At 36.0% G+C, this 141798-nt stretch overlaps 10 protein-coding genes, 2 long non-coding RNA genes and 2 pseudogenes across 13 annotated transcripts; 8 read left to right on the forward strand and 6 right to left on the reverse strand.

Moving 5' to 3' along the window:
- Window positions 1-285: 285 nt before the first annotated feature.
- LOC144425408 (large subunit ribosomal RNA) lies at window positions 286-1986 on the reverse strand (annotated as a pseudogene).
- Window positions 1987-2474: 488 nt separating this feature from the next.
- On the reverse strand, window positions 2475-3740 carry LOC144425348 (small subunit ribosomal RNA; annotated as a pseudogene).
- Window positions 3741-13740: 10000 nt separating this feature from the next.
- LOC120327668 (ras-related protein Rab-7a-like) lies at window positions 13741-18360 on the forward strand. Its single transcript, XM_039394003.2, has 4 exons — window positions 13741-13901; window positions 14356-14482; window positions 15732-15950; window positions 16513-18360. The coding sequence occupies exons 1-4, from the start codon at window positions 13849-13851 to the stop codon at window positions 16738-16740; spliced, it is 627 nt and encodes a 208-aa protein (XP_039249937.1). The 5' UTR covers window positions 13741-13848; the 3' UTR covers window positions 16741-18360.
- A 5943-nt stretch (window positions 18361-24303) lies between these two features.
- On the forward strand, window positions 24304-26112 carry LOC144425147 (uncharacterized). The gene is made up of 2 exons (XR_013477309.1): window positions 24304-24736; window positions 25022-26112. It is a non-coding gene; the product is annotated as an uncharacterized LOC144425147 (long non-coding RNA).
- Window positions 26113-30116: 4004 nt separating this feature from the next.
- Window positions 30117-41939, forward strand: LOC120327665 (ubiquitin carboxyl-terminal hydrolase 15-like). 2 transcript variants are annotated; one of them, XM_039394000.2, is made up of 19 exons: window positions 30117-30535; window positions 30797-30903; window positions 31578-31705; window positions 31960-32086; window positions 32345-32481; window positions 32841-32995; window positions 33469-33623; window positions 33861-33994; window positions 34361-34479; window positions 35058-35322; window positions 35664-35776; window positions 36166-36333; window positions 36782-36883; window positions 37355-37478; window positions 37558-37669; window positions 37855-38041; window positions 38421-38570; window positions 38708-38915; window positions 40422-41939. In XM_039394000.2, exons 1-19 carry the CDS (start codon window positions 30459-30461, stop codon window positions 40644-40646), a joined length of 2793 nt encoding a protein of 930 aa, XP_039249934.2. In that variant the 5' UTR covers window positions 30117-30458; the 3' UTR covers window positions 40647-41939. The 2 variants fall into 2 exon arrangements, with proteins under 2 accessions (XP_039249934.2, XP_039249935.2); XM_039394001.2 differs by having other exon boundaries at window positions 37561-37669.
- A 373-nt stretch (window positions 41940-42312) lies between these two features.
- On the forward strand, window positions 42313-72600 carry LOC120327663 (DNA polymerase alpha catalytic subunit-like). Its single transcript, XM_039393997.2, has 37 exons — window positions 42313-42441; window positions 43983-44106; window positions 44323-44432; window positions 47053-47149; window positions 47478-47551; window positions 47790-47915; window positions 48216-48348; window positions 51840-51943; window positions 52590-52761; window positions 52904-52968; window positions 55517-55657; window positions 55756-55920; window positions 56534-56632; window positions 56751-56964; window positions 57668-57822; window positions 58256-58340; window positions 59474-59604; window positions 60334-60471; window positions 60893-61068; window positions 61315-61433; window positions 61735-61836; window positions 61942-62004; window positions 62867-63057; window positions 63735-63884; window positions 64490-64612; window positions 65282-65407; window positions 65729-65841; window positions 66306-66398; window positions 66866-66998; window positions 67408-67539; window positions 67868-67939; window positions 68250-68352; window positions 68708-68892; window positions 69215-69346; window positions 71055-71171; window positions 71718-71811; window positions 72305-72600. Exons 2-37 carry the CDS (start codon window positions 44058-44060, stop codon window positions 72445-72447), a joined length of 4425 nt encoding a protein of 1474 aa, XP_039249931.2. The 5' UTR covers window positions 42313-42441; window positions 43983-44057; the 3' UTR covers window positions 72448-72600.
- A 7129-nt stretch (window positions 72601-79729) lies between these two features.
- LOC120327666 (uncharacterized) lies at window positions 79730-83233 on the forward strand. Its single transcript, XM_039394002.2, has 4 exons — window positions 79730-80030; window positions 80417-81176; window positions 81286-81331; window positions 81685-83233. Exons 1-4 carry the CDS (start codon window positions 79865-79867, stop codon window positions 82408-82410), a joined length of 1698 nt encoding a protein of 565 aa, XP_039249936.2. The 5' UTR covers window positions 79730-79864; the 3' UTR covers window positions 82411-83233.
- A 6425-nt stretch (window positions 83234-89658) lies between these two features.
- LOC120327664 (DNA-directed RNA polymerase III subunit RPC1-like) lies at window positions 89659-95863 on the reverse strand. Its single transcript, XM_078114461.1, has one exon. It carries the CDS (start codon window positions 94684-94686, stop codon window positions 90508-90510), a length of 4179 nt encoding a protein of 1392 aa, XP_077970587.1. The 5' UTR covers window positions 94687-95863; the 3' UTR covers window positions 89659-90507.
- An 11637-nt stretch (window positions 95864-107500) lies between these two features.
- LOC144425258 (uncharacterized) lies at window positions 107501-108642 on the forward strand. Its single transcript, XR_013477409.1, has 3 exons — window positions 107501-107705; window positions 108241-108312; window positions 108401-108642. It is a non-coding gene; the product is annotated as an uncharacterized LOC144425258 (long non-coding RNA).
- A 6352-nt stretch (window positions 108643-114994) lies between these two features.
- Window positions 114995-117135, forward strand: LOC120327994 (uncharacterized). Its single transcript, XM_039394367.2, has 7 exons — window positions 114995-115321; window positions 115749-115862; window positions 115932-116041; window positions 116117-116325; window positions 116448-116602; window positions 116762-116899; window positions 116995-117135. The coding sequence occupies exons 1-7, from the start codon at window positions 115075-115077 to the stop codon at window positions 117108-117110; spliced, it is 1089 nt and encodes a 362-aa protein (XP_039250301.2). The 5' UTR covers window positions 114995-115074; the 3' UTR covers window positions 117111-117135.
- On the reverse strand, window positions 116588-117480 carry LOC120327998 (ragulator complex protein LAMTOR5-like). The gene is made up of 2 exons (XM_039394370.2): window positions 117301-117480; window positions 116588-117229 (listed from the first exon to the last, which is right to left on the reverse strand). The coding sequence occupies exons 1-2, from the start codon at window positions 117478-117480 to the stop codon at window positions 117113-117115; spliced, it is 297 nt and encodes a 98-aa protein (XP_039250304.1). The 3' UTR covers window positions 116588-117112.
- A 113-nt stretch (window positions 117481-117593) lies between these two features.
- Window positions 117594-118665, reverse strand: LOC120327997 (protein UXT-like). Its single transcript, XM_039394369.2, has 3 exons — window positions 118527-118665; window positions 118180-118341; window positions 117594-118001 (listed from the first exon to the last, which is right to left on the reverse strand). Exons 1-3 carry the CDS (start codon window positions 118601-118603, stop codon window positions 117800-117802), a joined length of 441 nt encoding a protein of 146 aa, XP_039250303.2. The 5' UTR covers window positions 118604-118665; the 3' UTR covers window positions 117594-117799.
- LOC120327996 (N-acetyl-D-glucosamine kinase-like) lies at window positions 118632-122406 on the reverse strand. The gene has a single exon (XM_039394368.2). The coding sequence runs from the start codon at window positions 119907-119909 to the stop codon at window positions 118905-118907; it is 1005 nt and encodes a 334-aa protein (XP_039250302.2). The 5' UTR covers window positions 119910-122406; the 3' UTR covers window positions 118632-118904.
- A 15658-nt stretch (window positions 122407-138064) lies between these two features.
- On the forward strand, window positions 138065-139523 carry LOC120343303 (general transcription factor II-I repeat domain-containing protein 2-like). Its single transcript, XM_078114698.1, has 2 exons — window positions 138065-138197; window positions 138298-139523. The coding sequence occupies exon 2, from the start codon at window positions 138336-138338 to the stop codon at window positions 139521-139523; it is 1188 nt and encodes a 395-aa protein (XP_077970824.1). The 5' UTR covers window positions 138065-138197; window positions 138298-138335.
- The last annotated feature ends 2275 nt before the right edge of the window (window positions 139524-141798 follow it).

The following is a 141798-nucleotide window of genomic DNA, read 5'->3' on the forward strand; positions in this document are numbered from 1 at the left end:
TTATAATTAAACAGTCGGATTTCCCTGGTCCGTACCAGTTCTAAGTTGGCTGTTTGACGCCGACCGAAGCAAGCAGCGAGGCCCGCACAGCTGCGGCAGTTCACGGATAGGAACCGGACGCAGGTCCGAGCTTACGCCGGCTGCCGTGAAGCGACAAGCGTTCGTCCGGTCAAGTCCCGGCATCCGCTTTGTACATCAGCCCGACCGACCCAGTCTTTAGAGTCAATCCTTTCCCCAAAGTTACGGATCTGATTTGCCGACTTCCCTTGCCTACATTGTTCCGTCAGCCAGAGGCTGTTCACCTTGGAGACCTGCTGCGGATATGGGTACGGCCTCGCACGACAATTACACCATCTCCCTCGGATTTTCAAGGGCCGACGCGAGTTTACCGGACACCGCAAGAGACGCGGTGCCTTACGGAGCTGCCAGCCCTATGTCCGGGCGAACCGATTCCAGGGCCTTCGCTCTTTACCAAAAAAAGAGAACTCTTCCTGGGACCCATGCCAGCGTCTCCGAGTTCGGTTGCGTTTCCGCACCGGGCGTCGAAGCGCCAATCTCCGTGTCGAGGCTCAGGAATATTAACCAGATTCCCTTTTGGACACCGGGGGCAAAGACGAGCAACGCCCCCCGTCGAACTGCGTTCGCTTGTTCCTTAGGGCCGACTGACCCATGTTCACATGGAACCCTTCTCTTCTTCGACCTTCAAAGCTCTCATTTGAATATTTGCTACTACCACCAAGATCTGCACCGACAGCTGCTTCACGCGAGCTCTCGGTCAATGCTTCGACGCCCGCCGCCGCGGCCTTCCTACTAGTCGCGACATAGCGCCGTGGAACGGCCCGTGTCGTCGCGACGGCCGGGTAAAGGCCCGACGCTTCAGCGTCATCCATTTTCAGGGCTGGTTGCTTCGGCAGGTGAGTTGTTACACACTCTTTAGCGGATTCCGACTTCCATGGCCACCGTCCTGCTGTCTAGATCAACCAACACCTTTTGTGGGATCTGATGAAAGTCTCGTCGGGCGCCTTAACCCGGCGTTCGGTTCATCTCGCATCGCCAGTCCTGCTTACCAACAATGGCCCACTGGGCGCTCGGATTCGAGGCGTCCGACTCCAATTAAGCGAGCCGGTCTTCTTACCAATTTAAAGTTCGAGAATAGATTCAGGATGTCTTGTCCCCAAGGCCTCTAATCATTCGCTTTACCAGATAAAACTGCGACAAAGCGCCAGCTATCCTGAGGGAAACTTTGGAAGGAACCAGCTACCAGATGGTTCGATTAGTCTTTCGCCCCTGTCCCAAATAGGATGATATATTTGCACGTCAGAATCGCTACGGTCCTCCACCAGAGTTTCCTCTGGCTTCGACCTTCCCAGGCATAGTTCACCATCTTCGGCCAACAGCCGCCTTCACCTTTATTTCGCCTGCGGGTCTCGAACCACTCGACGACTCGCGCTCATGTTAGACTCCTTGGTCGTGCGCGTCTTTAGTCGTCCTTGATCCCGGACGCCTTAAGCGTCCGCGAACCGAGACGGCGCGCCCCCGCGCCCAACTGAAAGTTAGCCCGCGACTTGACGGGCCCTCCCGTTTGCCTCTCAACGGTTTCACGTACTCTTGAACTCTCTCTTCAAAGTGCTTTTCAACTTTCTCTCACGGTACTTGTCCGCTATCGGTCTCGCGACCGTATTTAGTCTTAGGTGGAGTTTACCATCCGCTTTGGGCTGCATTCCCAAACAACCAGACTCAGAGAAGACCCGAAACGGCCAAGGAAAGCGCCCCTATGGGCCTAACTCCCGCCGTAGGACGAGGCCTCGATCGGAAGAACACCGGCGCTCTCCGTCAGCCGCCCTGGGACTTCCGTACGTCACAACTCGGCGCGCTCGAGAAGCGCGCAGATTCGACGTTGGACTTTTCCCGGTTCACTCGTCGTTACTCAGGGAATCCCTGTTGGTTTCTTTTCCTCCGCTTAATAATATGGTTAAATTCAGCGCGTGCTCTCGCCTGAACTCAGGTTGTATGTGTCAAGCGGGCCGCTTCCACGGCCCGCTGGCATTGCAAGTCGCCGACCGAGCGCGTACCGTCGCCGCCTTGGCCCACGGTCGGCCTTGATCTCGTGACCGGACCCGCCTCTCGAACGCTGTTTTACGTCGAGAGGCCGGCGGTGTACGGGACACGCGGTCGCGCCGAGAAAGCTCGGCGACCGCTTCAACTTGGGGCGCCGAAGCACGCGGTCGTCACACTGTGGGATCGACCACAAAACCACCACCGACAACAACTGCACAAAAACACCAACAAACGGCGCTTGGCGACTGACCGCGGCACATTGAGCGCGGTGCCCAGAAGCCACCATCGGACTCGGCTGCCTTGCTATGCCAACGTGTTACGCGTGTCGCACGGGGCGTGAACCCCAATTGACGGCCGCCCTCGCGGCGGCACCCAAAGACAAGTGCGGTCGATCGGCCGAGGCCTACCACCTTCGGAAATGATCCTTCCGCAGGTTCACCTACGGAAACCTTGTTACGACTTTCACTTCCTCTAAATGATCAAGTTTGATCGTCGCCGACGCGGCCGTTGTCAGCCGCGACGGGGCCGATCCAAGGATCTCACTAAACCATTCAATCGGTAGTAGCGACGGGCGGTGTGTACAAAGGGCAGGGACGTAATCAACGCAAGTTGATGACTTGCGCTTACTGAGAATTCCTCGTGCAAGGGAAACAATTGCAAGTCCCTATCCCAATCACGAATGAGGTTTAACGAGTTACCCGGACCTTTCGGCCTAGGTTAGACACTCGCTGCTTCACTCAGTGTAGCGCGCTTGCGGCCCCGGACATCTAAGGGCATCACAGACCTGTTATTGCTCAATCTCGTGTGACTAAACGCCAATAGTCCCTCTAAGAAGTTAGACGCCGACCGAAAAGGTCGCGTAACTATTTAGCATGCCAGAATCTCGTTCGTTATCGGAATTAACCAGACAAATCGCTCCACCAACTAAGAACGGCCATGCACCACCAACTACAGAATCAAGAAAGAGCTCTCAATCTGTCAGTCCTACCTGTGTCCGGGCCGGGTGAGTTTCCCCGTGTTGAGTCAAATTACTTTCGCTCTTGATTGAAGAAAACATTCTTGGCGAATGCTTTCGAAGTATTTTGTCTTCCGCCGATCCATTCACCTCTATCGGCAGAGTACGGACGACTCCGTCTATCCTTCTTAATCATTACCTCGTGCTCCGAAAACCAACAAAAGAAAACCGAGGTCCTATTCCATTATTCCATGCAACACTATGCAGGCGAACAGCCTGCTTTGAACACTCTAATTTTTTCAAAGTAAACTTATCGGCCACCGCCGACACTCAGTAAAGAGCACCGACGGAGAACCTCATTCCAATTACAGGGCCTCGATAGAGTCCTGTATTGTTATTTTTCGTCATTACCTCCCCGTGTCGGTAAAGGTAATTTGTGCGCCTGCTGCCTTCCTTGGATGTGGTAGCCGTTTCTTAGACTCCCTCTCCGAAATCGAACCTTGATTCCGCGTTATCCGTTATCACAAAGGTAGGCCCGTAGCGTACCTTCGACAGTTGATAGGGCCATAGGATAGGATCATACTTATTCACTTTTCTTACGAGACTAAATAAACCAAGACTGATTTAATGAGCCATTCGCAGTTTCGCTTAACGAGAACTCGTACTTTCACCTGCATGGCTTAATCTTCGAGACAAGCATATCACCACTGGCAGGATCATCCAGATAGCTGCGACAGCTGTGTCCCGCCCGCCGCCGCTCCCGGCTCACTCGAGTTTTTTCTCCTCTCCTTTTTTTAAAGTATAAAAACATTTTCCTGTATCATACATAGCCATGTTTCGTAGTTCGAAATGCTTTTAAACCCTCAAAACTTTGAAAACCCACCGTAGCTGTCTTATTGTATTTTGGTTTTCTAAAGTAAAAGCATCACTCTGAAATATTTACTTTATTTTGGATAATATACTCCGGTATAGAAATCAAGAGTATTAAATATTATTAGAGCCATAATGATTTCTCTTATTTTAATCAAAAGCTGTTTTCGTGGTTTTGTATGCGTAAATAAACACAACCCTTATTTTAAATCGCCAACGAGCATAGCTTGCTCCGTCAAAAATAATTGGACGATGTATTTTAAATTAAACTGCAACGTGCGTAATGACAGTTTCCATCATACTCATAATTTTATTAGTTTATCGACAGTGTACTCCCAATGGGCATAAAATAGTTCACTGAAGAGAGATTTTTAATATCGTTAACACTAGCAAATTTTTTCCGTGTTATCAACGATGAGCTGATGTGGTGCAATATGACATCATAAATTGCAACGTATCCATAAACATTTCCATGGCATTTTACTACGTCTACTTTGCAATTATTTCATGTAATTTAGATCAATTGCCGTTTCGAAACTTTTGTTAGCGTATTCAACGCACTAATTACAGGTATGATAGGCTGTTGCGTACTATTACGATTTATTAGATTGCGCCTTAAATAAATTAGCTGCGGATTTTCCCCATATGTGTGCATATAACTTGTGGGGGCAACCGCATATAAAGCATATACTGTACAAACAAGCCCATTAAATAAATCAGCAGTATTTAAACATAACTATTATGGATGTTTTTGTATATTGAGTTGGCTGCATATGTATATGACTTTGGCAGTATAGATATACTTGGATGACTGTATATGATTTAGCGGTGTCTCAAAAATGTCGTGTCCCACTTGTCCCACGTGTCCCACTTGTCCCACGTGTCCCACTTGTCCCACGTGTCCCACTTGCCCCACGTGTCCCACTTGTCCCACGTGTCTCACTTGCCCCAAGTGTCCCACTTGTCCCACGTATCCCACTTGCCCCACGTGTCCCACTTGTTTCACTTGTCCCACGTGTACCACTTGTGCAATGTGTACCACTTGTATCCCTTGTGCCACGTGTACCACTTGTACCACATGTACCACTGGTACCACTTGTACCACTTGTCCCACTTCTACACAGAACTGTCTACCGGAAATATAAAGACTGAATTTTTATAACCATAGACCGATATGGTTCGGCAGATGTGTACGGTCTATCCAAAAACTGGAAATCAACGTTAGATGGATGATATATAGGGCGTGCGACATCAAATGACAAATTTACAGGATGAGCGACATGGAGCCAACTCAATAATGCATGATCGCCACCAGGTAAACTCATGTTGATAATTAATGAAGCACAACCGGCGAAACGAAATATATATAGACAAAATATCTGGTGAATGAGATGTATGATAAACGGGATTCATGTGGACAAAATATCCGGCGAATGAGATAAATGTGGACAAAACCCCTGGACGAAATGTATGAAGAGAAAACACTTCGACTTCGCGAATGAGCTGTTGTTTCATCAGGGAAACGAGATATATATGGACCAGATAACTGGTTATCCAGATGTATGTGTACAAAACACCTGAACGACAGGTAAGAAAAGAAAAGATTTCACGAATGAGTTATTGATGGACAAAACATCTGTTAAATGGTATGTATGATAAATGGGATACATGTGGACAAAATACATATTGTACATGTGGACAAAACATTTGATGAATAAGTTGTAGGTGTAAAAGTCATGTGATTCCAAACCTTTTTCGTTAAACTTCTCTCTTATCAAATCTTTTGTTCTTTTTATTCTTCCCTAACTATGAATAAAAACTACTGTATTAATTTAATTCTTAGATCTTTGTCTAGTGTCCCGGTTGAAAAAACGATTTTGTACAGTTCCAGTATTTTTAATTGAATGTGTGCATTGCATTATATTAGGCATAACAAACTCTGGAAAATCAATAATGCTACAGCAAATACAAAGCCGATTCCTCCTCAAAAGGACAAAGTTACTTGCCAGGGATGATTTTTTTTTCATTTTGGAAAACGTGCTCCAATGAATAAGATATTTGTAGACAAATTACGTAATAAATAGTACTATCTTTACATATAGTATATGCTCAATCAGTCAATGCTCGATTGAAACAATTCGTTTATTTTTGTTAGAAAGACGCATTTGTAATACAGACGAATTCCTTCAAAAACATGACCTTATGTTTTTTGCAGTAAATGCGCCAAAAATATATGATTACAATGATTTAAGAAACTGTGATTGTAGTATTTTTTAGGCTAGTTTCATTAAGTATGGATGAAAAAAACTAAGGAAAGTTAACATAGAAATAAAAAGAAATTTGTATAAAAAAATACCAAACATCTTGGCAGAAAAAATATTAGGTATTGCAGTTACATATAAAATCGGAAAGGAAAATGCAATAAAACGACAAAAATATTGTAGTATTCATATTAGATGGGGCAATAATTTCTTGGTTCGATAGATAATTTGAACATCTGCTCGGGACATTATTAACTTTACATATCATATTAGTCTACAAACTACCTGAATTATTCTCTTATTTTTCTAAATTTACAGAACAAAATGACGAAAATCAAAGAAAACATGATAAATATCAAGCAAAGAACTTGAATACTAAACAAAATTGCAAAAAATGAATTAGCAATTTATATAGCTTAAAATGCCAGTATACAAGCACAAAAAACTGCCCAAGTCAAAAAAATCATCATGCTGAAAAACTTTTTCAATATACCGGACTACCGCAGATAGTAATATACAGATAGTAATATACAGTGATAATATTTTAGTCCTTTTAGATAAGTTGCTACAAAAACGTCATATTCATTTCATAAAATCAAATATCCAATGATAACTTTTTTAATGAATGGCTGCGAAGTTTTTCGGCTTTCATTCGTTTTCTTTGACCTTTCTTTTTACCCACATTTAGTGGTGGTAATTTTATAATAAGTTGTTCATTGGTCGATTTACTGACTTTTTCAGATGTATTTATTTGGGCTTTATGGAAGGACTCAGTATGCTGTTTTCTTTGGTTAGAAGACATTTCTGACCAGTTATGGGGCTCTAGAGAAAACGCGCATTTAGAATTGGATTGCAAATCATATGGACCAGTTCCAACGAATGCTTTTTGGACATCAGTATAAGATGAGCAAACCAATTCACCCAGTAATTTTATTAGATCAGGAAGTTTCTTCTGCTTCCATTCCGTTGTTCTTTTAATTGCATGATTAAGAGATTCACAATTGTTGTTCGTCAAGCCACGACCGATGTTATTTTTGTATTTCCATACCTTGTTCTTTAATAGTGGTAGGAAGCGACTTTTCAAGTATGAAAGCGCACCTAGGCAATGGGTTCCAACATAATTCAACAATTCAGTTTATGAAAGAATGTATTCGCATTGGTCCTCACCATTTAAAAGATCAAATACGGCAGTTACAACCGTAATTAGTGGCGGGCAAATAGTTTTTTTAGTTGAATTATTCGGATATTTTCAACGAACACGACATCGAAAAATGAGTATTGTCATTTCTAACAACCGTTATTGGGATGTCGGCCGCCAAAACCATCGCCGTGTCAATTTTATTTTTCGAAATTTACTTGAAGACTGAAAACTTCGCAACAATGCGGCGTTTTTTATTCCATAATTTTGTCATAATCCAAGGCCGCAGTAATATTTTTGTCACCGCGATCCTTTCGGCGGCTTGACATCCCAATAAATGATGATAAACTATATTAAAGCACTTTTTAATCACTAGTAAATATTGAGGTAACTACCCGAAAATGATTTTAAAATGTTCCTTAAAAATTTGTTAACAAATATTGCCTTGTTCCCACTTCCAAAAGTTGCATGTTTTACGAAAAAGACGCGTTTACTACAAGAAATATGTGCTACGATCTGTCCTATATTCTCTACATTTTCGACAATGAACAATGACTTCTGCATGACGTAACAATTGAATCGAATCAGCTGTTAGCGAGCGGATGAATATTAGTTATTACTGCTCGACCTTGCGAGTGTTTAGTTATTATTAGTTACGTTATGCTAAGACGTTGTTGAAAAATGTATAAGTAAGTTATTAAACACTCGTAGATCTTTACCACGGATATGGGCCGTGAGACGAAGCCTTGAAAACGGCCAGAAAATGAGTTTCGTAGCGCACATCTGGTAACTAAATAAATTCTTCAGTTTTGTGTGAAAATGAACATACTGAACGCATTACAGCTTGTTCCACAATCCTGATGCGAAATTGAATATAAGAGGTTCCCGGAAATTCAATAACCACAAGTTTACAACACATACATAAGAACTATGCAATTCGACAGCCATACAGCACACTAACACAAATGTATTCCTGTAATGTTTTGCCTGACCAAAATCGGACTTCCTCAGTCAATCATAATTTATCAGGTAGATTACGAAAAATATGGCATACATGTAACCAACAACAAAAAATACTTTAATTGTGTGACAGGAGTCGCGAGTGACCTCGAAAGCAGCGACACCAACAACGCTGATTCACATTAGCGAATAAATTTTATGTAATAACCACAAGCAGTTTACAACAAGAACAGCATAAAAAACTACATCCATTTTATAGAAGCTATCAAACGTATTTATTTTTAAGCAATGAAGTCACAAATAACATCATGAGCACGAAAACACAAATAAATCAGTTATTTCTCACTTAGAAATTTACCGGAAAAGTCCAGAAAATTAAATGAATGTACAATATGTACATAACATAGTGAACAGAAATATTACAATTACGGTAGTCTTTTTTTAGTTTATGTGGTTATGTATTTGAACAAAGGCAATATTATTTCTAGAAACAGGACTACGACACTAACAAATGTCCGAAAAAAAAACAAATAAATGATACTTATTAAATCAACTGCAATATCTAATTCACTTTCTTCTGAATTGTTTACAAAATCCACTATCTCGAAAATCGATCTTTTCTCGATAAGTGTACTGATTTTTGCAGTCGATACAAAAATCTGTGCAATTTAAGTTGATTTTGGCACACTTGCATTAATTATTTCGACTATTTTTCTTACACTTGCAGTTTGCCAACTGAAGAACTGATTTGAGGGCCACATGCTTCTTCAGTGAATCATTGTTGGGTGGAGAGTATAATCCTTATGTTTGCCAGTGTTAAATAGACGTTCCCTGGTATCATTTACATTATTCATATCCTCTTCATACAGTGAACAAACAAATTCCTCAGCTTTATTTATTAATGCCTCAAAAGATCTTCATAGTTGAGAAATAATGAATTAAAAACCTCAATGAAGTCTCCAACATGAGTTTGATGGGCAGTTCCAATTGCAGAAAAGTACTAAAGTATTTCAATATGAATAGTCCATCCAAGCTGTTTGCAACTATTATGATTCTCATATACCTTTACGCTTCAAGACTTCTTGTTTAATCCATTTTATAGCACTGATAGCAGCAGGGATTAGAGCCTGCGTTAGGTCGGATTGGTGGAACAATGCCGTTTTCTTTTGTAGTACAGTATCTAAAATGAGGAAGAAAATCATATTTGGAACAGCATGAGTGTAAAATTACCACTAAATACTAACTAATACCTTGAATACATAATGCATTTTATCTGATGTACTCAATGAGCGTATATATGCTCATTGCATGTACTACAGTCCAGCAGTGTTTGCATACCATTACTAGACTATATCTACACTAAATTTTGATATATCACAGTCTGAAATGCCCTATGACGGTATGACAGTATGGACTATAGACTATATTTTAAAACATCAACTGTCTGTCTACAACTCCCAGTGCGGCGATTTCTCACCTCTCAATCGTTTCCAATGCTACTTTCTTTCCACTCCGGCATAACTTATCATTTCTTCCCAGGTTGCTATGAATTTAGATTTAGACCAACCGACATTGGTAAAATTGATTATTTTCTTCTCTTTCACACAACCGTGCATTACAGAAACAGCCATTAATTTATATTTCCAAATAGACTATGCTGTGGCCTATATAGTAGTATAAGTCTGCTGAATAGTCAAGAAGAGTCATTAAATTAATCATAAACATTTCATGCAAGCCAGAAAATATCGTTGTTTGTGACATAATATTCTAGGTCTAGCCTTCCTTGGAGTTACCGCACCGTACCTATTTAACAACGTCTTATGAGCTAGTGCTCAACTGAAATTGCTATTTATGGTAAGAATATAAAAGCGTTTAATATCTTACATATACTTTTCAACACCTCCTTAGAATAACTGAACTAATAATAACTGAAAAAAACTATGGAAAGGCTACTCAACGCAAAAGCGAGCAGTAGTAGTACATCTGATATTCATCCGACCACTGGGGATCCACCTACAGCTGACTAAATTGATTGTTACGTCATGCAGAAGTCTGCGTTCATTGGCCCGTGATACCGGAAAAGCAGAGAAAATAGGACAGATGGTAACACATATTTATTGTAGTAAAAGCGTCTTTTCTGTAAAACGTGCAACTTTTGGAAGTGGGAACAAGGCAATATTTGTTACTAAATTTCTAAGGAACATTTTAAAATCATTTTCAGGTAGTTACCTTATGTGCGCTACGAAACTGAAAGATAAATGCCCTCGGCTCGCGGCCTATATGCATCTGAAGCAAATACCTGGCTAACTAAACTGTAAATGACTTAACCCGTAAATATATACTACTACCTTAACCCATACTCGACAGATAACCGGACGAGAGGCCGTGGTTCGCCCTATGATTTTGCATTTTATCGACTTACTCTCTTCTGGGTTAAATATGTAAATCCTATCCTATTTAATATTGAAAACTTTATGGGTAAGGATGATTTCTTAAAATAATGACGTCATAAATACATTTTATTGAGGTCACAACTCACGAGACTCACAGGCTTTTACCTGAAACAGTTGTTTTTGTCATTGGTCATTGGTCGTCCGTTCCGCCATCAGCTTGGATTATTCGATTTCCTTTGTTGTGCCAGTATGGCGGTATGTGGGAGGCTCTTGTTGCAATGATTTAGTTTATTTCCGTTATATGTGAGTATGAAAAACGGATAGAAAACATTCCACAAATTCAAGAATTCCTCCATAAAATAGGCTATAGCTTAGCCCTAAGCTGTGACGGATCCCGGACGTGGGGCGAGGCGTTGTCTGTTTGTGGGACTCATTTAATTAAGTTGAGCTGAACGGTTGGATCAACGAGGGCAGAAGCCGACACTAATATCGGTTTGATCTCTGGTTTGTGAAAAGTGGTTTATCTGAATAATTCAATGCCACTACTGCACTGGTGGGTACGGTACCGGTACCGTATGGGACATTTTATTTATACTGTTATAACTTATAGTATATAAACATAGTGGAAAGTTCGGATGCCCAAAATGAGTTTTTCGTTTTTAACCTTTGTTTGAGTATAACAGTAGTTCAGATTAGAGCTAACATCTGAAGCCCGAACCGACCCAAAATTCGGACCGGGTCGGGCCTGAAATGTCAATCATTCCTGAAAATCCTGTTAATTAGTTGGGTTCGGGCTGAGTCGGGTTTAATACCCACAGGCTTGAGTCAGGCCAGGCTGAAATTTTGGGGCCCGATCTTACCTGTAGTTCAGATGTAACCGGCGAATGTTCAGGTCACTGATCTGCTAATTCTTTTTTAGATGTGTGAAATTATATAATATTTTTTGTATATATGTATATTATTTGTACTACTGTTTTGTGCTAGAAGCTACTCATGTACATGCTATATATACGTACAGTTTTCATAAGCCTGTGAGCCTTAAATTTTCAATTGTATTTGTGTTTTTGGAAATACATGGATCTTTTTCTATGTAAATATAACAAATTTTTATATAATTTTATGTTTCTCCATTGAAAATATTGCACCAATGACAACCACAGCCACAAAATTTTTGTACTTTGTAAAAAAAGTTGCCCTACTCTTTTCTTGATCAGTGTTTTCACATCTTAAATTGATTTCAAGGTTATTGCCCGATTTTGTATCGTGTGGGTTTATTTTTTTGTGTGCTTCAACTGTTTTGGTGAACGAGCGCGTACTCCTAGGCTTCGTTTTTCTCGTCTTCATTTTGTTTGTCCATTTACAGTTTTCACTCTGTTCTCTGGATTTTGCGCTGTATTCAGTAACAAGTAAGACTGAGCACATCCTAAAATGGTACCTTTACTGGTTTGGGATGTGTAACTATTTATCACTTTTTTTCTTGTGAGTATAATTAATAGAGTCAAATTTGAAGGATTCATTTACTGAATCTACAGAATATTTGTACAAACACAAGTAAATTCACCTGCGAGGAAGGAACTGATAGAATTTAGGCTTTCTTTAGTCCTTTGTTCGACATTCAAGACTTGATATTCAGAAATATTTGTGCAGAAGTTCAGTTTGAAGTTTGTACGCCTAGGTTATCAGATTTTTATACAGTAATAATATGATTGAATCTATTTTAAAATTGGCTCTTGCAGCCGCTAGGATCCATGAGTTTGTCACATAACATACAATAATAATAAAGTAGCGTTCGTTGAGTTTAAGGCATTGTTGGAACATTGTTTGCCACTATCTAGATTCTACAACCACGGCACGGTCTTATTATGCATCTGCTGTCATGCCAGATGCCCCTGTTTCTGCACAGAATAGAGTGTTAGTTTTATTGAACGAGACATCGGGACATCTTGGAATAAGAGAACTGTGCCCTTCTAATGAATACATTGGCTTGTTTGGTTCCATAATGTTTGTTATTTCAATGTTGTTAGGCTAAACAATGTTGGTCATTACAGCAATATTAGTAACACAGGTTACTGGGTTAACCATATAAGTCTATCATACAGTACATAGAGAGAAGGCGGCAGTAGCTTTCGACAATGCATGACAGTTATTTATGCCTGCTTGAAAGCCTGCTGTTCTTATAATTTGTAGTGTCTAGAGTAGAATCTCTCTAGAGAGTGGATAAACTATTATATTTAATAAGGGGTTGCAGTTAATGTTGATATTAATAATATTTATTGTATTGTTCAGTGAAGATGAATTGTTCAGATCGATGGGATAATATATTAATGTCCGTTTCTCACAATACTTCTTCTCATTGGAATGTGTTTAGAACCTCATGCCCTATTTCTCGTATAGCTAACTTTGAATCAAAGCAGTGATATATGCAGGGATTAGTTTGTAGAGTGAATTTCATACTTGCTAAAATATATTGTATTTTAGAAATATTTTGGAATACCCATATTTCACAATAGCTTTCTTGATGTGCATGGACTCACAAATTCATTCATCTTAAAAAACGATGTTTAAATTATATCATGTGGCACAATCGGTCAGCGCGTTCAGCTCTTACTTCTTGAACTGATGGTTACCGAAAAGTTGAAATTTCCTTCTTGTATAGCTTTTTGTGTGCCACTTCTACTGGCACATCTGTCACAACAATAAATCTCTACCAATTACCACTATCACACTAAATGGGCTCAAGCTTGTATAAATATGTAAAATAATTATATTCATAATGACAGACTGGTGTTCATATAGTCCAGTCGTATTTCAAATTTATTTTATAGTCAGTTCCCGATAGATTTTGCCAGGTTTGTTTTATTTTAATCAGTTTTTATTTAAGTTTTTCTTATTTAATTTATTACGCCGGCGAGGCAAGCAAACTACCATAGATATAGTATCAATTCCCGTTGCAATCTGAAAAATGTAATACTTGATGATTATGAACACCCTGTATATTCAAGATTCTAACATATTTTTATAGAGGTTTTGAACAACTTAATCAGTTTGCTGTTACCTAATATCTGATCATACACACTTTGTTAATCAGATTTCAATATATTTCCAGTGTATTGTGATTCAGGTTCTTCAAGAATATTATAAGTATATAATAAGTATCTTTAATCTGAATCAGCTGCAACCAAATCTATTAATTTGTGTTACATAATAACAATAATGGCATCAAGAAAGAAAGTTCTTCTAAAAGTCATTATTCTAGGTGATAGTGGGTAAGTTAATTATTAATAATATGTTTCACATTTACAAATATTGCATACCAGATTATTGACTGCGATGGTATCTGCGCTGTCGAAAACTTTTACTCAGCATTTGTCATTATTGATGGACAATAATCTGTGGTGACATAATGCCGCTGAAATCAATGCTCATGCTGTAGTTGGATGTTTTAAAATAGCGCTTATTCAAGTTCACATACATTAAACATTTAATAAATTTTTTTAATCAGACAATTGTAGGTTCGAGACATCTTGAATTATTCTCAATGATGTATGGGGGACTGGATTAATAATATATAAAATCACAGCATCATATCTGTTTATGTCTTTCATACACTAAGTAACATTCCTTTAGACACTTTCATTCTTCCATGTACACCCTTACGTCATGAATAAAAATTTGAACATACCAGATTAACACCAACAACGCTTTTTTATTTCTGACCAGAGTTGGAAAAACTTCTCTTATGAATCAATATGTGAACAAGAAATTCAGTAACCAATACAAAGCAACAATTGGAGCAGATTTTTTAACCAAGGAAGTCATGGTTGATGACAGACTTGTCACTATGCAGGTTAGTAATATACGTTTATTTTTTCACTTTCTTAGATGGCTATTTTTGTATGCCTTACATTGCTGAATTGTTATATTTGCCATGGATATGCTGCTATCCAATGTCTATACATCCATGCTATTTATTTATTACTGCTTTAGTTACTCATGGTAAATATGGAGACCTTACTTCTCCTATTTGTCATTTCCTCTGCCGCTCCATTTATTATTATTTGTGTCATATTGGGCTTGGTTTTAAAAAAAATAGTGACCTTCAAAAAGCTACCACCCACCAACAGTTACAGGTTATTGAGGACTATGGGTGGGAGATGTTGAAACTATTTTCAATAAGGGCATTCAATAAAGTTGAGATCCGAAGGTTGATTGAAATAATTTAGCAGAATTAAATTTTTTAATCTTAGTCGAAACCTCTGTTAACTCTGGAAGATTTAATTACTGATTATAGCTAAGCCTCATGTGACTAATCTCACTCATAGTTTACTCATTACAGAAGATTAATAAGAGAATTTGATAAAATGAATACTCATGTATTACCATAGAAACATTTTTCCAGATCACTGTAAGGCAGAGGCGTACCAAACTTTTCTGCTGCCCAAGGCAAGTTTCTGATAATGATACCCCTTCAAAAATAATTCGGGGGATGGAAAAAATTATAGATGTTGATGTTGTTATACATGACAATGGATAAAATTCAGCTTTTACTTTTGCATAGAAAATAACATGTGTAATAACACAAAAGTCTACAGCCTGGGTCTGCTGCCCCTATGGCTCTCCACTAGGCCTCTACTGCAAGGTCATATGTTAGAATGGTTCTAGAAACTTCAGCTACAAAAAGTAACAACGACTTATCGATCGAAACTGCGGTTTCGATTCATGACTCTATAGTGACACTGCATGTCCCATCACTAATTATTTGATAACTCGCTAATTATACAACATAATTCATCCAAAATCAATAGGCTTCTGGTCCGAGATATGATGAATGCACATGCAAAATTTGGAGCAGATTCAACCAAGCCTTTGTGAGATATCGCGTGCATCTAACAGACAACAGACAAATACCTATCAACATACTTATCGATCTAAAGATCGATAAGTACTAATGTCACGCAGTTCTATAATCCTGATGGCAAGTTTTTACCTTGTGATATGAACCAGTATCACCCATTTGTCCAATTCCTTAATGAAAAACTTAACAATGAATGAACAACCAAATAATGTGCATCCGAATTCATATTCTTCTGTTTCAGATTTGGGATACTGCTGGTCAAGAAAGATTTCAATCTCTAGGAGTTGCATTTTACAGAGGAGCAGATTGTTGTGTGCTTGTATATGATGTGACTGTTCCAAACAGTTTCAAGACACTTGACAGTTGGAGAGATGAATTTTTAATTCAAGCATCACCAAGAGACCCCGAAAATTTCCCATTTGTTGCCATTGGCAACAAAATCGACTGTGAGAACAGAGCGGTATGTATATGACAGATCTTACCACAGCATAAATATTAGACTATTTTGTATTCTGACTGTTCTGGGATGGTTATTTAGTAAGTCTGATGAGTCGCCCATAAACACAATTTTCATTCAATGCCAAATTTAAGTTAGGTCTGTGTAAAGACTTAAGTGTTTCTTATGCTAAGTTCTACAGAGCTGCTCTCGGGGTCCAAAAAGGTCCTCTGAAAGAGGTTATATTATCATGAAACCTTCCTGTTACCCAGCCTAATAACTAGTACAGCACAGATATACAAACTTACACGTCTAAACAACACATTATGCTGTGTGTACGCTCGTGCAGAAGTAAGTTTCAGTAGACATGTAAATGACTGTTACACCTTATTAAGATTCCAGTACCTTTCATCGAAAACTCATATCGACACAGATGTTGTATGCAAATAGTGCATGCACTTGCTTTGAGGTTGAATTATAAACAGTCCAACCTTGCAGTGTGTGATGAAACCTTTTGTTTAATATTTAAACAATATTGACTTCTTATTAATGATCTATCTACTTATAACATACTATTTTTTTCTAGGTGTCACACAAGCGAGCTCAAGGTTGGTGTCATAGCAAGAATGACATTCCGTACTTTGAATGTTCCGCTAAAGAGAACATTCATGTGGAACAAGCATTTCAGACCGTTGCTAAGCAAGCTTTGCTGCAGGAATCCGATGCAGACTTGTACCAATCAGACTTTCCGGATCGGATAAACTTGGGGGGTAATTCAGATGCAAATAAGAAGTCAGGCGATTGCGCTTGCTGAATTCTTCTGATCACTTTATTAGCTGAGACCAAGTTCCTTTGCCCTCAACCAAGTATTTGTTATTTAATAAACTCAATATCATTCATCCTAGGTGTCAGCTGTTGTGTCAAATCGAGCAGGGCAGTGATATTCTGTTATTTTACTTATCTAATATAAATTTGTGTGATTCAAATATTCTGCTTTACTGTCGGGATATAATTCATTTCTTGCGTTTATCTTTTTGTCTATTAAAATAATATGTGCATTATTTGTAATAACCTGTTTAGTATCCAGTCTTGGCACAAAATAATATATTATGTGTTGACAGCTTGCTGTACAATATTTGTTATTTGATTGCATGGTTTTGCCATTAATTGAACGATAATCTTTATTAAAATTGTAGTTCAAGTCAAAAAAGGCTGCAAAACAAGTTCACATTATTATTTTTGAATAATAATTGTATGCGGAGCTTCTATGTTTTGTAATCATATTATTAAGACAAAATTTTCAGTCTGAAATGTTAATAAACATGATAATCAAAAAAATCAATTTTTCTACAATTTGCATTTCTAACTAATGTATTTTGTGTTAATCTATATTGCAATGAAGTGTTGTTCAAATGAGTCTCCTGAAAGTAGACTCTATCATCTGGAGATAAGACAATATCATAATATTTTAATAGGTTTTTCTGTATAACTGATCAATTCAAAGCATTGGGCAATGAACTAGGTTGCAAAATTGTTATTATTAAAATTTTTGTATAAAAACTTTTGTCCTTATGCCATTGGTAAACTAACATGTTTCTAGCATCCTTCCATGCTTTATGAAACGATAAAACAAAACCTAACGATTTATGAAGCTTGCCTGAACTTTGAAAAGTCATTTTGGTTAGAGACCATCCAGTATTATACTTTCAGACAAATTATCCAGCTTGGCATGACTCGTTCCTGAAATCCATTTAAACAAATTTGATGTATGCTGAATGCTGCTTTGATAAACTTTTCTCTTCCAAACGCATGATTTTCATCTGTGTGATAACAGTAGTAAATCATCTATATTTCACAAATATGGTTCATTGATTTAGGTGATAAGAGCTCTCTTATATTGTTAGGAATAAGCATTTTCGAATTGGTCGGTGTTGAATGGATTTGCCCTGTTTTTAAATCTTTTGTTAATTTCTGTGTTTGACAAGTTTGTGGACCACTCACAGCGTCCTCTTATCTGAAGGTTTGATTCTTTAGAATCCAGCTTGTCTGAAAAAATTTTGTATATATATTTTCATCACCAAAATCACTATCGTCATTCATTATCATCTATTGTTTGGAGAAAATTGTTCTGATGGTAGCGATGGGTTAATTTAGTAATCGCCACTACATTTTACTGAAAATATATTATATATGATTCAGATTTGTTTTTTTCAGTGAATTTCAAGTCTAGTTTGTTAATTGATATATGTGTTATGTATATGTTGTGATAAATAACGAAGATTATACTTGTTATCGTACTGAATTATATATGTTCAACATTTTCAGCACGGAGAGAGTCATTCTGCTAATATGATATGGAATGTATACAAAATAAAAGCCTGGTGTTTTTTATGATTCTCAATCAAAAATATATATAAATTTGTATAATCCAATACGTCTATGACACAATAAATATGCAATGGATGCAGTTAGAAGATTACAACATCGGATTGAGGCTTGGCAGGCAGTGGTAGAATATCTAGAAGATTTTTTGCCTACCAATTGCTTGGATAAAAATGATTACTTGATACTGTTTGTTGTTGGCTGGTATTTGAGGTTATGCGATTTCCAGCCTGAAGATGTCGCTGTGCAATCATTGATGAAAGCGAATTATTCAGATTAGGGCTGCTCTCCTCGCCATCGCTTATTTGAATTGACAGTGAGATTCTATAGTCCAGATGAACTCCCGTTTTATGGATGTGACTCTAGTTCCCTACTTTGGATCTACATAAATTAAAAATTTATGCGACCACTTGTTAACTTGAGCTATCGTCATTTCCACGTGTACCGTACTTATTTCCTACAATCAATCAATTTTATTCGGTCACTCTGATACAAACAAAACACAAAGGGACAAACAAAATTCAGAGGACCTGGAGGACGGGCATAACTTAATAAAAAAGTTAAATACGTATAAGTACGTGCCCGTCCCCCAAAAACAGGCAAAACACAATAAAACAAAAACACGATGTGACATCGGGCAATATTTTATAAATTCAAATTAAAATGTGAGACGTGTATGTGCTTTTTCTATACAGATATATGGATTAAAGAACACTCGCTGACAAAAAATGATGATGTTGTGGGCCTACTTCAATTATATTGCAAAAATAACACGGTGACAATTTTTTTTTTACTAAAAAACAAGCTTGGTAAATGGATTGGATGTTCCATAGCAGTCTATGCACGAATCATGAATTGGGGTATTGGGTTCTTTTGTCGTTTTCGGTTAGTTCACTTCAAAATCATTGTATCCGTTCCAATGCTTCCAACATTAATATCGAATTTCCACGAACGACCACCATTCAGCCATTCCAACAGGTGCAGTGATCCCATCTCTTTTTTACTCTTTTTTGAGCAGGTCCAGTTTGTAAGATTTTTCGGGGTTAGGTTTTCGGGGTTACTGGCCAATGGTTTACCTTGGAACGCCGAGTTACGATATTCAATACTTTACAGACACAAACAACACAAAAATCATCACATGCAGTCTTGCGCCAATCCAAATATAGTGTACTATGGTATTTTAACTAAACCAAACACAACAGAACGAACAATATCACATTTCAGCTACCAAGGTGGCAGGCACGCCAGATTAGTTGATGTGAATAGTGGCAACTGAAAAAAAAAAAAAATTTCACCAAAATTATGCAGTGAATACATACAAACAATGTGACAAACATTATTCTGTAATTATTGATTAATGACATAATTGGTTTGGAAGCGTAGACACTGTCGAACTTCCTTTCATTGTGGTGTCCGACTAAAACAAACAATATCAACCTAAGCAATTCTGCCGAAAGAAGTGCTGCGTTTTATCTTCAATCTTCAGTTGATTGATCAACCTCTATTTAGTCCACCGGTTTTCAATCAGTGCGTCATGGCTCACTTCTGGGTCACAGAAACATTTTCAGATAGGCCACAAACCTATTAAAAATTGCCAGAGGTAGTGATAAATTAGTTAAACTTTGATTGTTGTGGCAATGACTGCCGATGCTGCTTTCAGGCTCTGGGTTGTAATTCTCATTTGAATTATTAAAGTGAAAGTGTCTATTTTTGCGTGAACTGGTTATTTTATTTACTGTTAAATGTTTTGCTCGTATATATAGGAAAAGTGTAATAAAAATTAAGGACAAGTTGACAAGTCCTTTCTAACTTCAATGAAAGAAAAGACAGAAGGGCTCAATTAAAGGACTGTCCTTGGTAACTCTAATACCAGGGAAACGGAATGTCAACGAAACCCATGTTGGGTACGAGATTGGTTAGCCAGTTGTTTTGTTTCCATATGCATGGACGTACAGCTCAACCTACTCCGAGTTCTGTTGTACGCTAGTGCTCTCAATGAAAACAGCTTTTGTCAAGAGCAAATATCGATGTTCAGTAAATTGTTTCAAGTAACTACCAAGTTTATGAGCATGCTTCAATTTCATAGTTTATGTATGGAACTAATTTAAACCTTATTTGTGTACCGCGACGCAAAGAAGTTTGACAACCTGGGCAAGAGGCACTTGAAACTATTTAATTAGGAACAAATCTCCATATAAATTAAATGGAGTCGCACAACCACCCTTAATTAATAGTCCCTATTGATCACGCGCCCCTATTACATTGTCTCAACAGTTACCGCGTCACCACAGATTTAATGACTATAATCTATGGTTAGAAAATGTCTGAACTCGTGACTCAAAAAATATTTTAGAATTGGGTTAACGCTGAATAATAGGATATCCTGATCATCCCAATTATTCGCGAGGTATCATGGCCACTTTCGTACAACGAAAACGAAAAGTTCGTCCACATGATCATGACAAATAATTTACAGTTTCCAAAATGCTTGCTGAGTTGTATTTCTTAAAACGATAATCAAAAAGTGAATTGTTCTGTAATTCACAGCACGCGCCCTAAAATACATGAAAATAAATATTATCCGACATTTATGGTCGCCATTATCGGCTGCGTTTTATCAGCTGCTTTCTACTCAAACTCAAAACGTTGCAAGCCTAATTAACGCTTTTGTGAACCAACACAATTTTACTCATTGAATGAATTGTTTTTAATCTTTATACACTCTAAAAATATGCAAGATGATTATACATATATAATGTTGAATATATGATTGAAAGACGACACGGAAAAGTGCTTCGTCTCTGATGTCATCAGACGAAACACCATCATCACCTCTATGATAAAACAGTTGTTGCGTAAATATTTTAAAATGGAAAATCAGAAAGTTGGTTTATAAAAATCATACAATGAAACACTATTGAATACATATATGAGCCATTGCAAAAATGTTGATAACTAGAAATTATGGACAAACGGGAAAATCGTATCTAAATTAGAAAGAGCCAAAATTTAATTTAATTGATATATCCTGAATATAAAAGTCTGAATGAACCATGAGAGGGGAACTAGATCAATGATAAAATAATTAACAGCCGATTTTTCTTCAGTTTTTAAAAAGAGTCGAGAAAGAAGAAAATGGTATCGCTTAGAACTGAATGAGAAGACATGAATGCAGGAACATTTTATCACAATAAATAGTTGGGAGAAATTCTTTAAAATAAAAAAGAAGTCTATTGGTCAAATATCATATTTCATCACACAAGTTCAACTGGAAGACTTTCAAAACTTTATCTTTAAACAAAACAAATCTTTATAAATTGAGATTAGTTCAATATGCAATATAGCCCATTCGCACTATCTTTTGAGATTTATTCTCAGTGTTTGACTCATGTTCAACTCATGCTAAGACTTTGTTTCAAGATTACCGAGGAAGTTGATCTCCCCTTGATCAAACGGAGGCAATGATCGCTGACCAGCGTTAAATAGTTTGATTTCAATCGATTCATCCTGTATTTCTGCAGGTTAAACAACTAAATACAGATCTAAAGCAATCAACAATTGAGGATTTTTTGTCAAAGTGCGTTGAAGGATAGTAGAAATCATAGGCAGTCATGCTGTTGATCACAGGTGCGACGGGATCAGACAACGGAGGTTGCTCACGTAGTGTAGAATTACGCAAAGTCTCATCTGTCTTCCTCTTTCTCTGAATATTTTCACGCTTCCGTGAATTTGTTTCTATAGGATTTGGCCCGTATAGTGGCATAATTTGCGGCTCTTCAGATTTGGAATGCACTTTGTGGATTTTTCGATGTGTTGAAATATCTTTGTCTTTAGTTGGAGATACACTGTACGGCCTAATTCCATTATCATAATGTGCATCGCCGTTTTGGGCTGAGCGCTTCTTTCTTTTTTGATTCCCGAGATTGTGTGGAATGCCATTTCTTACAACAACTCGTTGTCGAGGATTGATAGTGTAGATTCGTGGCACATCCTCCATTGAGTGTTCTGATGAAAATTCCCCCGTATTCTTATTAATATTTTGATTAGGATTGCCAATCATCTCCAAATATTAAACTTATTTTTTATATATCTAAAGCGCAGAATAACAACATTTGAGAAAGCAAAAGTTCTGGATGAAAACAGAGTAATATTATACGAACCAGGGGGATTAACTCGGCGGATTTTTCGTGATAATCCAAGTTTCTTCAAGTTTACGAAAGCATTTTAAACATAAAATTAGTCTATTTCATTGAGTAAGTGACAGGATTTATTTTACCAAGCCGAACATCGATTTCGAATCAGGTCACACAAAGTATAATAACATGATCATAAGAACGACAAGCTTATCTATAAATTCTGATCTAATCAGTATGGTAAAAAGGTATTTTTCAGTGAGAGAGGAGATTTCGAAAATCTGTATGATTCTTAAAGGAAGAGATATGCCCACCTCAAAGGCGTTGTGTGAACTGTCATTATTTCAACCCTTCGGCTAATAAACCCTGACTGACTCATTTAGCCATAACCAGTTAGTGTTATTCAAGAAGTTCAATAAGCTACACTGCAGAGTTGAAACTCTGAGGCTTCGTGGATCTGTCCCTGATTGCGAACTTCACCTAACTAAACATTTCCTAAACAAGGTGCGTATGTACACAGTGAAAAACTTTTTCATTAGCTATATAGAATAACAAACTAAAATGTAATGCGATTCCAACCAAAAAGTCCTACGGCCCGCTCCAACAAAAGATACCAATTTGATAGGTATAATACGTATCGCGTTACTTGAATCTGTTGTCTCATACTCGATGTGTTCGGGGTTTGTTCTATTAGAAGTTGTAAAAAGTCTGTATTGAAAAACAGGTGCGACCGACTTGTAACTTCCTCGAACTCAGCGCACAGGTAATCAACAGCAAACGAATCACGCGTTCTATGAAATTGTTTTGGAGAAAAACAAAACATGTAAAAATAGAACGCTGTCATATTCATACGTCCCGTCATAATCACACCTTTGTTGATTTCTCAAAAAACACAATGGGCTCTTATTGATGTATATAAGTTCTTTTTGGCACAAAAGCAAGTCTACGTTTACACATAAGATGAACTCGGGTGGCCGAACCAATTTCATCACATCCATTCCTAGTTTCCTGGTGTTGTCAATTTCATATCTACTTAAAACGAGAAAATACGCCGAAGCAATCGGAACTTAAATATTAATTCAAACAAAGTTTATTGAAAACGCACGTGTCTCTATATCTGCTGAGTGCTGATACATTGTCAAATCTCTGTGTTCAATTTTGTTAAATAGATAAGGGTGGTCCAAGGTTGTCAGATTGAAGCAGCGCAAATTTTGAGGAGGCCTTGCGGGCCGCAGTCGGGAAAACTCAAAGGTGATCAAAATAATGCGAGTTTACATACTTTAAATATATTAAAGAATGAGAGTCTACCGTTCTAATCAGCCCATTGTTATGTTGCATGGGTGGCGTTCATTTTTTTTTGCCTTAAAAAGATACCCCTTAGTTATTTTAAAATTGATTCCCGAGAAATATCGCGGTATTTTCCGTATCTTTTTTCGTGTTTGGTGTTGTAATATCGCTTCACATTATACTCTTTCGTAACGAATAGGCCGCGAGCCGAGGCCATTTATCTTTCAGTTTCGTAGCGCACATCAGGTAACTACCTGAAAATGATTTTAAAATGTTCCTTAGAAATTTAGTAACAAATATTGCCTTGTTCCCACTTCCAAAAGTTGCACGTTTTACAGAAAAGACGCTTTTACTACAATAAATATGTGTTACCATCTGTCCTATTTTCTCTGCTTTTCCGGTATCATGGGCCAATGAACTCAGACTTCTGCACGACGTAACAGTCAAGTTAGTCAGCTGTAGGTGGATCCCCAGTGGTCGGATGAATATCAGATGTACTCAACTGCTCGCTTTTGCGTTGAGTAGTCTTTCCATAGTTTTTTTCAGTTACCGGTAATATTAGTCCGGTTATTCTAAGGAGGTGTTGAAAAGTATAGGTAAGATATTAAACACTTGTATATCCTTGCCATAAATAGCAATTTTAGTTGAGCACTAGCTCATAAGACGTTGTTAAATAGGTACGGTGCGGTAACTCCAAGGAAGGCTAGACCTAGAATAATATGTCACAAACAACGATATTTTCTGGCTTGCATGAAATGTTTATGATTAATTTAATGACTCTTCTTGACTATTCAGCAGACTTATACTACTATATAGGCCACAGCATATTTGGAAATATAAATGAATGGCTGTTTCTGTAATGCACGGTTGTGTGAAAGAGAAGAAATTAATCAATTTTACTAATGTCGGTTGGTCTAAATCTAAATTCATAGAGTCGACAAGAACCTGGGAAGCAATGATAAGTTATGCCGGAGTGGAAAGAAAGGTAGCATTGGAAATGATTGAGAGGTGAGAAATGAAGTTGTAGACAAACAGTTGATGTTTCAAAATATAGTCTATAGTCCATACTCATACTGTCATAGGACATTTCAGACTGTGATATATCAAAATTTAGTGTAGATATAGTCTAGTAATGGTATGCAAACACTGCTGGACTGTAGAACATGCAATGAGCATATATACGCTCATTTAGTGCATCAGATAAAATGCATTATGTATTCAAGGTATTAGTTAGTACTTAGGGGTATTTTTAAAATCATGCTGCTCCAAATATTATTTTCTTCCTTATTTTAGATACTGTACTACAAAAGAAAACGGCAATGTTCCACCAATCCGACCTAACGCAGGCTCCCGTATATGAGAATCATAATAGTTGCAAACAGCTTAGATGGGCTATTCATATTGAAATACTTTAGCACTTTTCTGCAATTGGAACTGCCCATCAAATTCATGTTGGAGACTTCATTGAGATTTTCAATTCATTTTTTTCCCTCGACTATGAAGATCTTTTGAGGTTAACGAGGTATTAATAAATAAAGCTGAGGAATTTGAAGAGGATATGAAGAATGTAAATGATACCAGGGCACGTCTATTTAACACTGTCAAACATAAGGATTATACTCTCCACCCAACAATGATTCACTGAAGAAGCATGTGGCCCTCAAATCAGTTCTTGAGTTTGCAAACTGCAAAGAAAAATAGTCAAAATAATTTATGAAAGTGTGCCAAAATCAACTTAAATTGCACAGATTTTTGTTTTTGTATTGACTGCAGAAATCACAGTACACCTATAGAGGAAAAGTCGATTTTTGAGATAGTGGATTTCGAAAACAATTCAGAAGAAAGTGAATTAGATATTACAGTTGATTTAATAAGTATCATACATTTGTTTTTTTTTCGGACATTTGTTAGTGTCGTAGTCCTGTTTCTAGAAATATTATTGCCTTTGTTCAAATACATAACCACATAAACTAAAAAAAGATTAATTGTAAATTGTAATATTTCTGTTCACTATGTTATGTACATATTGTACATTCATTTAATTTTCTTGACTTTTGCGGTAAATTTCTAAGTGAGAGAAATAACTGATTTATTTGTGCTTTCGTGCTCACGATGTTAATTTGTGGCTTCATTGCTTAAAAATAAATACGTTTGATACTTGATAGCTTCTATAAAATGGATGTAGCTTTTTATGCTGTTCTTGTTGTAAACTGCTTGTGGTTATTACATAAAATTTATTCTCAAATGTGAATCAGCGTTGTTGGTGTCGCTGCTTTCGAGGTCACTCCCGACTCCTGTCACACAATTAAAGTATTTTTTGTTGTTGGTTACATGTATGCCATATTTTTCGTAATCTACCTAATAAATTATGATTGACTGAGGAAGTCCGATTTTGGTCAGGCAAAACATTACAGGAATACATTTGTGTTAGTGTGCTGTAGGGCTCTCGAATTGTATAGTTCTTATGTATGCGTTGTAAACTTATGGTTATTGAATTTCCGGGAACCTCTTATATTCAATTTCGCTCCAGGATTGTGGAACAAGCTGTAATGCGTTCATTATGTTCGTTTTCACACAAAACTGAAGAATTTATTTAGTTACCAGATGTGCGCTACGAAACTCATTTTCTGGGCGTTTTCATGGTTTCGTCTCACGGCCCATATCCGTGGTAAGGATCTACAAGTGTTTAATAGTTTACTTATACATTTTTCAACAACGTCTTAGCATAACTTAACTAATAATAACTAAACAGGGCTATGGAAAGCCTGCCCAACTCAGCGCAAGGTCGAGCAGAAATAACTAATATTCATCCGCTCGCTAACAGCTGGTTTAATTCAATTGTTACGTCATGCAGAAGTCATTGTTCAGTGCCGAAAATGTAGAGAATATAGGACAGATCGTAGCACATATTTCTTGTGGTAAAAGCGTCTTTTCCGTAAAACGTGCAACTTTTGGAAGTGGGAACAAGGCAATATTTGTTACTAAATTTTTAAGGAACATTTTAAAATCATTTTCAGGTAGTTACCTGATGTGCGCTACGAAACTCACTTTCTAGGCGTTTTTCAGGGCCTCGGCTCGCGGCCTAGAATATTATTTGAAAACACACCAGACACTGTGGCGGACCCTTGTTGTGGGCAAAGAAATACGTTTTCTCTTAGTTAGCTAGCATTAAACCCTCTGTTTTCCTCAGTCACCTTTCTTATGACACTCATTTTATGATCAATTGTTATATGTGAAAAATTTCATTACTTGCAGCGTAAGTAGGCCTAGAGCTATCGTCAAGAAATAACTAAGTTGGGATTTCGGTGGAATCGCGCGGCGCAAAGTCAAATATGTGTTTGGTCTAGTGTACACTAAAATTGTACTGCGGGCTGCACGAAATGTGTCCGCGGGACGCATGGGTTTGGACCACCCTTACTATAATATATCACAAGGATAGAGGGCAGCCGCATGTTATATATATCAGTGCTAAAAGTCGCGTTTACACAATTCACAAGTTGATCTTCATTCTTGGTGTATTACACATTCAGCTGCAAGTAAACACATTACTCTCGATTTTGAAGTCTGAGACTCAATTGTAAAAAATTGCCGACCTGTGGTGAAATTCTTACTTATTCTATGTAAACACTGGTGGCAGCACATACAAGACATGAACCCGATCGTGGTTTATGAGTGAATACCAAAATAATAAAGAACATGAAATCATAATGAACATTGTGCGAGAATTAATGAGAACGTATGAGTCGCAGGCTGCGTGCATGAAAACGTGCCTCCAACAGTACGATAGCTAGATGTGAACAAGTAATATTGGTAATATATTTTTTACAAAGAATGAGATTTTGAGTCATAACTGACTTACAAGCAGAACAATTATAGTTGGATTAAAATCAATTTCTCACTTTTTGACAACATTTATTTTAAAGTGTATCAGCCGAGAGTGACTGCTGACTGCTCGATAAACTTTGTATTCGTTTGAAATGCCCGTCAATACTCTACCCATTGCTGTTAAAAAGTGATAGGCGTTCACCAATGCTTCAAACTATTTTATGGTCTTATCGATATGGCGCCGCGAAGTTTACTCCGATCCTACCTGATGTTGCTTAGCCATGCAGTTCTTTTATATCACTGATGTCATACGTGATTGATTTGTATTTGACCATTTGTTATGCTTCAGTGATCAAATAACTAACAACACTCTGTTTATCACGGTTGCTACTGAACTCGAAATTCTCCGAGATTTCAAGTTATGCAACTCGTTAGCGTTCAACCGCCGTCGTGAGTGACCGTTCGTGGATCCCGAAGGCCTGACCTCGCCATGTCAAGCAAAGCCAAGATGGATAGAGGATAGGATTTACATATTTATCCCGGGGAGAGGAAAGCCGATAAGGCGGCTTATCCATATGGCGAATCACGGCCTCTCGTCCGGTTACCATTCCAAGTCGGGTATGGGATTAGTTATATTGTTTGTTTTCGGAAGCATGGACTTGGTGGTGGAGGAAGCAGTAACCGACCAGCGGTTACGTGAACCACCCAACGACGGCGAGGAGTCCAGCAATCCTCTCGCACATAACCATCCCTGCATGGGATTCGAACCTGCGAACCCACGCAGAGTAATTAGAGGTGCGGTGGCGAGCGTATTCCTAACGCTTAGCCCGTTGAGCCACACCGCCGCGCCATGGAGAAGCATAGCAAGCCAAATACCTCACGTGTACACAGTGGCGTGCCTGAAGGGGGCGAAAGGGGCAGTCGCTCCGGGCAGCACGTTATAGGGGGCAGCAGAACCGAGCTGTCGTTTTCGTTATCACACATGTTTTTCTCGACGTGTTTATATTCAATTAAAAGCTGACATTATATGTTTAGTCCTGTGTTACTAACTGTGGTGATAGCGAGTCAAAAACGGATGTTTCCCCGACAATTGACCCCAGAAAAACTCTTCCTATATTCCACAATTGCAACATTTTTGGTGCTCATATTAAGTGTGGTTTCGCGAGTTAGTGCATTAAACTGGTTTATATGTTTTAAACAATCATTTTAATTCAAAATGTGCAATCCTGATATTTAAAAGTACCGGTAGAAAAGTTTAGCCTACTTTGCTACAGCTATTTCCATCCCAATTTTTGATTAGCAGCAATTGAACTACGAGAAGGCGGAATAATCATTGAATTATTTGATCCGTACTGACAATTCCGAATCATAACTAAAAACTGACAAATAGCATGCAAAACGGTGAAAACGAGGTAATGTTTACAACCATGCCAGAAAAGCTGTTTGTGTGGCTGCTAAAACGCCAACTGTTGCATCGCTTTTTAAGATGGAAACAGAGATTTTTCAAACATGTTGAAGATTTTATTGCTCCGTCGGTGGAGCTCGGCGAGGATGTTTTACATATTTTGTGCGTTGCATATTGTTTATTACTCACTATACAGTACTCAATTCGCTACTAATTGCGAATGATCTTTCTCAAAGTAAACATATAAGAACACATTTAATGTCTTCGATGTTAAATTAACGCCTGCCAAATTTATCTTTGATCATCATCGAAAAGAAATTCCCGGCGAACAAGGGGAAAGAGGCTGTCTTTCAGACATTTGTTGACAGCAAAGTAGATTTGACATATGAATAAGTGACTTGTTTTTTGCTAATAAATGAGTTCGATCTTGTAAATGTAAGTTTATAGGTTAGGTTAATGATATATTTAACAAAACAAACGTTTCCATCTTACTTGGCCTTTAATTTATTTATTCTCGTGCATAATAACATCTATAATTTGCTCATTGCACGAATTATTTTTAAGGTTAGGTATAAGGGGCAGCATTATCAGGAACTCGCCCCGGGCTGCAGAACAGTTCGGCACGCCCCTACGTGTGCATCAACAAATTCAGTAAATTAAGATATAATATATTACGTACTGAAGATACTTACGGTGCCTCTGCAAGATTCGTTTCAAACTGTCTCGTCTCCTTTGTCACGAATCTTTGCAACTACGTCGCAATAGCTATATATACTTAGACTAAAACGATATTTTAAAAGAGAAGTTCGGATCCAGGATTGTCGGCAGCTGGGGCCACAATATTATTTTGGATCAACTGAAGAAAAGGTTGAGAACAACAGTCTTAACACGATGCGCCACACCGCCGAGGATAAAATGAAAGCAGTGGTTTATGCAGCGTCTGGTCGGTAGGCCCCTTCCATCGTTCAACTTCATGTACCCGAAAATAGTACTGTATCTATGTACAAAATGCTGTATAGCCCAATGATACTAAAAATTCTTCTTAGTTCCTATTTGCCCTTCACTGAGGGAACCAAATGCCGAACGCCCAAAATTTAACTTTCATCGTACGTCACAATGCTGATAAAATGCTTTATCAGCGTTAAGTGATTTTGCTTCTCTATACTTTGCGGAAGCTTAGCACGGGCTTTGTTAGTCTTTTTAGCGCCACGGCCTTGACAGCACCATTCTACAGCACCAGGCCAGAGTTATGCTCGCGTACCCAAGTGCTTAGCGTTTTGTTTCTGGAATCTTACTTAGAAACGCCAAATAATATCGAACTAGGCTAACGACAAAGGGACGTATCGTCTCGGGTGAACTGGTAGTTCAGAAACCAGGAAGGCCAGAAGGCTATCTCTGTCTGTCTGTAGTCTATCTATCGTTACGTTATTCCTGTATTCAGTTATTGGTCAGTTGGTTGAACCACCAGTTCACAATCGCGATCTGACAATTACTTAAATAATGGACACCAACGGAAGCATTAATGAAAAGGATATTTTTGAGGAGTTTGGTCAACCTTTGGAGGTTGGAGATTCATGGTGAGTTGATGAAATCTGCTATGTTGGTTTTCCATATCAAGTAAATAGAATTGCAATTATACTGAGCAAAGAAATATTTTCCGTCCAAGCTCTTCAGAAAATTCGAACCTTGTCTGCTTGTAGCCAACATTTCCAGCTATGTAAAAAACAAGTTTCAAAAATCAGTATTGTATTTCTGGAGTTTCACTATATTTTGATACTTCTGTTAAAATTTCATGCCCAGGAATTGACTACTCTTCATTTGTTGTTTTCCAATATCAGGTATCTAATATCAGTGAGCTGGGTTAACAATTGGAAAAACCATGCTGGAATCGATGACTCAAGTGGTGAAAATCCAGGACAAATAGACAACTCCAGATTGTTTGAAGGTATTTTTGTTAGTTGTTACTATTTCTTGAATGATGGCAAGTTTTCAAGAATACTGGAATCGACTCGATCGAATGTATGTTGTTTCGTTTGCATTACTATTTTATTTTTATAAACCATGTAAATTATTACTTATCGATCTTAAGATCGGTAAGTATGTTGATAGGTATTTGTCTGTCTGTTTGTCTGTTATATGAACGCGATATCTCAAGAAGGCGAGATTGAATCTGCTCCACATTTTGCGTGTGCATTAATCATATCCCGGACCAGAAGCCTACTGATTTTGGATGAATTATGTCATATAATTAGCGAGCTATTAGTGATGGGACACACGGTGTCACTATAGAGTCATGAATCGAAACCGCAGTTTCGATCGATCAGTTTCGGTCTCCGACTGATAATCTCGTTTCATTTATTACTGATAATGATGTTTGGATTGAATTTTTCATATTAAATCAATAGGTATTACCAGACATGAGATTCTGTTTTGATATGGTTGAGCTTATCGTATCAGTTTTACCCTTCTTGGCCTTTCTCCATGGTCCACTCATTTGCAATTCAAGAGGAATCTGTTAAATGTTATAGCAATTGTGTTGAAACTCTCGCCACGTTACTACTGGTTCTATTTTTTGTAAATAAATATTGTTTTTGCAATCTTGTGTTTATCTGGCTTCAGAAAATTCTGATACCTTGCGGGAACATTTACTGGAAGAAAGTGAATATATGTTGATTCCTGCTGAATGCTGGAAAAAGCTCGTTCATATTTATGGAATACCAGAAGGACAAAAGCCTATTTGTAGGAAGGTAATTTTGTTCTTATGAAAGAAATGAATTTGTAGTTGGTATTGGTGAATATATGATTACAGTTTTTATACCCATAAATTTGACATTTCATTATGTTTGGAACAATGCCACATAGATTACACATGCATTCCCATCTCATCCTTATTAATACCCTTGTAGTTTAAGTCTGTTTCATGTTATCATATTTATTATAGGCCTATGAATAAATGGGTAGATAAACTCTCTTCTACCATCTTGCTTATTTGTCTTGACAGGTAATTGAGACCGGAACATTTTCCAAACAAACAACTGTTGAAATATATCCACCTTGCATCAGTATGAAACAACATGATGGTGACGGCCAAATTACCAAGGAAAACTTCAGTAGAGTAGCACTAATAGGTAGTAAAATACTGAATGTTTTTGATTGCGATGTTTCAATGTTGATGTTATTAATAATCTTTCGAATTAAATCAGTTTTGATACAATTTTCGTTCAAAAATACATGATACTCTGATAGGGAGTGTGTGTTATTGCCACTTTTGCTTAAATGTGAATCCAATAAAAGTGTTTATGATGGATTCAAGTTTGACTCTTATCTCCTGAAGGCTAATTGGAAGGGATTTGATTTTGATTTAATGAGTTAATATTGCTCTGTAGGTGATATTCACAAGAGAATGAAAGAAATATTTGGAATACCTGTGGAACAAACCACCCGATTGTATATTGAAGACAGTTCTGAAAACTCACTTGATGATAAATTTTCAATGGAGAAGGCTGGAGTTGGTCCCACATCGGTAATATGGTGTTTTTATTCAATAAATAGCAACATAGAGAACTTAAACAGCTGCAATATAAATATAAGCAACTTTCACCATTTAGGCACAGCATTTTTTTCATAAGACTGGATAGTAAGCAAACGCTGAACACCAGACAATTAAAGATATAATTCAGAAATATCTAAGCCTAGATAGGATAAAATTTTGGAAATTTATTCAACAAATTGTGAAACACCATTAATTGTTTGTTGTATGTTTGACTTAGTCTATGACTCTTGCATGTTGGTTTTATGGCTTGGTTTATTGTATGCATGAAACAAACCTTGGGTGTGAAAAAAAATGCATCAGTTCCTAAATTCTACTTTGATTCAATTTAGGTGGTTGTGATAGAAAAACAAAATGATAATAAAACTTGGCCTCGATCCACGATTGCACCTCCTTCATATACAGAAGCTACAACGTCAACTTCATCAACTCTGTCAAAATATAATACTAAGAATTCTAATTCTTCATCTTTTTCTTCCAGTAACGGGTATGTATTCACTCATTTACTTTTGAATTTCCCTTCTTTGGGTTTTACATCTTTAGATTAGCGTAGATATTTCATGAATGTAATGAATGTTGTAACAAGACATTGTAAATTTGTATAAATTAATTTTATAATGCAGAATAGTTGAGAATGTTTTACCTGTTTTTTTTTTTTAATACCGCCCTAATTTTAATTAGATTTTCTTGGTTGGCAAGTCTCTTGGCAAACCATCAGTCCAGTTTAGAATGAATATATCTTGAATTATTCCTAAAATCATGAATAGACATTATCAAATATGAACAATTTCAAATGTGTTTTATGTCATTTGTCAATGTCATTTTGTTTGACTCGGAAAAAATCTCAAATTTGAGATTCAAAACAAATGTATATACAAGACTGGATGAGACTGATAAAATTTTATCAATTATGAGACTTCTTATTTTCAAATCGAGAATAATTTTCTTTTGAACTTCTAGAAGCCACAATACAAGATACAGTTCAAACAATACTTATCGTTCATATCGAGATACACCAGGGATATGTGGTCTCAGCAACTTGGGCAACACTTGTTTCATGAATAGCGCAATCCAGTGTTTGAGTAACGTCTCTCCTCTTACGATGTATTTTTATGGTAAAAATTATTTTTAATAAGAAGGATATTTGATGTAGTTTGTGAAATGTGGTAATAATATGACCATGTTATTAAAGTTGAACCTGTAATTAAGCTTTTTGAGATGTCTATTCATTGTAATGTTCCTTATTCCACATTGCATTATCTATTGTACAAGATATTCAGTGGTTGTTCATCCGTACAAATGTTAATACACATACGCCGTTAAACTTCTTCTAAAACTTGTTTATTTTTCAGAAAATAAATATATCAAGGAGCTGAACAGAACAAATCCTATTGGCATGCGGGGAAAATTAGCTGAAACTTATGCTACCTTGATCCATGATATTTGGTCAGGAAATCATTCTTCTGTATCACCACGTGAATTCAAGGTGAGGACTGGATTCTGGAAGGATTTTTACTTTTATTTCAGGGAGAGAAATGAGGTTTTTGGTAGAAATATACAAGTTTTCTGAATTTTAAATGTCACAATTTTATTCAGTGAGCTGTAATTTTTTTGTCATAGTTGTGCTGTGATGGGTAATGAGTCATTCTAGATAGGAATTACGTCTATTGTGGCCCAATGCATCAGAATAGGAGTGCAACAATATGCTGCAATATCGTTGTTTCATAAGAATAGGTACATTTCATTCTGCCAGAATGGGACAGTTACTCATGGATTCCATACATTTTGAACGACTGCCCTGGTGTATTGATCTCGATTGCTTGCTGACCATACTTTTATTTTTTCTATTTAGTATAAAGTATCCAGTTTTGCTCCACAATTTTCTGGATATCAGCAACATGACAGTCAAGAACTTATGGCATTTTTGATTGATGGTCTTCATGAAGATTTAAACCGAATTGACAACAAACCGTGAGTATTTCATAATAATTTTCACTGTATTTAGTTTCGGTTCACAATTTTTTGAATGAATACTTCTGTGTTATTATTGAGGTGAAAACATAGTATAGAATGATTCTTCGATCTCTTGGCAGCTTCAGTATTTGGCTGAATTTTTTGTTAGGAATTTGTTCAAGGCGCGACATTTGTCAGAATTGCATGAATGGTGTGATTTTGTTATTAAAGTATACAGGCATTAGTATATAAAGCTTTGTATATTCTCAACTTTTCTCAATTAAATTCATATTCTTTCATATTTCTCTTATTTTTTTGCAGTTCAAATTGTGAATACTTTCCAGAATGTATATTAATAGTATTTTTGTAGTTGAATTCATAGCGTGTGCCTCAATACCCAGATGTACAGATAGACAGAATATTTTAATATTTTCAAATCACTAACTCAACTAAAGTAATGGATGAATATCTCAATAGTTTGGCTCAATAGCATACTGTGAATATTTCGATATAGAAATCAGAGCTTTCGAAACTTAGTCATAGTCATATTGACTAATGTTCAGATATTTTTATCTATTTATCTTTTATTAATGTAGGTATGTGGAATTAAAAGATTCAGCAGGACGTCCTGATTATGATGTTGCCATAGAAGCCTGGAAAAATCATTTAAGAAGAAACGATTCAATCATTGTTGACATGTTTCATGGATTGTTCAAAAGTACAATTGTTTGTCCTGACTGTGACAGAGTCTCTGTAACCTTTGATCCATTTGGATATTTACCACTTCCTCTGCCAAAGGCAAAAGATAGGATGATTCCTTGTACTTTCTTTCCTAGAGATGCTAAAAAACCCGTGACAAAGGTAATTTTTTATTGTTCAAATGAATTTGTGATGTAAGATTAACATGCAATCAGGAATCATCATTATGTCAGCGATGTACGCAAAATTGGAAACGTACACATTAGGCCCATTATATTTTTTCGTTTATACGGTTTTGATATTGGCATTATTGAATGATACAAATATGTTGATACCTTGGTTAAAAATTCTCAAACTTTTCATAACTAGCAATGCATTTACGGATCATTGCGCATTGGAAAAATATTTGACTTTGTAACAGTATTTATAGCATTTAATCAGTCCCAGTGTGGGGATTTCAATTTCTTTCGATCTGTTCTAATATTCACTGCAATAAATTTTAGTACAATGTGACAGTATCAAAAGACGGATGCATAAGAGATTTATGTAAAGCATTGGCAAAACAGACTGAAACTGAAGAAAATGAACTCATCGTCACTGATGTTTACAACTATAGGTAAGAAATTGTTCCCATTTTACCTTGCTTCAGTTTCAGTTATCTGATGAATATTTTAGTTGTGCTATAAGATTAATATGTGAGTGATATGTTGGGTGATTGGTCTTGGAAGAAATTCCATTAAAAAATGCCAAAATTAACGACATACTGGTACATTCTCAATCCCAACTAACTTTATGTCTGTAAACCTGATATCCAAGGAGAATATGATGTCATAATCGTCATTGGATAGTTTAGGGAAATTGTCTCTGCAATGAATTCTGATTGAAGACAAAACTTCATTCATTGCACTGTAAACCATTTTAATTGATTGCTAAAAGTTGATACAACTTGAGTGACTAATTGCGATTTTCCAATGCTTTGTTCATTTCTTATTTTAACTCCCACAGATTCTACAAAATCTATAGAGGAAGTGAAAGTATCGGCAATTACACAGATCGAGATAATTTGTTCGTTTTCCAAATTGGATTTGATGAAGAAGTTGAAAATGATGCAAATGAACAAGAAGAAGAAGAAAAGTTAGAATATGCTCGTGTTGTCATGAGACAGTGTAGTAGGTGAGACTGAGATTTTATAAAATCCATTTATTTTAGGGATCTCTCGATCACTGAGATTCTAAAATATATTTGTTTCTATTCTGGACAGCAAAGAATATAAATTTCTGCAATTTTCATATCCCATTTGTATTTATATTGGAATTTTATGACTATGCTGTGACTGTGATGCACCATTGTCCCTATGTTTGTTAGGGATTTTTAGGTAAAGACTACGCTGAACTGGAAAAGATTGCAGTACTTGAAAACTGCCTTTTTATTAATACCTGTACAGACCATCCATTGAAACGATCTCAGGCAATTATAGTTCAATATGTATGGATTTCTTTTATTTGCTCATTCCAGTTTTTAATCAATTCATTGTAATTTTATACAATACATTTTTGAATTGTTGTTTTCTACTCAGAAAACGGTTAACATTTCTCATTGTTGCATGATAACAATTTTTCAGTGCCCACGGGATGAGACTCTTTGCACACCCGTTTTTGATTCCTGTAAAATCAGGAGTAACAACATATCGAAAATTGTATAACTCAATACTTGCTGCAGTATCGTAAGTATCATTTCACAAAGCCTTGATTACTGTATATATTTTATACTACAGATTCTTACCTAGTATTCTGGATACTCCCATAGTATAATTACCAGGTTAAGATTAGGCCATAATTTCATTCTGATTTTTCTTATTTTAGTTCTATTACGAGTTTGGGGAGCCAAGCCCTGCCAATAGTAATCAGTCCCTTTACACAACTTGATGTAAAGTACGCGAACAAAATTAGTTACCTCCATATTGGTACATACACTTCTGGAGCGCCGTATTTTGTAAGATCCTATTCCAAACAATATTTCGTCATATTTTTCACTCTTCCTAAACATATTGATAGTTGTGCGTTAATTAATGACAGAGATTTATAGCAGATTCATCATGAAATGAGTTATGAAGTGAAGTCCAAACTGATTTCAAGTCTTGAGTTTCAGCTTTGTAGTGTTTGAGTTAGATGAAGTTCAACTTATTTTTTTGCAGTCGCTATGTCAAACAAGAGTACAAAGAAAACATAAAAATGTTGTCAGAATTGAAAAGATGTGAATTGAATGAATCCATTGGTTCTGATGTTGATGGAAATGAAGTCGGTGATACAAATAAAGAGGTTTGCTTATCATCATATCGATATAAGTGCTTATTTCAATACTTTCAATCATTTTGTTTTTTTGTTTTTTTTGTATTAGCAGGATGAAATGGAAGATGAAACGCAATGGTTCAAACTTGTTACAATCAATTCATTTGGAACAACCGTTTATAAGGAGCTCAAAGATAATGATGAACCAATCAAGTTCACAGGTCTTGCCATGTCTTCCTGTTATCAATCAATTTATGCAAATTAAGTGCATTACTACAATTTCAATGATTTTGCAAATAAGTTATTTTGAATGGGTCAATAACAACAGAAGCATTTTGGTATATCACTACTCAGCTAATTTACTTAGAACCAATTGAGCTCATTATAAAGGTGTTATAATGTTCAGGTGATGTTTACTTTTCTGCTGAATGGGACAGTGCAACATGTGAAGAGTATGCCGAAGAAAATTGGTCGGATACTTTCAAAAACGATGAATCCATGAATAAAACTGGGAACAAAGACAAAGGAATAAACTTACAGAAATGCATGGAATTTTTTACAACTCCTGAAAAACTGGGAAAGGAGGATTTGTGGTATGATAAAGGCTATGATCCCTTTATACCTTTTTGATTCAATTTTTTTTTTTTGGAATTTGCTTGAAGCAAGATTTTGTGCACCCACTGTGAAGCACATTCAGCTCTTAGCAAAATTACAGCTACTTAAGCTATGAATTGATGTTGATGCCGCTTCGTTTCGCACCAGTAGATGCCAGTTGACATGGCACTTTAGGCAGATTCAGTTGGTAATACCAATGAAACAGCCAGCCAAATGGTGGTGAGATTTTGATAAAAAAAACATCCTATATGCATCCAAGGTGATCTTGAGTTTAGATACTGGTTGTTACATCGTTTCCTTTTCCGAATGTTTACACATGGCTCTAATATTTTAACTGTAGGTTTTACATAAATACAGGTATTGTCCTAAATGTAAAGACCACAAGCAAGCAACAAAGAAGTTTGATTTATGGACATTACCACCCGTTCTCATTATTCATTTGAAAAGGTTTTCATACACACGTTGGTCGAGAGATAAAATAGGAACATATGTTGATTTTCCAACAAGGTTAGACTTATATTGTTCATAATGCACAGTTTTTGTTAACACTTCACAGTGATCTTAATTCAGTTCTGCTATGATCGATTGAAAATAATGGCCTTAGGTGTCTGAATGATGATTTTTATTTTATTCCTTTGATGTAGAGATCTAGATTTGTCTGATTTCATTATCAACCCTGCTAAGAGCAAGTGGCATGAACAAAAGAAGAGATATAATCTGATTGGTGTATCAAATCATTATGGGGGTATGGGAGGCGGACATTATACTGCATATTGTCGTAATTATAAAGATGGAAAATGGTATTATTTTGATGACAGTAGTGTTACTGAAAGCTCCGAAGACAAAGTCAAGGTATGTCATTCAATACTATTACATGGCGTTAATAGGGCCCGACCGATAGTGCCTTTTTGAACAGATACCGATAGTTTTCTGAAAATAGGCCGATACCGATGTTTCCTCACCTACAAATTAACAAGCAACAATCTGAGAATATTGTGTTTTTCTTGCAAAAGAAATGAAATTTTGAACTCATGCAATTGTGTGCGTGGCAAGAAAGAACATTTATTGTAAGGGCAGGAAACTTATGAATCTCAGAAGCTCCAGTTCAACAGTCTCAGATGTAGTTGAGCAGAGTTTTTCTGCATTGGCTCCTATGCTTTTCTGCATTGGCTCCAATCATACTTGCTCTTGTGTTTTGCTTTGAGATGGCTCTACAAGTTATACTTATACTCATCTTTTTTTTTAAATCGGCGGTACCCTTCGACTTAATAATGATAAGCATATTTTACAAATTACGCCATCATTATGGCACACAAAGTATTACCATACTTTGCTTTTGCTCTCACCGCTAGAACCAGCCGTCTACAACATATCAATACAAGAAGTTAAATCGCGCCTTGAACGAACTTGTATTATTATTTGACACAAATAGGATGTGCACACGTTTCTCTCGCTTCAATTTGCAAGCCACCACGTCCGTTTTGGATAAGAGAGACGCAGTCAAAAGCCGCTTTTTGATAAGAAAGAAATAGAATTAACGAAGAAAAAGAGTATTAGGCAGAACCACTCTCAATGAAACAAGCGATAAAACTGCTTTCCCTGCGTAATTTTGACACCTTGGCAGTCACATGATTGGCCGATATATATCGGTAAAATTAGCCAGCCGATACGGATAGTTCGAAATTTATGAAAAAACATGGCTGATATATCGGTCGGGCCCTCATATTAACATCTTTTGTCCTGGAATATTTTTATATTAGTCAGCGATGATCTCTATGGCGGGACAAATATAGAGATACCTGTAGTGTATATAGAGTGTATGATTACACTAATTTCATTTCGCATGTTCATCGTGAGGAAATAAACGAGTTTCGGTCAGTCCATTTTGCCCGAAGAAAGGTTTGCAAAGCTAATTGCACATCCACGTTACATAACTGCAACGTTTGGCAGTTCTTATATTTGCAAGTAATTTTTCAACTATGAAAGTTAGCAAGTCAGCACTCCGCACACGACTAATGGACGAGCATTTGCATGCTGTCCTGAGACTAGCAAAACACCGCAAAATAAGGCCATTAATCGGAACCAAATATCCAGCACAAGTAAATGCATATGTTTTATGTATCGTTTGCTGTACGATTCAAGTGTAATTTTAACACGATACATTCAGATATCCATTTTTGTACCTTATTTCTTGGTTTACGGCCCGCATGGTCAATAAATTTCAAAAAGTGGCCCGCGACATGGTTTGAGTTCTATAGAGATACAAATTTGGTCAAATTCATTTTGTTTCTTATGAGATGACACAGATGAATGAAACTGCATAGAAATTTATAAACGTGATTCATCATTTTTCAACAGACAAAAGCTGCTTATATGTTGATGTATCAGAGACAAGACATTGAGGAATGGGTTAACAAAGAAGGAGATGATGATTTCAATTTCTTGGAATCAATGGTGAGTCCAAGGAGCTGCCACGTTCGAGGATTCGATTTTAACATGAGTGAGAAAAAGAGAGAGCAACTACTCAACGGAAATGATTCAAATTTATCTAACTGTGGTGAGGAAGAAATGGATACCAGTTGATTATGAACTGAATGTCATTTTTTGCACGCAAAGTTTTTGTAAAGCACATAAATAATTTTGACGACTTTATTTTTCAAAAGATTAGAAAATTTGGTATTGTATCGCTTTCCTTAAAATAACATGTAGAGAAATTACAAATGAAAAATTGCTTAAGCAATGTCATTCTTTGTATTTGATCCCCGATGAAATATCTTGTTAATTCATGCCTCATTATGTATCTTTTTATTCAAGATATTTATTTATCTGCAATTTAAAAGTTATGGAAGCTAATGTTATCTTGGCCTACCGCAACTTTTTAGGGACTACCGGTAATCCACGGCCACTGCAACTTAACTAAAACTTTTGGGGTAACAAAATGACCACTGAAATTATTGCATCATCTTTGACATATTTTAAGTAGATGCTCTGGGTAGCATCCTTGTTAGCATGACCTCGTTAGTCACAGCTGAACAGGAATATCTTGTATGCGACGACCTGTTTGTGAACGAATCTACTTATCATATTTAGTTTGATCTGATTGACTGATTATTTTGGAAAGTTCTTTTATCGATATGTATTTCTATATTTCGTCATTATCTCGTGAGTTCAATTTGGTTCCAATTACTTATATCAAAAGATACACTTTTTTTATTTTGAGGTTGAAATAGGTTACTCTGCTCATCTACAATATCATAGAGCTCATTTATTCTTCATTGATTATTTGTACAAATATAGAATAGCAATATAATTGTTAATTCCATGGTATTGAAATCTCAATTGGTTTATAGCCACACAAATATAGAATAGCAATATAATTGGTAATGCCATGGTATTGAAATCTCAATTGGTTTATAGCCACTATGATTTATATTTCATAATTTTTATTGTACCCTTCTGGCCTGCATGTTTTTTTCTTGCTTATGTTCCTGTATTGTCTACTTCTGCTTCATTCATTGTCTTTACCTCCTGTATTATCTTGTGATTAAAATGTTCATGAGAATATGCAGAACTTAATTTATGGGCAATCTTGTTGATATTTGACCAGGTTCTTCCAATTTTTTCAGAAAGAGATAATTTCTGAACCTCGTGATTGAATGTCATAGATTCCACTTGTAACCAGAGGAATAGTTGTGTGACCAGATTATTCATTTTTCTCATACCTCTGGTAGAAAATGTAAATTGGATAAATATAAATTGATTTTGCTGATGCAATGTTTTGGTTTCATGCCTATTTATAAGGATCACATATGTATATCATTTCAATTAATTATTCTTATATATGAGTATGCGAAATAAAGAGAAATTACAGTAGAAGTTGTCGTTTTCATATTTAGCAACAGTTTAAAGGCAATTGCGAGAGTGCCCAAACGATGTTATAGGCAGTGGTGGAATTCAGACGATTCGCATCGGTTTTGGAGAATCGTCTCACGGAATTTTATCAGCTAACCGGTTAGCATTACTGGTTGCTGTCCATGTTCTGTTTGCAACAGAATGACGAAAAATTTGACAGTTCACCACTGGTTATAGGTTGTATACAAGCGTCTTTTCAGATCAAGGTAGTGAAACTGCCTGAATGAGATTGGCCGTGAAGTCAACCGTAGTTGACAACACGCTTAGTGTCGAACGATTTTAAAAATTTGCAAAGGAGAAAAAAACAAGATAAAGTCACAAACTGCTGCACGCGATGTGGAAATCTCTTACAAAACCACTGGACCGCGACAGCGTGGAAAAGGGCAAAATGTGCTTTCCCGCCATTTTACCTCCAACGTAAAACGTGCTGCAGGTGTTTTAGAGGCAGGAATTCTCCGATTCCCAGGTACAGTATAACTTCGATATTTTTTTAATTTGATAACATTATAATTAGGTATAGGCTACTAATTAGCAATAGGGCTGATATACCGCGTACGGGTATAGCGCAACCCTGTCTGCCTGTAACGTTGTCTGGTTATTTGGAATATTATGAAGTTCAGAACATTTGACATTCATAGCTTAGATTTATGGTACCGGTATGGCTTTTTGGAAATCTGGAAATAATAGCGTACTGTTGCTGTATTGCAGCTCAAACCGAATAATCTTAGGATCGATCCAATGTATTTAAGGAGCAGACGATTTTGAATTTGGAAATGCAGCAAAAAGCAAAATCTGACAGATTTGTGGATGAACAATCTGCTGATCTGACAATGATTTGATTCATTTTCAATTTTTTTATATGATGCACTTTAAAATGTATCTCCTAAGTTACATCTATTGGTTAACTAATTAATGTAACTCATAAGTTATGTCTGCTCAAAATAAAGACTGTAAGAAGTTGAACGATGTTGGTTATATTTCTGTATTTCATTGTACTGTACGGCACACTATCTAAATTCTGTGAATTTCCTTCCATCTGGTTCAGTAAAACAAACATTCCATGTGTCTCACAAATGAGGGGCGTCTGACACCACGTCAGATGCTTCATATCATGTCATGTTTGTCTCAATGCCGTACATGATCAAAATTGCTGTTTTTGCTAAAAACTTTTGAATGTCACGATTCATTATACTGTATTTTTACCGATATTGAGGAACAACAATGTCCAGACGCCTCCCAAAGAAGGGGTGTCTGATCATTGGTAAAATGGGTTTCTCTGAAACGAGATAAAGTCGCTCGATCTGTATAGTGTGCCATCCTGTTGTATGTTAATGAATTTTCATCTCGGACTGTTGATAGAGAGATACTGAGATAGAGGAATATTTTATAGTCTACAAAGTGTCTGGCTTGTTGGGGCATCTGGCACAACGGCAGATGCGTAATATCGCGCCATGCTTGCCTCGATAATAGTCTAAAATCTAAATTAATCGCGGCTGTCACATGCTGACCTGACCAAAATTGTCGTTTTTTGCTAAAAGCTCTTGAATGCCACGGTAGAAATTTCTTTCCTTCTGTAAATCGGATTATTTTTTCCTGAGGAATTCAATGATGACGTTTTTAGATTGCGCTCCTTTGTAGTTTTTTGTGCAACTTCATTTTACTGTATTTTTACTGATATCGAGGGACAACAATGTCCAGAAGTCCCTGAATAGAGATCGGCAAAATGGGATTCTCTGGAACGAGACAATGTCTCTCGATCTGTATAGTGTGCAATACTCTTCTTGCATCCAGTATAGCAAATATATTTTATTCAATATCTAGCCCTATTATGAGAACAAAGCCCTTAGTTTTTACTTTCAAGCTTTGTCATCAGATATCTCCATATTAGTTTATGTCAAATATCAGCATAGTGAAGCATCTGATATATCTGCATTCCGCTGTGCAATGTACCTTTGCTTGGGATGTGGCTGTGTTTTTCCACTGTTTGAAATTAAATTTATTTTACAGAAAAATTGAAGCACATGTAACGCATCCACATTAAATCAATGTGAAAAGATTGCCTGAAGAAATAAACTCTATAAAATGTCTTCTGCCAATGATGATGCTGAGGATAATGGGTCATCCACGCAGGGTAAAATTGCTACAAATGTCTATATACAAATTTGGCAATCAAGAAGCTAAATTATGGTCTTATTTGAATCTGTACAACTGGAATAATGTCCCATGTTGTCAAGAATTTGTTTCAATAAATGAGGTTCAAGTCAGCTTGGTTATTCTCAGAAAGAATTAATTTGCTTATCTATTCTTATTAACAAAATTATTATTTCAAAAATTAAATAAATTACAGGGCTTGCATCAACCAGGTCTAGAAGAGAACGCAAAGATAAAACTGGTAGAAAAGCGATGTTAGAAAAACTGAAAGCTGCAAAAAATAAAGGAGAACGACTAAAATATGAAGTAAATGATTCTGTTGAATTTTGTGTGAAATATTATTCATTGATAATTAAATATATATATTTATGGAATGGATCCAAAGTTAACCAATTTTGATAAACTGTTGTCGCTGACAAAATTCATTTTTATGTATCAAACGAACTAATTGCTTTCAAATTTTCGATAGTATGGACCATAACCTCAATGTTCACCTAAAATTTTTAATAATATAGCCACCACTGCCACTTGATTTTTTAGAAATTATCTGTGTTGTAACCAGTGGCGCAACCAGGCTGTTTTCAACGGGGGGGTCCGACCGGAATTTACACAGTGCAACCACGACGTAAGTCGCAACGCCACTAGGTGTCGGCCCGCTGACCACGATAAATTGCTCATGGTTAAAAGGGAAACGCCATCGATTAAATCCCAGCCTTTCGCTTACTTTGCACTCGTTCATTAACGGCGCTTCGTTATGTCTTGCACCTCGTGGGTAGCAAAACGTCGTTCATTACATTCTAGCGAATTGCTAACGAAAAGCTGTTAATTATTTTCAACGTTTCCCTCGCTTTGCGCCTCGTGGATAATGAAACACGGCTTGAATAAATTCCAGTGTTTCATTCGTGCCGCGCCTTGCTCGTTGGGTGAATTCGTCAAGACTAAAAACAAAATGCACTTCTTGCGAATGGACCTTTTCCCGACCCTAACCTCAGAAAAATTCTAAACTAAACTGAAGCTCACCGGAAGACATAATGACAATTAAAATAATTGATTTACAACTAATTTTTGGAAACACAACTAAAAACTGACTAATTTAATGCAGGGATGTCCAAATCGAATTTAAATTCAAATACTGTTTTTTCGTGTTTATAATAATCCCGAATATGGCGCACATATCCTAGCGTCGTCGTCCATGTGTGGTTCGGCAATATATTACACCTGACATGAAAGAATTTCGATAAACGCCGACTTAAGAACTTATAAGACTTCGAGGACGTTTTTGATTGAAAATATTTTCTTATCGGGTTATTTTAACTTAGTCGAGATGGTTTAGGCGTCCTCGGCAAATTGTGTCTTAATTAGTTGTTTTCATCCTCAGTTTCGATAGTGACCGAACATAACAGGAAATTTTTTCATTTCTTTTAATTTAGCGCATATAAAATAGCTCTTAAATAGTATTTAATATCTATCGCGGATTTCGTCTGCATACGGCATTGATGACAACATCAGTTCAGTTAAAGTTAGCGGTATTCATTTATAAACAAAAATACATAACAGCCGACATGAAATATTCAAATCAGCGCAGAGTTCAATTAATATCTTAATATGCACATAGAAAGAAGAAAGGACAGAGAAATAACGACTAAAAACTAAGAACGATATGGTATGTTTGTGTACTTTTGTTTACCATCGTCATCATAATCAAATTAGTTAAACCCGATTCCCGAATTTCCGTCCGCCAACAATGGAGAATAAAGATGGAAAAACGTGTTTTACTTTTTGAGTCAGCGTTGATTTAAATTTTTCATGCTATGTGTTATAATTTTTTGATTATAAACCAATACCTCCAACTTAAAATGAACGATATTGTTATCAACGACGTCGGGACTCGGGATAACGATAAAATCTCCGATAGAAACCAAATAATATTTAGAAACTATTTTATAGATTGCAAGAAATTAAAAAATTTCCCGTTAAGTTCGATAACTATCGAAACTGAGGATGAAAACAATTAATTAGGACAGGATTTGCTTTTAAGTTTATAGCCGAGACGCACAACATATCTTGACTGAATTGAAATATACGATAACAAATGTAAAAAATTTTCAACCAAAAACGTCCTCGACGTCTTATAAGCACTTCAAGTCAGAGTTTATTGAAAACCTTTCACGACGACTGTTAGTTATTGCCGTGCCTCACATGGCTGCTTTCGATTGCGATAAAAAATGAAATAATTGTGGAATGTTTTTAAATCAGAACGTGGACGGGGGCGGTAGGATGTTTACGGCGTTTTCGGTTTTCGGCCTTTCATATGTAGAAAATCTTAGGTTAATCGAAGCAATATTTTTCCGAAAAAAATTTTCGTGTCCAGATTTTCAGAGTTCCTACTGCATTATTATAACATGAAGAGGGGCGGCGTTACATTGCGGCAAGATGATGAAGCACGAGAGTATTCGTCACAAGAGAGAGAGAGATAGCATTATGCTATTGTCGCTTTCAATTCGCATCGACAGCGCGCGATTTCTATTTTTTTGAGATAACATATCTCATTTTCGAATACAAACATTTACGCGGGGATAGCGATTATTACGTAACTATCAGCAAAAAGGTATGATTGAAGTCGGGCGGTGTTAAACTACGTCGAGGTGATAAAGCACTGGAAAAAAGTAGTTTTCACCGGATTGTTATGACCGTGGAACGATGTTGTTTTAACGTAGAACAATGATAAAAAAATGAATTTCAAACAGGGGGGACACGACCCCCGTAACCCCCCCGCTGGTTGCGCCACTGGTTGTAACTGCTTGATGATTTTGATGAGCAGGTATCAATGAACTATGCACCAATAACTGTAATCCTTAGTATTTTTCATGCCTGTATGTTTTGTATATTGAGATTTTGTTTAATATTAATTTCTGTCTTAATTCAGGTGTCTGATATGCAGAATGTATATGACGAAGTTGATGAGAGAGAGTATGAAAAAAATGTTAGAAAGAGGCAAGACGATGACTGGATTGTAGATGATGGTATATTAGCTTCCTATTTTCATATCCAATCTCCATGATGCATGGTTTCAAAGAGGTGGGGTAAAAAATTAATGGGAAATATTATATTTGAAACTGCTGAAATTGAATGGCAGTTGTGTTGGGATGTCCATAGATCTGAAACAAAGTACTGGTTAACGAATCCCATTTATGACTTGGAATGATAACCAAGAAAGAATCTTTACTATAATTATGATTGAGCCATCTTATCTCCACATGATAAATAAGAAATTCCTATCTCCTATTATTGTACTTGACTTGGAATTCTTTATTCACTACAATTTATTATATGATTTTCATATATTTCCAGGTACAGGGGATTATTTCGATGATGGGAGAGAACTTTTTGATGAAGAACAACAAGAATTTGAGGAAAGAAGAAAAGTGAGAATGATAAAACTAGATCTAGATTTTTCTAAAATCGGTTGACAGAAACTTGAGAAGACCACAACTGTAATTGTTGATTTATCCTCGATTGTTTCTCTTTTTTATGAATGGGCCACATTTGTCCGGTTTAATAATTTTCCGTGGACACAGATTACACTGTGATTTTATAAACAAAATAGACTAGAAAAAATATAATTTTGACCATGATATACTAATTCTCATTTAATACTCACAGATGGATGTTGAAGAAAATGTCAAGAAGGGAAAAGGAAGAGATTCTAAAAAAAAGATAAAGTTGGTAAAATCAAGCAATATTAAAAATATGTTTACTTCTATGGGAGCAAAGAAGAAAACTCACGAGGTACGGCTTAAATATGGTATTTCACGCAGAATTTCTGTATTTAGTTTCTAGTCTGGTTGTCAATAATCACCTCATCCAGGGTGTGTTAATACATTTGGATGTTATGGTAAACTAAAAGGATTTGAGTCTTATATTTTCACAAGTACCAGTATATCTATATATTAAAATGTTTATGGGTTTGTTTATAATAAAACTGAGTTTGCATTCCTTAAAATTATAAGAAGTTTTCACAGGTTCACTTCAAGTAAGCGCTCTGCTGGCAGATCATCTATATTTCATTGTTTATATTTTTAATTGAAGAAATCGGCGGATTTGGCTCAAGATGAATTGTTAGGAGATATTTTGAATGAGATATCAACTGCTAAACCTGATCCTCTGTCAACACAATTAAGACCTGTCAAATTGAAGAAGAAGAAAATCATAACACCATCTGGTAAGCATACTGTTTATGGCATTTTTTTATCTGAATATTTAATTGGATAGTTTGTGTGTGTGTGTGAATAGTTTAATATTCCAGACTTCAGTGGTATTATTGATCACTTTTTTCAAAATATTTCTATAACTTGGATAATTTTTTTTGATTTGCAGTTTTTTCTAGTGTATAGGCCTACTTGAAGCATATTTTTGGATATGTGTAGTTTGTGACATGTTTCGTGATTAAAGACGCTAAGTATGACTACTTACAAGTATTCAATTCTTATCCGATTCCTACATTTTCGATTCTCGATTACTCGACATATCTTACCGAGAAAACATACCCTAGGCCAGCGGTTCCCAACCTTTCTACCCTGGCGGACCGGTAAAATTAGATTAAATGTACTCGCGGACCGGCAAAAATTGAAATGGCCGTAACAGAAAAGAATAACATATATTTGCGTCTTATAATGCAATGTCGGGCACTCAATATGCTTCTAGAGAAAAAAGCACACTTTAAAACATTTCACACGAAGAATAACTATCAAATAATGTGCCGACCAAAAATTACAAATGAGTGAAACATAAAATAATACCATATATTTGCGTAATGAAATGCAGTGCTGGGCACCCATTATGCGTGAGAAAGGCACGCATTAAATTCTCACATTAAAATAATGAACAATTAACTTCTGTGAAAATTTTGCTGCTGTTTCGTTTCCAATACAAGATTGCGAACGAGGCAAAGAAGTTTTTGCAACACGTAGCTCTGCAGCCGCGTGCAGCCGATTTCCTTGCCTCGTTTTAATCAAAGTGAGGTTTTAATTGAATCGAGTGATGAGAATGTTTTTTCGCATAACGCACTAACTGGCTGAAAAGACGGACCACAGTTTGATTGCTCGATTACTTGGCGATGGGTATTCGTTATCAAGAGATATCTAAAATTGTGATAAGTAATTCTTTTTCAATCTGGACTGTAAAGAAGAATCACAATTTTAATCAAGCCTTTTCTTTTTCATTGGGTTCATAATATTAATCCCTCTGCAGTTAATCGACGCCTTAAACGGAATGAATTTGCATTACAATGACAAAGTCGTCGATAACTTGGCGACAAGCTCAAAATCCTACTGTGTCTGGAAAAGATCTCTGCGGCTCATGCTTTTTTTTGCGTGTATCGCGTGACCACCTGTGGGGTCGCAACAAGTTCATATCTTACTGGATTATTATACTGTTCTTGACTGTTTTCTAGTTTAAACAAGGAGATATCCATTACGTTTCATATGAATGGTCATATTAATCAGGAAAAGCACGCAGAACAGAAAAGGCACGCGTGCCGATTTTTAGGCTTCTTAATTTTGCAAGATTTGATGGAGCGCATTCGCAATGAATCGGAGCTGGAAAAGCGAAAAGTGTGAGTGATCGGCGCCAAGATGTCGCGTAATACGGCGCCAACATGTCGCGAAAGACGTCGTAATATGACGGCAGAAGAGAACTGCGTAATGAGCCAACGCAACTTTGTCTACGGTAGAGCGATTGAAACGGCATAAAAACAACAAGACAACAAAATTTCTTGCGGACCGGCAAAAAAGCTTCGCGGACCGGCACCGGTCCGCGGACCGGCGGTTGGGAACCACTGCCCTAGGCAATACCATATGAAACTAAACAAGAGAGTAATATTCATATATATGGACGGACAAGGATGCCAAAACTAAGTAGTATGGATATCCAATCTGTCGCAGGAGACAAAATCGCACAAAAAAAGAATCCCTCAGAAGCCACACACATTTTAGAAATAAATAAACGTAAAAGCCTTCTAGCGAAGAAAAAATATATATATTGAAGTTTGTGGCGTCGTATCAACTCAACATAGTAGTAAAGCAGTTTATACATATATGTGAAGAACTTGTCCCAAAACGTTACACATTGTTTGCAATCCAAGTTTTAATCTCGAGAATCGATTCCAATGCATCGGAATCGATCCTAGTTGATTCCGCGAAGAATCGATTCTGTAATCGAATCCGGACTTGTTTCCGCCATCCCAAATTGTGATGCAGGTAAACAGCGGAATGAAGTTTTTTCTAGATACAAGTTATTTTTTTTTAATTTCAAATGCCATTTACATATTAATTTTTGCATTTCACTTTTATTGCAATTTACTGTATTTTTTACAAAAAGTCATAAATTTTTATGTACAAATATCCAAAACATTTTTGAACCAAGTTTTGATAAAGAAAGAATAATACATACATAAAAATGACTTAATCTAAATATATACCCTGAAATTAAAAAAAAATACTACGGAATATGATCAATATTTTTTTATTACATATGTCCTGACATTTGGCATCTTTTTTATGCCACCAGCTTAACAGATATCAGGCTGAAATGATTTTACAGCACCAACACTAATTAACAAGGTCGCATAATCATCGATTAATCTGGATCGTTGAGACTTGATAATGTTTGTTTAATTTCAGTAATGAAAAAATATTACGTTTATCATTTCATGTATAGATCAGTAAACAAACATATAGCTTTTCGGACCATACATTTCCTACCATTGCGTGTCATAGGAACGCTTGAGTTGTGATTGATATTGATGTTTAGTAACTCGGTAGTTGTATAATTATAATAACTAAAGAATATTTAAAAATTTTCTGTATGAAGTTGATATTTAAATGCAGAAATATTGCAAGTTTGCAACTACCAATTTTCTTCCGAAATGCCACCTTTTCCATGTACATGGCGTTTCATTTAATCCTTGAAGTGTTTTTTCAAGGGTTCTTTTGCTAGCTTGAGGTGTATCCATAATTGGGTCAAATTGGAAACAAAAGAAAATTAATTTTTTGAAACCATTTTCAGTAAATTGTCGTTTTCTGTGTGAATATTTAATTTCACTTTAAAAGGTTTGAACAATGTATTACATTTACATAAAAAAACTTACAAAATAATACAATTATTGTTAAGCGTTCGAGGGCCGCATTGGAAGTTCCCTGGGGCCGCATGCGGGCCGCGGGTTTGACACCCCTGGTCTGTAGTACAACAGGTGTTGACAAAGATTTTCAAAATTCGGTTATTCATGAATAGATGCAAAGTATATTTTGAAGTTTTTGAATGTATATTTGGCACTACTTGCGGTGCTCCAGAAGTGTTTGTACCAATATGGAGGTAACTAATTTAGTTTGCTTACTTTACATCAAGTTGTGTGAAGAGACTGAAGTCTATGGGCAGGGGGTATATTCACTTGACTAGCACAGACAGTCCCAAACCCCAACTCGAAATAGAACTAAAATAAGGAAAATCTGAATAAAATTATGGCCTAAGCCTAACCTGGTACACACACTACAGGAGTACCATATTTGCTTGTAATTTGTGAAAAAAATAAAACAAGTAATGTAAATAAACAATTCATAGTGCTCGAGTGAAAATTGAAGTGATGTTTAATATTTATGCCATGTTTGGTTTGATATTGAATGATCATAAATATTTTTTTTATTTAATATTTAACAGCTTCTGGATTTTCAAGTCCCTTGGAAAGACAAACATTGACAATGGAAACTATGTCTCCTCCATCTTCTCTCACAAATAAAAGAATAAAACCAAGAAGAATTATGGTGAGTATTTGAAGATATTCTGTTGTAAGCATCTTTTATTAAGATGAATGAATATATTATTATTGGTGCTCCCGTAGTATGTGTACCAGGTTCGGCCTAGGTCATAATTTTATTCCAATTTTCCTTATTTCAGTTATATCACGAGTTTGGAGTCTAGCCGAATAACTCCCGTAGTATTTGTACCTGAAATTATGTCCTAACACTAACCTGGTACACATGCTACGTTCCGGTGTCCGCCATCTTGGTGCACATACTACAGGGGTACATTATTATGTGTATATCTACTTATTTCAATAATTTTAACGAATCTATTTTATTTGTAAAAATGAACAATCTTGTTTTTCGAGTTCTCGGTAGTTGTAGGCTTCACGCTGTTCTGAAGGAATAATTTTAACTTCATTTTACAAGCACTTCATTTATTTGTTGAATACTAATTGTTTAATTTGCGTCAAATTTACTAATTTGTTAAATTCTCGGTAGTTGTAGGCTTCAAGCTGTTCTGAAGGAATAATTTTAACTTTATTTTACAAGCACTTCATTTATTTGTTGAAAACTAAGATGTTAAATTTGCTTTTGAGTAATAAATAGCTCAACTTCAAGTCTTAGTCTGTCCAGCAGTTCTGATTTAGATTGTTATTTTAAACAGGCACCAACACCAATATCAAACCAACTTTGTGAAGAACCAGAACCGAATAATCCGCAAGATCAAGTAACTCCACCTGCCAAACGATCAAGACTTGATCATATGGATGCTGATACTCAGGAACAACAGAAGATTGTTAAAGAGGAAAGGATAGAAATTAAGGAAGAAGTTATGGGTGAGAAACTTTCAAAGATTCCGAGAGAAGTTGTAATTAGTTGATTCTTTTGTTGGAATGAACCATTTTCAAATTGAATTCTGGAAAAATTAGTCAACTAATATTAAATTACATTTAATTAAGACGAGAAAATATATTTTAGATGTGACTGATATAGATTTTGATGATGAATTCGAACAAAGTCAAGAGAAGAAGCCAGCAATTAGAGTAAGTTTTAGATTAAATTATTTAGTTAGTCGCATGGCCATAAAAAAAGATTTGTCAGTGGAATTACCCAATACTCCAATTCAGGGGCGCAGCCAGGATTTTTCCAACAGGGGGGGTTACGGTGAAATTAAAACATGGCGCTAAAAGTGCAATTCGCGACGACGTAATGCGTTTGATAAACTAAAATGTATGGTCATTCACAGCGAAATTCCACAGTTCCGTTTAGCCCACCTGTCTTTGCCTGACAGTGTTTAGTGAATATTTTGCGAGTTCTATTTCAAACATCGACCATCAATCCATAGTCGGCAGGTACCCACATTTAGGAATAAGAAATCCAAAAATCGCGAAAATTAATTTTATAGAGAACTATTTGTTTGGTGAATGTTTTGCGAGATCTATTTTAAACATCGACCATCAATCCGTAGTCGGCAGGTACCCGCATGCATTTGGGAATAAAACATCAAAAATCGCGAAAATTAATTTTATAGAGAACTACAACTCGCAGATTACAGTAGCGGCATAATGGTTTGTAAGTACAAAAACACGCTCGCATGTAGCGCCGATCAAATGCATGAAATGTGAAACTAATATTTGGAACTTATTGTTAATAATGAAGTTGATTTTTTATTGCTATCCAATGATTATTTAATTGCGCCGTGATTAGTGGTGGGCAAAATCGTATTTTTTAAACGTGTTATTCGAATATTTTCAACAAACACCGAATAATGAGTATTGTCATTTTAAACAAAATTAATTGGGATCTCGGCCGCCAAAATGATCGCCGTAACAATGCGGCGTTTTTTATTTTATAATTTTGTCATAACAATCGTTTCGGCGGCCGAAATTCCAAGTAATGTTGTTAAACTATATTAAAGCATTTTTTATTGACTAGCAAATATTAATTCTCACGCAACGCGGATATCGTAGTTTTATATTTCGGACAGAATTGTGAGTTCACATCGGTGAAAATGTGAAAGACAACTATTAAGGAGTGCATTCACAACACAAATTAATTTTATTCTGATTTTTATCTTCGGTGTAGGATTTATATCACAGTTTATAAATTACGGTTCCGATTTTAAGCGAACACTATTATTATCACTAACCCCGGGATGCGATATTCGTGAAGCGGATAGTTGACATTTCTATGCTTTTAATTTTAGATCTTGTCCATCTTATTTTCGTAATAAATAATAATTAAAAACTCCCGCAAATTGGTAATCTCTTGAATACTTAGTGTTGAGTATTCACGTAACTCAGCTTTGGGTTAAAACGCCGATACTAAATACGTGAATAAGTCGGCAATAATGGCATTTCTACATGGTCAAAATAATATTTCTCCCCAATATCTCGAGAAATTTACATAAAATACATTATTTACTTGTCTTACTTATCTGTTTCGATGTTTCTAAATTTACATAAACGGCGTTGACACGCTTTATGTAAAATCGTTTCACATTTATCGTTTCTACTTGTTAGCGATAACCGTCGGTTAATTCTATCCCGTAACTCGATGTAAATTAATGTCAATAAATTCTATTTTGCATTCAATGCGCTGTGATTTGTATCAATAAAAGTGATCGAGTCGAGAGAGGAAAGTCCTTAAATTAGCTTCTAACCCTTCTCTCCTTTTGATCGCCCATAACGGCGGTAAAATTAGTTTCAAGTCTGTATCGGTGAGAAAGGAAAAAAGGCCTTCCAGAATTGCAATCAACTATTACACATTCTTAATCATCATTATCAGCGCCAAATAAAAAAAATAACATATCGCAGTGACAAAAAAAGTCTTGGTTGTGTAGATTGCGTTACCATGATAACGCACGGTATAACATAGAAGAATAAATAAAGTATAATATGAAAGAATAAAAAAGATAACATATCAAGAAGACGAAAAAATTCTGGTTGTGGTAATTGCGTTACCCTGATAACGCACAGTATAATATCAGTTTGACCGGTAACCATAACCGAGTACTGGACCATTCAGTATATATTCTAAAAAATATTCTTGAATCTGGAAATCCGAATACAAATGCCATGTGTGAGTTATGGTTGAAATTTATTTGTTTTCTATTTCTAACGACAGAGAATTGTTGTAAAAAAAACTTAACTGTATTTATACTTATAAATTGTAGTGCGCCTTGGCAAGCACAGACAAAATAGCAACTAGGCCCTCAGTGACACATATTTTTTTACAAGGCTAATTTTTGTTATACTTTCTAACTGTTTGTCATCAGCGTGAATGCTATTAAGCCCATCGACATCGTTAAGCTGAATCTCGCCACTCTCCCTATCACACAATTATCGCTTTACACATGTAGTAATTAAGTCTCATGCCACCGCAGGCAAGTCAGTTGATTTTTATTTTGCTTGCGAAAGTGTACATCCATATTCGAGGTCATAATATATTCGCTTCAATTTGGACATCCCTGGTTCCAAGTACAACAATTTATCAAACAATCTTTCAGTTCTACATTTGATTGTTCATTTTTCTTTAGAGAAAATTGTTGTTGTTTTCTTTATTTACGATGATGATATATTCTGCTTTTAGATGGAGAAGGATGCTGGTCCACAACTGTCATCTTTAGGATGGGAAACAATTAAGAAAGAAGCTGCAGAAACTCCGCAACAATCTGATGTTGTTCTTGATTCATCTCAACTTCCTCTTGTTAGTGATAATGATGGAAACCAGGTAAGATTAGACCATCTTACCATTTGATTATGAGTTTTACAAGTCAATATACCGTAGTCAAACATCAATTTACCAATATTATTACTTTTGAATTTTAGGTCTTCAGATTTTATTGGCTGGATGCTTATGAAGACATGTATCAAAAACCAGGCACTGTGTATTTATTCGGGAAGGTTTATATTGAATCTGCCAAAACTCACGTCAGCTGTTGTGTCACTGTTAAAAATATTGAGAAACGTGTGTATTTGTTGCCAAGAGAAAAGGTGAGATCTCATCATGCAGCATACAGCATTGATTTAAAATATAATAGGCTAGTCCCCTTTTGTTCGACCAATACTGACATTCTGACAACCAGTGACAGTAAAATACTATCAAATTTTTTTCTATGGTTTTATAACAGATTTTACCCACCTAATATCTGTTTTTGATTACCGGTATATGATGAAGCTCTTATATTTTCTATTTCCCATGTGTTAGACCAAGGGTTCTTGAACTTGTGGTGTTATGGAGTTTGTGAAGAAGTTGACTATTATTTACAAAGACCCACAGTAAATTTATAAAAAAGAAATGAAACAAATGCACCTTCTTACTTACCGATTATTGTTCTTGAGTAAACTAAAATTACCCCATTTAATGATGTTTTTGCTGCTCTTTGTTTAAAAATATGCAATATTTTAATAAATAAACGAATAGCCCGCAGAGCCCCTAGGTTCCCATGGAGCCTGTGGCTTCTTACAGAGCACTTCGAGAACCTATGTGTTGTGTTAGCCAACCGTGAAAATGCTCCATTTAAAAAAAGATGTCCTTATGACTTCACATGGAAATTTATTCAGTGTAGTCAAATCAGGAGATGATTGTTTATCTGTTTCATATAAGGATCAAAGCACTGGTGAGGATGTTGGACTACAAGATGTTTATAAAGAATTTGATTCAACGATAGCATCCAGATATAAGATCATGATCTATAAAACCAAGGTTTGTATCTGATCAAGGCGAATATCCCAGAAAACAATAAATTTAATGATGCGGAATTTAGGCTTAATTTTCAGGCATTTATTCACTTGTCAATGGGCTGTCACTGTCTGTATTCCAGATTGTTGAAAAGAAATTTGTTTTCGGAGAATCTGACATTCCTGAACATAGTCAATATGTTGAGATCACATATTCTCCTGAATACCCTACTTTGCCTCAAGATTTATCAGGAAACACTTTCAGCCATGCATTCGGAACAAATCAATCATCCTTAGAATCATTCCTAATTCGAAGAAATATCAAAGGTCCTTCATGGATGGATGTGAAAATGCCACGTAAGGAATTGGTTGTTTCTAGTGTCTTATAACTTATGAGCTCTTTATCGATGTTCAAGGCTGAAGTTTATCATGTCTACTGGAAATGTATTTAGATAAAGTGATATTTAGAAATTTTAATAATGGAAATTATAGTTTTGAAAGGAAGTTTGTTGTATTGCATTTAGATATATGCTCAGTGGACGATGTTATTATTACTATTTTCCTGAAATTACGAATTCTATGCTCTTCTTGTATGTCCAAATTTAGTTTACTCAACATTTTGAATATATATAGTTCAGGAATATCTTAGAACAGTTCATTTAGAGCAATAAAATTTTTACATTATTACTTCAGGCCTTCAGTCAATCAATTTTCGAAACCTATAAATTTGTTATAGACAACCGATCAAATTACGGTTTATCTTTACTTCTATGTATGTTCAAACTCAATGAATATTCATGGACTTTTATTTGTTATTTGCTGAGCATGACCCAATTTATAGTATAATTGATATTCAAAAATATTACTTCAACTTATAATCAGAAAGAAAGATTATCTGGAATCGGCCATCACTGTTATCTGCAGTCCCTTATATTTTAGTTTTCAACTAGGTGGCAGATTCTTGTTCGGTATATCATCCTGACCTTACTGCAATTCTATTTGAACCTATTCAAACTTAATATATATCTATGAGAAAATCATTCAGGATTCATTGTTTCAGAATTGAATCCTCATCCAGTAAGTTGGTGTAAAGTTGAAGCTTGTATTAGTTCACCATTACACATCACTCCGATCAAAGATATTCCACCACCACCTCTCGTTGTTCTAACATTTGCAACAAAAACACTTCCAAATCTGAAGACACATCAAAATGAGGTGAGAAGTCATTGTATAAATTTTCATTGAATAAACACAAAAGGAGTATCATCGCATGTTGGAGAGTTATATGAAGAATGAAGAATATATCGAGGAATGCATCGTTTTTTACTTTTAAATGAGAATTTAGTCGAAGCCAGATTATATGCAGCCACTGAAACGTCAAGAGATGCTAAAACTATACACAGTTATGGTGTTGCATTACATAGTAATAAAAGTTAGCTGGTGTGAGAAATGAAGCTTTGGAAAAATATCCACAGAAAATTATTTGCCTTCAATATTAACAATAAATTTCTAATTTGTTTTGTAATTTACTTTTGTATAAAGATGAACATAACCTAGGAATCTGGTTTGAAATCACAATGGCTCCTGAAGCTTCATTTATTACCTCGTGGCTGAGCTCCAACATTGAAGCTTTTTCATATTTTCTCAGATTATAGGTATCGCAGGCCTTGTTCACAATCAATTCGGAATTGATAAGGCGGCTCCAAAACCACAGTTTCAAACAACATTTTGTGGTAGGTATACTAGATATTCATTTGAAGGCTTTGAAGCTATGGTAAAGCTTGATATAGTATTTGTTACCACTCTTGTAGATGGTCTATGACAGGGCTACTCAACTGGCAGAACGCGATCTGAATCCAAACCTTTTGACTATTCAATTTGCACTGCACCTGATTCTTTATTTTGCAGCATTTGCCTCATTAACTTTGGATATGTGGAAGTTTATTTTCGATGAATAACTTTTATTTAAGAGACCTAATTTATTATAACAATGGGCATCGAGGATGTCAATTTTTTTGCAGATACTTTGTTTTCCGCAAGACGCTTTGTGTTAACCTAAAAGTTCCAGGCATTAAGATAAATTCAGGCGAAATGTAAAATGTATTTTCTGGAAAGGCCAGACCCCAGTAATTTTGAAGTTTTGTATACAAGTCTTTGGTGAAAATAGTTGAGTAGCCCTGGTCTATGGTATGACTACTAACTACTATCTCTCGTACCATTTATGTGCACCGGTTGATTAACTTTTCTTACTATTGCACATTGTAATGGTACTCGAGATGATAGAGTACATTCACCAAACTGTATGTTTTTCAAGAAAAAAATAGAAATATTACTACTTACTAGAATAGTTTTTGATTATTTCTTTGGGTTCAGTTGAGTGCAAAAGCCTCCATAAGCAATCAGCTATTGCACTTTAACTGTACCCAAAGAGTATTCAGCATACATCAACTTTTAGGCAAAGGTTTCTGGACACATATCAGTAGTATTTAGACGTTTCCTTGGAATTGAAGACTTGCAATTGCAACTAGGGGGGGTGGGGGGTCTTACATTGCGTTCTTAAAGTAAGAATATAAGATTAAAATTTAGCTGATATGGGAAGATATGATCGATATGGTTTAAATTCCTATTCAACTTTTATGGGCTTCTAATAAAAATGCTCACAGTTCATGAAGGGTATGTACCTGTGTAATAGCATTTAAAATATACATGCAATTGCACATATATGTATCCTCTGTTAACTGTTACTTTCATCATTATTTGTGGTAAGTATGGCAGTAACATTATATCTAGGTAGCTTCAGAATACGTCCGTAAATAATGGCTTTCAAAGTAAATGATCACTTTATTTTGTTCATTTATATATTCAGCGTTAACCAAGCCAACGGATTGCGTCTTTCCGTATGATTTTCGAGATGCAATAAAAAGAAAGAAAGCAGAGGTTGAAGTGATGCCAACTGAAAGAATGTTTCTGGCATATTTTCTCGCTAAACTACAAAAGGTAAGTTCTTGAATTTCAGTGAATTTACTTACATTCTTAAAAATTTAAATATTTGTCTTCTATTATTTATCAGAGTAGTTTCTTGAATTGTTTGCAAAAAAGCCTGTATGCTATTTGTTGTTTGATTTATTGTGAAGTTTCTCAACAGCATGAAAATTTTACATATTTGATATAAATAAAACTTCAAATTCATTGAGAATATGTAGCTTCTGAAATCTACAGTCACTACATGTCTACACCGCCTTCATTTCACCGCATGTTAATTAAAATCAAATACACAACATGGATTTAGTTGATGATGATATTTATCACGATGGTCTTCTGAATTGATATGATGACCCAATATTAGCTCTATCTGATAACTAAATCCATGCAAGAACTTTTAGGCTTATGGTAAAATTTATTCATCTTCTGGAAACATACCACTGGTTGAAATAATTGAAAACCGTGTTTGATTGTGAAGGTTCTAGTTTCCTTTTTACATACATAGCGACAAGCGATAGGTAATAACCATAATTGAACAGCATTACCAACCAGTCAACCCACATAATACTTCATCTGTAATATTCCGAATTTCATTTGTTTGTTTCAGCTTTCCAATTCCAGGAAAATCAGTTGACAGCCCATTTCCTTATGGATTGAACTTTTTGAAATACTGCAGTATTTCCTAATCCATGGTTGAATTCAATGTTCAAATGCTACGTTTTGAAGTCATTTTATCATTTTTAGATTGACCCGGACATTATAATTGGTCACAATGTTCATGACTTTGATTTGGATGTTTTGTTGCATAGAATATCTGCTTGTAAAGTAGCAAACTGGTCTAGAATCGGAAGATTGAGAAGGACAAATATGCCTAAGATGTCGGTAAGTTACTTGAATTGAAAAAAGTTGTTCCATTCAGACTTCTTTCTGTATCTTTTGTATGATATATTGAATATTAGAACAGTATTCTTAAATTTGAATACATATCTTATGTACAAACAATGAAACAAGTATATATGATATTCCTATATTTCTCAGTTCTTATATGCCAACTTTCTGATACTCAAGTACAGTGGAAAATGGATTTAGTTGATGATGATACTTATCACGATGGTCTTCTGAAATATATGATGACTCAATATTAGCTCTATCTGATAACTAAATCCATAAACTGAATCATTTCTCAGATTTATATAATGGTATTGAAACAACTTGATATATATATGTTGGACAATTAAACTGGTGAGGGTATTGAACAAGCCATTGTGATTGTCTTAAAGATTTTGACTGGGAAATTTTTCAGGCTGGTGGAAGGTTCCTGGATAGAGCAGTTACTTGTGGCAGAATTCTATGTGATGTTAAAATCATAGCTAAGGAATTGATCCGATGCAAAAATTATGAACTTGTCACTTTGGCCGAACAAGTTTTGCACAGAAAAAGACAAGAACTTGAACTGGAACATGTCAAAAATATGTTTGAGTAAGAACTCTTACTTGCTGTTGTTTGCCTTTTTTTAAAAAAAAATAACAAAACATAATAACATTACACCAATTATCACTGATTCAGTTTGTTAATTTATATATTATTGATTTGTATTAGTTGAAGACTTTTTTGTTCAACGTAATTTTTCAGAATTTCTATTTGTTTTGTTTCCATTTTTGGAGCTGATATATTTTTACGCATCCATAATATTCAATTGTTCAATTTTTTTATTATTAAACTTAGGTCTTCACAACAGCTTATGTGGTTGGTAGAACATACTTGGATAGATGCAACACTTGCACTCGGTATTGCTTGCGAATTGAACGCTCTCCCTCTTGCGTTGCAAATAACAACCATAGCAGGTTCGTTGTTGAGAGATTTTTTGCTAATCTCAACAAAAATAATTATTCATAAAGCAATCTTAAATAAACATTGTTTATCATTATTCCATGTTCGATGGCAATAGATGATAGATAATGGAGTTTCTGGATTCTGACAAATGATGATTATCACGATGGTCTTCTGATTTTATGATGACTTTTGATTAGCTCTATCTGATGACTGATTCGAAATGATAAAACTTCTATTCATTCAACAGCTTATACACATCTGTTAAATGCTTGGCATACATGGCTTTTTAAAATAATTTCTTTGTGCATCTAGGAAATGTTTTATCACGAACGTTAATGGGAGGAAGATCAGAGAGAAATGAATTCTTATTACTTCATGCGTTTCATGACAAAGGATTTCTTCCCCCTGATAAAGGTATTTCATTTTTTCCAGTTATATTTTTTGTGTTCCCCAACTGGTAATAGTATTAACATTTGCAATTGGTTATGATGCAAAGAAAGCCATTTCTTACCTTTACAGTTTATAAGAAAAGGAATCATCCAGCTCAGAAAAATAACTCTTATGATGATACCACAGTCAGCGGTATGTTAATTCTTTTTTTCATATTAGTTATTTGATGTTTGTGCTCATTGAATCAAAAGATTCTCAAACAGGTGTGGCCAGGAATATGGAGCTGTTTTTGGTGCTCCAGAAGTATGTGTACCTGAAACTTATGGGCAGGTGTTATATTCACTCGGCTAACACAGACAGTTCCCGAACTCGAAATAGAACTAATATAAGGAAAATCAGAATAAAATTATGGCCTAACCTGGTACACGTCACACACAACAGGAGTACCGTTTTTTTGGTATGCCTGCTACCACGAAACATCAGCCCAATTCTTGATATAATGGTTTCAGATCTGAAAATTTAACTTCGAACTTCCATATATACAAATTTACTTAAAATCTTTAAAATTATATTAGAAATTGGATTAGTAAAAACTATAAGCTGACAAAAATATATTTTATTATTTGTATGAGAGAAATTTATGATTGTGAAAAAATTATTAAATGGTTTGAAACTGGAACTAATAAAATTAATGGTAATTCCTGCACGAGCTCCTCCAATTATGGTAATCTTGGCTTCAGTTCTATCAAAATGTTACAGATTCAAAATTCAATTCCGAACCCTGGATGTAACTCTTTCATGACGTTTTCTTTTGATTTTCTTCAAGATATAATGTGATTAATTAAATTAATGAATGATTAAAAATGACAGCATATCTCTGTTCAGATAGAAAATTTCCATTGGTGAAAGAGGAATTTAGATTTCATGAATATAAGCAATAAGCATATGCCTCTCCTAATATTTGACATAATAAAACTTCAATGAGGTTTCAGTTTCACTGATGAATTCTTTCTATACAAAGAATTCATTTTTATTTTTACTTATATTTGGCCAGGTGGTGCATCAGGGAGGGCAAAGAATAAGAAAGGAACTTCGTACACAGGAGGTCTCGTTCTCGAACCCAAGAAAGGATTTTATGATAAATATATTTTGCTGCTTGATTTCAACAGTTTGTATCCATCTATCATACAAGAATATAACATCTGCTTCACAACTTTGGATAGACATCCTCCTCCTAACTCGGGGGTAAGAAAATCATCAAATTTGTTTGCATGAGTAGATTATGTTGTGATTTACCAGTTTTTGTGTATATATAAATTGGATGAATTATGTCAGAGAAAGTGTCGCTCTCTATGTCCATTGCTTTGGGGTGTAAAATAAGTTATATATGGATTGACGTACATGTCATGAATATTACAGGTTGCACCATCATAGTCATTTTCATTGAAGCTTCATATTTTTTTATGTGTTTGTATATTTTCACTAGCGCTGATGCCTTTATCTACATTGATAGTTTTATGTTTTATCTATCATGATTGTCTTCTGAATTGATACGATTGTATTTTGTTGGAGTATCTGATAATTGGAACTTGCAATTGGTCATTTTCAATAATTTTTTTTTCGTGTTCAATTTTTTGTAGTCTATCAATCTACTGATCACTGTTTTGCCATATATAGCATTGAACGGGTTTTTTAGAATCATGGTCTTTATTGGAAATACTAAAACAGAAAAAGTACCAACGAGAGCTCTCGAACACAAGTCTTTTTGACTCCTCTGACTGTCTGAAGCATCTACTTACTTGACCTCTACTACTTTTACCTAGGCTATGTCTTTCTTTATTTATCTTCATTTAATCTCATTATAATCACCGTTTTTCATATGAATAGCTTGATTTCATATAAAAACAAATTGATATTTTTAGATTGACGTAGACACATACATTCCTGATGTTCCTGAATCTGGTTTGGAGTTCGGAATTTTACCGACTGAAATCAAGAAACTTGTTGATAGAAGGAGACAAGTCAAGCAATTGATGAAGAATCCATCACTGTCACAAGATGAATATACACAGGTTTGTAGTTTGATTAATAGTGGAGCCGCAATCATAAAAAAAAAATTATTTTTAAACTTGTCAATCTATTTCATATAATACTCATCTGCCCGCTTTTACAGCTTTACATGAAATGACAAAATCCTAAAGAAGAAATAACTATTAACTATGTTAAACATTCAGATTCAGTCATGTTATCAATATATTCGACTGATAGCACAAAAACTTGCATGGCATTGATGATTAGATATGCATATATTATGTAGAATTTGCAATTTAATGTAGTAGTAGTCAAATTTTCTTAATGTGTTTTGACCTGTCATACAGGAGTTTTGAAAGTTTAGGAACCTCTGAAACGGTTCCATTACATTTGAACCCACGTACATTTGAACCCATGACCATTGTACCTGTATGCTATTGCACCTATGGAATTTTTTTTGTTTCACGGATAGTTAAACCCATACTAACCCTAACCCATGGGTTTTAGCACCCGCATATAGATTGAACCGGTGGATATACGCATGGGTTCAAATGTACGTGGGTTCAAATGTACGGTCACCTCTGAGACTTGTCATGTTGTCATCGATATATTTATTGTAAAAATAATGAGATAAAATATTCTTCAGTATAACATTCGTCAGCAAGCTCTCAAATTGACAGCGAACAGTATGTATGGATGCCTTGGATTCGGTAATTCAAGATTTTATGCAAAACCTCTAGCTGCTCTTGTTACAAGACAAGGAAGGGAGGTGAGACAATTTTTCAATTACTTGCAGTTTTATTGTAATTTTTTTTTATCTTCTATCATCCAAGGTATATATAGTTTTTTATCTTTAATCACACTTGTGGTTATATCCCTTGTTATTTTCTTTAAAGCTCGATCCAAATTCCAATTTTTTCAATGGTTTGCCGACCATACTTTGATTGATGACATAATTGTGGAGGCAATGGCTTGATAGATAGTGTTGGACTCTTCTTGTTCAGACCTCACACCCACCATCTTACCCTCGGTGTATTAAATTGGATAGGCAATGCTGACTCGAAAGATTATGGTCCTACAGGTTGTAGATTTCTAGGTTGTAAGTTGTTTCTAGTTCTAAGTTGTACCAGGTTAGGGTTAGGCAATGATTTTATTTTAATTTTCCATATTTTAGCTCTATTACGAGTTCGGGGACTGTCTGTGTTAGCCAAGTAAATATACCCCCTGCGCATAGGTTTCAGTCCCTTTGCACAACTTATTGTAAAGTAGGCAAACACACTTTCACACTTAACAACAATGAGATATGTGTAGTCTACCTGTTTCCATCATTTGTATTTTTCTAAAAAATATGTGTGTCCCTGTTGGAAGGATGGTAGGTAAATAGAAATTTCAGTTATTTTTGAAAAATTTCGATGCAATGTAATGTTTTTCCTATCAGATTCTACTGCACACAAAAGAACTTGCTCAGAAAATGGGTCTGGAAGTAATTTATGGAGACACAGATTCAATCATGATAAATACAAATAGTAAAGATATGGATCAAGTATTCAAACTTGGAAACCAGGTATTTCCTGCTTTTGTTCAACTCGAAAGATTGTTATTACTGGTTTATGTCTGATGCGCAAAGAAGAAATAGAATTACAATATTTTCTGTATACCGGTATTTATTTTTATTTCTAAAAGGAAAAAGACTGATAGAGCCAAATATAAATAAAAACTTGTCAAAATGTCTCTAAAAATGGTTTTCATTGCTACTGGCTTTGTTTTTTTTACAGTTCATAAGTAAAGTTGACAAAATTCTAAAATGCCTGCAGAGAATCAAATTATTTATATATGAATGTTGATGACCTGGACTTGGTATGATCCAATCGTGTTGTAATTTCAGGTGAAAGCTGAAGTCAATAAGTTGTACCGTTTATTGGAGATTGATATCGATGGTGTTTTCAAGTCAATGTTGTTATTGAAAAAGAAGAAATATGCTGCGCTCAGTGTTCATAAGTAGGAAATTTTTATCATTTATTTAACATTTGATAATAAGTTGTGGATGAGGGAATTATACTTTGCTTTGCTTGTTTTATATAATATCTTTCATATTTAACTGGAAAGTCATGTTGACAATGCGCATGTAGCGTCCTGTAGATTTGAATCATGAGATTAATTTTGCGAGAATATAAATTATGACAAAACTGTTTTCTATTGGAGGGGGTTACGAATAAGACTTTGTAAAAGCAGCCTCTGTAGTAATTGTATGACAGTACAGTATATAATGATTTGTGGAATAAATTTCAATTTCTTTGAAGGACGCTGTTCCATTTTTAATCCTGACCTGATTGAATTCCCATCTAAGTAATATTTCATGTAAGGTTCATGATTATCAAAGAAAGCAAAATGCAATCGGTTAAAAAACATTTATGGAAAATTGTAATAAAGCTGGATTTCTTTATTGTATTTTTTGGTACTAGAAATCCGGACGGAACATTTTATACAAAGAAAGAATTGAAAGGTCTTGATATTGTGAGAAGAGATTGGAGTGAACTTGCAAAACTTGCTGGAAAGTATGTTTGTTTATTCACTCATCAATGAATTGGAATCAAATTATAAGTTGAATTATTCAAATATAATTTTGGGAGTTCTGATGTATTGGTGGTTAGCACATTAGACTCAAGTTGACATCCTTAGTCTCTAATTTGGAGGCTTGTTCAGAGCAAAAGTTGCAAAAACAATACAAGAATGATTGAAAAGATAAATAAGTATTGAAAGTCATAAATGCAGATTGCAAGTTTTACTGATAAACAGTGACGACAATACAAATCATTTTTCTCATCAATTTTAAAAGTTTTGTCAACTTTCAAACAAATATTGAGAATTTTATGATATCGAACTTGTTGTCAATATCACATTACTCTTGAATTTTCAGATTCTGTCATCAAAACATGGTTCATCGGCTTATTACGGCTTTCCACTGCATAAAGGAGATTCTAGCTCCATCATTTTCTAATTAATTTCTCCTTTTTCTAATCAGTTACGCAGTCAGTGAAATTCTTTCGGATCAAGCTCGAGAAACTATCGTTGAAAATATTCATGGACAACTTCAGGAAATTAGTGAAAAAGTCCGAGGTGAAAAATATCCAATCGAGACGTACATAATTAACAAGGTAAATGATTTGTTCATCACTTTGACAAGGCTTTGTATAATATATGTCAGAACTCAGAATTTTTCAGAAGACTGCCCGGGGTTGTTGATTAATTGGAGAAAACTCAAATTGGGAAAATTTCAAGTGAACTAAATATCCACCGCGGCTGTTTTATGACAGTTACATATTGCCTTTGATTGGCTCTCGCTGACCAATGGTTCTGAACTTGTGAACTTCGGTACATTTCTTCTGTGTCTTTTGAACTTGTGGAAATCGTTTTGACCACATGAGGCAATATTCTGAAATTATTCTCAATATTAGAAAACTAGTTCAGTAACTTGGCCCTGCCCTGTGTTAAACTATCTCTCTATACTATTTTTAGATGTATTGTGCTAAAAATTGACCAACAGTAATTGTATGTTTTAATCAGGAACTAACGAAAGATCCACAACATTACCCTGGGAAGAATAGTCTACCTCATGTCATTGTTGCTTTGAGATTGAATAATAACATGAGTAAACATTTAAAATCAGGGGATGTTGTATCATACGTCATCTGTAAGGTATGTCATTTGTTTGGTGTTACTGAACAACTGAATATTTTGTATTCTTGGTTTAGAATAGTCATAGTTGGGTTAAAAGTTAAGAAAAGAAATGGGGTGATATATTCGTTCGTTTCCTTGAGGCTTCCAAAATATATGATCAATGATAAAATCGATCTGGTTTAGTTTTTTTTTTTGAATTTCAACATGTAGTTAACTTGACGATGCTTGCAATCATATACTTGTTTGTTTTCTAAAAATAAGATTTTGTTATCATATTTTTGTGGTCTTTCATAGTGAACTCATTTTTCCAATCTCCTGAATTTTTTCCTCACTGCTGAATTTTTAGGATGGAACCAATAATCCTGCAACACAACGAGCATATGCAGTTGAAGAGGTTCAAAAGAGTGATACTTTGAAGGTGGATATTTTCATGTTCAATTGTAGAACATTCTCTATTTGTCAATATTCAATTCAAACTATATAACATTTTAGAGGATAATATTCCTAGTTTTACACAGCATTATGTTGCTGCTCCAAAACTCCAAAATGATATCAAATTGCCTAAATATGGGTTGTTTTTATATGAGATAGTTAGGCATGGGCCCTTGTTTGGGTCAGATTGAATACCTGTTTATTATCTTTGCGTATTGCGTTTTTTTATTTTATGTATTGAAGAGTTTGTTGTTGTGTGCTTCTCAGTTTTCATCTGTTTTGATTTTTGTCGATAGATTGACGATGAATACTACCTTGCACAACAAGTTCATCCCGTAGTGATGAGACTCTGTGAACCAGTGGATGGAACTGATTCTGCTCATATTGCGCAATGTCTTGGTAAGTAGCAACTACTTTTTTCCGCTGTTGTACTTGTATTGTTATTTGGCTTAAAAGAACACACAATAGTACTTGAATAGTAGATATACATGCTCAAAATATCTGAACAATGTAAATATTTCAAAATTCTGTATTTCGTAAATACTCTCATTTCAGTTAAAAGTAAATCTTATGTAAATAGACATTGATTTGTGCTAATTCCTCTGTTTAACGTGGCCTAATTTAGGAAATACCCAAAATAATTATTTTAGATTGTATTGTGTGATTACTCTGTTTTGGTCATCCCTTTCTGTGATAATAACGGGCCATTGAACCACACAATCTATTGATTGAAACTGTAAAACAATGATTGCAGGATTAGATCCAAGCGGTTACAAACAATCAATAGCAGCACAGGCAACAGAAGAAGATGAAGAAGATAGATTGTTATCAGTTCAAGCTACAGAAGAAGAAAGATTTTCTGAATGTTCTCCTGTCTTATTCTCTTGTCCTGAGACCGGAAAGGAAATAACACTGAAGCATGGTGTTTTTGCTGAAACAGTGAGGAATATTTGACTTTTTCCATTGTAGAACTAACCGTAAGAATGTGTCCACTCATTGAAATCAAGTGAAAAATTCTATTGCCAATAGTACACCATTGTACTATTGTGATTTTATAGAAGTTCCGTGCAATTGCGCAATTTGGTACAACCATTTCATATCACTTGTGCCCGAATTTTAAAATATTTTTATGTTTTCGGACAGATTTGGTTGAACAAAATTAATATCTCTCGATACTCATGATCTTAGAATATAGTGTTTCATTATTATTATTCCTATTATGGGATTTTTTTGATCAGTTTTTTTTTTAATCTTAATTTAGGATCCAACATGGAAGCCATCCTTAACATTGGAATGTGGTGAAGGCGATAACAAATCAATTTATAATTTTCTGCCTCAGTTCCAGAATCAAATAGTTCAACAAATACGAGCAGACATTGACAGATATTACAAGGTATTTTCTATCAAGTTTGTTTCCGTAATAATAATTCCTGCTACATTACACTCTACAATTTTATCTATAAATGTAATTATTTAGTCATAAACTTTTCTAATGGACATGTCCATAATTAAGTAGTTTGTTGTTCTCAAATTTGTTTGTACAAGCTTATTTTCAGAAATAAAATGAGAACAGAATAAACAACGATGAATGAATTTTACAAATTTACAAAACACCATTTCTTGATTGGTGTTAATTTCAAATTCTATTTAGAACATATTCCTGCATTTATTGTATTATTCACTCTTTCATGCATATTTTTAGTTATGCAGAAACATCTGTAATTTCACAACTGTCAATCAATTGAATAATATAGATAAAATAAAATTCAACTTCCCAACAATAAAATTTCATACTGATATATTACACAAATATTATATTTTGCTCATTTCTATAAGATTCATTTCTGGCTGGGAAGAATTTTTTCAATGTGAGATTACGTCACCTTAGTTTACTATCATATTAATATCTCAAGATCTTAATTAATTTGCTCTGTATTGCGAAATAATTTTGTGCTAATCACCCCATGTCCTTGTTGGTACTCGTCTCCATAGAGATGAAGTAAACAAACGTTGATTAGAGATTTTCATTACATCCTGTTATGCGTGAGAACAAAACACAAATATAGTCATCGATTTTATATTAGTGATCATGATTTTGTAAAATGTCAATTGGCCAAAGATGATTGAGATGAAAGTTAGCTCTCAAGTATGGAATTTGGTAGTTCATACTCGATTGAGAAATAAATGAGCTAGTAAGTTCATTTTACAATTTCGAGTCAATCATAAATTACATCTCGGTGAGCGATACTCGATGCCGCCTGGGTAAATATGCTATCGAATCCATCGCATTTTTCTCACCTCTGAAAAATGTTCTCGGAACGAACAAGTTTTTCTGTGAATAACGTACATACTTGTTCATGATTAATATTTTGGAAATTCATAATTTGAAAAATTAAGCCACAGTTCTCTGTTCTATTCGCCACTCTGCTCATCCCTAATCGATGCATTTTTTGTCAACAGCCGGGACATGTGTGCAAATAGCCCCATCACCATTGAGCTCAAACGAGTGGGCCCTACACCCCTAAAGTGGCCTATTCTGTCCTTGTCGGAGCGTCATATCATCATAATTAAACATCAAATTGTCATCAATTCATACCAATTGGTGCTCATTTGGACCTCAACCATTTTAGCCCTTTTGGTATTTTCTGCTCTTATTAGTAGGTGCAAATTTTCCTGGGCTGTGATAAAAGGGTTAAACATGAATGAACAAACACTAGACTACATGTCATATTTCGATTTCTAAATAATGAAAAATTTGTCCAGTTACACGTCGTCGAAAACAATGCTTGTCAAGAGACGACACTTTCACTAGGTTTTTGTTGTCCCGCAACTTCAAAAGCCTCTTGTCCGCCACTCCAGAACTATTGTCTTGTTTACATAATAATTCATATCCAACAAAAAATTTATGATGATAATTCAACATAAAGACTATGAATTTTTCCTTAATAAGTATCTATCAAACATGTGCCATTGATATATTCTCAGTCTGCAAATATAATTTTGTATGATTGATGCAATGTTCTTATTACCCCAAATTTCTGCTGATCAAATATAATAAATTCAATTTTTGTGTTTTACCAATCAAATGCAATTTTCACCAGGGTTGGTTAATATGTGATGATCCTGCTTGTTGTCATCGCACTCGAACAGTTCCAATGATCTGCGACAAACAAGGACCAGTTTGTCCCGCTTGTTATAAAGGAATACTTCGACTTGAGGTAATACATGCCAAGTTTACTGTTAAATTGATTTGATTTTCAACTTTTCAAAAGAAACATTCCTTAAATTTTTGTAAAAGTTTGCAGTTCAAATGTTTTCTTCGAACTTTGATTATGACTACTATTAGACTTGTGACAAATACTAATATGTATGTATTATACCTACAATAATAATCACAGGCTTAGTCAAACAAAGGAGTAAAATTTGACAAAAGTTTTGTCTTATCAGAAATATCATCATCCACTTATATCCTAGAGATCTCTGGTATTTCCATAATTTTATCGTTCTGATAAGGATTTTATAGCATCATGGTTACAATAACAAAATTATTGAGATCCATTGTACAGTCTAGCTCAGTAAAAACATTATGTCATATTTTTTTCGGAAAATTTTGATGACTCATATCTAAAGGTGATTCAAAAATATGTCTAAAAACTTACATCCCACTTGGTATTCTATTGTATATCCGAGTATGTTGTGCGGCTCTTCCAGAGCATGCCGATTTGAAGGTGCAGTTGTTAAACCATAATCTTGTTTTATTTTAGTTCACATACAAACGATTGTTCCAGCAATTATGTTTTTACAAACTGCAATTTGATGTTGATTATGCTTTGCACAAGTATAAACAGGATCCGAACAGTAAGTTTACTTTATTTTGGTTGCAATGGATTTGATATTTTCCAGGTGTGAACTGTTTTTTGGACACAATGTGTAGCTATAAATCATTTTGTCAAATTGTTGATGGGTAGTTGTGAAGAAAACTTGTGAGCCAATTTATCCCACTGTGGAATCTCGCAAGCTAGTCCACCATCTTTTTTTTGGCAAATATGGTGCTTAGCTGAGTCCATGTAAATTACGACAAACGTGGACCTGTTTTGTAATTTTGCATAATCATCAGATTCCCGTGTAAGTAGCATAGATCACTACTTTAATCGTAGTACGTTATTGGACTTTTTTGTTCTTATATTTGAGCATTGCTCTTGGTTGGAATAAAACATGATGAACAACTACACCTCTCTTTCAGTTTATCATATTTTCCTCTCCTTGACAATCTAGCTGTACAAGCGTAAGTCGCTATTCCATGTATTTAGTGTGTGAGTTGCTGTAGTGTTAATGCTTATATCGTTTGCAGATTCCAGTGGGGGAATACGAGTTCAAGATCATCGTGCTGCTTATCGTACGTTGTCGGAAACCGTCGACTCGTATTTGAAGCAAAGCGCATACAATCAAGTCAGTTTACCACAATTGTTTAGCTGGATGGTTCATGTCAAATAATATTATCTATTTTTTATAGCAGATCTTGTATGTTATCGGCCTATTTGAACTTGATGCTTATTTTTCTTTGATAAAAAATTTCTATGTGTAGTTTGTGTTCACTGCCATATTTTGTGTATTCATTGATATTTGTAAATAAAATCTATGAGATTATCATCTTTTTCTCTTGGACCTCCATCACGTCAGAAAGGTAGACGATACTCATTTGTCCCTACGAAGTCGAGCGGATCCAAACAAATCGCATGAGTGTTCTCGTGTATTTCGCTACTTTTTGATCCTGTGGCATAGTGAGTTGCATATCGCTCTTCCATCTAAGTGAGAAATAGCCGGGTTACGCTGAGTGGTGTATTTCAAAATTTTAAGAACTGGTTCTCTGTTCAATCGAAATCGAGCAATGGGTTCCCTCATTACAAAAACAATGCCGAACGACATTACAAGAATTTTACATAAGATGATGCGAAAACTTAAGCGTCCTAACTAATGTATATTACATATTCATGGACGTAGGCCGCATCAACACACTTTACCTAAATCTAATACAACTTTCGAAACGCCACATATACTGCTAATCAGCTGCTTTGCGCGTTGCCTAATCGCTGCGATCTTAAAACGTCTAAAGCTAGAACGGGGTTCGGTGATTACCAAGACATTCCATGAATCTCATTACTGGTAACGCCTCCTAAGACCATTTGTTTTGATGACGAGCTCACATTTGGTTAAATGTCCAAGATTGGTTTTGGATTCGCTACATGAAAGTAACGGTGCGAATTCCACTGTGATAACTGGAGATTTTTTGTTTGACAACAAATTTTTAAAATATGATGAAGCCCATTTGTTAAATTGCCTCCGTCAGCATGGCTCTGAAGTTTACATGATGTCTGTGATTATGTGGATTCCATACAATTGGAGAGAAAGGTTATTAAACTGCGTTTTTTCATGACCTTATTCTACCGATATCCACCTAATTTTCCAACTTTCTGGCTAACAACCAAACTCCTTATTTCTAATTATGACAAACCAAACAACTAATTGTTTTGAGATGAAACATTTCTCATGCACGCGAGACTACTTTAATAACTTTTGATCTGAAATTTCAAGTATCGCTTCAAATACATCAATAATATTCGAGAACAACAACTCAAGAAGAGAATGCCGTCTAAGTGGTGTCGCGGGTCTGCGATTACAATGTTGTGTAACTGAAAACTTTTAAAATTTTGGTCAAGTATCGAAAAAAATTATTAAAATTTGTATTGCTAATAACTTCAGAATAAGATAGTATAGAAGAAAGTGATTTTATGATGAATACTGTTCCTGAGCAAATAGAAACATAGCTGCCGTCGAATTTTTCTCAAGTGTCTTCCACAACAATTCATATTTGTTATTACATCATTCTTAACCAACGGGACAACTAAACGAATGTTATTAAATGCTGATTGAAAAAACTATTTCTACCAGTACATCAATCATCCGAACTTCAAAGGAACCGTTTCTTATACAAAGTACTTGAGATATTTATTTATCACTGGGCAACAAAGAAATATAGTCGGATTGTTTATTGCATCCATGCGATGTTAATATCTCACACTTACAGTATTCATTTGTTAGAAGTCATTTATTAATTTATTCTTAAAATGAAGTTGTATACTGTTCTGTTGATAGAGTTAATTTTTTGAAATTGAAAACCCAAAAGCAATTGCATATCCTATTGAAAAGAGAACTGTCATGAGGGAAAGTCGATAAAAACGCGTGTTAAATAGTCTGCCAGTCTAACTTTCCAATGAGGGAAACCTTATCGACCGTCGAACGCTAATCGCATTAAAACGTGGACAATGTCGACTTGGACTTGCTTCACATGTTCATGCCAAACGAAATTCGACCCGTTGTCCTTGCGAAGGCTAATGGACAATGCGATGATGTCTAATATTTAATATGACGATTTAAGAAACTAACCATTCTATTATGATTTTATCACATGTAAATTACTTTGTTTTTATAAAGAAATCAAATTGAATTATGAAGTGTGAGTTGGCGCCAAAACATGACGCAAGTTTCTTCAGTGACTGTGAATAGGTCAAGAAATACTTGAAGAACCGTTTGGGAACTCGGATTACTAATAGTATTCAATTAAAGAATTCCCGATTTCGTCATCCGCCGTAGTTGTTATAAATATAATTATGAAACCTTCCTGATGAACCCATCCTGATGCGAGCTATAATAAACTTGAGAATGTGATTTTACTTGATCGGATGATATTTAGTCAAAATTTCGTATTATTCAGAAGGGTGAATTTATAAAACAAAGTTACACGTAGTCACGATTGTGCCTACTTACACCCCTGCCTAAATGTTTCGAATCGAGAGAAAATTCGAATGATTGAAAACTAAATATTTATCACCAAATGTTAACTTCTTTGGTCAGCTCATAATAATTTAAGACCATTTGTTTTGGACAGAACATGATTAAAGTTCATTACATGCTAATCAACATCTTAACAATACATATTTAACAATAATTCTTAATATATAAAACTTGAACGTTGAAAGTTAATTTTTTTGTTTGAGAAATTGTTATAAAGAGAACTTCAATTAAATTTAGGTTTTCTTCTGTGTGGTCGTTTTACACAATTTATCAATACAAAATTCCGGATTCTTGTTACGTTTTTACAATAAAATTATCGCCCAATTTTCCGTTTCAAGAGAGTAATTAATGGTAATCTCGAAAACCTTTTGGCACCCCATTGGGCGTGTCGGCGGGTTGTCTTTCCTGTCAAATGCGATTACGCAAATCACGATCTCTTGACAAAAGCATTGCCACCAAACTGTGGCGTGTTTTTGCTTCGCTTCGGCGCTTTCAAGGTGATGTCTTTTCCGATTTTTTCATCCGATTGGGGCCGATTATCATGTAATCCCTTTGCTCGGAACAAGCTAATTGACTTCAAGCAGAGCTGTTAAACTGAAACTGTTAATTGCTGGGCCGAGTATGATCTCTTATCAGCAAACCGCGAGCGTGACTTATTCACGGATGAAAGTTAGTCCGATAATATTAAGACATTTATGTGCTATAATAATAATATTAATGAACTAGACAATAACTGTAAATAAAACATTATAACAATAATTTTATCGATCGATTCATGGATAAAATTGGTAGCTATTCCAGTGCAAAATCTTACTTTTTGATCCATTTGTACCATCAAATGTCATAAGAAGTGGAACGAACGAAGTGAATAATTTTTGCCTTACGATTATCGAGGATTACTTGGATGGCGAATACTGATGATTGTAAGACATTTGGTTGCGTGAAATACGATATTATACGGGTGTCGTGTTATAAAAAAAAGATCTTACATATTCTTGAAAATTAAAGTTTGTGCCAATTGGAGACGATACGGTAGAACAAACTATAACAGTATGAGCAACATAGTAGGAGATAATCGTAAATTAGTTACTGATGAAGCACCCCCGACTATGCATGATGAGGACAAAGGTGCGACTGTTAATACTCGGACTTAATTGGAAGGCTTTATTTGATTATATCATATATTTGTATGTATGAATGTTTGCCGTAACCAATTGAGTTCAACCCCATAAGCAATAAATAGATGACTCTACATACATACAGCATAACGATCATAACATCAACAAATTTGTTTTGTGCAAAACTTTAGATGTTTTTTATAAAATTTTCAATGCTCAATTTCGAAACAACCTACGACTTACAAGATGCAACAAGTTGGATAGGCAAGGCCGATACAAAAAACTTCGATTCTCTAATAAAATTAAAGCTCATTTTGTATCAATGGATGCATAGTTGAGACGTTAAAACACTTTATATAAATATTAAAGTGTTACATATATATACTAGAATTGCAGCAACCCGCCCTATAAGACAGATGTTTACTGAAAATAATAAATATATGAAACACTTTAACAGTATTTAACAGCAATGAAATATTTCAGCAAATTGGGTCAAAAATAGCTCTTAATTTTGCATGCAGACACAAATCTAGCATATGTGAATTTGGGGATAAGCCTTCGTTTCTCCGTGTAAAATCAAATCCAAAGGTAATGAAATCAAATTCGCGACATCCTATCAGAATTTGTTGAACCGAACATGATGGAATAGAACGAAATGAATCAATGACTAAATTAAAATTCCTGAGAGATTTACCAAAAATAGTAGTGGTTAAAGGTTTTCAAATATTCATTTTTGTCGCACAAAATGTATTGTAATTTTATTTTATACTGTTCATGAAGTTTCACACGCAATTCCAAGATTATAATTATTTCCGCGAACTCTAGCTTTATTGTGCTGTCAAGCTTTCTCCAACAGCGTTCTGAAGTGTTTGTCGCACGAATAAATCTATACAAAGCTAGTGGTGAGCCCTAGGTAAACTCTCTGAACTACACAGAATTTCTTCCACATCTATGTGAGGAATCATGTCTTTACTCCGAGAGAGTATATTTTTTCAATAACTATTCTTCCGGTTGAGGTTGAATAAAATTCAAACATATATTTTTCTGACAACCTAGTATTTAGATTGAAATGAAAACTCGATTGCTGAATTTTTTTGTTTAGTGGGTCCTTGAATCACAAACAATATAATGGTCAAATTTGCATTTAATAGGGAATAGTAACATCGCCTTTGACTTCATAATCAATTTTACCATGTTGATAAATGTTGCACAAAAGACGTGTCACAAAAAAACGTCATCCCGTCTAAACATTGTAGCAAAAAACTTGCCAAAAGACTCGCCAACTCAAGTCTTATTCTCAACATATTCTAATAACCAATTGTGGATTATTTTATAACATAATGGAAAAATAGAAAAACAATATGGCCGATCCCTATGCCAAAACTCACATACGGTTTGCCATAATACCCTTTTCCCACTTGGCAATTGTTGCTTTATTTTATTACTTACTATTAAAAGTCGGAAAAGGGAGCTATTGGTAAGCATTTCACGAAAACGTTCACAGTACCCAAGTAAACGAGCTTATTCATTGTTCGGACATTCGACAGCATTGAATTTAATTACCCTCTTACATCCTATCGGAAACCTCTCGACCGTGAGGAATATAATAATGCGTGTTATAAGAGAATCACGTTAAAGCATAAAAACACCACATTCATTCCTGAGGGACACATCAAATGGGCTTCATGGAATTTCTTAGGGATAACGACCTTAATGCAAGTTATATTGATCATCATAACCGTCGTATTTTCTAAGAACTGACTTATTATTTTATATCATTAAAACAACTTTAAATAATAAACTTGAATACAATATATATATGACATTTTTACAAAAGTACACGCGTAAAATTAAAGTAGCCAATATAATAAAAGAAATGTGCTAATTGTTGTTTCTTTATATTGGCAATATCCTCAAAATGGTTCGAGTAATCGCTTCTCATCGCATCATTATTTTGAATTCTACCGACGGTATTGCGATGGTTCAACGAATGAGATTGGGGTTTTAAAATATTATATCTTATTTAGATTCGCTGATTTATTTACATTGCAATATTCAAATCCACGAAGAGTGACACTACTTTCAACCGTATATAATAAATAAGATCGTATACTTGTAACTTGTCCGAAGTGAAGAAAATAGCTAATGGAGGTTTATTCCTACTGCGTTAACCTGCCACGATTAATCATACACGCTTGCAGTACCCATCTTTCCCGTAGCTAATATAATTTACCAGCATCCGCATTGTAGGATTTTCTCTGCGGCAATTAGCGGAGTACCTGCTTTCATTCACCTGTGCTGCCTAATATTATGTAAATTACTTCCCTTTGTCATCATTAGCTAATTGTCGCATTAACGTTGATCAATGCGTAATATTTTGTAATATCACTATTATGTTTTCTATCAAATTAGCCAATATTTGTTTGGTCACGCAACAGTTTCGCCAATAAATTTTTATCGATGCATACTGAAATACTCCTTTGGTGATCAACTTTTAGTGTTAGTCAAAACAAAATGCAGTGAAGTTTAGGAAAGTTGAAAGCGCGAGGTTTTATTGAAATAAAATTCATGTAAATTTATTGACTTTACTTCCAGTGTCTTATTGGCCACCAATATTTTCTGATATATAACTTAATTTCCTATTCATATCTCAAATTACTGATTGAAACTCTGAACAGATATGTGCCGAATCGAAAATCTGTACATTAGAGGGGAAAAAGATGTAATAGCTGGTATTTATATTTCTTTATTTTCTAAACTAAGAAATGTTCAAAATATTCAAATGAGTGGCATTGTTTCAACTTACTACATAACACATCATTAAAGAGATATAAAATGATAATATTAAACCTTCTATTCGGTGTGAAACTCAGAGTAAACCATAGAAAACAGATATTGAAACCAATATGCGAAATAATAAAAAGATTATTGACAAAATTTCGAAAAAGTTCATAGACATAGGCAAGAACACATATATATGATGATTCTTTTGAATGAAGCTTTTTCAGATATTGAGAATACCTTCACCGCGCATAGAGCACCATGAAAGTATATCTGTTTCAACTAAATAGGATTTTTACTGGAGTACGTTCGACTTGTTAACAAAAAATTGGGAATTTCACTGAATACAAAGGGGGGTAATCGATCAAAACTCAAATATTAAAGACTAGTTTACCAATTCAAAAACTTGAATTGTTCCATCATTTCCATGTTAAACCCATGATAACAATATGAACATTCCGCTAATACAGAAGGCCCTTAACAAATAAGATCTCTTGCTCCCAAACGAGAGAAGCTCATTCCCGCTGTGAGCGAAACGCTCAAAACTCGAAAAAAGAACTGCCCACTTTCGAAATACAGCACTCCAAATTTTCTGTACATTTTGTTCGACAGATCATTATCGCCTTGCCATTATCGCCTTTAAGGTGTCTTACTAGGACAGAGAGGAAATCCAGAAATGTTTTATTTACGTTATTATTTGGGAAATAAGACTTGTAATATAGTATATTAGAACTTATTAAGGGGCATATTACTCGTATTTATCCTGCTTCGAAAATAAAATTCAAATTCAATAAATTTGCTTTCTATTATTAAGTCATTTATGTTGTTTATCTAGACTTTAGAGCAAGGAATAGTCTTAATTATTCATTTAACTAATGCAGAACAAATCAATTCCATATCCATTTTTCCCCATATCAACTGGATTTTCAGTAATTATTTGTTGATATGCGATATATGAACCAAAATATTTTGTACAGAAGATATTGTTTATTTATAAATTGATTGCATTTATTTGAAACAGATCATACGTTTTTAGATTTTTACGATCCGAAGTAGAATAAAATTTCAATCATATCAATTAACGGTACAACAATAAACGACGCGAGGCTGTTCAACGGCCTTTATTATTTGACATCAACATTATTTTTGCAAAAAAATTAATGATGGCTTCTCCAAGTACGATGAAATCAACGTATTCGATCGAACATCTGTTAGCTCGTAATCATCACCCTCATTGTCGTTCATCTTCTTCATCATCAGGACTCGGAAACTCCAGAAGTTTCTCCACTGAAGAAATGCAAATTGCTGACATAAAAATCTCATCTGGTAAGAAATTGTATCATTTAATAAGTGGGGCAGGCAGGCTATTGAATTTATTCCATGAGCCAAGATGACTAACGTACAGGCCTAAAAAGCGTATTTGAATTGAAATTTTCATCATAATTGAAAAACTTCACATTGTTCAAAAAAAAAAATACAAAAGAATTTAATATAAAAATTTCTTTTGATTCATATTTAGAAATCTCTATTTGGAAAATAAATAGAAAACACTATTATCACAGCGCGATTTAAACAGTGAAATTAAATATGTGTATATAAGTCTTTTTCAGATAATGTTTTCAACCCTAAATATTTTCCATCTTTGATTAAAACTTTAGACTTTACTTTGGAGAATGATAAAAATAATGAATGAACTGAATTTAATATTTCAGCGAAACTGTCATCAAGTAAAATGGACAGCGATACGGGCTCAGAGCGAACTTCAAGTCGCGAAGAATCGGAGTTAAGCGCTGGGGTACAAAACAAAAATGGCGGACCAGCGAACGCAGCACGAATAGAATTCATCGCCGGTGACAACATCACCCAAGATTCAGTTCCCACAGATCTTCAATTTCATCAATATTACAAGAACTTATTGAGAAACGCAAGTGGAAATCAAAAACTGGCATCGTTGTTCTATCCCATTCTAGATCCGAGTTTCAGAGATGAAAACGACACATCGAATGCACGACTTCCCTCAGAAATAAGATCAAGTAATGAAAAGGCTTCAGTAGACAGTGATTGCCTTTCAGATTCAACAGACCCAAGATCTCCACAAGGTGTGTTATCAAGCACTGAAGGTGGACTTCTGAAAACAACCCGTGTCAAACGCGAATGTTTTCCAGATGACGAACGCAGTAATGCTAAAAGAAGTCCAATTTCCTCAGATCGTGGCTCGGAATCCGACATCCAGCCAGGAGACATGGAATCGAATACAGATGAAACTTGGAAAACAAACGACGTGACACCAAGTAAAAATGTCAATGAAAATACAACAATGCCGACAACATCGTCGCATTTGACGTCGCCAAAAAGCGGAAGTTCAGCCGAAAAGCGTAAGCAACGCCGATACAGAACAACTTTCTCAGCGTATCAACTGGAAGAATTAGAACGTGCCTTTCAAAAAACCCATTACCCGGACGTGTTTACCAGGTATTCCTTTAATTTAATTTGTCTCCGAAAATTTGTAAATATCACAAAAAGAACTTCAATTAGATTCTTTAATCAGAGGTTTAAAATGGCTCTTTCATTTTTTTTTCAGAGAGGAATTAGCTATGAGAGTTGACTTGACGGAAGCAAGAGTACAGGTAATAATATTGATTATATAGCGAAATAGTTATATAAAAACTATAATGCTCAAATCTCATTGACATGTAATATTAAATCATTATTGCTATCCTGGTTTAGTTAGATATTTGGGCTGCGTAAACAAACGAATAGAGAGTATTGCCGGATATTCGAATGTCGGGTATTGTTACTGGTACGAACATTTAACGGCAGTACTGTCTTTAGCAATATAATAACGTTATTTCGTCTCATATTGTTTTAATAAGTTACTTTGTTATGGATTAGGCCTATATCTCACATGAAAAATCACTTTTAGGATATTGGTTGCAAATGCTAGATAAAAATATCGCATCATGTACGATATTGTTTGCAGGTTTGGTTTCAAAACCGGAGAGCGAAGTGGAGAAAGAGGGAAAAGCAAGGCGGTTTGTTTGGAACACCATTTGGCGGGAACGGGATCCTGGGACCTTACCATCCATTGCATCTTTACACGGCTAATAGAGTTTTATTAGATCCTACTTCTCTTCATCACCCATTCATACATACGTCGGAACACGAAAGATTTCGTTCATATCATAATTTTCTTCAATCTGATGTCCCCGTGGCAAAAGCACCGATACCGACGTTTCCCGTGCCGTCTTGGAATCCGATAGCTTTTGCTGCCGCTACACTGGCATTACAAAAACCGAGAAGTCGGGCGTTACATGACCTTATTTCCCTATCCAGAGAAAAATATCCTGCCGGAAGAGTGCCAAACATCTCGACAACGCATCCGGATATTTCACGGATGCAACAATTTCAAACCCACGCAACGAACAATCTACTGTCACCCTCGAGACTCTCTCAAGCGGCAGCTATGTCGTACATAAATCCAATGGTTCTTCCTCAAATGTTTGGCATGCTATCAAATAAAAACGCCAACTCAGGAAGTCATACAGAGGGAATTGGGTTCAATAAACCATCGCCTGATTCATCTGACTTCAAATCAACACACCGCCGGTCTTTGGAAACCACGGGTAGCTCCCCAGAACTTATGTCACGTGAAAACGTGTACGAATTTGTTGCCGGATCGTCTTTACTCGAAAAGGCAAGAAAATGAAGTTCAGAATGGAATTGTGCAGAAGCATGCTCTATAACAGCGCGGCTCCAATCATCAAATTACAAAGTAAAGTTTAAAGGTTTTTTTTGCATAATCAATCATATTTTTAACTCACTGCCATTTCCCTGTAGAATTTAATCATTTTGACAAATGAACAGAATGTTCTGTGAAACGCAATACTTTTTTCGCTTTCGCTAATTAATTTTATACTTACATTCAGCTTATGTGATCATCTTTATTTTTGAAATTAAATGTGTCAACACATCAGTCAGTTCAATACATAAATTTATCAGATTTCATATTTGGAAACCACCACGTAAGCCTTGTACACAGGACTATAAAATAGGGCCATATGTACTGAATATAAATTGCAGCAAAATATCATGAACTTTGACATGGTTTAGACTAAACCTTTAGTGTTGAAATGGGCCCTTCGTGGGAGAGAAATAAATCCATTGCAATAGAGAGATTGGGGTTATATCTGAAAACATTACATTTGCATACACTGCTAAAAGTAGACGCTTGCTGGAAATCATATATTATCGCATAATAAATATGAAAGTCGAATATTCACAATATTTCTGTAAAAAAAAAATTGTGTACAAAAGTCACGTAATGAGACGGACGAGTGTGAGTTTGCTGTGAGTTTTGCAAATTACTGTTGTGATATATATATATCCAGTTAGATCAGGCCTGCACAACGTACGGCCCGCGAGCCTCCCTCTAAGTCTAAACCTTTGGATGCGTCCTGCGACACGAGTTGAAAAAATACTCACAAATGTAATGCTCAGTAAGCGAGCTTTCATTTAATCAACTTACCTCCATACTTTATCATAATGGCTCATTTGTTGCTATGCGGAACTTTATATGACAAAAACATTGCAATGGCCGAAAAAAATAAACGAAAGATTGAAAATGAGAGTAGAGTATTTAAACCAGAATGGACAAGCAAATATTTAATTGTGGCCGAATACTCTAAGATACTATGTCTTGTTTGCCGAAGAGTGTTGTCAGTTCCAAAAGTATACAACAGACAGGAGACTCCCCGACTTCGTTAATTTAGACCCGACTGAAAGGAGACTTGAAGCAAAAAGACTGTGCGACACTCTTCGCTCCGAACAGAAGGTTTTTAAGCTTTCAGGCAATTAAAGTGTCAGTGCAACCAGGGTAAGTTTCGAAATATCAAGAGAGATTGCTGCGGTTGGAAAAGGTTTCACTGAAGAAGAATCCATAAAAAATACATGCTGTGTGCAGTTTCGTTAATTAGCCCTAAAGAAACGGTAAAATTTCAAAAGATGCGCCTTTCACGCACAACGGTCCAATGTAGAATTGAGGGTATCGCGGAGCACTTGATCAATCATCTACATCAGAAATCAAAAGTATTTTCTTGTTATTGTCTGGACGTTAATGAAAGTACAGATTGTATTGATGTAGCCCAAGTCTAAGCAGTCTATGAAAGGTAGAATAACTGGAAAATAAATTTGCAGTGAAATAATCGGTGAATGTTCACTAAACGCCGTAAGTACTTCTAGTTGGCGTGGCACAACCAGTTTTGCATATATATATATATATAGTATTCCTAACCCCCACCTGGCTACGTCATCCAAAAATTACGTTACTACGACGTCACAATCACGCCATAGGGCTTGCCAAAGAAAAGGTACGATCGCCCGAAATGGTATTTCCACCGACGATAGCGAACTCGCTAACGCCAGCCATCTCTCTCATATATGAGGGAGGAATGTTACGACGAGAAAACTAGCTTGCTTGATTTCGGGTACTTATTTCGTCACTGTGACGTTGTAGTGACGTAATTTTTGGATGGCGTAGTCAGGTGGGGGTTAGAAATAACATATGCAAATATGGTTATGCCACGCTAACTAGGAGTACTTGACGGCGTTAAGTGAACTAGGCCCCGATCCCGTCTGATGTTGACTGAATTTAATAACATACCCCCAAAAATTGCCTTGAACCAGTATCATGCAGCACCTGTTGTGTATTTTAAAACAGAAAGAACACAGTACTGTACATGCGCAAAATACGATATACACATACAGGATTTGAGTCAGGGTAAGCCCGATGGAGCACATTATTACGTGACAAACGAGTTTCGCCGCTGCCAAGGCGTGGAAATAAACGTGCCGAATATTATTGTCTCACTCCAAGAGAGGTGTGATAAATTTTATTTGCAACGATAGCATCGGCAAAAGAATGCCCAATGTTTTCTAATTTTAAGCGAGCGAAGAATTGGAAAATTGTAAATTAGATACTTGTGTTGAGCAGTCATGTAATATTTATGGTTTGAGAATATTTATTTTTTCGCGTTTAGATAATACATGGATACTTGGCAAGATTTTTTGAGGGAATTTCAACCTTTATGACTAAAAATTAGGCAGGCCTTAGATCTGAATTGATGATTTGAATAAATCTTCAATAAATAATGAAACATTTATCGCGGCCAAAAGCAGGTTCGACACCCCTGGACTATACCAATACAAATGTATACTCCTGAAGTATGCGCACCAAGATGCTGAACCCTAACCTGGTACACAACCAGAGTTCAGGTTGTGCGCCATCTTGGTGCGCATACTTCAGGAGGTCCAATACAAATCTATCAGCGTAGTCCGAATATTTGATTGGAGTATGCATCTGCGGGAAGAAAATGGACCGGTTTCTTTGCTGCAGGAGTGTGACAAAAAACAGAATTACGTACTACTGCATTTTACATCGACATATTTTATTAGCAAGGTTTGTAAATTTATTCATGTTATGTCAGGTGTTTAATTTTAAAAACCTTCTGGTGTTAGCAAGAAAAATGTTCAGCTTATTCGGAAGCACCTACATATATATGCGAGCAAATCTTGTCGGTTTTGTCTTGTCGGAAAAAAACAATCAGCGCTCTTCCATCACTGATCGTAACTTAAAAAATATTTTGAAAATTTTTTAACTTTAACTCAATTATGACGAACTTGTTGCCGGCAGAAAATGCAACATTTCTCAATAAATTTTGGATATCCGCGTCAACTTGTTCACGTGTTACATTGTATATATGTTACAATTCAAACATCACATCATAATATATTTCATTCTGTGGCCATTAACCGTTTAACCGCGGCATGACGTTTCACGTAATAAATTATATGTTTAGCTTGTTACGCCACAATGGTTACAAAGCAATTTCGCGTAATATTATCCTGGTATCGCTCAAAATTATTCATGAATCGAGATAAGTTTCATGATCGCTCTGCTGCAAGAGATATGCAGCGTGGTTAGGACATATGTATGCATACATAAGTACATATACATATTTTAGTAAAACCCGATTCCGTTATTAAATATCATTTATGTGACAAATTATGAGTGTTCGATGTGCAAATTCTACTTTGAGATATATATATAAGAAAAACAGCATCAACTACTCACTTGCTGGTTGACGTTGAATATACGATTTTGAAATAAATTCGTGAACAATATATTTCTACCGAAAACTGATTCATAATTAATTATTGCCAAATTTTCATAATCAGCAATCTTGGTACTTCAATTATTAGTCACATATATTGGATCCCTACTAATACAGTTAGTGATATTCTTTTGAATTAAACGCCAAAGGAGATAAATTTGCGATGACGTAATCATTTGTGAAGAAATTGTACATTATAAAGATGATTTGTACCTGAGATGTCAGTTAAAGGTTAAAATAAATCGTAACCGTTAAAGTGTTTTCCCTGAAATTCCCAGCCCTAGACTAACCAAGTACTTACAAATGCTCATTACTCTTTTATCCTTGAAACGTAACTGAATTGCGCACTCCATGGCAATGTTGATCATTTCAAAGGCACGATGAACGACAATGAAGTTTAGTTATCAACGTTGTGCTTAGAGCGATGTCTGATTGGAAGTCAAACTGTTAGTTACAGGGGCTATTGTGGCGTTTAAAACAAGAGCAATGCTCAAATATATATACGGGTACGAAAGTCAACTAACTTCTGTACATCACTAGCCCAAGCGACCTTCACGCGTATCGGTAAGGCCTTAGATTAAAAATCTAGTTCGCATTTATCTAATCCCACTTTTTCATTTGAATGTACACTTATGCCTTGCATCTGGCGAGAGGAATTGATAGCATAATAGTTGTACTATGGTGAGCGAAATAGGGTTAATCCGTGTAAAATGCATATGCTGATCCTATTACGATATGCACTGATGCTAACACTGTACGACATGGGTTATTGTCAAGACAAGTACAAAAACGTTGAGTTTTCTGATACTATGACACAATATAAGAGCCTTGTCCTTCGCCTCTAGTTTTTAGATTTGATACATTACCAAATGCAGATGCCAGATGCGAGCCACGTTCAACCACATTATTAGTGTATAGGCTACATCACAGAAAACAGTCCTCACTGCCAAGTATTTCACTTGCACTTTTTAGTAACCCAGCTCCTCGCGCCCCTGCTCACCAAGGAAGGTCATTATGAGTTGCACAAAAGACAGTCATTCAAATATTTGTTCCATTCCTACTATCCGGCAATCTCATTGCTATAAATTTGTTGCAAGATACAGCTATACTGCTTGGTAGATGTCAAAAATGAATTATATTATAACTATTCCCTATGGGAGTAATTTCCAACCGTTTTCAGTCACGACCCTTTTCAAAAAAAAATCAGATCTCCCGACAATGCTCTAATGTTTCGAAAAATACGCTTAAATTATTTAACAATAGTGTTTGATTACTACATTGTGAACAAAAAAATAATAATAACATTGCTGAATGATACAAAAGCACATCAAGATCTAATCCAAGTTCGTGCATGATAGCTTTGAAGCACGATAAAAATAGCTTGACTTCCACACATACTGACAGAAAATCTTTGAGACTTGGCGAGTAACGAACTGGAGATTCTTATGTACAAATTGAACCAAATTTTCTTCTAATCAATAATTCTAGGTACAGTTGAGTTCATTTCGACTCATTCATCATTATAAACAATAGTGCATTCTACTTTCCGCCTGAGATTGATGAAACGAAATTCCTCTATGATTTTATGACTATTAAGCTGGTTACAAAACCACAGTGCGAACGGGAATATAATGTTAGGCCAAAACATCTATCAATGGGCATAGCCAACATAGACCCCTCAATCAACTTTTAATTGTCTACCTGCGACGCCTACCTTTAACTACTCTACCAGAGCCATTATCTCTACCACTACTGCGGGATGGATTCGGCTCACCGAAGTGTTTCATTCGGCCCACTTGTGCCTGCTGAAATTACGAATGTAGTTTTTATGAATGTGAATTTCCGTTGAAAACATCGAGGAAAAATAACGAATTGTTGGCCAAAATAAATACTACAACCCCACGTATCATCCGCGCTCGAACATAATGCGCACATCGAGCCACATATACTTCGAACTCACCCATCCGGATTATTTATGTGGGTTTGAAACTCTAGCTTTTCTGCCAAGACTAGCGCCTAATATTTCACCGTTTAGGCTTACAAATTACGTTGTTTTAGAAATCTATCTTCAAGGACTCTGCAACAAATGTTCTTCCCTTCTGTCCGGTTTATCAATTTCAGTACTTAAAAAAAAACAATCATTCTGTTTGTACTCACGTCACTTGCTGATCTTCCAATGCTATTCACTGTATCTCCTACACAGCAAGTAGGCTACCTATTGCTTTACATCAGTGAAATGAGCAGGCAGGCGATTGTTATCGACGCTATTTATTTGTAAATAAACCGTTTTTTATTCATAGTTTTATGTTTAGTTTCGAGTCTCCGGCCCAGTATATAACCAAGTTTGTAACAATATGTCAAAAGAGTTTTCTGGTTATATTTATGACGTAAAAACACATAAATGGGAATTTATGGTTATCCTATACTGTACCAGGGCTGCTCAACTGGTAGCCCGCTGGTCGGCTACGGCTTCCTTCTTCACCCCGAAGTCTATGCATCTGAAATCGAATAACTGGCGAACCAATCCCATGTGCGACATGAACTGGTAACCGGATAAGAGGCCGTGGTGCCATATGATTATGTCGTCTTTCCTCTCAAATTATGATTAAAAACTCAAGTGTAAACAAAGGATTTCCACAGACAGTGAAAACTGTACTTACGATATTAATTCGTTCCGGGAGCGCCTTCTTAGGTAGAGAATTCCGTAAGTAGGGACACATTTTAACTGTAAATGCCCTTATCCGTTCCAAGCCCACGCAAAACTCGGACATAATATTTGTATAAATTATAATAATGGTTAAAACCCGGAACAAGTACATGTTATAATTAGATTACTGCACAATAAATAGAACACATACACATGGAAAGAAGAAAGAAAAAAACGGTATGTTTCTGTACCTTTGTTTGCCATCGGTCATAAGAAAATGAGTGATTCCGATTCCCAAATTTCCACCCGCCAGTGATGGAGAATTAAGACCCTAAAACGTGTTTTATTTTTTGCGCTGGGGCTGATTTAAATATTTCATGTCGGCTGTTATGATTTTTTGCTTATAAATTAATACCGCCAACTTAAACGGAACAATATTGTCATCAACGACGTCGGGATAGGGAAATAAAAAAAATTCTCGTTCGGTCACTATCGAAACTGATGATGAAAACAACTAATTAGGACACAATTGACTTTTACATTCATTGTCGAAGACGCACAAACATTCTCGAGGTCTTATAAGCACTTCAAGTCGGCGCTTATTGAATATTTGTAATGAAGTTTCATATTCGGGATTCTTATAAACACGAAAAAACGATATTCGAATATTATATTCGATTTGGACATCCTTACATGAAATTAACTTAAACAAACAAATGTCACTACTAGCGTTTTATTAGTTTTCGATTTCCGGCTTTTCGTATGTAGAAAATCTTACTTAGTCGAAGCAATATTGAAGCAAGTTGGATTTTTCGAGTTTTTACTGTATGTCATTCATTGTTCACCTTTTCGGTACCTGATCTTGTTGTGTCGTGATCCCACCTAACGTTGGTTTTTGGCAAGTTCATGTTCCGAACGAATCTTTACGTTACGTACTTCGTAAGATTTATTGTAAAAAAACACATCAAAATGCGAATTACACTCTGTTCCTATCCTTCCACATGCACGTGTCATAAACTGACTATGGTACATATCGTCGTATCAGAGTTTTTTTGTATCTATATTTCAAGTCAGTTGTCCTACTATAACACAGCAGTCCTATCAATCAGTCCTAAACTGTAGTTATACTGATTAGGTGTGCATGTCGCACATCCCTGTCTTAGGCCAGTAAGGTCTTGAACATGTATTCCCGTCTCTGTTTTACTGTTTAATTATTATGCAGATACGGTTACATTTTTGAGGCAAGTAAACATACATACTCTCTTCCTCCAAATATGTAATTCCTGTCATAAGTAATATTGGTGTTTGGTGTAGCCCTGCCCTATAACACTAATTGTTCCCTATAACAGCAAATGCGGGTCACAAATAATAATGCCTAGACTAGACCACCCTGCTCTAAATCATGCTATTATATTATTCCTGTGGTGAACAAAAGTCAGTCTTGAATTTTAACCACAGTGCTATCAAGGAAATGCAAAATATAAGACACACTAAACCAGACAGTGGAGCAGCACAACATACATTGAAGGAAAAATTACAATCGAATTTCTTGATCAGGATTTAAATAAATAAATAACAAATGGAACATAACTATTGTTTTGGATATGTTTGGATGATTGAGAAAGAAAAAAGAATAGAATGGACAAGGCCTACCCATCAGTTTTTAGTTTGTTCATGTTAATTCACGTCGGCAAAGAAAGTAGTAGCACCTGAAATCATAGTGGAAAACAAGAATTCAAAATAATTTAGCATATTGTTTATCAGATTTTTATGCTGGACATTACAACCATGCTAGCCATGGCAAATGTGATTAGGATAAGATTTTCAAATTTATTCTGAGGAAGAGGATGAGTCGCTTTATCTATTTTGCTAGATGCATGTCGGCAACAATACAAATCACCCATAAAAGAAATTGAATGAACACAGAAGCAAAAAAAATTCAGTTTACATAATTCAATACCCAAATTGTACCCAACCCAAGGAAAACCTATGCAATAGGAAGTGGAGTGTGAAGCTCAGGATTATCAAATATAAACTTCCTTTTCTGAGGTTTGGAACTCATTTGTGTCTTATGGAGCAGCTTAAATATTCCAGACCCAATACTCATTGGTATTCCCATGATAATACATTCTGAAACCCCTGAAATTGAATCTGATTGGCCATAGTATGAAGCATCAAAAAGATGATCAGCAGTTTTTTCAAACGATGCCAGCATAAGCACACTTTCCTTCATACGAGCAAGGCCATATCGTGTAATCCCAAGAACTTCTCCTTTGTATGTCATAAGATCAGCCAAAAGCATAAGGTGTCTGCGATCAATGCTCATGCCATGATTTACCATGGTATATTGCACTTCATTGATGATAGTTTGACGAGCAGCTTCGATTCCAAGACATTTTTCAACTTCCATTGTATTATTTGATGTTGTTTTTTCTCCATAAATTCCAGGAGTTCCGATAACGCCAGATAGATCATTTCCTTCTACAAGAAGTTTGTATTTTTTATTATCCTGTTTTTCATCAATGTGGATTACTGCCCTTGACACACCTACTAAACCTTGTACAACTACATCTGTTACCATATCTTTTAACAATTGCATGGTGTGATACATGCTGCCCTTGTTCGTGTCAGTGGGATGAATTGTGATCACATCTTTGCTACGAATTATAACTTGATTTGGTTTGATGGGAAGATGTGATGTACATAAATTGTATCGTACAGTGTCTGCATTTACTTCCAGTTTCAACAGCCGTACTCTTGTCATAGATAGCTTTATTATTAGAAAGCAATCATCAGTCTGATAAACTTCTTCAAAATATTCACTAATTTCACCAAGTGTTGTTCGTTCGATACGACCTTTAATCTTTCTCGCAAAGTCCGAATCAGTATCATTTCGTAAATATGCAGTTATGATTGGGGTACTAATATTTTTTGAAGCATTAATGATTTCCTTGATACGAGGAACGCCTAGTGTGATGTTCATAGATGCAACACCAGCAAAATGGAAAGTTTTTAAAGTCATTTGTGTACCGGGTTCACCTATACTTTGTGCACACAACGCACCAACTGCTGTCCCAGGCTCCAGCCTTGCTTTCATATATTTCTTAGAACAGACCTCGATGAAAATATTTAACTGATTTTCAGTAATTCTATCTAACTGATACAAGACAGGTGGTCGAGTTGTTCCGTTGTCATTCACACCATATCTAGTTCTTGTATCTGCAATTCTTTTTGCGATACCTTTGAGATAATTTGTCAAATCGGATTTGAAAATATCACTTAGAGATGAATATTTAGAATCTAAAATTATTTTTTCAGCTTGAGAACATAGCAATGAGCTGCTTAAGGTTGAACTATTTTGATCAGAATGTTTCGTTTTGACATACTCAAGCACACGATTAAAGTCGAGAGGTTGATCTTTCCCTTCCATGTCAGTTGGATCCAAGCCATCTCCTCCATAAATAAACTGAATGATATCTCTGGTAGAAGATCTGACAGTTAAATCATAATGTCCACATAAATCTTCCAGTGATTTCACCAATCTTCTTTGCATGTATCCGGTCTCAGCTGTCTTAACTGCTGTATCAACCAGGCCTTCTCTGCCTCCCATAGTGTGAAAAAAAAATTCAGTTGGAGTAAGTCCGGAATAAAAACTATTCTCAACAAATCCTCTCGCAGCTGGATCTTTAGAATGTTTCTCGAAATGTGGGAGTGAACGATCTTCAAATCCATTTGGAACTCTATTACCACTAATAGCTTGCTGACCAACACAAGCAATCATTTGAGAAATATTAATAAATGAACCTTTTGAGCCACAAACTGCCATAGTGAGTGGAGTATTGCTTCGATGAAGTTCCCGTAGACATGCTTTTCCAGCATGATCTCGAATAACAGATAACTCCTTTAATATGACGGCCTCCAAGGTTTGTTCCGGTGTGCATCCAGGTTGAGATTGAAGCTTGCCTTGTGCTAATGCAGAGATATATTCATCACATTTCTTATATCCATCTTCCAATAAATCTCTCTTTGCTGCAAGTAGCCCTTCCCCGGGTGTGACATCACCTATTCCAATTGAAAAACCTCTGTTGCTTAAGTACACTGGGCAAACTCTCGCTAACCTCCACATTGCATCAGCTGCGGCTTGCTCCCCATAATCTCTTAGAAGGATATAAAAAATGTTATTTTTCGAGCCAGATCCGAGTGTCGACTTGTCCATCGCTCCAGCTAAGAGCTGTGAGTTATAGATTACAACATAAGAGTCATTAACACAAAGATCTTCTCCGCTACCAGAATATTGCTTTCCTTTTGTTCTCAAATTTGCTTTAATTGGACATTCCTTGTTAGGTCGAAGAATCAATCCAAATATTTGCTTGCCTGTCCACAATGAACAAGGCTTCAATATTACTGGTGGAGGAAGATCAATTTTTATTCTTCGATCACGATATGCAAGTATAGAAGAAATAATTCTTGCAGCCTGAGCTCTTGAAAAAAAGACTTCTTTTCGTGTAAGTAGATAAGCTGCAGTGATGAAATCTTGTATAGCAGCAATGAGAAGTTCACCATTACGAGGCGTGACTAAATTGCTCTTCGTTCCCATCAAAATCAAAGCTTCTGCTTTTGCTTCTTCTGTCTGAGGAAGATGCAGATTCATTTCATCTCCATCAAAGTCAGCATTGTAAGGATTGCATACACATTCATTGAAGCGGAAAGTTCTATGCGGCACAACTTTTGCAAAGTGAGACATGATGCTAAGTTTGTGGAGAGACGGCTGACGATTGAATAAAACTACATCTCCATCCATTAAATGCCTCTCAACAATATCGCCATACCTCAGTTCTGCTGCAATCTTTTGTCTGTTACCATACTTCAAAAATCTTTTCATGTTTGTATGTCTTTGCTGAAGAAAATTTGCTCCTGGATGTTTGTCGCTGCCATTTATAACAAGTTTCCGCATCAATTCAATATTACTTTTAGTCACTCTTTCAGGATAAGTTAAAATTTTTGCAACAAGTTCAGGAACACCAACTTGATCAATCCTCAAATTTGGGTCAGGAGAAATTACAGTTCGACCCGAAAAATCTACACGCTTTCCAGACAAATTACCACGAAATCTTCCCTGTTTGCCCTTGAGACGCTGTACAAAACCACGAGTGGGTTTTTGTGGTTTCATGTTAAATGGAATGCCAGATAACTCACTATTCATATACAAAGCACACTGCAGTTGCAGAAAATCCCAATCCTCCATTATCATTTGAGACTTTGCTCCAGAGGCCCGATGTTTTTCGATAACATTATTTAAGAACAAGATCTCAGTAAGTTTCATTGTTAAATCGTCTTCATTTGTACCAGACTTGAGATCATTGATGACAGAAGGTCTGATACACAATGGTGGGACAAGAAGTCTAGTTACTATCATATCTTGTGGTCTACCAACATCTCGATTCATCATTAATAATGGGATATCTTCATCTGGAATTTTTTCAAAAAGGTCTTTAACAATCAGAGGGTTCAAATCTTCTTGAGCTCTATTAACAAGATTGTCAAGATCTTTGTTATGTTTCTTTGCTGCTTCAAATGATTGAAAAAATTCTGTGATGCAAGGGTCAATAGACTTTTTAGTTGGGCTCTTATATTTTTCATGCACAATTTTAAGCATCCCACATTTTTTCACTGTACCATTTAGCGCACCACAATACTGACAAAAATGCACTTTTTTGGTTTTCACAATAACTTTTTTGCGAAGAACACGTCGTTGCAAGTAAGTTAATCCAGGTTTTTTTAAAGAATTTAGAAAGTGCATTCTATCGGAATCTTCAAGCATCACATGACTACAGTCTTTACATATCATTTGTAAAATACAAATAGTAGCTCGAAAATATCCAGCATGAAAGCATGGAAGTTCAAGGTCAACAAAACCATAATGCCCAACACAATCTGCCAAACTCTGACCGCATGTTTCACAATTTTTGTCTTTTCTGCTCGTACCCATGCGACGATCTAATACACCATATTCAACTGCAGTGTGGGACTGATCTTGCTGATACAAGTTTTTGCTCACACAATGAATATGTGAATATTTTCGCATCTCATCAGGTGTTTGAATGCTGAAACTGACATCGCTGATTTTCTTCGCCACATCGGCTTCTCGAAACTGTTCTTTAACCATTTTAAATAGTTTCCAAAAATAGATTTATACCTGAAATAATAACAAAGATTTACAACCAAGGTCAATGATGTGCAAAACTTTTATTGAGAAAATGAGGCTCAATGAGCATTAGAATGAAAGTGCGATTCCTCATTATGATGTGATTACTGATTATTCATGACAGAAGTTGCTTTTCTCTGTTCAGCCAGGGAAAATACACAGAGGAATTGCCAATGAGTGGGATAAACATGTGTACCTATATCTACGGCTCCTAATTAGCCTGAAATTGGAAGTGTGCCGTAGGTATTGGCGCAGCGGTGTGGCTCAACGGGCTAAGCGTTAGGAATACGCTCGCCACCGCACCTCTAATTACTCTGCCTGGGTTCGCAGGTTCGAATCCCATGCAGGGATGGTTATGTGCGAGAGGATTGCTGGACTCTTCGTCGTCGTTGGGTCATGGGTGGTTCACGTAACCGCTGGTTACGGCTTCCTCCACCACCAAGTCCATGCTTCCGAAAACAAACAATACAGTAAAACTAATCCCATACCAGACTTGGAATGGTAGCGGACGAGAGGCCGTGGTTCGCCATATGGATAAGGCGTCTTATCGGCTTTCCTCTCCCCCCGGATAAATATGTAAATCCTATCCTATTTTGCTAATCGGTATCGAAGTGAAAGATACAACAATCATTTAGCTAAATGAAAGCATTGATAATAATACTACACAGGCTCAAAATAATCATACAATAATACAGAAATCGCAAATATATGATAAGTTCTTTTTGAAGAAGACATTGGTTAAAAGGTGTGTCTGCCACTTCGGTACAGGAATCATTAAACAGCTTTTCGTTACAAATATATTGTGGAGGAAGAAGTAATAACCCTTAAATGAAACACCATACCGTATGATGGCAATGATTCCAGCAACCCTCCTTTGCACAGTCAAACAGGCTGGTCGGTTTGGCGCAACTTGCTATAGGCCTACCTGTATGTTAGGAATACACTTCTGCACTTGCAACCGCACCTGTGGTTGGTGTGGGAAGATAAACTCTACCACAATTCGTAATGAAATAAAGATGATTGACACGGAATGCAGCGGCGAGTTGTGAACATGGACCCAATTTACTCGTCTTCAAGAACAATAGCGTTATCGGTAATATTGGCCTACCACGGTATATCCGCATGCCTTCCTGTTATGTGCGAGAAGATTGCTGAACTCCTCGCCGTCGTTGGGTGGTATATTGTTGACAAACAGTATAACTACTCCCATGGACCTTTCCCCGAGCATGGACTTCCTTGTTTACTTCGTGACATTGGCCAATCATCAAGATGCAAAAAGTGACGTAACAATGCCCCTTTTCGCATCCGCTCAGACACTTTTCTCACTCAGACAGATTTTCAAGCGTGATTGTAAACATTACCTCGTTTTCGCGTTTTTGAACTCTATTCGTTAGTTTTCAGTTGTGTTTTGGGAACTTAAATAAAAATCAGATAATTCAATGATCACTCTGTCTTTCTAGGAGTTTCAATTTAATTGCAGTAATAAAAATTAGGCTGTGATAGACTAGCCTGAAATTCTTTACCGGTACTTTTAAAAAACAGATTGTTGTATGCGATGAATCATAATGATGGTTTGAAACACATACCCCATTTTACAGACGCCAACTCGCAAAAGCACTCTTAAAATAGCCTTGACAATTTTGCAATGATAAAGTATAGGGAGAATTTTCCGAGGGTCAAAGGTCGGGGAAAGGTCCATACCACCCGACTTGGAATGGTAACCGGACGAGAGGCCGTGGTTCGCCATATGGATAAGCCGTTTTATCGGCTTTCCTCTCCCTCGGGATAAATATGTAAATCATATCCTATCCCACTTGACATTCTCAACTCCCTACGCCTGCTCGCACATAGCGGTATGTTAGTCGTTGCACATAGCCTATTGTTGGCTCGTTGCGTCACCTTTTTGGTGACAATTAAATTTTAATGCAAGATAGATAATGATTTATTTCCGATACAAGTACATAATACAATAAGCATGAGCAAATAATAATAAGCATAAAAATGTATACGGAAGGGGACGGGCAAGACTTCCAAGGTCAACAAGGTCGACCGACCCCTAAGGTAAGATTCTACCAAGACAGGACACTCTAAAGCAGGCATCATAATTACAATAGAAGAAATATAAATTTTTGAGTTTTAAGCCCGGTTAAGAGGCCCCAGAAATCAATTCCCCGAAAGTATTGGAATAGAAATAAAAATTACAAGGAACAAGAACATCACATGATTACGCAGATCATGTTTTTAATAGTAATTAAAAATGCGAGAAAGAATAAGAAGGGCGTCGGGCTAATGAGAATGAGGCAATTTCTATGAATAGGTGCAAAATTAAAAATACCATACTTCCCAAGCTATATAGTACATATAATTATTATTTCAGACTATATATAATAGTATCTTCAATAATTTTCACAAAGACATATGAAGAATCCATATATAAGATTGTGAATTCCTATCCATTTTATAAATCTGATAGCATACACTGTGATTTGCATGATATTGCATCATATTATGATCCGCTGAAATGCTGTTTTAATTTGCAAATAGGGTGGTATCAATCAAAGATTGAAAATTACAAGAAAAAAGAACATCGCATGATTATGCAGGTTATACTTTTTTTTAATAGTAAATAAAAATGCGAAAAGAAGTGAAAAATTAAGAAGGGCATAAGCCTAATTATAATTTCCTCAAATTTAATTTTACTTTATGTTCGACAAAAATCAAATAGTGAAAATGAGGAAATGAGGCAGTTTCTATGAATGGGTGAAAAATTTAAAATACCATATTTCCAAAGCTATATAGTACATATGAACACTTCAGACTATATATAATAGTATCTTCAATAATTTTCACAGAGACATACATCTATAAAATGGTGATTTCCTATCCATTTTATGAATCTGATAGCATACACTGAGATTTGAACGTCACTGCATCACATTATAATCCGCTAATAAATGTTGTTTTAGTTTGCGATCAAATAATTGTGGGGAACACTGTTTCATACTCTGTGGAATACTTTGCCATACATTAATACCTTCCAGCTTGAGCGATTTCTTCATGCATGAAGAGTGATATCGCGGGGTGAAATACAATTTATTTGATGTACTCCTGGTCTCATATGGATGGATATTTGAAATTTTGACAAAAAAGTTTTGAAAATACTCTGGCAGCAGCACATTTTCATAACGATACATAAATTTTCCCACTTCACTTATGTAGAGTTCTTTCAATTGAAGAAATTCACAATGATGATACAGTTTTGCATTATTTATACGTATTTGTCTAGATGACTCTCGGTACATCATACATCTAATCATCTTATTTTGTAAAACGGCAAGGGGTCTTAAAGCAGTTTTTGTCGCGTTACCCCAACATAATATACCATATCGAAGATGTGAAAAGGCCAGGCTATTATAAACTATTTTAAGGGTTTCAAGATTTACAAATCTCCTTAATTTATAAAGCATTCCAAGTGATTGAGAAAGTTTTTTTGAAAGGTAATCTATGTGATTTTTCCAATTAAGTTTTTCATCCAGAACTATTCCCAAATATTTTATAGTACTTGTTCATTCCAAGCTAATTGTGCCAACTTCTAATTTAAAGTTTTCAAACCTTATATTTTTCCCAGACCCAAAAACCATGAATTTTGTTTTCGGATAGTTAAGCGACAATTTATTTAGTTTCAACCAATGGTCAATTTGCTTTATTTTCAAATTCATTGCATGTTGGAGATCTACAATATTTGTGGCAGAGTCAAGCAGAGCTGTATCATCAGCGAATAGTGTGGTATCGAACGCACTGGTAGTAGGAAGGTCATTGATGTAGACTAAAAATAGTAGGGGACCAAGAGTGCTACCTTGTGGGACTCCACAAGATACATATTGAAGGGAAGATTTGTAACCATTCGATTCAATGAATTGTTGACGCTTCGTTAGATAAGATCGAATTAGATTAAGTGGCAATCCACGTATGCCATAATGGGACAATTTGTATAATAAAATAGTGTGGTCAACCGTATCGAATGCCTTTGCCAAATCTAGGAAAATAGCACAAGTTACTTTATTATCTGATAAATTATTCAATATTGATTCTTTTAGTTTGACTACAGCAAGCTCTGTAGAATGTGCATTTCGGAAACCAAATTGGGAGTTACTGATAATTTCATTAGTATCAAAAAAGTTTATCAGTCTTTTATACAAGGCTTTTTCAATGACTTTTGCAAATTGAGATAGTAATGATATTGGACGATAATTATTCATGTCATCCCTTTTACCCTTTTTATACAATGGAACAACTTTGGCAAGTTTTAGAATATCTGGGAAAATACCTACCCTGAAGCTAGCATTGATCAAATTTGTTAAAACAGGTGCTATGACAAACTTAGCTATTTTTATAAGTTTGATAGGAATATTGTCAGAGCCTGATGATTTTTTTTCATCCAACTCATTCAAAAAATTTACAATTTCACATTCAGTAACATCTGTTAGATAAAAAGATCCATTTTTGCTAGGACCAAGCTTGTGTTGAGAGTCTCTAATAGTAGTGTTAATTTTCGCAGCAAGATTTTTCCCTACATCTGCAAAATGTTTGTTTAGGGCATCACAAATCATATTATGGTTCCTAATTTCAGAGCTATCAAAATTTAGACATGTTGGCATGTCATTTGACTTAGATTTTCTGTCAATTATTTGTCGAATTTGTTTCCAGGTTTTGGATATATTCTTCTGGCATGACCTGAAACAATCCTTATGGTAATCTTCATAGGCTAGTGAAAGCAGCTTCCGAAGCTTGTCTCTATATCTTTTATATTGTATAAATCTTACTTCATTTCTACGCTTACAGAATTTTTGATATAGCCTATTTTTGGTCTTAATAGATTTATATAGTCCCACGGTTATCCATGGTTTTAATTTCAATTTAGTACACTTCCTTGACAAAGTTTTCATAGGGGCATGTTGCTCAATTACAGATTTAATCGAGGATACAAAGACAGAAAATTTTGAATTTATATCTGAAACAGAATCAGTTTTCTGTTTCAGCAACAAGCCCAAATGTTCAATGTAATTTTCTTGATTAAATTCTTTGAAATCTCTGTGCAGGATTTTTATTTTATGTCTCATGCAATCAAGATTGATTTGTATAAGTAAAGGAAAATGGTCTGATATGTCATAAGTAATAATGCTAGTTTTCACATGATATTTCACATTGTTATAATACAAATGATCAAGGATAGTAGAGGTACTCTTACATATTCTTGTGGGCTTATTGATTGCACATAGAAAACCAGCACTATGAATGTCATCAATATATCTATGTATTTTGCTATCTATATCATACTTGAGAATATCAATATTGAAGTCCCCCGCAATGTAAGCTGGTATATCACAAGAGGTAATGTTGGTTAGATTTTCAACAAATTTGGATTGAAACTCAAATATATTATATGACGGGTGTCTATATACCACACCTATTACAAAGCTCTTTTTTGGAAGCTTATAACATTTTAGTTTAATTTCTACCCACAGATTTTCACAGCCATTCAATTGGAATTGTAGGTCAGAGCGTTCTACAGCAGTCAACGTATTTATCACATAAAGTCCCACTCCACCAGCTTTTGTGGAAGAATCAGAATGGAAAAAAGAGTACCCAGTTATTGAGACATCATGATTCATTCCCCCCAATTTGGTTTCCGAGATAGCAATAACTTCTGGTAAATTAGATCCTTCATGGAGGATAAATTCAATTTGAGATTTGTTACGATACAAACTTCTCACATTTAAATGTAGCATAACAAAGGAAGATTTTGATTTATTCCTCAGATGCTAGTTACTACCAGTATTCCAATCTGTTACATCAGATAATACGGCAGTTTTGTCATTAATATCAGAAAGGATGTTGCAGTCATACGGCGTGGACAAATTTTCTTCTATACATACTTTGCAATAAAAGGGACTGAAATCATTATTCATGTTTCTAGTTTGATATGAGGTCAGCTGTGAGCATTCAAAGTGAATCCAGTAGCGACAAATTTGACAGTGAATGCTATCCAAATAACCAGAACAATCTTTGTTACAAAATTTGCACTCTGTCATAATTTTGGTAAAAGGCATCTAATTATAGATTGGTGTACTGCCATATTTCGCTTTACAAATGGAGCCTCACATGAAAATATTACCATAAATAAGGGCACGGAGAGCATTAACGAATTTTGTCAAGGTCTTTCTCATTTGTTATTTTTAAAGCCCTCGCAGTTTCATTCTTTCTCACAAAAATATTACAATGATAGGTCCATGCATACTTGTAGTTTCAAAAACAGAAAAACAGAATTTTCGTACTGAGATTTTAGAACCGAATTATATTTTTCTGATTTTTGTTTCATGTTTTGTTTTTTTTTTCAATTTAAAGGCTTGTCTTTGTATCAGATTGGTTCTTATTAGCCTGAGTATTTTAAAAGTTCAACAGCCCGAAAATTTTTGTGTGCTTATTTCTGGCCCAAGCCATGTTTAACAAGTTTTGTGTTTATTTTTGTAAGTGCGTGTTGATGAGCGGGCACATGATACTCATCATGTTTTAAACTTTTTTAAAAGTTTTGCTCGCTCTCCAGAATTCTTCATTTTCAATTTGTCTGTATTGCGAAGTTTTCAAAAAAAAAAAAAAAACTATCCATCTACTTACCTTAGGTAGATGATGGATAGGTATTTATATTTGGTTATTACGTATTTTCTCATTTCAGATTGCGTTAAAAGTCCGCTTTTATCAGAAGCGTGTGCTCAGAGATAAGCAGTTCCAAATAAAGTGCCTGACCATTCCTTAGAAAACGGGTAGGCCTATGTAAAATTGGAATGGCAGATATCCTGCAGGTATAGCAGTGCAACGAATATTTAATTAGAGCTTTGCTAAATTTACTATTATTTTATTATTACTTTTTTTATTTCTAAATTTCGTATGAAATCTGATATTTCGTCCAAGATTTCGCTGTATTATTTTATCCATGGGAACACTGGATGTCTGGTTTGATTATTGCTACGCTAAACTCGGAATTTTTTAAGGGTATCGGTAGCGTCAAGGGTAAAAACTGCTTCGCTCTGTGTAACGTGTCCATATATTTGAGCATTTCTTTGTTGTAATTGTAAATGCAATTGTAATTTCTTATATTTTGCACGGAGTAATTGTAATGTAATTAAAAAATTTGAGGGAGTAATTGTAATGGTAATTGAACTGAATTAATGTAATTGACTCAACTCTGCATGGTACACAGCATGAGGTTCAGTTGTGAACGAACTTAACATTTTGTCAAGTGTAAACGTTTTGGAACCGTCATACTTTAAAATACAAAATGAGAACCACATCCCGTATCCGTCTTTGATTCGTCCGTGTAAATCAACAAGAGAGCTATGCTCAAATATATGTCCAAGCTGTAACAATGTGGAGAGTATTTCTTGTCGTAAATTATGTTATTATAGGATAACATATTTGATCCTGGCCAGGCGCTGTGCTTTTACGCAAATAGAGCACATTTTTTAATTTGTGCATAGAAAACGGAACATTCAGTAAGTTTATAGTCTAGGACAGGTTCAAAATTATCACTCGATGATCTCAAAGTTTCGTTTTTTATCCAAAAACTGATTATTATAATTTTCAGTACTGCTTACTGTTTGAAATGTAGACCCTAGTAGATTTGCCTTGTCATAATCACTTGTGACAGAAGCACCATATTGATCCGTAAGTCTAGGAATATTGTAATTTCTTGAAGAATTTAAAAATCCTTGTACCATTTTCCAAAGTTTCGAAAACTGGGTTGGCGATCTAATCGAGTCGCAGAATCCTCGCCATTTTCATATACGCGGTTTTCTGAGTCGAATAGCCTTTGTGCAGTCCTTTGTCCACCATGGTACTGACCTTTCATAATTATAACTTTAGGTCTAGGAATTGATTTGTTGACCGTGTGAATGAGTTTAGATGTAAAACTATTGTTAAAGCTATCGATGTCTAATGTATTGGTGATACGAAGAACTAATGATGGTAACAGGTTTGAAAACTTTAACAGTCAGCTTTTTTTTAAATCATTTGTTACATTTGTATGACATTGTGGCGCGATGTCTGGAGAAGCCACAAACAGATCTAGTAATGACCATCGATGATCTGGATGTTAGTTGACGGCTGTATTGAGTCTTGTGGGATGCTCTGTGTTAAGTATCACAAGATAATGTTTATCTATTATACCAGTGGTCGGCAACCACAGGGCCGCGGCCCATCGCCGGTCCGCGGAAAGTTTACTACCGGTCCGAAGAAAGGTGACATAAAAATGGACAAGGGCCTAATAACACCTCTACAATCTAACCACAAACTCTACGACTAAAAAACAGCACCAGACAAACACAACGCATTGGTTATTGCTAAACGAACATCGAGCAATACCCAGATATAGATACAGAAGCTGTACAAGCATTGTTAGCTTTCACAACATCGTATTTGTTTAAGGCCGGGTTTTCAATTGGAAAATTAAAAATTGGGAACTGTCCATTGCCAGCAAATAAATGTAGATCTCGCATCAAATAGCATCATCTTTGTCTTTGAATTTATTGTCAACGTAAATTTTCAAACGCGTGTACTTTATTGCATAAGCTTATATAGTTCATTTGTATGAGGGCGGTCCGCCAAAATTTTGATCATGATATCCCGGTCCGTCACTTAGAAAAGGTTGCCGACCACTGTATTATACTACCTCGGGTAATATATATTGATTTTACTTCCCCACGAATGGGGAAGCTATTCAAATCTCCCAGAATTAAAGTTTTTCGCGCCATTTTAGATTCCGATATAACTAAAATAAACACATTAACGATGTTATATCCACAAACATCTTTTGACTTTGAGTACTTTTATTTCGGTACTTCGCCAGAAACTCTGGCCTCCCCCACGCAGGAGGGCCAAAACAGTATTTATAAATATAAATGAGATTTATTCTAAATAAGAAATAAATTGAACATGTAATGAAAATAACACGCCAATATAAAAGTAAATAATGCGGCTTATCTGAGTGGGCCAGCCGTCCAAAGAAATAGGAAATAAATGTCGGATGCTCGTCGAGAGGCTCGCGATCTGGCGGATATATAATTGGGGTGTAACATTTCAATCAACGTCAGCCGCGTTCAACTTGCGTAGCAAAACCACACAGAAACAACAAATCAAAAATAACGAAAAACAATCTTGCTGCGAAGGGCTGGCCAGCTCGGCAATGGGTTCTAAAGACGAAAACTACTGTATAATAGGTACCACTCCGTCACGCTAATAACCGAATTGCGTAAGTAATTTTTGACGATTTTGAGTTTTTTATATAATAGGTATTTATGTAATGCTGCGCACCTGTCTGTTAACTCTGTTAATTTTATTTTAGGAATTTCGAAACCCATAAAAATGGAGATTCAGTATGACATGAGCATTTGTGCCATTGTTTCGTCATAATGAATTATCATTGTTACCGCAGGACTATTGTGACGTCACAAAGGCAAAATAACCTCGACGACGTATTTTCGAGTTTTTGCATCTCGGATTCTAGCTTAGCGCGTATTAATATGAATTTATACTACAGTATAGGAAGGCGTGCATATTGTGATATTCACTGTCAGAGTCCAATTCACCTTGGTTGGCTTTTATATTTGGGTGCATTGCTGTTTTATTCTTTATATTTAATCTTAGTCTTATCTCGGTGGGTGTGAAGAACGTGTTATATTGATGAAATATATATTTTTGAACATAAAAAATAATGTAATTGAAACTGATTAGCTTTTTTGGGTATTAGACATTGTAGATACTGAGAATTACATCCGTTTTTAGAATGTTTAGTTTTCAGGACTGGTGCATAACATGGTAAACTTGACACATTTCTGCCTAATTCACGGAGCGTCATTATGACGTCACTTAACTGCGTCATACAAATCAATTCAAATCCGGCTACAATCAAAAAATTGAATCATGGCAAATTATTGACTCTCAATGGCATAACAATATCATTAGGAAGTTTTTTACGTTTTTCTCAAAACTGCTAAAAATGACTTAAGCAATTCGGTTATTAGCGTGACGACTCGCCTTTCACTATTAACCAAATTAAGTGAGGAAAAGGTGTGGAGTGGTCGAAAAAAAAAAAAAAATTAAAGACAATTGATCAAAATTATAAAAATATGATAAATCTACAAATTAAAACTTAGATAATGGAGGCGAGCGGTATAAAACTAATATATATATACTATATATATATGGTGGTCCATGCCCATTGCCGAGCGTGAATTAATAGAAGCGAGTGGTGGGGGAAGGGATTAATTTCAACCAGACAACTTTGGAGCCACTGGATCAGTGGAGTTATTTCAGTGAGCAAAGGGCTCAAACTATCTCGGAAAACCGCCAGTGGGAATCAACCGGGTGATTATGACCAATCGAATTATAAAACAATCACTCAAGCTCATAAACACATCTCATAAACACACAGGAAGTGCACACCACCACGCGGTGGGAACCCCGGATGGAGTTCCTGCCACAGTTCCGGGAGACCGCCGTAGCGACCGCTCCGGTCACACCCAAAGCACGAAGAGCTGTCTGGTTTCCAACGGCGTAACTGCCAAGATACACTGCATTTCAATCGCCGATGAATTTGATTGCTTTTTCGCGTATGGAAGCTTGTTGCTAATAAATATACATACTCCTCCGCCATCAAATTGTATCCATTTATCCGCGCAATTGTATTCATTCCGCAATTAGATGTGTCTTCTGAAGTAAAATTAAATCGGGTATTTGCTGGACGTAATAGTATTTTGAGTACTCCTGAAGTATGCGCACCAAGATGTCGCATAGCCTGGTACACAACCTGAGTTCAGTTTGTGCGCCATCTTGGTGCGCATACTTCAGAAGGTCCGTATTTTAAATAACTTCAGCGATGAAAGCCATAAATAGCATAGGTTCAAAGTTGATTTGGGAGATCGTTTGTTGCTGATTTATAGGCATATGAAATGCATGCATATTTCTTGTGGCTGAGATAAAGACTGCAGGCGAGAAATTGACTTGTTTACAGCATTTTAAACAAGATTCGGACTCGGTATTTTTGAATTAGTATTGGTAGAAGGACTGTTTCTATTTTGCCATGACAATGGTGGAAATTCTTCTGAACTAGGGGCTGGCGGTGATGTAACGATATTTCTTGCTTCAGAATATGCCATATTTTGTTGTGCCATAATCGACTGAATTTATGTTTCCATTTTATATTCAGTGCAACCCCATACCCTGCATTGTGATTTTTCGTGATTGGGCATTTGATGCTACTGTTGCATGCTTCATGTTCCGCAAAGTAATTCTGCAGTATTTTGCTAAATGACCGTATCGTTGGCAATTAAAACAAAAAGTTGGCAGGGAAAATATAAATTCTTGTTCGAAAGTTTAGTTATCCTATTTTAACTTACGAGGATAAAATGTGGGTATCAAACTGCAAAAGTACAGATGACTTTTAACTAGAGATGTACCGATACCACTTTTGTCGCCGATACCGATATTATGAAAATTCCGATACCGATACTATGTAATTATTACCTTAATTAAGTGTGCTGTGTGTGGCAGACGGGTTAAACAATGGTCTTTAAGCATTATTCATAGTACACATTATTTCAGATTGAAAAAGAGATCACGAAAGATGCATTAATTGATTCAGATGCATTGTGCACTGAAGCTACTATAATCTCGGTGTCCAATTAGAAAACTCAAAGGCAGAGATATCCAATTCCAATTTAATATTAATATCGCGACCTTCGAATACCGTTTTTTTGTGTTTAAAGGAATATCGAATATAGCCCACACATTCTAGCGCCGCAGTCCTACGTTTTAATTGAAAAAGAACTCCGATTCCACTGTATGATTTAAAACTGGGCGTCTAGTTGCTATTTTTTTCTGTGTCGTGTTGATATATTTCTTCATAATTGATATGTAATATCAAAATGTCAATTTTGCCGTTACTACCCGCGGGGGTGGGGACATGTATGGCTCATATATAGTTCACGATTTCTCCAGGCAAAAAATGAATTAAAAAGTAGTATTTTAACTTATCTTTTAAAACATTTTGGATCATATCAAAAAGGTAGATAACCGATAGATGACCGATACCGAGAAAATGGCCGATATTACCGATACATCTCTACTTTTAACCAGTCTATTATTGGTTTTCATCTGTAAGCGCTTGACATAAACAACGTGTTGTCCAGACAGTGATCATCACAGACGTCACTTATTACCCCACGAACCAGGTTGATTTTCTGAAAAAGCTCTGTTTCGACTGGAATTTTTATTTTGCTGTCTCCTAAATCTTCACATCCTAAAATAAATGAATCTTCACTTGCTTTTCATTTGCGCATTCAATTTTTAGATTTCCGGTATTCAATACTTCAATTTCTACAAAGAAACCAATTTTTCCTAAATATTTCTATGAATAACATTTGAATTAAAAGAACAAAGTGGTTTTTCAATACCTCACAAATTTATTAATTTCAACGGAAACTTTTCCTGATGTCATATAATTTAGTTTTTTTTTACATGAAATCTCTTTAGCCTTTCTCTTTGAAGAAATGTCAACCCCTTGCATTGCTTCCAAACTATTAGCTTCGTCGCAATCAATGTTGGGCGGCTGAGATAATGGCACCTATTCTCTATTGAGACAACTCTGTTGATTGGAATTATTCTGCTCAGCAATTACAAGATTTTTAATAGACAGGTTGACGTCGGTTACACCAATGACATTAAACAACATGATGCGCAACTCCGGCATTTTTGTCCGAAGATCGTATTCGATAGCACGCTCCAATGCACATACTTGACGAGACGAAAACGAGCGGATGTGTGCTGCTTTCAAGGCGTAGCACGAATGGTGTTCGTGCCTGCTTTGACAGTTGTTGTCGATTTTAATGATATTTTTGAAAGTTGGGGTAAAAAGAAATCGGTAAAAGGTAAGGTGAATACTATTGTTGTATATCACACCCGGGCATCGCACTGTTAAGTACATGTGGGAAAGCCAGCCTTTGTCAAATACTACGAAGTTATTAATTCAGTACGGTACGTAGTTGCCCATTTGCCGAAATTACATATTTACTTACCCCTTATGGTTTCAAATAGTTCATGCACCTCTAGTTAGATTTTTTTAATCAGTGAGGATATATACTCATTGTTGATTGCTGCTCATTGTAACATACTATTACGTATTCACTTTTATTTGCGTATTGAATCAAAGTGTTAACAAGTTCACCTAACATTTCACTCATACCGGTCTATATTGTATAGTCTGATTTCTCAAGTATTTGGAGCCACGAATGCTTGTAATTTTCCGACTAAACCCTTTTATTAGTTGGTTTATATACCAAATTCAGTAAAATATTTTTTAAATAAAACATGAGATATTGGATTTATTAGCTTTTCCATTCTGAATCATATAGACTGCTTTATTTATTCTTAACGAAAATTAATAAATCTCCTCTCTTTCTTCAGATGTGAAAGTTGTGGACAAACCTGTCTAAGCATTGTGAGACTCTTGCAGCACAAGAGGCAATAGCAGAAATAGTAAGTATATCAATCAAGAAATTAAGCCGACATAAAGCAAAACTTTCAACTATTCGTCTAATCTCAATTTCCTATTATTTATTCACAGGACAACTATAGCAGACGGGGAGATATCAGAAGTCTGGCGACATATCAGTGACAGTGTGATTCCAAGAAATATAATGCAATTGAAAATAGAAAATTGCAATAGAAAAACAACCTATGGAGGCATGCAAAGACATTTGACCCTCCGGTAGAGTTGTGTATGGCCCCCACATCCTGCAGGGCTTGAGGAAAATAACTAAAAATTCCAAAGCGTAAGATTGCATAAGCGGTCTTATTTGTAAAAAGGCACACTGCACCTGTGTTATATTTGGTTCATCAACTTTTGGTAGTACTATAGAAGAAATTCCGGAAGGGGTATAATCATCATTCATGATAAAATACTATCATATATTTTTTGAACAACTTCAATCTAGACCAGGGATCTCAAACTCGCGGCCCCAGAGAACTTCCAGTGCGGCCCTCGAACGCTTAACAATAATTGTAATAGTATTTTTGAAGTTTTTTTTTTATCTAAATGTAATAGATTTTTCAAACCTTCTAAAGTGAAATTGATTATTCACACAGAAAACAATTTACTGAAAGTAGTTTTGGAATATTAATTTTTTTGTCCACATTTTGACCCAATTAAGAATACACATCAAGCTAGCAAAAGATTACTTGAATAAAACACTTGAGTAATTAAATTAAACGCAAAGTACATGAAGAAGGTGGCATTTTCGAAGAAAATGGCGGTTGTAACATTTCTGCTCTTCACAAAATTCTGAAGCACATTGTTTAATTTGTCATATTTCCGTCAATACAATCAAAAAACACAATAAGCTCAGCAGTCAATATGACAAATTCGAAGACCAACTTCGAACAGAAAATTTCCATGTGTTTGTATATTAATATAATTATACAACGACTTAGTTACTAAAAATCAATATTAATAATAATTCAAGCAATCCTATGCCACGCAATGTAGTGCGAAATGTCTTGTCGAAAAAATCTGTCATTTGTTTTTTTACTGATCTATACATGAAATGATAAGAGTAACTTTTTTGCATTACTGGAATTAATTAAACATTCGTAAAGATCCAGATAAACCCATGATCATGTGGCCTCGTTAGTTAGAGTTGGTACTATAAAATCATTTCAGACTGGCCTTAGTATGCTGGTGACACAAAAAAGATGCCAAACGCCAGGACAAATGTAATTATTAAAACATTGAGTTTATACTGTAGTATTTTTGTTAATTTTAGGTTCATAAATTTAGATTAAGTTATTTTTAGTGTGTGTATTATTCTTTCCTTATTCAAAGCTTGTTCAAAAATGATTTTGATGGTTGTACATAGAATTTTACGATTTTTTATAATAAATACTGTAACTTGCAAATGTTGCAATAATAGTGGAATGCAAATCTTAATATGTAATTGCATTTGAAATTGAAGAAAATAATAAAACTTAATCCAACTGTTTAGCTGCATCACAATATATGTCACAAACTAAAACTATCTTAAAAATATCTTTTAAGTATACATTATCAAAAACTGTTTGCGGCTCTTTTTACAATTTTCAAAATGCAATGCGGCTCTCGAAAACCCATGAGTTTGACACCACTGATCCATTCTAGACGATTCAAGCATTGCTTTGGGAAATTATATCACTTCAATTAAATTGAAATAATCTCGCTATATTAAATACGAAATCGTTGCTATCATAAAGGTGAACCAATTCAGCCACTCGAAATATATTGGCCTTCACAAAGTAATGGAGGCAAAATTGATAGTTCATGAGCTATGAACATTTGTTCTTTTCTTTGTCTTGAACTTTCCATACTCCACAGCCCCTATTATTTTTTTTTAATTTTAATTACCATGTGATGGTCATACATATCTTTAACTTGTATTTTCTGTCATGATGTATTATCTCAATTTGCCAAACTATTAATTAATGTGCATATTTTGCTTCCAGATGACATAAATGTATTGTCATGTTTATTACCTCAGCTTGGAGTGTTGACAAGAAAAAGGTGCCAGTAAATTAGGTAAAAAAATTTTCAACTCATTGTTATAATCAGAATTCACAATCAATAGGAATTATAAACAGCCAACAATCAGTGAGAATTATATGCGAAATCCCTCAGAATAAATTTGTCTAAAATCGGAGGAAGGCAAAAAATATAGGTAGTTTCATCCACACAAGCATTTCAAGAAGACTTGCTCGAGCCAAACTAAATGAGCATCGTCAGGTGATCGGTAAGGCTGCAAGTTGAATTCAGCCCTGCAACCTCCTGCATAGAAGATAATATTAATTAGTGGGCTATGAGCTAAATTTAAACAAACCTATCTACGATGCATTATGTACCAGCAATGTTACCTACGATTAACTGAATATGTAATATGTCTAATAAATTCACCTACAAAAGCAAGTTCGATAGGTGCAAACTTTGTGTTATGGAATTGTATCGCAGCACAGTTTTGTATGACACCCTCTTTAAATGAAATTTCAATGATTAAGCGCAAACATTAAAATTACTAACTTTGAACTTTGTCATTATCTGCAAAATGTTCCACACAAATCTTTCCGCTATCTCGTTTGTAATCTTCTCTGATAAAAAAAACGTCTATGATGTCCAGAATTGCTCTTTACAGCTTGCCTGTTATTCCAGCTTTCCAAGTAAGCAAAACTTCTTAGATATAGAGATTATTTTGTTTCGCTACAGGCGCAAAAAGGCAGGTACTACATGTAAAAAAGACGCCGAGTAGCAAATGCGAGCGGAAAACGGACGCGAAAGGCGACGAGAAATATGTGCATTGGAGCGTATCATGAAATACAATGTTTTGCCTGTAGTCTTATGGAGTGACGTCAGAGTTGCCTATCATGTTGTTTAATGTCATTGGTTACACCAATGGTTCTCAAAGTTTTGGGGCCGTCGATATACCGTCGCGATATCGCCCATTTTGAGAATCACTGTGCTTGACTTCCTGATGGAACTTTGAATAAATACTTGTCGAGGACAACCCGATGATACGATCATGAAAGTGTGAGACAAACAGAACAAATTTAAGAAAATTTGGAAAAGTGTGAGATAAGCAAGATATGTTTGAAACATGCGGTAAAAGTGTGGGACAAATAATACAAAAGTGAAAAAACAGGTGGCACAAGAGTCCTAGGCTTGCACGTAATTGACAAAAATCAATTCCGTAATTACGGCCAAATCGATTACGTAATGACCCCGTTATTGCGATATTTTTTTCACACATTTAAACCTATCATAACAACTAATTTAATCCACTTCTATTCCGAATGGGACATCGAAGTTTGGTTTTCATATTCCCGGCAGTACTACACGCCGGCGACAGATGTTAAAGACAAATATCAAGGAGTGAATTCAAAATAATTTTATTCTGATTTTTATCTTTTATATTAGCTTTGATTTTTTTTTTATTCACTTTATCACCAAATTTTATGCGATCAATTTTATCATTACCAACACTGGTAATATATTTAAGAAACGATAGTTTCACTTTTTTACAATATCCGACTTTACTACTTAGTTAGCATTTTATAAGAATTATTGATGCCGACTTATTGACGATATTCCGAATTCCATGCTTCATTTTACATTAAATCATTTCGCGGCCTAAAAGTTATAACATTATTTGCGATAAATTTAGATCAAATATTAATTATTCGCGCATTATTTAAAATACTGTACTTATATGACATGCCTTCTCCGAAAATACAAAGTTATATCGCAAAACAATGCATTTTGTAACATTTATTTTGCACTCATGAAAAGATTAATAAGTCGACAATCCTATTTGCCAAGATTGACACAAGTTTGGTCAAGTGCCGGTGGTATTCGAGTCGACGATAAATCAAAATAAGTTGCCGCATTTGGTAAAGACAGGTGATCATATTTGGCCGACATATTGCGAGGCATTGTGAAAAACATATTGAGCAATGCCAAGTCCGGACAGATATATAACGATAAAATCGGTAACAGAACATCAAGATTTTGTAATAGAAAATGGATCTCGCGCAGAATAAACACGTGAAATCCCGCCGTATTGTTGTTTCTCTGCCGTCTCAATCGCTTCACCGATACCGAAAAGACTTAAGTTGCGTTGGTTCATTACGCAATTTCTCTTCCGTCTTTATATTGCTGTTTGATGAGCGCGAAATTAATTATCACGGCATTTACAAATAGACCATGTTTTATAAGTTGATCTCTTACATTCTTTAGTCATTTCACCCGAAGAAGTTGAAACCAGGTGTGTTGACGTCCATCGGTCTCAATACAATTCTATTCCTTATCTACGGTTAATTGGCCATCCTAGATAAGTTGATAATAGGTTAGTAAATGACGCGTTATGCCTTCCCCATCTGCCTAACAAGAGAGAGAAAAACGGCTGCGAATACCGGAACTCTAACTTCTTTTACTTAAACTTTAATTTTTTACAATCGACGGAATTGACTGCTCTGAAGAGAGCTCGTTTCAATCGCGAAAGCGCTCGACCAATAATTACGACTTTACGTAATTCGTAACTTCGCTTCCGTAACTCGAAATAATTCCGTAAATTACGTGCAAGCCTACACAAGACTATTAGAACAAACAAGTGTGAAAAGAGCAAGACACGTGTAGGCAAAACAGGACATGTTGCAGCAAATGTCAGGACGGTCAAGTTTGACTAGTGTGAGTCAAGCATGGCAAGAGGAGCAGGAGAAATGTGGAATTAGCAGGACAAGTGTGATACGCGAAATATAAGTTTAATTCAATCATGACAAGTGTGGCAAAAGCAGAACAACTGTGATAAAAGCAGGACAAGTAGAAAACAATAATGATATTGGGGTGTCCCAAGTATTTATCGTTTGGAGTATTCTAGACAAGTGTGAGACACGCAGGACAAGTATGGAACAATCGAAGCAAATTCGATTCATTCAGGGCATGTGTGGAAAAAGCAGGACAAGTTTGAGATAAGCAGGACAAGTGTTGGACAATAAATACAAGTTTGGAAAAAGCACGACAAATCTGGGGAAAGCATGAAAAGTGTGAGACAAGAAAAACGGGTTTGGTGAAAGCTAGACAAATGTGGGAAAAGTAGAGCAAGAGTTCGACAAGCAAGACAACTTCTATCCAATCAGGACGTGTATAGAACAAGCAGGAAAATTGTAGCAAAAGCAGTAGGCTACAAGCGTGGTATAAGCGTAAATAGATACTACTACAAGAATATGTGCGACAGCAGAGTGAGTGTGGGACAAGAAAGACAAGTGTTATTCAATCAGGGTGACTCAGAACATTTGATTGAAACAGTAATCATCAGGCAAATATGTTTTGAAACAATCGCTCTTCAAATATGTAAACGACTAAACGTAGGCTACATAGCGCATGCGCCAGTTAGCAAAAATAGAATTGAATAAGGACTCGGTTAAAATAACATAATATATATATACCCAGGTGACCGTACATTTGAACCCATGTGTATATCCACGGGTTCAATCTATATGCGGGTGCTAAAACACATGGGTTAGGGTTAGTATGAGTTCAACTATCCGAAAAACAAAAAAAATTCCATAGGTGCAATAGCATACAGGTGCAATTGTCATGGGTTCAAATGTAATGGAACCATATACCCAATCGAATCCAAGGAGATCCAAATCTCGGCCCATCCCAAAAACAAATTACCGTTAACTTTTATGGCACATCTCTTTATGGTTTTAGATGAGTTAAGATAGGATTTACATATTTATCCCGGGGCTTATACACGGCTTATCCATATGGCGAACCACGGCCTCTCGTCCGGTTACCATTCCAAGTCTGGTATGGGATTAGTTATATTGTTTGTTTTTCGGAAGCATGGACTTGGTGGTGGAGGAAGCCGTAACCGACCAGCGGTTACGTGAACCCCCCAACGACGGCGGGGAGTCCAGCAATCCTCTCGCACATAACCATCCCTGCATGTGATTCGAACCTGCGAACCCACGCAGAGTAATTAGAGGTGCGGTGGCGAGCGTATTCCTAACGCTTAGCCCGTTGAGCCACACCGCCGCGCCGTGCGGTGGCGCATTGTTTGTAGTTAGCCGCGCCGGTTGCCCGAGCTTTCAGAAATTATTGCGGATGCACAGGAAGGCATGTGGATATACCGTAGAAGGCCAATATCACCGATAACGCTATTGTTCTTGAAGACGAGTAAATTGGGTCCATGTTCACAACTCGCCGCTGCATTCCGTGTCAATCATCGTTAGTTCATTAACTATTAACACTGTAACAGGTAATACGAATTGTGGTAGAGTTTATCTCCCCACACGAACCTCTATGCAGGATAACCACAGGTGCGGTTGCAAGTGCAGAAGTGTATTCCTAACGTCTCAACGTATAGCAGGTTGCGCCAAATCGACCAGCCTGTTTGACTGACAATAAGTTTGGAAAGGAATTTCCGAACAATGAGCATATGTATATATGCTCATTGTTCCGAAATATCATTTCGATTGGCATTCTGAGTGAGTGATATCGAAAAAGTGCGAATCAATTATAATCGGGCACGCATATTGTAGTATTTCATAGCGATAATACTTTTATTAAATTGTAAGTTTAGGCCCAACGACGTGTTACGTTGAAATAATTAAATCAGACTCGCACCATTTATCAGACTCCTGTCATCACGATAGGGAAATCCCCAACAGACGATACAAATGAAATAAATGATTCGTAGGCGAGGGTGCTTATAAACGATGGGAAAATTGACTGCTGGATCTTTCCTGTTTAGAACGGGGGACATATTGTTTCATCCGTCTGCCGTCGCTTCAAAACTTTTCTCAACAAAAATTAACGTTAGGTCATTAGTAGAATGTAAAGTTGTAGCTATCAAACCGTTTTGGAAACTCACAACAAAGCTCTCAAATGTCAACTACAACATTGACACGAATTTGTCAGACAGAATAAAAATTACACATGACGAAAATCCCTCAAATAATCGGAGTAAGTATAATATTGAAATTGGAGAATGTTTTTGAGCTTTCAAATGTAGATACTTGACTTAAGTAGCACTTGATCTTTCTATATCGTTGTTATCCTGTTAAGAATGCCTTGTTAAGAATGGAGAGTTGATGATTCAGGTACACATATTTCGAGAGTGAGGAAGACGATAAGATGGCTTAATCATATGGGGGACTACGGCCTTTTTTGTTTCATAAGCATGGACTTGATGGTGTAGGAAGTCATAATGAACCAGTGGTTACATCTGTACATAAACCACGTATCCTTTTGCACATAATAAAATCTCATGATCCGAGGTATGATGTTCCCCCCGCAATGGCGATGAAAGCGAACTTTGAAAACAGCATTTAAAACATGAGCTCTTTACTTTTTAATATCATTATCGTATTTTTTCAACATTTTTAAACAGGCAGGGTTGAATCACTAGACATAATAGAAGATGATGTGACAGAATCTTTGATTATTAGTGCAACCGGTCATAAAAATGAACAAACTTTGAACATTTCTGTACCGCTTCGAGTAGGTATGCATTATTTTTTAAAAAATCCTCTTGTTTAAAAAATATTATTCTAGATTTTGATGTAATTTTCAGATCTGAAGGTTCTTGCAGAAGGATGTGCAACGGGTAGCTTATCAAATATGGAAAACAGTGCTCTAATTGTCAAAGCAGAACAACATAATATAAAACTCATGAATATTAAGGTTAGTTGAGCATATTTATCTTTATGGTATTAAATTTCTGCAATGTTAATTTGGTGGATATCCTGCAATTTTCAGAGCAATGTAGTTACTGTAGAATCCAATGAGCATATCTCATGTTGCAATTCAATCAGAGGCGATATTAGTCTAAAGAGTGAAAGTGGAAATATAACAGCCAACAAACTCCAAGGAAACACAATCTCATTGTCAACCAGTGAAGGATTAATTTCTGTGGGAGATCTGTATGCAAAAGATTTGTCTCTGGTTGCAGATGATGGCAGTATTAGGTACTCAGTTTAATTGTACAAACATCATTTTTAGGATGAGTTAATCCAATGTCCCAGCCGGGAAGAAAATATTGCTTATTTAATATTTATAATAAACTATTCAAACTTAATTGTGTTTCCAGGATTACAAGTATCCATGGCGATGCTGAACTGCAAGCAAAAGGTGATATATCTGCAGGAACAGCTGAAGGGAAGTTTAATGCATGGTCAGAGGATGGCAATGTTCAGGTCTTTCTAACTGATAAAGTCGAATCAGCAGACATTGTTACAAACACAGGTATATTTATTGCAATATATCCGAACATATTTATAATTGCTCTGTAAAAAATCCTCTTGCAAATGGCTTCTTCTAACATCTGATCTAGTCAACTTGGTACTACAATCAATACGATAATTATTGTCATTATTAGCGAACTGTTTTATTTGTTAATTCTAGGCAACATCTCTCTAGCAATGTCTGAGAAACTAGGGTGCCAAATTGACGTTGAAGCTCAAGAGATCGATGACACTGCAACAGCATCTATGTTCAAAGATGTACACAGACAACATCGAGGTCCATGCTCAAGATACAGGGGTATAATATTTTTTATTTTATGAGAACCTTGAAAAGTCAAGCCAGGTTCTTCATTCACATTTGTATTTGAAAAATTTTCACTATTCTCATTTCAGCTGAAGTCAATGGAGGTGGACCACGAATAAGTGTAAAAGCCCTTGGAGGAATGGTCAAGTTGAGCACATCATCATGGCTAGAAGCAGTTTCTTTATTCAATGCGAAAAATCAATGACATCAAGACTGCAAAGCAGTTGAAGTGAGAATAACACCGGTACAAACATCATCTGATTGTTTAATTGTCATTGATCTATATTTTCCATCGTTTGTCTCCAATACAATCACAGGTACACTCTGCAAAACATAATTTCTTTTAAGTTGAGTCTGCAGAGAAAACTTCAAAACTAAGTGGCATTGATATTCACCTGCGGCTTTTTTGCAAGTCTTTTCGCCTCATTACATAGGGCTGATACCTGCCCTGCTTGGCTAGATCTGCCCTCTCCTCGCACCCCTGTGCATAAACCTTTTGTATCCGCCATTACTACCCCAACGACATTTGGTCGGTCCATGATTAGATCCAATTGATCTTCTGTACTGGTCTCCATTGCAGTTTAAAAGTAGAAATAGCAGACTAAGTTATAAAACTAAAAATCTGAGAATAAGAAGAAAAGGTTGAACCTATTCATGGCCATAACCATGGAGAAATTCTGACTAGTGACTGCTTTTATATTAAATTTCAGAACCATGCAGTATAGTAAAATTGTCAATCACTACTGGGCATAGTCCACAGCATGAATTTGTCAAAATAAAATGCTTAGTTTTAGGGTTTTTCTTTCAGTGGAAAGCTGACTTTTATTCAATTAACTTCCTTCAACATCTTGAGCGGTTTCACCAGCCAATATGCCATCTTGATTTCCAGGAGCTTCATGACAACCCTTGTAGCTCTCTCAAGCCTTCAAGTACAAGTCGAATTTGTGCTCTGACATGAGCCATGTCTTTTGAAAAATTTTCAGCTTGTTTGTTTAGTATTTCCACCCTTTTGTCAATAAATTCCAAAGCCTCCTTGTATGTATACTCCACATAAAACCCATAGCCGACACACACAAATACTTTTGATGGATCATCGCTGAAAAACAATACGCAGCTAAAAGAAGAGATTTTTCTTAAATTGACACATTAGTAGATTTACAAGATCTCTAAACATAATCTGTGAACCACTTATTTCTGTGGTAAATCAATACTGCCATAATTGAGTTGGTGTAGCCCGCATTAGAAATCTAAATGAATAGGCTACATATACTTACACAACAGCTTGAGCGAAAAAATTACATCCGATATCTACTTGCGTCTTCAAAGGTTGGTTGTTTTTGTTAGCCTTACATTCTTCAAGTTTCTGTAAAGTGGTTTGTAGTTGCAAATATTCTGAAATTTCGCCATAAACTTTATCCCTCAAATCATTTAGATTTCTGAATTCAACAAGAGAATGTGTTTCATATTTGAAGTTATATGCAGTGAATGATGCACAGAAATTGTAGGTTGACCATTGCATGTGAAACATAGACAAGTTATTAGCAATGAGGAGCTGACATGTTTGCGACATTTGCGTCGTTTGGGTAATACCAATAATAGCTTTGAAGAATTTAATACTTACTTTAGATCACCCCTTAAAGTTTCGTTTACGAAATGTTCATATTTCAACACTTTGTCATCAATATTAGCTTTGTCCATCTGATTTATACATTAATTTTAAAACAAATTCTGAGAAAAATTAAAAACACAATTATGTAATTAATTGCAAATATATGAAATTCTTAATGTCAACATTACAGAATCTAACTATTAACCACTGATTCAAATGTTTGAATAGAAAAGTATTTTATTTAAAAAATCACTTTTAGCACTCACTAAATCTCGATTTTACATTTATTCAAAAAAAAAAGATTTGGGTGATAAATTGCACATGATGAAAGATTGCTATAAATTGACCATGAAATCAGTTCATGAATAATTTGACAGTTGCTTGCAATGATCATAGTGCTTGTTTATGAAGCAATGTAGAATTGTTCGTTAAATCCATTTCAATGACTTCCGCACAATCCTTAGAGCCAAGTAAAGCTGCTCCAATAGCACTTGACTTTGCTGGACGAAGAAGTGTAATTGCTGAAATCTTCCTCTTCGACTCATGCTTGAGACATGACACAAATGAATCTTTTAAGAGAGGCCAACTTTTCCACACAGAACCCACACATATTATTTGCAAACCATCATGGCTCTCTAACAAATCATTAGAAACCGCTGGCAGTACTGCTAAAATATGTTTTGCTTGATCACGGCCAGCTTCAGCAAACACCAATTTACATAGTGAATCATCACCATTTGTAGCGGCTTCTGCTAGCAATTTAGTAAAGCCCGCAAAGAATGTCTTGCTTGCATTCGTGTAGAAATGATCCAACATTCCATCATTGTCGATCACTTTAAAATACTCATGCATGAGCTTGCGCACGGCATCTGTTTTAGCAGGAGACTGATTTAAATTATCATCATCATCAAACAAATATTTAATTGCACGATGAGATATCCACCATGCACCACCTTCATCCCCCATAAACGGCCCCCATCCTCCACATCTTGTAACCTTTCCATCTTCGCTTCCATAAATACAATTTGACCCAGTACCAGCAATGAGTACAATTCCACCTCCTTTGCAAACAGTTGCCAGTGACCCAAGAGTGTCATTATGTATAACAATGCTATTGGAAAGCTTTGGATATTTTTCATTAAATTTATTTACCATAGACTCTTGTGCCCCACTGAGACATAGTCCAAGAGTTTTCAAGCACTGCTCGGCTGGTATTCCAGCTTTCTTTTTTGCCTCTTCTACAATGGAGTTTATTGTGTCAGTTGCTTCATCCAACCCGACTTGATAAGCATTGGAACATCCACCATAAGCCCAGGCCAACTCTTCTCCCCTTTCATTCAAAATTACTGCACTTGTCTGGGTACCCCCACCCTCTACTCCTCCATAAAAACTCATTTTCTCGGCCTGCTGTAAAGCTTTTTACGAAAGTAAGTAGATGCTTTTTACGAAAGTAAGTAGATGTAGGTATTATAGGATGCACTATTACAGGATCTGTAACTTGAATATCAGAAGTGTTTAAACCCCTGAACTCGTAAGCTGATGCAAATACTGAAAAGAATTGGATATAAGCGAAAGCATCATACGTCACCCATGCGATTGTCCTATACAAATTAAAGTTGGGCAGCTAGGCATTGATAGAAGGAATCACTTATAAGTGGTTCATTGAATGATCATGCGAAGCGCTAGGAATAGCTCGTCACTGTACCCCTGGATTTGTTTGACTTCTGTGGGGGATAATTATGTGCAAGAAGATGGCCAGACTTCGTGCCCCCTCACTTGTGATCACCCTTTGCAGATCCGCATCCTGTGTGGATAATCATCTACAAAAGGATTGCTGGACATCTCGCTCGTGTGGTGGTCGATTATGATTTCCTTTACCATCAATCTCATGCATCTGAAACAAATAACTGGCTAACTAATTGACTGGTAGCAGGTCTAGATAGAGAGCTTTTATTTCCACAAAACAATGTTTCAAATAAAAAAGAACAGACAATATTACAGATTTTTATCTGAATGCAGTGCAGTGGATAATTTAAACATTGAGTTGTGATGGTCAGTATGCAAGACCTTTGCAGGCCCGAAGGCTCCCGACCATTTTCTTCACTGTGATTAAGCTTTAATAATGGATTCATTGGATTGTAACAATATTAAATTTAAAAAAAAATAGACAGAAAATGAGTTTATTTTTTTTTCTATGATTCAACACTATATAATCATGTTTATTGTGGAGTTCAGAGGACATGTGTAAAATTATACTACACTGTGATCTGGTACAATACTATTCACTTCCTCAGATACCGTCTCGATATATAAAAAAAATAGGAATAAACAATCACAGATTCAATCATTAAACAAAACTAGAACTATATTACATCAATAATAATGTAAGACATATTAATGGTATAGAAGCGTATACTGATAAGTTTAAACTCTGATATACAATCAGAAGTTGAAAATGTAACATCACATAAATAATAAAACATGTTTCACTTATCAAATATATTATTATTAATGGATGAGAAGGCAATTATTCTGAGTATTTTGTGAGCAAGAGCTTTTTCATTTTCTTAGAAAACAATGGAGAGGAATTTTTTTCTTCAAAATATTTATTTTGAAATGTTTTGTTGTTTCATTAACTTTATAAGCTATTAACCTGAATCAACAAGCGTTGTAGGTGTCGCTGCCTGAAGACCTCTTGAGGTCCCTCGCGACTCCTGTCACACAATTCAAGTTAGTTTCCACTTGTATTTGTAATAATTTTTCATATATTGTACCATGTTTAAATTGTGTTGACGAATGAATGAGGATTGATTGATTTTATTTCAAATGAGACATAACCCCAAACCTGGACACCATTGTATTTTAAGGATTTTTTCTCAATACCAGTTAAAACCTGAGGTAGAAAATAAGACCTGGTTTTCTTCGATCTAGTACCATATTTATGTACATCTTTTAGATTTGTAAAATATTCCCCAAAAGCAGGGGGAAGAAAACCATTTTCATGGCGATGCATAAATTTTGCTATTTCCAAAGTATGCATACCTGACAGCTGTAGAAATGCATGCTCACAAGAGGCCATGGTTCGCCATATAATTACAGGAAGTCCTCGACTGACGACGTTGTTCCGTTCTCGAGAAGCGGTGTAATTTATGATGTAAATGACGAGGACCAATGAGCCCAAAGCACTGATTTTCTTGATCTCAATGATCCAGTTTAAGGGCTTAGATATTACAGTACAGTATTACCTTTTATATTTTCATGAAGTGCGTTCGTAACCTTGAAACAGCGTTAGTCTAAACCCGAGGACTTCCTGTAAGTCGTTTTATCCTCTTTTCTCTGCCATGAGAGTTGAGGGCCATAAAGCAAGGATGCTGCACGAACCGTCCAAGCCAGACACTAAAACATTGGAAGAATATTTTTACGCAAAATGATCAGACTAGGAATTTAATTGTAAGTGCCAAATCGCGAAAACATTTTTGAAAAAGTTCAAAATTTTTGCAATGACTGCTGTACTGGTACTAGAATATGATGTAGCCTATGTAATGTTATGCGTGTTTAAATGTAAACAGTAAATGAAACAGTACCGGTATCTGCATAATAATTAAACAGTGTAAAGGAGACGGACCGGTACATGTTCAAGATCTTACTGGACTAAGACACAGATGTGCGACATGCCGACCGCGACCGGTGTCTGTCCATAACCAGACACGGTGCCTGAATCGAAACCAGTATCGTAACTTCCAGACTTCTCAGGCGGTCAGTCTTAGTCCTGTTAGGCGTGGACACCTTACTGCCTTGTACTTGCAGCATTAGAAAACCACGGCATCCAGCAGGCAAATCCATACCCAACGACTTGTTCTAGCTAGACAAACATCGCCGGCTGAAAGTCTCGTGACTTTTGGCAATCAAGTTAGCCTGCAACAGGCCTGCACAACATACCCGGCCCGCGAAACCTTTTATTGGGGCCCTTGAAATGGTTTCAGGGGATACCGGTATTATTAGGGCTAAAGAAATTGGCTTTTTAGCAATATATGTTTGTGTATTTGTATTGTAATGTGAGTGTCTGATACAATTGTGTGTATGTGCGTAAAACGAGAATCTACGGCGCGTGCGTGTTTGACCAAGAACTCTCGATTAGTCCAACAACTGGTGGTTAGACAAGCATTTTCGCTTTCAGTTTATTTGACAGCAGTTAGTTTGTTGTGTATAGGCCGCGAGCCGAGGCCCTGAAAAACGCCTAGAAAGTGAGTTTCGTAGCGCACATCAGGTAACTACCTGCGCCAGATTGGTACTGTAATGATTATTATGCTGTTTTCTGTTATTGTTGTGCGCACGTTCTTGATTACGTGATCTGTAGTTGTGTAAATTTGTTTACGACAATACATTCGAGTCTCGGCTTCTGTTGGAGCAATGACATTAAACAACATGATAGGCAACTCTGACGTCACTCCATAAGACTACAGGCGAAAGATTGTATTTCATGATACGCTCCAATGCACATATTTCTCGTCGCCTTTCGCGACCGTTTTCTGCTCGCTTTTGCTACTCGGCGTCTTCTTTACGTGTAGTACCTGCCTTTTTGCGCCTGTAACGAAAGAAAATAATCTCTAAATCTAAGAAGTTTCGCTCACTTGGAAAGCTGGAATGGCAGACAAGCTGTGAAGAGTAATTCTGGACATCATAGACGTTTTTTTATCAGAGAAGATTACAAACGCGATAGCGTAAAGATTTGTGTGGAACATTTTGCAGATAATGACAAAGTTCAAAGTTAGTAATTTTAATGTTTGCGCTTAAACATTGAAATTTCATTTAAAGAGGGTGTCATACAAAACAGCAAAACTGTTTTTACTTCTATTGACGGTGCTGTGGTACATTTCCATAACACAAAGTTCGCACCTATCGAACTTGCTTTAGTAGGTGAATTCATTAGACATATTACATATTCAGTTAATCGTAGGTAACATTGCTGGTACATAATGCCTCGTAGATAGGTTTGTGTCTAAATTTAGGAATTCAGCTCATAGCCCACTAATTAATATTATATTCCATGCAGGAGGTTGCAGGGCTGAATTCAACTTGCAGCCTTACCGATCACCTGACGATGCTCATTTAGTTTGGCTCGAGAAAGTCTTCTTGAAAGACTTGTGTGAATGGGAACTACCTATATGTTTTGCCTTCCTCCGATTTTAGGAGACAAATTTATTCTGAGGGATTTCGCATATAATTCTCATTGATTGTTGGCTGTTTATAAATCCTATTAATTGTGAATTCTGATTATAACAAAGAGTTAAAAATATTTTTACGTAATTTACTGGCACCTTTTTGTGTCAATACTCCAAGCTGAGGTAATAAACAAGACAAAACATTTATGTCATCTGGAAGCAAAATATGCACACTAATTAAATGTTTGACACATTGAGATAATACACCATGACAGAAAATACAAGTTAAAGATATATATGACCATCACATGGTAATTAAAAAAAAACTAATAGGGGCTGTGGAGTATGAAAAGTTCAAGACGAAGAAAAGAACAAAAATTCATAGCTCATGAACTCTCGATTTTGCCTCCATTGCTTTGTGAAGGCCAATATATTTCGAGTGGCTGAATTGGTTTACCTTTATGATAGCAACGATTTTGTATCTAATATAGCGAGATCTTTTTCAATTTAATTGAAGTGATATTATTTCCCAAAGCAATGTCTAGAATAGATCAGTGATGTCAAACTCATGGGTTTTCGAGAGCCGCATTGCATTTTGGAAATTGTAAAAAGGGCCGCAAACAGTTTTTGATCATGTATACTTGAAAGATAGTTTTAGTTTGTGACATATATTGTGATGCAACTAAACAGTGGGATTAAGTTTTATTATTTTCTTTAATTTCAAATGCAAATACATATTAATATTTGCATTCCACTATTATTGCAAGTTACTGTATTTATTACAAAAAATCATAAAATTCTATGTACAACCATCAAAATCATTTTTGAACAAGCTTTGGATAAGGAAAGAATAATACTTAATCTAAATATATGGACCTAAAATTAACAAAAATACTACAGTATAAACTCAATGTTTTTTTAATTACATTTGTCCTGACGTTTGGCATCTTTTATGTGTCACCAGCATACTAAGGCCAAGCTGAAATGATTTTATAGTACCAACTCTAACTAACGAGGTCACATGATCATGGGTTAATCCGAATCTTTGCGAATGTTTAATTAATTCCAGTAATGCAAAAAAGTTACTTTTATCATTTCATGTATAGATCAGTAAAAAAACAAATGACAGATTTTTTCGACAAGACATTTTGCGCCACATTGCGTGGCATAGGATCGCTTGCAATATTACTGATATTGATTTTTAGTAACTAAGTCGTTGTATAATTATATCAATATACAAACACATGGAAATTTTCTGTTCGAAGTTGGTCTTCGAATTTGTCATATTGACCGCCGAGCTTATTGTGTTTTTTCATTGTACTGATGGAAATATGACAAATTAAACAATGTGCTTCAGAATTTTTGTGAAATGCAGAAATATTGCAACTCCCATTTTCTTCGAAAATGCCACCTTCTTCATGTACGTTGCGTTTAATTTAATCACTCAAGTGCAGTGTTCCCTCTAAGGTGTGCGCGCGCACACAGCTTTCAGAGGCCGCGCACACGCATAGATTTACTGCGCACAGACGTAGTTCGATGTAATGTAACAATGTGCTCGGTTGGCAGGTTGAGAAAGTTTGTTGTTGACCCATTACCCGGTTAGAACGCCAAAATTTATTCATTGGTTTTTGCACAAATATTAGTCATTTCCAAAAAAGTGCGCACACACCAAAATTTCTGCACACACATACTACAAAAATTAGAGGGAACAGTGCTCAAGTGTTTCTCATTCAAGTATTCTTTTGCTAGCTTGATGTGTATTCTTAATTGGGTCAAAATGTGAACAAAAAAAAATCAATTTTCCAAAACTACTTTCAGTAAATTGTTTTCTGTGTGAATAATCAATTTCACTTTAAAAGGTTTGAAAAATCTATTACATTTAGATAAAAAAAAAACTTCCAAAATACTATAACAATTATTGTTAGGCGTTCGAGGGCCGCACTGGAAGTTCTCTGGGGCCGCGAGTTTGACATCCCTGATCTAGATTGAAGTTGTCCATATATATAACAGTATTTTATCATAAATCATGATTATACCTTTTCCTGAATTTCTTCCATAGTACCACCAAAAGTTGACGAACCAAATATAACACAGGTGTAGTGAGTGACCCGTAATCCTCATTTTCCAAAGCTGTTTTAAGTATGGCTGGCGTGTTTTGTGCCTTTTTACAAATAAGACCGCTTATGCAATCTTACGCTTGGAATTTAGTTATTTTCCGCAAGCCCTTCAGGATGTGGGGGCCATACACAACTCTACCGGAGGGTCAAATGTCTTTGCATGCCTCCATAGGTTGTTCTTCTATTGCAAACATTTATGGAGTAGGGCCTACTCTAATTATATTTCTTGGAATCACACTGTCACTGATATGTCGCCAGACTTCTGATATCTCCCCTTCTGCTACAGTTGTCCTGTGAATAAATAATAGGAAATTGAGGTTAGACGAATAGTTGAAAGTTTTGCTTAAGGTCGGCTTAATTTATTGATTGAGATACTTAATATTTTTGCTATTACCTCTTGTGCTGCAGGAGTCTCACAATGCTTAGACAGGTTTGTCCTCTGAAGTAAGAGAGGAGATTTATTAATTTTCATTAAGAATAAATAAAGCAGTCTATATGATTTAGAATGGAAAAGCTAATAAATCCAATATCCCATGTCTATGTAAAAAATGTTTTACTGAATTTGGTATATAAACCAACTAATAAAAGGGTTTAGTCAGAAAATTACAAGCATTCGTGGCTCCAAATACTTGAGAGATCAGACTATACAATATAGACCGGTATGAGTGAAATGTTAGGTGAACTTGTTAACCCTTTGATTCAATACGCAAATAAAAGTGAATGAGCAATAGTATGTTACAGCAATGAGTATATATTCTCACTGATTAAAAAAATCTAAATGGAGGTGCATGAACTATTTGAAAACATAAGGGGTAAGTAAATATGCAATTTCGGCAAATGGGCAACTACGTACCGTACTGAATTAATAACTTCGTAATATTTGACAAAAGCTGACTTTCCCACATGTACTTAACAGTGCGATGCCCGGGTGTGATATACAACAATAGTATTTACCTTACCTTTTTCCAATTTCTTTCTACTTCAACTTTACAAAATATCCAGAAAATCGACAACAACTGTCAAAGCAGGCACGAACACCATTCGTGCTATGCCTTGAAAGCAGCACACATCCGCTCGTTTTCGTCTCGTCAAGTATGTGCATTGGAGCGTGCTATCGAATACGATCTTCGGCCAAAAATGCCGGAGTTGCGCATCATGTTGTTTAATGTCATTGGTTGGAGTAACGTGTGTTTTCTGTCCTCACTTGTACAGCACTAGACAGGAGAGTTTAGTTAATTAATGGCGTGGTGGCATGCGTTGAAAACGAATTTCACGTTATCACTTTGAAATAATCTTCAAGAGGACTGAAATGGCTTCTCCTAAAGCTCCCAAACAATGGCAGCTTAGCAAGTTCGAGACTATCAACTCGTTCGAATTGTGGCGCCAGAACCTACTTTATATTCTTGCAATAGACAGCAACTTTAGTCAATTTCTCACTGTCGGATTCACCTGGGGGAAGAAAACCAAATCTTCGCCGTTAAGAGGTTTTACCGACGACAGCGAACAATTCGCAGAGGAGTCAAGAAGAACCGCTGTTCAGAAAAATACGACACTTGACCTTATGTGGGGACAAATAGCTAATTTTTGTCCAGTCATCTCAAGAAATACGATTATTAAGAACTCAACTTCTTTGAATGACATATGGCAATCGATTCGTATGCACTATGGCTTTCACACAACCGGGGCACATCTGTTAGACTTCGCAAATTTCAAGCTCGAAATTGATGAGCGTCCTGAAGATTTGTTCCAGCGGCCGATGGCCTTTGTTGAAGACAATCTTTCCACAAGTGGAAGTGGCATTAAACACCACGACGTTGTTTTAACCGAAGATGAAGAGATGTCACCGACACTTGAAAATTTCATTGTTCTCCAGTGGCTTGTGTTACTCCACGAAGGCTTACCCAAGCTAGTGAAACAAAAATACGGTACGGAGCTTCGTACTCGTACACTTGCGTCAATCAAGCCGGAAATTTCAGCCGCTATTGACTCTCTACTGAACGAACTAACTACCATTGAAGAAGTTAAGTTGCATGGACAACTTACAAGAGGGCCAACAATCGAAGACTTTCTGATCAAGTCGCATCTAAGAACAAACATACTCGTATCAAAGAGTGTCCATATTGCAAGCTGGCTGGTTACACTTCGAACCACTTTCTCAGCAAGTGCCCAAAGTTGCCAGAAAGGGATCGTGAATATCTAACCAGAGCAAGATATAGTCAGGCAGAGAAGCCGCATGCTGACAGCGTCGACGCAGAGGTAAGAATTTGTTCTTTTTCAAATCTTACACACGCAAGACGCGTAGATATCAAACCAGCCCCCCTCCTAAAGATGTATTGTGGCAATCATATTGTCAGTGTCCTACTCGATACTGGGGCTGAGTCAAATTTGATATCGCATTCTTTGTCGAAAATTTTACATGTTAGCGTTACCAAAACTAAACAAAAAGTTCTTCAAGCTGATGGCACGTCGTATTTATCAATCTTAGGTGAAACGACGATTCACCTAAGTAGGGGTAAATTATCAGTTCCTTTCAATGCCTTGGTAATAGATAACTTGGACAATGAAATTATTGCCGGAACCCCCCTTTTATGATCGACAATGATATCACATTGCGTCCTGCTAAATCTACAATCAGTTTCCATAACGGCGAGCCATTTGACATTTCCGGGTTCTCAAATTTGAAAACCAATTGTTCCACAATGCATATTGCCCGCCATACTGGAAAAACCAAAGTATTGTGGCCTGGCGAGTCCCTTAAAGTACCACTACCATTCAGTTTGTATAACGAAAGAGAACTTGCAATCGAACCTAGAGCATACCGTAATAGTATAGGCTTGAACTCCTGGATATCCCCCAGGATTGTCGAACTTGATGGTACCGACTTATCAATTCACAACGACACCGATGAACCTAAAATTATTGGCCGCCATGACCATATAGCACAGATTTTGCCGGTGACCACAGTTTCCGAGAATCCAAACCCTAACTTGGCTATGGCACCGTGTCAACCGAACTCACGTACAGCTCCTTATTCGGAAGAAATACTAGTAGACCCTGAAAATATTCTTTCACCACAAATAAGATCCAAATTTCGCACCTTGCATTTAAAATATGACAATACTTTTAACCCCATACCACCAGGTTATGATGGTGCTGTGGGCCGTTTTGAGGCAGTTGTAAATATGGGACCAGTACAGCCGCCACAACGCAAGGGTCGGATTCCTCAGTACTCTCGTGATAAACTAGTAGAATTACAACATAAATTCGATGAACTTGAAAGTGCGGGAGTATTCAGACGCCCCGAAGATGTAGGCGTAACAGTAGAATATTTGAATCCATCGTTTTTGGTGAAAAAGTCCAATGGGGGTCATAGACTAGTAACGGCTTTCGCTGATGTGGGTAGATATAGTAAGCCCCAACCATCACTTTTACCAGACGTAGATTCGTAAAATTGCCTGTTGGGAATATATAATTGTATCAGATCTGACCAGCGCCTTTTACCAAATTCCATTAAGCAAATCATCCATAAAATATTGCGGTGTTGTAACACCATTCCGAGGAGTAAGAGTATATTCTCGAAGCGCAATGGGAATGCCTGGTTCTGAGACGGCACTAGAAGAGCTCATGTGCCGGATATTGGGAGAATTTTCGAAAGAGGGTATAATTGCCAAAATAGCTGATGACCTTTATTGCGGTGGTAATACTCCGGATGAATTATTTTCCAACTGGTCCAGAGTGCTTAAAGCTTTAACAGAGTCTGACATTTGTCTCTCACCGACAAAGACCATTATTTCTCCCAAAAACGCCACAATTCTCGACTGGGTTTGGAGTGGGGGAGTAATAAAGGCGTCTTCGCATAGAATCTCGGCACTATCTACGACAGAGATGCCTACGAAGGTAAAAGGACTTAGATCATTTCTGGGTGCTTACCGAGTTTTATCACGTGTAATACCAAACTGCGCAACCATATTATCCGATCTACAAAAACTTACTGATGGCCGAAAATCACAAGATGATATCATTTGGACAGACTATTCGCGTGAACGCTTTAATCAAGCGCAATCTTATTTAGCTACTAACAAAGCAATAACTTTACCTAAACCGAGCGATTCGTTGTGGATAGTAACAGATGGTTCGGTTTCATACCCGGGAATAGGTGCATCACCAGAAATAGGAAGACCTACCTTGCCGGATTTTTTAGCGCGAAGTTGAAATCCAGACAACTCACATGGATCCCATGTGAAATTGAAGCTTTGAGCATAGCATCAGCAATACGACATTTTTCTCCCTACATAATCCAGTCGGGTAAACGTGTTAAAATAGTGACTGATAGCAAACCATGCGTGCAGGCATACGAGAAACTTTGTCGAGGCGAATTTTCCGCAAGTCCCAGATTATCCACTATTTTATCGTCGATCAGTCAATTCCAGGCTTCCGTACAACACATAGCTGGGTCCAAAAATCTTATTTCTGACTTTGCCAGTAGAAACGCCCCTGAATGTCTTACAAAAAATTGTCAAGTATGTTTATTCATAGGACAACTGCAGCAATGCCCCGTTATACGTGAAACCTCTGTACATGACATTTTAGCTGGACGAACTAACATGCCTTTTACTAGTAGGTCTTCGTGGAGATCGATACAAATGGAATGCCCTGATTTACGACGGGTCCACGCTCATCTTTCCCAAGGTACAAGACCGTCGAAAAAATTGACAGACATTAATGACGTGAAAAGGTATTTAAACTTTGCCTCAATTTCACACGACGGAATTCTTATTGCCCGTCGAACTCGTCCGTTTTCGCCTCAATATAATAGGATTATAACCCCCCGACAAATATGTAGCGGCTTGTTAACTGCTCTCCACATAAAATTAGGTCACCCAACGTCGCACCAAATGATGTCTGTTTTTAACAGATATTTTTTGCTTTGGATAGCACCAATATCATTAAACAGGTGACAAACTCTTGCCACCATTGTGCCTCGTTGAAAAAATTTGTCCATAAACCTTTGACGCAAAGCACTAGTGACCCACCAGCATCACTTGGCCGCGAATTCGCTGCCGACGTTTTTAAACGACAAGGACAACTAATTTTGGTGATAAGGGAGACCGTGTCTTCGCTAACTAAAGCAAGCCTAATTGACAATGAACAGGAAGCATCCCTGCGAGACGCTATTATAACATCATGCATTGAACTTGTTCCAATGGATGGTCCACATGCAATCATTCGCACTGATGCGGCTCCCGGATTCGTCGCATTATCTAAAAATAACACTCTCTCCTCAAATCGTATGTGTATTGAAATTGGTAGAATAAAAAATATAAATAAAAACCCAGTAGGCGAAAAAGCCGTTCAAGAAGTTGAAGAGGAATTGGTCCGTATTCTCCCTCACGGCCAATTGATTACACCTGCAACGTTGTCCATTGCTGTTGCAAAATTAAATTCCCGTATCCGTACTCGAGGTTTATCTGCTAAAGAGATGTGGTTCCAACGTGATCAATTTACAATGAAACAATTGCCCATGGCCGACAGAGACTTAATCGCTAGCCAATACGCTTCTCGACTACTGAATCACAAATACAGCGTGAAAACTAAATGTCCTCGATACCCTGGGTCTACACCGCAGTTGTCGGTTGGGAATCTAGTGTATCTGTACTCTGATCGAAACAAAACGCGAGCACGAGACCGATACATTGTCGTTTCAGTAGAGGGAAGATGGTGTTACATCAGGAAATTTAAGGGTAATCAATTACGAAATCAATCTTATAAAGTAAAAGCTAGTGAATGCTACAAAGTGGACGATGAGTTCACAAATCGACCTATCAAACCACCTTTCGATATGGACGAAAATGACTGCGGCAAGGAGTATGATCTTCCCCTAACTCCTACACCACGTCATAGTTCCAATGAATCGTACAAACCAAACTCCAGCCCCATGACTCCATCTCGTCCTTCTGCGACTGTAGTCGGTCAACACGATATAAAAGAATCACGAGATTACCGGCAAAGAGATGTCGAAAATATTCCTAGAGACTTGCCTGTATGTGACGTCCCTATACCTGAACATGCCAACTCCGAGCCAAGTCAAGAAGTTCATCCACAAGACAATTCTGCTGGTCCAGTACCTGATTCAGCAGTTGCTGTACCATCCGATGTTCCAGAAGTGACACACCGTTTTCCAAGGCGTGAACGACGAAGACCGGCATATCTCCAAGACTATGAACTTGGTTAGGGCAGAGCATATTAATTATCACAGGCCAGAATAACGCCTTAATATGCTCTCGTGGCTTTGGTAGTCTACCCAATGCCACTAGTTAGATATCTATATCGTATGTATATAGTCATGACATATAAATCATTCGAATACAGGGGTGGAGGTGAAGGGGAGCACGCCAGATTGGTACTGTAATGATTATTATGCTGTTTTCTGTTATTGTTGTGCGCACGTTCTTGATTACGTGATCTGTAGTTATGTGAATTTGTTTACGACAATACATTCGAGTCTCGGCTTCTGTTGGAGTAACGTGTCTTTTCTGTCCTCACTTGTACAGCACTAGACAGGAGAGTTTAGTTAATTAATGGCGCTGAAAATGATATTAAAATGTTCCTTAAAAATTTGGTAACAAATATTGCCTTGTTCCCACTTCCAAAAGTTGCACGTTTTACGGAAAAGACGCTTTTACTACAAGAAATATGTGCTACGATCTGTCCTATATTCTCTACATTTTCGGCAATGAACAATGACTTCTGCATGACGTAACAATTGAATCGACTCAGCTGTTGGCGAGCGGATGAATATTAGTTATTACTGCTCGACCTTGCGTTGAGTTGGGCAGCCTTTCCATAGCCCTGTTTAGTTATTATTAGTTAAGTTATGCTAAGACGTTGTTGAAAAATTTATAAGTAAGTTATTAAACACTTGTAGATCCTTACCACGGACATGGGCCGTGAGACGAAGCCTTGAACACGACCAGAAAATGAGTTTCGTAGCGCACATCTGGTAACTAAATAAATTTTTCAGTTTTGTGTGAAAATGAACATACTGAACTCATTACAGCTTGTTCCACAATCCTGATGCAAAATTGAATATAAAAAGGTTCCCGGAAATTCAATACCCATAAGTTTACAACACATGTATGTATGTATGTATGTTTATTAGTCTCGTAGTAGTAAGCAGTATAAAAAATTGAAAATATTAATATTGGAGAAGGGACGCATGCACAAGACCGTACCGGCCTAAAATACAAATGTGCGACATGCACATTACATAAGAACTATGCAATTCGAAATCAGACTTCCTCAGTCAATCATGATTTATTAGGTAGATTAAGAAAAATATGGCATACATGTAACCAACAACAAAAAATACTTTAATTGTGTGACAAGAGTCGCGAGTGACTTCGAAAGCAGCGACACCAACAATGCTGATTCACATTAGCGAATAAATTTTATTTAATAACCACAAGCAATTTACAACAAGAACAGCATAAAAAGCTACATCCATTTTATAGAAGCTATCAAACGTATTTATTTTTTAGCAATGAAGTCACAAATTAACATCGTGAGCACGAAAACACAAATAAATCAGTTATTTCTCACTTAGAAATTTACCGGAAAAGTCAAGAAAATTAAATGAATGTACAGTATGTACATAACATATTGAACAGAAATATTACAAGTAGTCTTTTTTTAGTTTATGTGGTTATGACCGCCATGTTCTCGGTCGATTGATAGATGTTTTGAAGGTCATTGGTTGTCACGAGCTGTCCCTCCGGGGGCACGAACGGGCTGGCTCTTCTAATAGAGGGGTATTTTTGGATATGGTGGAATACACCGCATCCCTAGATACAGTATTGAGAGATCATCTTGATGCCGCAACTGTTTCGAAAGGGACATCTAAGGATATCCAAAATGATTTGCTCGACTCAATGTATAAAATTTATTTACAACATTTGGCTCTGGAAATTGAGAATTGCCAGTTCCTTTCGATTCAGTCTGACGAGACAACTGACATCACGTGCGTTTCCCAACTGGCTGTGATTTTTCGGTTTGTGAAAGATGGTAAACCCACCGAGAGATTTCACAGCTTTGTACCAATCGTTGATCGCACGGCTTGCGGGATATCGGCTGTACCGAAAGAAGTGTTACAGCCCTACAACGCGACGTCAAAATTGATAGCTCAAACTTATGACGGCGCGGCAGTCATGAGTGGGTCGAAACATGGTGTTCAAGTTTATATAAAAGAAGATTTTCCTCGTGCGCATTTTTTACATTGTTATGCACACCAATTTAACTTAACCTCGTTATTAAAAATATGTGTCTTGATACCCTCTCGTCCGTATATTTTTTGCAAATGTTTCGGGGTTTTCTTCATTTTTTTCCGTTTCTCCGAAGCGCTCTGACATCCTTCGCCAGATATGTAGCCGCCGTCTCCCAGCTTGTGCACCAACACGTTGAAACTTCCAATCACGCGTGGTGCAGGGCGTGTCCGAAATTAGGTCTGAGCTCATTGAGTGTTTCAATGGCATTCAGAGCTCTCCGGTTTGGGACGAACGCTCTGTGAGGGAGGCGGCAGGTCTAAAGCGTCTGCTAGAAGATGGTGAGTTTTCATTTTTTCTCGCTTTTTTCTCCACAATATTCTATCACGTGGATGTATTATACGGCGCATTGCAGTCAAGGCTAATGGATGGAGCGTCTGTGCAGTCGTGTATTTCAGACTTCTGCGATGCTGTATCTCGTATCCGAGAAACAATAAAATACGACGACACATGGAGTGCTTCTTTACGCCGCGGGCAAACAACGCAGCGTTTGATTTTATCTGCAAAGGAATGCTGTCAAATAGGCGATCGTCTGCGCACTGAACACCTTGCCGCGTTCTCTTTAATGAACCCCAAAAATTTTTCAAAATTTGCACGTCAATTTTCCATCCATTTGTTGGCTACTGTCTCCAAATTTTACCCCATGATAAACGTGGGTAAATTGGAAAATGAATTGCGATGTATATACACCAATCAAACTTTTTTGAACATCACATCAACTTGCGCGCTCTATGGGTTCCTCATAGATAACACTCTAGTAACTACCTCTGGGCGTCTGCAAACTTTCTGGACATCATTTTGACGACGCCTATTTCTTCCGCCGACGCAGAGCGAACATTCAGCACGCTGAAGCGTATTAAAACGTATCTCAGAAACACAATGAAGCAAGATAGATTAAATTCCTTGGCTGTTTTATCCATTCACAGAGATGTTATTTCTGGGATGCATGACTTTAATCAGCGCGTTATTGAGCATTTTAGGTTTTGTCTGCTTTCCCGAAGTTTCTGTTAATATGTCATTGTATTTATCTGGGTAAATATTGCCTTTCCTTTTGAAAGAGGTTTCACAATAAACTATGTCTATATTTATTAATCCCTTGACTTGGACCGGTTTTAAAGACACTTTCTTATCGTTAAAAATTGTCGCTTTTGCCGATTGGTTGTTACCGATGGAATGGTTTTTATACTCATAAAATGATGGGAGAACTTACAGCGCTCATCCTGTCCCCGTAGATGGGGGTGACTTGGTCCCGCAGTAGCTTGCCCCGGTTGTCAAAATGACCACGCGCCGCCACTGGTTCGTTGCATATTAAGAAAACGCATTGCTCGTTTCCAAAATCCCTTGCTTCAGCCGAGTCGGGTGCGAAATTGGCCGTATATGTTTACTTGAGGTCTTTAATTCTTCAATACATATTTGATTTTGGGTTTCGAAGTATGGTACGCTGAAAGCATACAACTATGAGCATATGCTTATTGGGAATGCATATCTATTAGACAGAAAACGTATCTACAGAACAGAATATGAACCAGTCGCCGAGAGGAGTGCGGTTATTTATGTATTTATTAATTGATATAACATGGGATTTACATATTCATCCAAGGGGAGAGGAAAGCCGAAAAGAAGGCCTAAATATATGGCGAACCACGGCCTATCTCAATCATAGCTCTGTGCTTCATATGAATCACATGGCTCTGCGAGCCATTCGTTTACTCATTAAAAATACTGATTTTAACTATAAATTACTCTGGGATATCTTGCCATTGAAAACAAAAGCCAGAAATTGGGAGAAAAGCAGGGAATGAAATGTGTGTATTATGTAGTGGAGAACCTGAGTTTGTTTCACATATTTTCATGTATTGTAAATTTACAAAAAATGTTTAGGAAGATTTTGTTTTAGATATATTAAAATTGATCAGAATACATTTTGATATCAATATGATTCTTGCATATTATTTAATTTTAACGATCCTTTACATAGTCGTATAGATACTGTTGATTTGGATGCAATTATACTTTTGTAATCAATAGTGAGAAATATTTCATGACTGCTATTAACTATGTGAGCTATTTTTTCTGCAATGCAAAATATTTCCTTCGTCTGCTATTTACTATGTGAATTAATTTTTCTGTAATGTAAAGTATTTCCATAACTGCTTTTACTATGTTGGCTGTTTTTTCGGTACTCGTAGTATGTGTACCAGGTTAGGTTACGATTCTCCTTATTTTTGTTCTATTAAAAGTTCGGGAATTGTCTGTGTTACACAAGTGAATATCCCCCTACCGATAGAATTTAGTCCATTTACACAACTTGATTCAAAGTAGGCGAACAAAATTAGTTACCTTCATATTGGTACACATACTTCTGGAGCACCATTTTTTTTGTAATGTAAAATATTTAATATGTGAACTAATGCAATGCGTTTTCTTAATATGCAACGAACCATTTAGCTGGACGACGTAAAAAATGCAGGGAACAATGCCACAATGAGCAAATCGTTGCAAGTTTCCACTCATTGTATATATGCTCATTGGGTAGCGGTATATTTCGGTTGCGAATAATACTGGAATACGTATTGAATAAATGTATTTAGACTCCATAATCAGCATAGAATTAACAGGCAATAAAAATGATTGATAAAAACAAATGAATTAAAACTGATTATGAAATCAGGAGAATAAACAAAACCTTAGAAAAGATTTTTATACGTACAGAATATAAGATGGAGGGTTTTGCCAAGAAGACGTGGTACGTGTTCACTCACCTATTGTATGGAAATTACGTACTAAAAACCTAATATGACGAAGAATATAAAGTAGCATGAAAAAAGGACACCTGGTGCAACGAGATTTTCGTATTCTGTGTATGTCGAAACGTTGAATCAGGGCAGACGGGCGAAAACCGACTTGCTTAAAATGTTAAATTTGTGTTAAAATGTAGTCGTGTGGGAACTTTTGCCGCGATGTTGTATCGGATCGAACACGTTATGAATGTTCCCCGACTCTTTGATCCCATAGAAATTCTCCTCACATTTTACTATAGCAAAAATTTTGTTTTCTTTTCAACAGTGTGTTGAAGAATTGGCGCTTACAAACTGGTTTACATGTTCAAAACCATCATTTTTTAATAAAAACATTCAACCACGTGCCTCTTACAGGTGCTGCTAGCTAATTTTAGTCAAGTCTATCGCGACATGTTCAATCAATCATCATTTATTCGTCAACACAATCAATATAAATATAACACGGAAATATGGCAAGATATAAAGTAAATAAAAAAGACGAACTTTATATGTGTGACAGGAGTCTCGAGGAAGGTCTCCGAGCAGCGACACCTACGATGTTGATTCAGCTTTAAAATAAATTTAGTTAACGCCCATGCTTCTAATTATTAATATTTATAAAACATAAAAAAACGAGACACCAAAACAGTTGAATAATATGTGTATATAACAAATTTGAGAAACAAGAAAACCACCAAATATCTATTACAAACTTTTTTGAAAGAAAACGTAAGTATGTGAAGGAAAAAAATTCAAAGGAGAAACTAAGTATAAAAAGTAGATGAAAATACAATAAATGTACAATTTTCGTATTATATTTTCAGACCGTGTACATAACGGTTCGGGACTAATTTTTAATTATTGCAACTAAACTCCTAGGAAGACATAATGACAATAGACTTATTTGGAAACCCGACTGAAAACTGATAAATAAAGCGCAAAATCGCGATATTTGTTTAAGCCAGGGATGTCCAACCTGCGGCCCGTGGGCCGCATTGCGGCCCACTTAATGTTTGGATGCGGCCCACTAACGAATCATTAAAAAATTTTTTTTTAGCAAATTTATGAAGTAATGAGCACGAGAGTCTTCATGTAATTTAGTCAAAATATATTTATTGTAATTTAGTCAAAAAATACTTTATATTTAATAAATAAAATAATTGTAGCGACCAAATTGAAACTCCCGTATGTATTTTTTCTCGCGCTCTGGTGCGCCGCCACCAGCTACTCGCCATGCCGTTCGCAAGTCTTTGTTCTCGACAGTGTTGTTTTGGCTGTGGCGGTGTGCAGACTATATCTCTCAAAAGTAAGTGCTTAATCATTTAAATTTTCTTTATTGTTGAAATAAATGCATTTTCAGTAAACTACAGCTCAGTACACCTATTAATGGTTAATTTCTTTTTCAGAGAACTATAATCTTAAGTAATGAAAATTTTATATTTATATGGCCATGGAATCTATTACTAAAAAAAGGAAAATAGCAGAAGAAAAGAGGAAATTTAATATCCAATGGACGGAAAAATATTTTGTGACCGAGTTATTTGGCAATATAACATGTCTTATATGTAATGATAAGATTAGCGTATGCAAGGAATACAATGTCAGACGTCATTATGTTTCGAAACATGAGTCAGAATATCAGACATTTAATGAAGAAAGAAGAAAAACGAAAATTGAAGAATTGACAAAGGCAATTAGCTCACAACAAGCTAATCTTCAAAAACATATTGTTAAAAGTGGAACATGTACAAAAGTTAGTTACCTTATAGCTGAGAAATTAGCTAAGAAAGGAAAACCTCTTATTGATGGAGAATTAATAAAAGAATGCATTGTTATTGCTTTTAATGAGTACTGTCCAGACAAGGTGAATTTAGTAAAGGAAGCATGTCTATCACATCAGACAATTGATGACTTGGGTGATAATATTGAAGGCATACTGAAGGACAAATTATCTGCATGCGTTCTTTACAGTTTAGCGTTGGATGAAAGTATTGACCAAAGTGATACTGCACAATTAGTTATTTTCATTAGAGGAATTGATGAAAATTTCAATATTATTGAAGAAATGTTGGACTTGTGTCACATAAAGGGCACAACAAGAGGCAAGGACATATATGAGATTGTTAATTTGTCATTAGATAAATTCAATATTGATAGGAAAAACATTTATTCAATTACAACTGATGGTGCTCCTGCCCTGACTGGTCAACACAATGGTTTTATTAGTTTATTTAAAGAATCTGTTGATCATGAGATTCTCAGTTACCATTGCTTGATACATCAACAACAATTATGTGCTCAAAAGCTAAATATGAAACATTTGATGACTGATCTTGTCAAGGCTGTTAATTTCATCAGATCACGGGGTTTAAATCATCGCGAATTTAAAGCATTCTTGGACGAAGTTGGCAGTGAATATGAAGACGTAGTATATTTCTCAAAAGTTAGATGGCTCAGTAAAGCAGCAACCTTAAAAAGATTTCAGTTATTGTTGCCTGAAATAAAAGTGTTCTTGGAAAAAAAGAAGCAAAATGTGGATTTTTTAGAAAATGAAGAATGGTTGAATGATTTATCTTTCTTTGTAGACATCACTGTATTAGTATTAGTATTAGCTGAATTAAGTATTAGCTGAACTTAATTTGCATTTACAAGGAAAGGACCAATTATGTTCCTCAATGTTTGAGCGAATAACTAGTTTCACAAAGAAATTGGAACTTTTTATAGCACAGCTAAAAGCTGGTAAAATTGTACACTTCCGTAGTCTATCTGAAAGAGAAAAAAAGTTTTCTGTAAACTATGAAAAATATACTAAATTATGTGAGGATTTGCTTGGAGAGTTTACGATTAGATTTTCTGACTTTAGAAAGATTGAAATTGAGTTAAAATTGTTTAGTGATCCATTTTCATTTGAATATGATAAAGCACCAGTGGAGTACCAACTTGAACTGATTGAGCTGCAAAGTCGGGAAGGTTTAAAAACTTTTCACAGGGAGAACACACTTCCTTCATTTTATAAGAAATTGCATTCTCTCAAAAATGAATTCAATCAAATTCTAAATTTATCCAGAAAATTATTATGTATGTGGGGAAGTACATACTCTTGCGAGCAGTTTTTTTCAAGCATGAAAAACATTAAAACTGCGGAAAGAAACAGGTTGACTGATAGACATTTAGCAAACATTCTTAGAATTAAGAATGCATCCTTCGATGCAAATATTGAAAACATTATGGCTGGAAGACAAAGTCAAAAGTCTCATTGATTTAATATTGATTAATTAAATTTAATGTGTTTTTTATGTATAGCTACATATAAACATTACAATATTTACAACGTTGTAATAATGTAAATAAACTGTATTCACGTGGTTTTGTTTTATATTGTAATTTTTCCATTAAATTGTATTAAGAGGTGGTTTTGCGGCCCAGTTAAATATTTAAGTTTGCAATGCGGCCCATTGAATTAAAAGGTTGGACATCCCTGGTTTAAGCAAAAGAAGTGTCTTCGCGACTGAATAAACTGCATTGGTACGTCGTCGTAAATTTATTGCTGATTGGACGTTGTTACAGAATTGAAGTTTGAAACCGATGCTAGGGAAAACATAGGCGCTAGAATAAAACAGAAAGGTGGATTTCGAACGTCAGGCTATATGCCATTTCGATATAAATAAATTAAAGAGTAAAAAAATATCTATTCTCATTGGCCCATATTTTTATTACTTTCTGAAAGACTTAAAGTCTCAAGCGATACATCGATCTGACACTGTATAATGGCATTTAGTCCTTCGGTGCAGCTTCATTTTGAAAATGTCAACTTGAAACATGTGACATCATGAGCAATCACATTGTCAAATGTCAACTATGACGGTGGGAATTGCTAAAACTTACTTAGTATGCATCTCAGCATAGGTATACTCATCGTCAGAGACAACGAAGTGCCCTATAAATATTAACGTGTTCGGTTAACATTACGTGTTAGATTAACATTCTCCGTTTAGGCCCGAAGTTAAAACTTTCCCTACCTGACATATAGTGAAAATATTGTTGTTGCAATGAGCGTGAGCAAAATTCTCATGAGACACTTTGTTATTTGAACGATGCTCCCCTAAGTTATATATACGCTTTGGGCAGACCAGGCCCAGTCTAGGAGTATAAGCGGTTGAGGGTATGGTGGGAACAATTAACTTTAACAAATATCTTTTTTAATGCTTTATTTGGCTTTAGTAACCTCAGCATTTCATGTGAACTTGAGTTTGGAAACAATTAACAGCTCCAGGTGTTTGGGTTCTTAAAATACAAACATTTGAGCCATTTATTATTTATAAAGAATTTCAATTTTAGGCAAGCCATTAGTCAACTATAAATGACATTTTACTCATAGAATCCCTCCGTATATAGTGGGATAGCATACCACTTCAAGATATATTGCGGCAATAAAAAACGGTGGCAGAAATTCAAGCAAATTTATTTGGCAGTGCTGTTTTTTTTTTCAATTGGAGAGTATGCCGCAACACGCAACAGAGTTTGCCAGTGTATAAGAAGAGCAGAGAACATGGTTGAAATTTGCCAATGCTAGTTTTATGTTACTGCCCTGATCAGTGACATATAAAATATTTTTCTGTTAAATACAGGAATGAAACTAGCTCTACAGTAAAACGAGATGGCAAAGTATCCTTGACCTCAAGCTTCCCAATTTGCACACCAAAAAAACCATCACCGAATTGTTCTCATAAGAGGCTGAACTCTAAAAAGGAGAAGTGGATATAATTCCTTTCGATGGAAGGTGGGGTGGTTGAAGTCAGTAAAACGCTGAACCGTAAAAGGAAGAAGTGGGTGAAATTTCTTCTGACGGCAGCTGGGTTGATTGAAGTCACTAAAAGGTTGGAAAGTAAGGAGTGAATAAATTTTTT

This window comes from Styela clava, chromosome 7, assembly GCF_964204865.1.
Source record: "Styela clava chromosome 7, kaStyClav1.hap1.2, whole genome shotgun sequence".
NCBI lineage: Eukaryota > Metazoa > Chordata > Ascidiacea > Stolidobranchia > Styelidae > Styela > Styela clava.

Bases quoted from the DNA above. Each gene is read 5' to 3' on its own strand.
- LOC120327668 (XM_039394003.2), top strand. From the start codon at position 13,849: ATGGCATCAAGAAAGAAAGTTCTTCTAAAAGTCATTATTCTAGGTGAT. The intron at 14,483-15,731 runs GTTAGTAATATA...CTTCTGTTTCAG, and splicing joins ACAGACTTGTCACTATGCAG to ATTTGGGATACTGCTGGTCA. The intron at 15,951-16,512 runs GTATGTATATGA...ATTTTTTTCTAG, and splicing joins TCGACTGTGAGAACAGAGCG to GTGTCACACAAGCGAGCTCA.
- LOC120327665 (XM_039394000.2), top strand. From the start codon at position 30,459: ATGGACACCAACGGAAGCATTAATGAAAAGGATATTTTTGAGGAGTTT. The intron at 35,777-36,165 runs GTAAGAAATTGT...TAACTCCCACAG, and splicing joins ACTGATGTTTACAACTATAG to ATTCTACAAAATCTATAGAG. The intron at 38,042-38,420 runs GTATGATAAAGG...ACATAAATACAG, and splicing joins CTGGGAAAGGAGGATTTGTG to GTATTGTCCTAAATGTAAAG.
- LOC120327663 (XM_039393997.2), top strand. From the start codon at position 44,058: ATGTCTTCTGCCAATGATGATGCTGAGGATAATGGGTCATCCACGCAG. The intron at 62,005-62,866 runs GTATGTTAATTC...ATATTTGGCCAG, and splicing joins TGATGATACCACAGTCAGCG to GTGGTGCATCAGGGAGGGCA. The intron at 66,399-66,865 runs GTATGTTTGTTT...TTTTCTAATCAG, and splicing joins CTTGCAAAACTTGCTGGAAA to TTACGCAGTCAGTGAAATTC.
- LOC120327666 (XM_039394002.2), top strand. From the start codon at position 79,865: ATGATGGCTTCTCCAAGTACGATGAAATCAACGTATTCGATCGAACAT. The intron at 80,031-80,416 runs GTAAGAAATTGT...TTAATATTTCAG, and splicing joins TGACATAAAAATCTCATCTG to CGAAACTGTCATCAAGTAAA. The intron at 81,332-81,684 runs GTAATAATATTG...TATTGTTTGCAG, and splicing joins TGACGGAAGCAAGAGTACAG to GTTTGGTTTCAAAACCGGAG.
- LOC120327664 (XM_078114461.1), bottom strand. From the start codon at position 94,686: ATGGTTAAAGAACAGTTTCGAGAAGCCGATGTGGCGAAGAAAATCAGC.
- LOC120327994 (XM_039394367.2), top strand. From the start codon at position 115,075: ATGGGAAAATTGACTGCTGGATCTTTCCTGTTTAGAACGGGGGACATA. The intron at 115,322-115,748 runs GTAAGTATAATA...ATTTTTAAACAG, and splicing joins AAATCCCTCAAATAATCGGA to GCAGGGTTGAATCACTAGAC. The intron at 116,900-116,994 runs GTATAATATTTT...TTCTCATTTCAG, and splicing joins TCCATGCTCAAGATACAGGG to CTGAAGTCAATGGAGGTGGA.
- LOC120327998 (XM_039394370.2), bottom strand. From the start codon at position 117,480: ATGGAGACCAGTACAGAAGATCAATTGGATCTAATCATGGACCGACCA. The intron at 117,230-117,300 runs GTGAATATCAAT...TATGTTTTGCAG, and splicing joins GACTTGCAAAAAAGCCGCAG to AGTGTACCTGTGATTGTATT.
- LOC120327997 (XM_039394369.2), bottom strand. From the start codon at position 118,603: ATGGACAAAGCTAATATTGATGACAAAGTGTTGAAATATGAACATTTC. The intron at 118,342-118,526 runs GTAAGTATTAAA...TGTTGAATTCAG, and splicing joins ACTTTAAGGGGTGATCTAAA to AAATCTAAATGATTTGAGGG. The intron at 118,002-118,179 runs GTAAGTATATGT...ATTGTTTTTCAG, and splicing joins TTTTTCGCTCAAGCTGTTGT to CGATGATCCATCAAAAGTAT.
- LOC120327996 (XM_039394368.2), bottom strand. From the start codon at position 119,909: ATGAGTTTTTATGGAGGAGTAGAGGGTGGGGGTACCCAGACAAGTGCA.
- LOC120343303 (XM_078114698.1), top strand. From the start codon at position 138,336: ATGGCCATGGAATCTATTACTAAAAAAAGGAAAATAGCAGAAGAAAAG.